We start from the raw sequence: 144,179 nt of genomic DNA, 5'->3' as shown, positions 1-144,179 counted from the left end.
TCTATCATTCTCCAGAGTATAGTGCTCCCCAAAAATTGCTGTCCCAACATTGAAAACAATCAAATAAGTCTCCTCGCTAGGGAATCCCTGTACTAGTCTGGACTCCTCGTCGTCCCCATCTTCCATCTCACTGCACAGTATTTCAACCTTGCAAGTGCTGTGATCCTGAGCAAGCAGGGGAGGCCCACTCGTTGGCGACGGCACTGGCACAGGGCCCCTGATAGTACGGTGGTGTGTCTGATGGCGGGTGGGCCGAACCTGCACTTTCATCTGCAGCTTCCTGTCACGTCTGCCATGTCTGCCATGTCTATTTGTCTCAAGAACTCCTGGAGCGATGTGCATGCGCATGTTTTGTCTGCTGTCCTGCATGTTCGCTAGAGCTGTGTGCACACTCGCCTCATGTCTGAGCTGCAGGATGCCTGCGTTTCTGCTCTGCCTTCTGTGATCTTCTTGTCTTGTCTAGAGTCCCTGATCATGTGTCCCTGCCTGGATCCTGCACTGTCTGGTTCTGCAATCATCTCGTCATGTCTGGAACGCTGATCATGTGACGTTTCCTAAAGATCCTGCACTGTCTGGTTCGGTAATCATCTCGTCATGTCTGGAACTCTGATCATGTGACCTGTCTAGGTTTCAGCACTGGATCTGCCGTCGTCTCGTCATGTCTGGAACTCTGATCATTGACTGTGCTCTGTTATCCTGTGGATCTGAACCCGGAGGTGCTCCCCTGGTCCTGACCTGGAAGAGGAGGTGCTATGCCCTATATCAGGCCGCCCCTTCCTTTGCTCAGGGCCTGATTATTGTGTTGCTTCCCTGCAAGGCTCTGGGTCTGTGGGGTTGCTCCCTCTATTCTGTGCCCTTGCACTTTGCTCTGTAGTGCGTCTCTGCACACGCTCCGTGCTCGTATTCCGCCTCTTGTCTTGTGCCATGTCTTGTGTTGTCTCTCGTGCCATGTTTGTCTTTGCCTTGCTTTGCCTTGTAGTCCTTCTGCTGTTCTTTGTCTTAGTCTGTTTTGCTATGTCTCGCCTTAGCTATGCTTTGACTTGTAGTCCTTCCTTTGTTCTCTGCCTCGCCTGTTTTGCCATGTCTTGCTTTTGCTATGCTTTGACTTGTAGTCCTCCCTGTGTTCTCTGCCTTGCTATTCCTTGCTTTGTGTTCCTCCCTATGGTCTCAGTCTTTGCTTGCTCTGCCTCGCTCTCTCCTATGGTGCTCTGTAGTGCTCCCTGGCACACGCACCATTTCTCCTCTCCTTAGTGCTCGTTTCTTTGTCTAGTCCCAAGGTCTTCCCTTGGCCCGGCTCTGGGCTTCTGCCTACGCTCCGCTGCTAGACTCTGTCCTCTCTCTGACCTGGCTCTGTTTCTGCCTGTATTCCTTGCCTTGTTCCCTGCCTTGTCCTTGCATTGAACCCCGGCGTGGGTTCCCATTGGCCGTCTCCTGTGCCGTGGTAAGTGCCACGTGTTTGTGTACAGCCGTGTGTACTGGCCAGTGTGGCGTGCCCCCTGTGTGGCTCCTAGCATGCAGCCCTTCCTTGTGCCCTGGCGTGGCTCCTAGCACGCACCCTGCCTTGAACCCTGGCGTGGCTCCTAGCACGCACCCTGCCTTGAACCCTGGTGTGGCTCCTAGCACGCACCCTGCCGTGAACCCTGGCGTGGCTCCTAGCACGCACCCTGCCCTGAACCTGGCGTGGTTCCTAGCACGAAGGTTCCTTTGCCCCCTCCTGTGCCTTAGTCGTGCCTCGTGCTGGCGTTACAGCCATGTGCATTGGCCAGTGAGGTGTGCGTCCCTGCGTAGCTCCTAGCACGCAGCCCTGCTCTGAACCCTGGCGTGTCTCTACACGCACTCTGTCTTGTACCTTGTACCTTGGCGTGTCTCTACACGCACTCTGTCTTGTACCTTGTACCTTGGCGTGTCTCTACACGCACTCCGTCTTATCCTATGCTTTGGCGTGGCTCTACACACGCACCCTGTCTCGTTTGTGAACCCTGGCGTGTCCCCTACACACGCACCTTGCTTTGAACCCTGGCGTGTCCCCTACACACGCACCTAGCCTTGGACCCTGGCGTGTCCCCTACACACGCACCTAGCCTTGGACCTTGGTGTGTTCCCTAAACACGCACCCTGCTTGGATATCTGTCGTGCCTCCTTGCCTGAACCCTGGTTTGCCTGCCGGATGCCCGGAACCTGCCGACCGTTGCCAGAGGTCCGGAACCAGATGACTGCGGCCTGATGTCCGGAGCTGACGTCCGCAGCCTGATCCCTGGACCCTGTCGGTTTGCCAGCAGTCCGGAGTCCGATGCCATCATGCCATTACCTGTGCCTAGGCGTGCCATCTGGCACGTACCATGTTATGGACCTTGGCGTGCCCACGCGCGCACCTTGCACGTTTTGCTTGTTTTCTCTGTATGTGATCTTGTGTTATTCTAATGAAGATACCTTGCACCTACGTCTAGTCTCGTCTTGCTTCCTGCTCGTCCTTGTCGTCAGACACTCGTCTAGTGTCCCCTGAGCCGGCCGTCTGGTCCCAGGAGTCGTGGTGGCTCACCCCCTTGGTCTTGCCCCTGACACTCCCTGTATAGGGGGTGGATTCTCACAAGGTCAGCTCGCCCTCGGTGGGTGGGTGCCACGACCCAGAGGGTCCACTCAAAAAATGGGCTCAGCAGGAGCTGAGTCCGTCACACTTCCTCTTTGTCACCGTGTAAGATGGAACTGTATATGGGAAGGGTAACCTGAGTTTCATCAGGGTCAGATTCAGGCCGTGTAGCGTGCGAGGGGAATGTAGTGGTCTGGGTCAATGTACCAGCAGATTCATCGAGCAGTGGCTGGGCATCAGTGCACTTGTGTCGCCCCCAGGAGTACGGTCGCCACAGTGGCATTACCTTCCTCCTAGGGAGTGTGATGTCATGCTTGGGAGCAACGAAGGATCTCTCTAGCAGGTTAACTGATTGGGCGGCGTTATTCCCACGAGTCATGACCTTCCAAACAGCGTTCATGAAGGCAAAGTGTTTGTTTTACTTGGGCAGTATGGTTCCAAAGCTGAACCTTAAAGGAATGTCCAGAAGGGCACCACCAGGAGTGGAGCCTACGGTTAAATTCGACTCCACCTGGGAAACCTCAACCATGCCAGCTACAGAAAAGATGCACACATTGCAAGCTTAATTCCGTTAACGAACGAGACTCCATCATGCCCCGCGGTCCGAGTCCGGCTTACTAGAGGGACACGTGAGGCTCTGGCACATGAGATTGGCCAATAACTGGTGTGTCATGCCCTTACACTGAAAAGGCCAGCGTTTGTCGCTTACAGGTGCAGATAACCCGCTGAACAACGTTAGTGATGGGGATCACTGATTACAATTATTACCCGCGAACGATGATTTCCCAGTAAGTGCAGGTCAACCACAGTTCCGGAATTAGGCCTAACCGTCATTGCTGAAAAAATGAAAAACTTACGTGTGCAAACCACAGGTGCTGTAGCTTGCTTAACAGCTCGCCAGCCGTTCTCACGCCCAGTATGGATTACACGTGATTGCACAAAGGTGAGAAAGGGTACCGTATCCCCGGATAACATGTATGGATAGCGTACACATTCAAAATATATGTCAATACATCAGGAGGCAGGCTCAGACGGTGTTAGGCCCAGTATGGCTTGCACGTGATTGCACAAAGGTGAGAAAGGGTACCGTATCCCCGGATAACATGTATGGATAGCGTACACATTCAAAATATATGTCTATACATCAGGAGGCAGGCTCAGACGGTGTTAGGCCCAGTATGGCTTGCACGTGATTGCACAAAGGTGAGAAAGGGTACCGTATCCCCGGATAACATGTATGGATAGCGTACACATTCAAAATATATGTCTATACATCAGGAGGCAGGCTCAGACGGTGTTAGGTCCAGTATGGCTTGCACATGATTGCACAAAGGTGAGAAAGGGTACCGTATCCCCGGATAACATGTATGGATAGCGTACACATTCAAAATATATGTCTATACATCAGGAGGCAGGCTCAGACGGTGTCAGGCACAGTATGGATTTGACGGCCCAGACTACACAGCGGAGGAGCAGGGAGAGGTACAGATTGCAAATGCTGGGGCCCTGCCCAAGCAAGGGGGGCCCACTCGTGGGCGTCGGTACTGGCACTGGGCCCCTCATAGTACGGCGGTGTGTCTGATGGCGGGTGTGCACCACCACCGTCAGAGACACTTGATTGCACTATGAGGGACCCTGTGCCAGTGCCCGCGCCCAAGAGTCGGCCTACCCACCTGTCCAGGGCAACGGCACTCACACGGTGTCGTGCGCTAGGTGGTGACCCCGGCCATGGGGGGGAGGCAGCACAGTTAGGGAGTTTTAGAAAGTGGCTTATGTTGATGTTGGACATTCAGCTGATGCAAAAGGCGAAATAGGTCAAGTCCCAGGAAGAGGTGGACCAAAGCAAGCCATTTTTCTGTCACCCTATGTGTCATCAGGGGAAGGTGGGACAAAATCCTTGGAAACCCATGCATGGTTCATTTTAATGAAGGTTAGATCATCCACATTTTGGGTTGACAGACGGGTCCTTTTTTCTGTCAGGATTGATCCAGCTGCACTGAAGACTCTTTCCGATAGCACACTTGCAGCTGGGCAAGCGAGCTCCTGTAAGGCATATTGTGCCAATTCAGGCCAGGTGTCCAGTTTAGCGGCCCAATAGTCAAAGGGGAATGACCTGTGTGGGAGAACATCGATATGGGAGGAAAAGTAGTTTGTAACCATAGTTGACAACTGCTGTCTCCTGTCACTTTCCATCAATGCAGTATTACCAGTTGTGTGAGCGGTACTTGAAAAATCAGTCCACAACATTGTCATGAAACCCGTGTCTCCAACGCCACTTCTGCTTGTGTGCACCATGAACACCTCTGCCAAGCTGCCCCCGGCCCGTACGGCTCGTGTGAGAACCATCACCGCTGCTGTGTGCTGGGAATGACTCAAGCAACCGATTTACCAGAGTTGCTTGTTTATTAGCCAATATTAGGTCAAGGTTCTCCTGTGGCATGATGTTTTGTAATTTGCCTTTATAGCGTGGATCCAGGATGCTGGCCAACCAGTAGTCGTCATCGTTCATCATTTTGGCAATGCGGGGGTCCCTTTTTAGGATCTGCAAGGCATAATCTGACATGTGGGCCAATGTTCCCGGTGTCAATGATGCACTGCGAGTGCTGGTTGGAGGAGCACTTTCTGGCAAATCCACATCCCTCCAGTCATGCACAAACCCTGTACCAGACCTTGCCACGCCAACATTTTCACTTGCCCCACGAGATGCATCCTCCTCCCCTAAGTAATCATCCCCATCATCATCCTCCTCCTCCTCTTCTTCCTCCACCTCGTCCAGGAGAGGTCCCTGAGCAGACAATGGCTGAATGTCATCAAGGATTCCCTCCTCCTCTTCTTCCTCATCAACATTGGCTGCAGACGCCTGCTCCTTAAGGTGCGTCAAAGTTTGCATGAGCAGACGCATAAGTGGGATGCTCATGCTTAGGATGGCGTCATCTGCGCTTACCAGCCGTGTGCATTCCTCAAAACACTGAAGGACTTTACAGAGGTCTTTCAGCTTCGACCACTGCACACCTGTCAACTCCATGTCTTCTCTCAAAGTGCCTGGCCGTGTATCCTCCCACAAATGCATTATGGCCTGCCTCTGCTCGCACAGTCGCTCCACCATGTGCAGGGTGGAGTTCCACCTTGTTGCAATGTCGATAATGAGGAGGTGGTTGGGAAGGTGGAGCAATCGCTGCAGCTTCTGCATACGAACGGAGTGTACAGGCGACCGGCGGATGTGCGCGCACAGTCTTCGCACCTTCTGGAGCAGGGCTGTTAACTCCGGATAATTTTTGAGGAAGCACTGCACCACCAGGTTCAAGGTGTGAGCCAAGCAAGGTATGTGGCTGAGTTTTGAAAGGGCTATGGCTACCACAAAATTACGGCCGTCATCACTAACTACCTTGCCTGCCTCAAGATGTACACTGCCCAGCCATGACTCAGTTTGTCGATTCAAGTACTCGGCCAGCATCTCGGCGGTGTGTCTGTCGCCCAAACACATCATCTGCAACACAGCCTGCTGATGCTTTCCACTAGCTGCTCGATAGGGGGACACCTCGTGTGCAACAGTGGCAGCTGCAGATGGAGTGCTCGTACGACTGCGCTCTGTGGACGAGTTTTCGCTTCTGGAGGAGGAGGAGGAGGAGGGTCGAACGCCTACAGCCAACTGTTTCCTATACCGTGGGCTAGGCAGCACTGTCCCACCACCGCTGTCCCCTGTGGACCCTGCATCCACCACATTAACCCAGTGCGCAGTGATGGACACGTAACGGCCCTGGCCATGCCGACTGGACCATGCATCAGTTGTGAGGTGCACCTTTCCACTCACTGACTGCTTGAGTGCATGGGCAATGCGGTCTTTTACATGATGGTGGAGGGCTGGGATGGCTTTGCGAGAGAAGAAGTGGTGACTGGGTAGGTCATAGCGTGGTACTGCATAGGCCATGAGTTCGCGGAAAGCTGCGCTTTCCACCAACCGATAGGGCATCATCTCAAACGAGATTAGTTTGGCAATGTGGGCGTTCAAACCCAGCGTACGCGGATGAGAGACTGAGTACTTTCTTGACCTACTCATAGTGTCTGGGAGGGTGAGCTGGACTTGAGAGCTGCATATGGTGGAAGTAGCAGTGGACAGGGCGGACTGAGAGAGGGTTGATGATGGTGATGGAGTTGGTGTTCTTTCTGATGGCCTAGATTCAGTATTTCGTTGATATAACAGTGGGATTCCCTGACTGCTGTGGCCTTGCACCGACACCTCAACATTTGCTGCTGTGCTAACCGGTGGGCTTACAGTGGGGGAAACAATGTAGCGTTGCTGACTACCTTCTTTGTGATCAGTTGCACATGTGGCACTTGAGGTTTGGTGTTGTGTCCACGCTTGCAAGTGCATGGTGGTTAAATGTCTAAGCATGCAACTGGTATTCAAATTTTTCAGATTTTTCCCTCGGCTAAAGGTCTTTGCGCACTTCTTACAGATAACCTTGGCCTGATCATGAGGATTTTGTTCAAAAAAGTGCCACACTGCACTCTTCCTACTTTGGCAGACATTTTGCGGCCTAGCACGCTGTGATCTTTTGACCCACTGGACAAGCTGTCCAGCAACTCTTTTGATTTTTGGAACCTGTCTTTGGAGTGCTCCGGGCCTGCCAGATAACAGCTGTTGCGATGTCAATGTCTGCTGTGGATGCTCCTCATCTGAGCTATTGGAAGCAGCACCCTCTTCCCCCAATGGATGCCAATCTGGGTCAACAACTGGGTCATCCATCACCTCCTCTTCAATGTCATGTGCACCTTCCTCTGTGTCACCGTGTATGGTGGTATAGTGTGCGGGAAGGGGTACCTGAGTCTCATCAGGGTCAGAATCTGGCTCTGTACACTGCGAGGACAATGTAGTGCTCTGAGTGATTGTACCAGCAGAATCATCTATCAGCGGCTGTGCATCAGTGCACTCCATGTCAGATTCATCTTGGCCTGGGTAAATCACCATTTCACTTGATAATCCAGGCATGGTATGTGAAAACAGCTCCATGGAGTAATCAGTAGTATGGCCTGCGTCATCCTTCAATCTTGGTTGGGGTGAAGGACACAAGGAAAGGTGTGGTTCATGAACATGAGCCTCCAAAGACGACTCAGTGCTTTTACTTTTTACAACTTCAGAAGAGGAGGCGATAGAGCTGGAGGCTGAGTCAGCAATGTAAGACAAAACTTTTTCCTGATGCTCTGGCTTTAAAAGCGGTTTGCCAACTCCTAGAAAACTAAGCCTTCGAAGCCTTATGGAGCCAGATGATGACGCAGGCTCAACACCTCCTGCATTCAGTCCTATTTTGCTCTTGCCACTACCATCAGATCCACCACCAACACCATCATTACCAGCTGCCAACCCCCGCCCAATTCCACGGCCTCTTCCACCAGCCTTCCTCATTTTTGGTAGAAATGTAGTCAAAATCCAACAAACTATATAGTAATGTAAAACAAGGTACAAGGTGTCTATAGGACAGGGGAGATTTTGAATTTCTGCACACACTTGTGGACACTGGACACTTTTGGATTGTGTGAGGCCCACTGAATATCAGAGCGCTATGTCACAGGCTCGATGGCACAGGTGTGAAAAAAGTGACTACAGGATCACAGAGATTTTGAATTTCTGCACACACTAGTGGACACTGGACACTTTTGGATTGTGTGAGGCCCACTGAATATCAGAGCACTATGTCACAGGCTCGATGGCACAGGTGTGAAAAAAGTGACTACAGGATAAGGGAGATTTTGAATTTCTGCACACACTAGTGGACACTGGACACTTTTGGATTGTGTGAGGCCCACTGAATATCAGAGCGCTATGTCACAGGGAGATTTTGAATTTCTGCACACACTAGTGGACACTGGACACTTTTGGATTGTGTGAGGCCCACTGAATATCAGAGCACTCTGTCACAGGCTCGATGGCACAGGTGTGAAAAAAGTGACTACAGGATAAGGGAGATTTTGAATTTCTGCACACACTAGTGGACACTGGACACTTTTGGATTGTGTGAGGCCCACTGAATATCAGAGCGCTATGTCACAGGCTCGATGGCACAGGTGTGAAAAAAGTGACTACAGGATCACAGAGATTTTGAATTTCTGCACACACTTGTGGACACTGGACACTTATGGATTGTGTGAGGCCCACTGAATATCAGAGCGCTATGTCACAGGCTCGATGGCACAGGTGTGAAAAAAGTGACTACAGGATAAGGGAGATTTTGAATTTCTGCACACACTAGTGGACACTGGACACTTTTGGATTGTGTGAGGCCCACTGAATATCAGAGCGCTATGTCACAGGCAGAAATTGGCTAGTGTATCACAAACTACAAGGTGTATGTAGAATTGGGCAGAATAGGAATCTCCCTAGAGTGTAGGTCTGTAAGAACGGAACAAGTCCTCCACTTATCCTTCCACAGTGACACACAGATAGCTTCACTGTGGCCATGATAACAGCCGTTACACGGTACTGAGAGGAGCGTGCACGTACACGGCTGTCCGGTGTACGTAAAATTGTCAAGCTCCGTGTTTTTTAAGTATACGGACTGACACGCTGTCTCTCTATAGTTTTGAATGTGATCAAACAGCAAATATATTTAACTGTTTGAAAGCTAGACAAAACTAGTAGGTGCAGGTCTGTAAGAACGGAACATGTCCTCGACTTATTCTCACAGAGTGACACACAGATAGCTTCACTGTGGCCATGATAACAGCCGTTACACGGTACTGAGAGGAGCGTGCACGTACACGGCTGTCCGGCGTACGTAAAATTGTCAAGCTCCGTGGTTTTTAAGTATACGGACTGACACACGCTGTCTCTCTAGAGTTTTGAATGTGATCAAACAGCAAATATATTTAACTGTTTGAAAGCTAGACAAAACTAGTAGGTGCAGGTCTGTAAGAACGGAACATGTCCTCGACTTATTCTCACAGAGTGACACACAGATAGCTTCACTGTGGCTGTGATAACAGCCGTTACACGGTACTGTGTGAGGAGCGTACACCGCTGTATGGTGTGAAAAAATGCACGCTCAGTACCTCAGCAGGGCAAAAAAAAAAATTGGGATTGCTTTTAAAAAAGCAGTTTGCAGAGCAGTGGGTAAACAGCAATGCAGCTGTCAGGAAGCCTTAGAAGGCAGCCTAACAACCAACACCGCTGATCCACCACAATATAGCCTCCCCTTGCACTGCACACACAGTGACTGGTGTGTTGTACAGGCAAAATCGCTAGCAGCAGAAGCAGTTTTTTTTTCTTCTTCCCTGCCTAACGCTCTCCCTACAGAATCAGCAGCAGCAACCTCTCCCTATGCTAAGATCGGCAGAAGTAAGATGGCGGTCGGCGTGCACGCCCTTTTATGACCCCTGTGACGCCCACCAAAGCAAGCCAATCACTTGCATGCCCTTCTGAAAGATGGTGGTGACCCCTGCCTATGTCATCACGTTGCCCACAGTGTCCGTGGATCCTGATTGGCTGAAAAAGAGCGCAAAACAAACTTTTGAAACGCGACTTTGGTGCGTAAGTCGCCGACCTCGTGGCCGACCTCATCCTAGGGTCGGGTTTCGTTTCATGAAACCCGACTTTGCCAAAAGTCGGCGACTTTTGAAATTTTTCGACCCGTTTCGCTCAACTCTACTAGTATCCATATATTTGTTTTTGTTTTTGTGAACCACATAAATGGATAAGCATATCTAGTATATTTGCTATTAGTAAGCTTATAGAATAGAATAAGTATTGAACTTCTCGTGTAATCTAGACGAGCGGGTCCAGAAATACCTATCTTACCTATATTTGATAGTATAGAAACAATATATAAGAAAGGAAGGAAAAAAAAGAAAAAAGGTTGGTATAAGAAAAGTTAGAATTGACGAAAGAAGGAGAAAAGAGAAAATTGGAGGAATAAGGGAAGGGGGAAGAGAAAGGGGGGACGAAAAGAGAGAGTGAATGGGGGGGTGGGGATGGGAAATACTAACACAGACAGAAAGATAGACTGAGCAAAGACGGGGCCCAAAACTACCTAGATAGGAAAGGACAGGAAGGCTGCTGTCTGCATTCTGCCAAAACCCTATCAAAGACATAAGCCAACAAGCTGATATGAAAAAGGCCGTGAAGCAGCTAGGCTTCAAAAACTAAATCAGCACTCAGGTATTTTCAGAAGACAGAGCTAAATGAATTCAGCACACCCCAGCAGGGAATGGCAGAAATCCAGAAAAACAAAGCAAAACAAAGTCAAAGCACCAAAGTAAAAGGCCGAGCAGCAAACTTAGCTTTAGAGGAGCAGGAATTCAGACTGGTCTCCAAGGATCCCACAGAGAAATCACCCGCAGGGCAGAAGGGCATCGGCAGCCTTATATCCAGTCAGTAACTCCACTCAGCCAGTCATCATCATCAGCCTCAGGTGTTTGATAATCAGGCTCACTACCTTTCTTTACCAGAAGAGGGAGTTCCCCGGGCCACAGTAATGAAGGGGAAAATGAACTCACAACAGATATCCATACGTACTACATTGATTCTCCCCCACCATGACAATTTTAATGACTTATAGGAAGCCAACTGCTCCTCTACCTGTGAAAGTAGCGCAAAGTGGTTGTAGGAGCTAAGTTTCGCCAAATCAGTTGGGATACAAATCCCTAGATATTTAATGAAATCCTCCTTCCACCGAAAAGGGAAGTTAGCTTTAAGCTGGTGTACCTCTCCTGAGGAGAGAGATATGTTCTTGGCCTCTGACTTTGAATAATTGACTTTAAAATTGCTTAAGGCACCAAATTTCTCAAATTCCCTCAAAATATTTGGAAAGGAAGTGTGGGGTCTGGACACATACATTAATAAGTCATCAGCAAATAGTGCCGTTTTATGTTGCGTTTTGCCTGTTTGAATACCATGTATATCACTGTTATTCCGTATGGCCACTGCTAGATGCTCCATTACGATGACATATAAGAGCAGGGATAGTGGACACCCCTGCCTTGTCCCGTTACCAATACTGAAGGAGTCTGATAACACCCCATTGACCCTGACTCTTGCAGAAGGTTTTGAATACAAAGTAAAGACTTTAGACATGAATCGCGGACCCATTCCGATCTGTCGCAGTGCCTCCCTCATAAAGCCCCAATGAACTCTGTCAAATGCCTTTTCGGCATCGACTGACAACAGGCAGACAGGTAATTTCCTGTTTTTGGCTTTATGCATCAGAAGTAATGTTTTGATTGTATTGTCTCTGGCCTCTCTATTTTTAACAAAGCCCACTTGATCAAGATTGATGATAGAAGGAACTGCGACAATCGGTTCGCTAAAACTTTTGAGTAAATCTTCACGTCCAAGGTTCAATAAGGAAATTGGTCGATAATTGGGGGCCATAGTTGGATCTTTTCCCGGTTTGGGAATTATGCTAATGTGAGCTTCTAGGGAATGGGGTGTCAAGTCCACACCTTCCTCTATAGAATTAAATGTGCTAAGCATGTGAGGCGTTAGTACCTCCCGTAGGGTTTTATAAAAGGCTGGCGTAAAGCCATCTGGCCCCGGACACTTTGAAAGTGGTGTTGTTTTAATAGCCTCCACTAGTTCCTCCTCAGTGAAGTCCGCCTCTAAGGTCATAATCATATCTTCTGATAAAGTAGGAAGTGCAGTGGACCATACATAATCCCTAACTTTCTTAATCAATTCATCTGGTTTCATGTCTGCAAATTTGCCTTTAATATTGTACAAGTTATGGTAATAATTCCTAAATACTTCAAGTATCTCGGAGGGCTTATGAGTCATCTGATCCTTCCCCATTCTAATTTTAGGGATATGGGTACAGTTTGTTCTGGGGTGGAGCATGCGAGCAAGGGGGCGTCCACATTTGTTGGCGAATTTATAAAAATAATTCTTAGATTTCTCTAATTGTTGTGCATATTTTTGGTCCAGCAGTTTTTTGAGCTCCATTCGTTTCTGTACAAGGTCCGTTTTAACCACCTGTGACAGCGTCTGTTTTTGTGTCATCTCTAATTTATGGATCTGGGTATATAGATCCCGTATTTGTTCTGCCCTATCTTTTTTAATACGAGACCCATGCTTTATCAGGGTGCCTCTTAATATACATTTTAACGCCTCCCATTTAACTGGTTGTGGTGTAGTGTCGCTTGAGTGGGTATGCACAGAATCATCAATATCCCTCTTTAACTCCATGAGACAGAAGTTATCCCTTAAGAACTGGTCATTAAGCCTCCATGACCATGTTTTGCGTGCCAGATCCGGTACCTCTAAAGATAGAAATACGGGAGCATGGTCTGACAGGAAAATGTCGCCAATTTTAGTGCTGGGACTCCATTCCAATGCCGTATGACTGACTAAAAAAAAGTCAATTCGACTACAGGAGTTATGAACCGAAGAAAAATAGGTGTGGTCCCTATCCTGTGGATGCAATATTCGCCATACGTCCCCAAGCTGGAGAGTGTGGAGGAGCTTCCCAACCGAGCGCAATTTTTTACATGAGACAGTACCTTTTCCAGAGGAGGAATCCACAGAGGGGTCTAGGACAAAGTTAAAGTCGCCACCTATAATGACCGTTCCTTCTGCAAAATCGGCAAGTTGAAGCAGGAGAGTTCGGCAAACGGCAGACTGGTTTCTATTTGGGAGATACCAATTAACAATTGTTAAGACTGTGGCCCCAATTTTTACTTTCAAAAAGATGTATCTACCACCTGGGTCGACCTTGGAATCCAAGGTTACATGAGATAAGTTTTTGTGAATCCCTATAGATACCCCTTTTGATCTAGAGTCGGGGTTGGTGCTGTGAATCCATGTTGGATAACACCTATTCACCAAAGTAGGAACTGAGCCCGTTTTGAAATGTGTCTCCTGAATTAAGGCTATGTGGGCCCTTTGTTTATGTAATCCATATAGGATCTGAGATCTCTTTTGGGGTAAATTAAACCCTTTTACATTCATGGTACAAATTGTTAATGAGCTCATTGTTATACAGTTGAGTATTAGACGGTCTCAGGTCACTCTTGTAAAGCTGTATACTTTCAATGGTGCTGTGGTGCGGATGGGGTAGGTAGGGGTGGGAAAGAAGGGTAAAGAGAAAAGAGATTAGTAAGATAAAGAGAGGAAGTCAAAGAGAGAGCAAAGATATTAGAGGAAAGAGGTTGCAAAAGTAGAAATATGTATTGTACCGATGCAACCAAAATAATTAGAACTCAAGCAGTTCTAAATTTAGGTGGGCTATGTTAATTTCCACACCTGCCTGCAGCGTGCAGATGCCCCAGTGGAGTGTGTCCTTTCCAAACAACAGAGAGCCACCCCAGACCCCGAGGCCTGCTAATTATTAACATATAACAACTGTGATCCTATAATTAGAATATTGGTAACTAGTACCATCCTATATCATTAGATGTAAGCACAGCATATATAACCGCTTAGCATATATAGTGAGAAACACAACACAACTTTGTGATTAATTCCAGCAAGATATTCCAAAAAGAAGGGAAAGATTTTCTGAAACAGTATTAACCAATTTCAATATCAATATCAATATCCCACATATAAAACCTTGTGAGAACAGGAAGAGACCCCTCTAAAGCATATAATAAATTATTCATCTATCTCCGGACGACCCCTTAGCATATCTCTCTGGGTCACGTCTCCGGGGGGGGCTCCTTCTTTGTCACCTCCGTCGGTTCGGGTCCCGTGGTGGCAATCCTCCCTCAGGGCCTCATGGGGTGTTTGGCCAGTCCGAGACGGCGATCCCCAAAGACGAGATGCCCAGTTGGCCAAGAAAGTCAGGGATGTCCCTGGGATGAGACAGCACAAAGAGTCGGCCCTCCTTCTTCACCTGCAGACGAAAGGGGTACCCCTAGGAGTAGGAGAGTTCGTGAGCTCGCAGGGCATCGAGGACAGGTCTTAGGGCTCTTCGTTTCAGGAGTGTGCGTCGAGAAAGGTCTGCCAATATTTGTATGGGATGTCCTGGAATGACAGAGGCTCACACAGTCTGGCTTTTGAGAAGATTTCGTCTTTTGCTTTATAATGGTGGATCCGACAAATAACATCCCGCGGTCTCGCTCCCTCTGGCGGTGGAGGGCCCAGGGATCTGTGCGCTCGGTCAAACTCAAGAGGAGTATCATCTTCCATATTACGGATGGAGTTCAAAAAGCCCCTTAATGTCGTATCTAGGTCTCCTGACCAAATTGACTCTGGTAACCCCCTGATTCTTAAATTATTTCTGCGATCTCTATTCTCCAAATCCTCCATGAGATCTAGTGCAAGTTCAACATGAGACGCCTGGTCTGTAACATGCTTTTCCACTGCGGCTATACGCCTTGAAATGTTGTCAGTGACAGATTCAGATTCAGTAACCCTGTCATTAAGGTGGCGGACCTCAATTCTGATAGCCGCCGTCTCAGCTTTAAAGGAGGCTTCCAGCCGACTAATAAAACTTTCAAATTCTTCCCTTGAAGGGATATCGGCAACACGGGCCTTGAAGTCATCCCATACGCCTTCAGGTTGCCCACTCCTATCTGCTGTACCAGAGTGAACTTGTTGGGTATGGATATATTTCTGTGAGGGAGCTTGCGCATCTCTTCTTACAGATAAAGGGATACTAACAGCAGGCTGCATAACGTTGATAGACATGCTTCACACCCCTCATCTCCCTCACGGGGTGTCCAAGAATTTGCATATGCATTTAATGGCTGGCTATTGATCAAAGGCGCTGGACAAGGGGGCCCAGAAGTGTCGGGCTTATGTATATACCACTCAGCCTGTGGTGATCCCACTCAGTCCTTAGTTCCTGCACTCTGGGTTTCAGTTTCAATGTCCTCTCCTGATGGGGATTCCCCTCCCCACTGTGCTGCCTTATCTTCCTTCCCTCCATGCTCTCTCCGGCTTCCTCCGTTCTCCTTTTCACCCGGAGCTATCTGGGAGGCTGTAACCCCCTGCAGAGGTGCTGTATTATCCCACTGAGTGGCGCTTGGGATAGGGTTGGTACCTGCTGCCGTCTCAATTAGGTTTTGATCGGGCCTCTGTGCTCCCTGCAGTTGTTCTGACACAGTCTCCGCTGGCCTCTCCGTCCCCTCTCTCATGTGCGCACCAGGGCCGGTCCCCACGCTGCCTGCGGTCGCCATCTTGGCCGGTGTCAGTCCAGAAGCCTGCTTTCCCGCACTGCGGAGAAAGCGTGTTATATCAGCAGAAGGAGTTGCTGCACCGCCCGGGTTCTGCGTGGGCTGTGTTCCCCTCTTCTTAGGTGACATGTGGGTCTCTCTCCAGCGCAGCGGCTGCTTGTTATATGGCCTCAAAGTGGCCCAGAGCAGAAGCCTCTGTTTTCAGCTTCCTCTCTCCTGCATGGCCAGGACACGCCCAGTAATGCCGTTTTGACATTGCTGTGCACTATGCCAACTTTAGGGCACCTGCAGAACTTTTTCAAGCGGAATCCTGAAAAAATTGAATATACCCTAAGGCCGGGGTCACACTTGCGCGTGTGATGCGAGAAGCTCGCGCGAGTCTCTAGCATCAATACCCGGCACTCGGGACTAGAGTGTGCGGCTGCATGTATTTCTATGCAGCCGCACACTCCGGTCCGAGTGCTGGCGGCAGTGCCGGGTATTGATGCGAGTTTCTCGCATCACACTCGCAAGTGTGACCTCGGCCTAGCAGGAAAAGACCTCCATCTGTGGACGGATGATTTTTTTTTCTCCTTTATCACAGCAAGAATAGAGAATTAATTTACAGCTTCTCCAGCTCATGTATATTTAGGTGTAAACTAAAAGAGCAGTAGAAATATTCATAAGGAGCCAATAAATGACTTGAGATAAACGAGAAGATGATAAAATAAATCTAGAAATCTCTCCTCGTAAACTGTCGAGGAAGACAAGTAACGGGAACATTCCTAGGTGTCACACCAGCAGCTTCTTGCTGACTCACTCAGATTTCAACAGCTAAACAGGAAGCCAAAGCTCCCCAGACATATGATCTCCGCTACCTCACGAGGTCAAGGAAATCTGCACAGAACATGCAGACCCTCCTGCATCGGAGGAAAGCAGGGCATGGCCTGTAGTATGGCGGCTCTGCACTCAGACAGGAGGATTTGGAGAGTTTATTTTTATTTTCTGCAGCAGTTTTGGGGTTAAGCAATGAGAAGATGAATGATTTCATAATAGTTTAGAATACACCTGGGAGGGGTATATTGTCTAAATAGAAAAAACTAGGGGAGGACCCCACTAAAAAGACCCACCTCTAACAGGACATTAAAACAGCTTTTATTATGACCTATGAAATATATATCTCTGTATTGGGGTGATAGGTATGTAAAATAAGTCAGCTGTCAGAAAATGAAGTATTTCTCCCAGAAAATTATTGCAATTACACATATTTTGCTGAACACATGATGATTTCTTTTGTCTGCATTGGAAGAACACAAAAAACAAAGAATAAAGATAAATTGGACATCATTTCACACAAACCTCAACAATGGGCTGGACAAAATTGTTGGCATTCTCAACTTTACCCCTTAACGACAGCTGATACGCCTTTAACGGCAGCAGTTAAGGGTACTTATAGTCCAGTCAAAATACGAAAAAAAAATCCTTCACCCTGAACAAATTCCAAGAAAGCGTTTTATTGTTTTTTTTGGTAGTATTACATGTAGGGAAAAACATACTAAAAGTTTACCAAGATAGGGTTACCACAAAGGGTCCAAATGTGACGTCAAAGAATATGGCTGCCAAAGCTGTAAAATGTTAAATGCGACTCGCCTTTCAGTGTCTATCATATTTCTTTTACAATTACTACTATTATTCTATTTATTATTTAACGATTTATTTATCTTCTTTTACAGAGCTGAGAATGATGGAAAGTCAAGAAACTTGCCCCTTATGCAGCAATGAAGTAGAAGATGACGGAGAAAGAGTGGTGATTGGTGCGAAAGGAGCTGAAGGGATCAATAAAGCCAGTACTGAGAGGGGCGTTAGCACTGTGGTAGCTGCTGGAGCAGTGGTGCACAAGAGATGTCATATGAACTACATAAACAAAAAGCAAATAGAATTGCATAAGAAAGCTACTACCGTTCATCGTTCACCTGCCAAGAGAGGTACACGGGTGTCTACTGGATCCTATGATAGCACGACCCAGTGTTTGTTCTGTGGACATGAAGTGGTGAAGACAAGATCTAGTAGTGATTTCGATGACTATAGCTTTGTTAAAACGGATGGATTTGTAAGGTCCACCTTGTCACATTGCAAACAGCGTAATGACTGGGCAATCACCATTCAAGGGAGAATCGCGTACTTTGGGAAGGACTTACATGCTGCAGACTGTCTGTATCATCATTCATGTGACATTAACTTTCTGACAAATTACGGAATTCCCATGTGTCATGGTGGTGGATCTACTACAAAGAAACCGTGGAAGGTAGGGAGGCCGATGAACGTGGACCAAGAGCAAGCGTTCTTGAGAATGTGTGCATTTCTCGAGGACAACGATGAAGAGCAACTGACTGTCACAGATCTTGCAAAGAAAATGACGGAGTATCTTGTAGAAGGAGACAGTGCTGCCTATAGTAATAAATGGCTGAGGTATAGGCTGGAGGAGAGGTATGGCGATTCGCTATTCATAGCAGAGTGTGAAGGGTTGCCTAACATTGTAACGTTCCGTGAAAAGACCAGAATAATCCTGAGGGACTATTTCCCTAGTCAGGAAACGGATGAAGAAGCCCAGAAGAGAGCCATCATAGAGACTGCGGCCAAACTAATCAAGAGTGATATCAAGTCTAAGTTCCCATCTTCAACCGATGAATATCCGAAGACTTCTTCGCTTGAATGTCAGTCTGCCTTAGATTATCTCCCCCTGAGTTCGCTTTGCTTGTTTGAAACCCTCTTCGTTGGAAAGGGCATTCACAGTAAGGTCGCAAGTATTGGACAATCAGTTGTTCAGGCTGTACGTCCCAGGTCTGTAGTAGCTCCATTGCAGCTTGGGTTAGCAGTCCAGCTCCGTCATCATTTCAGGTCTCGATTTCTTGTAGACAGTCTCTCAGCCATGGGATATTGTTCATCATATTCGGAAGTTCAGCGATTCGAGGAAAATGCTGCCGCTTCTGTTGGCCAGGATGTACTCGGTGGTACCATAGACAGACTGGATACGGCACTGTTCACTGCGGACAATGTCGATCATAATATCATCACGTTAGATGGGAAGGGGACTTTCCACGGCATGGGGATGGTTGCTACTGTGACTCCAGGAAGGAAGGTCAATCGCACTGTTATCAGACGGAAGACTGCGGACTTGGAGATAGTTGAACAAAGCAGAGTTGATGTAAGGTAATACCGTTTCGCAAAACACATTCGCCGAAACATAAAATTCAAGCCCTTGCTATTTCTCGACGCCATTGACCATCGTGTTGATGTATTGTGGGAGATGTCTTTACGCTTCAAACAGCCTGCACCAAGCTGGAATGGAATGATGCACATGCTACATAAAGACTGTGATCATCCGGGGTCGTCTTCGGTAATCTTCCTGCCCCTCATTGACATGTATTCTGGAGACAAGTCATGCATCTTCTCTACTCTTGAGTATCTGTGCAACCTTGCTGATAAACACCGATCTGCTGCAGTTGTTACATTCGATCAGCCACTCTACTGGAAAGCGTCAGAAATCAAACACGAGGTGCCTGAAGACAGCCCAGTTCGAGATGTTGTCCTGATGCTCGGGAGCTTCCACACATTGATGAATCTTATGGGTGCCATAGGAACGTTGATGGATGGGAGTGGGATCAGAGAGATCTTGGGAACAATTTACGGTGACAATGCTGTGCAACACATCATGACTGGAAAGGCAGTTCAGCGTGCAGTTCGTGGCCATCTCCTCCTTGATCAGTGTCTTACTCAGCAAGTTGCAGACAAAGTACTTTGCGACCATCCCAGTTTTGCAGACCTGTTGCAAGAACTTGAGCAGTTGTATGCTCTGACACTGACAGGGGAGAGTGACTTGAATTTGGTCATCACTTCTACCTGCCTTAGTGAAATTGTCCACCTCTTGTCCACCAAAAGAAAAGGATTATCCGCTCACTCTCGCACCAGTAAACTATGGCTGAATTACCAACAGATGGTTGGAATTGCAAGGGAGCTTATCGAAGCCGATCGTACAGGATCCTGGCTGATGCACCTTCATGCTGTAGCCGAATGTTTGCCCATTCTTGCAGCTGCTGGGCATGGGAACTATGTGAAGGCCACCTACCTTTACCTCCAGTCTATGACCACTCTGGAAGATGATATGCCATCAGTCTTCCATAGATTTATGAATGGCTTGCATGTTGTAAGGCAGACTGATCAGTACTGGGCAGGTCTGGGTTGCGACCTAGTCATCGAGCAAGCTCTGATGCGCTCCCTAAAAACTGCAGGAGGACTCACCAGAGGAAGTGGAATGTCCGAACATCAGAGGGCCTTGCGGACTCTGTCTGTGCCAGTGTCCTCTTCCTACAGTGATGCAATGCAGGGTTTCACTCACCAGAGCTTTGTCACCAGTGAACAACACAAGGAGGCAAGAACGACAGGGATGAGAAGAGATCGTGAAGACCTGGAGAAAATTGCAGATAAACTCGAGACCTTTTCACCTTTCTCTGATGAAGTGTCTCTTCGCAACATTATCACAGGTGTCAATGCAAATAAGGATGTGAATGTCCATAACCTGTTCACCATTGGCATAGAAATAGTGGCAACAATGGAGGGTCCATCACTGTTTTCAGTACAAGCGGTCAATGAAAGCCAAGACCCTGGCATCCAGTGAGGCTATTGACGTTGCTAAGGACAAAACAATAGACCCCACTCTTTTGTTCCAAAGGTTTCTTGTGGTGTCTCAAACTGCTGATCTTTCCCTTGATGAGGTGATGGCCTATGAACTTTCACCATACCCACCATCCCTCTTTGAGGCAAAACATCTCTTACGCAAACCAAACAAAGCACAACTGATGGCTGCTATAAAAAACAGAGTTCAGATGACGCAGTACTCAAGGATGTACCAGAAGTGGAACATTATGTTCTTGACGGAGGTTCTTTTCTCCATCGACTGAAGTGGTCAGAAGGAAAGACATATTGTTCAGTCGCTGAAGACTATGCATCTTTCACACTAAAGCACTATGGTAAGGCTACGATAGTATTTCATGGTTACACTGGAGGACCAAACACTAAGGACATTACCCATCAGCGATGGCACAAAAAACGAACAAGTAACAAAGTGAATATTGCTGAAGGAACGAAATTTGTCGGGAGAAAGGAGGACTTCATTTCGAATGTGAAGAACAAACAGTCTCTTATCAATCTTGTTTCACAGCACATGAATGACAGAGGTTGCCACATAATACAATCACAGGGGGATGCAGATGTGGAGATTGTTAAGGCAGCAGTGTCAATGTCATCCAACAAAAGTACTAGTCTCATTGGCGAAGATACAGATCTTTTGGTGTTGTTACTTCATCACGCGTCAACCAGCGATGGCAACAAGCTTTATTTCTACTCGGATAAAAGGAGTCCTGCAACAGTATACGACATTAAGGTTATGAAGAAGCTCCTGGGAAACCATGTCTGCAGCAGTCTTCTGTTCCTTCATGCATTCACGGGTTGCGATACCACTTCCGCGGTTTTTGGAATCGGAAAAAACCTCGGTCTACACAAGGTTTTGAAGGGAGACTCGGTCTTAAATAGCTGTCCTAAAATCTTTTCCACACCTAACAAAAACAGAGCTGAGATTGAAGACGCTGGGTGTAAAGCGATGGTGGCATTGTTCAGGGGCAAACCTGGAGACAATCTGTCTGCAATGAGGTATTCTACTCTCTGCAAAAAAGTTGGTTCAGCCAAAATCTTTGTTACACCTGAACGACTGCCACCGACCTCCTCTGCAACGAAGTATCATGCCCTTCGGAGTTACCTCCAAGTGATGCTTTGGATGGACAATGGTGAGGCCATGGACACTACTTAATGGGGATGGGAATTGCAGAACAACAGTCTAGTTCCAGTGATGATGGATTCTTCACCCGCACCAGAAACACTTCTGAAAATAATTCACTGCAATTGTTCTCGTGGTTGTAGTACACTTCGGTGCACTTGCAAAAGACACGGACTTACCTGTTCACGGGTATGCAGACCATGTCAAGAAGGGCATTGTGACAATATGAGTGAGAAAGCAGTATCTGATGATGAAAATAATGACTATTGACCTGGCACGCTTATTCAGTGATGAAATAGGTCTTAAAATGCATTGTGTATTAATTCTATAATTTCTAGAAATGTACATATATGTCATGACGTCATTGATGACGTCATGACCTCGCCTGTCCATGTAGTTAGTATAAAACTTTGTATAAAAATTGCTATGTGAAAATATATAGTATACAAAATGCAAACTCTTCTGTAACCTAAAGCTACAGCTTTGAAATAGGGAAATATTCATTATTTTTAGTGCGATGGCTGTCATCATCTTATGACGTCATAGTTAGGACCTTTGTGGTGATCAATTTTTGGAAAACTATTAATATGTTGTTCCCCACATATAATAGTAATCAAAAAAATCATAAAACGCTTTCTTGGAATTTGTCCCAGGTCAAACCGCATTTTGTCTGGACTATTATGCCTCAGAGCCGCTTTTTAAAGATGCTGAGAAATAAGTGGATAGCGCCCCCCAGCGTCGGAAATTCTCCGGGATCTCGGCTACCGAGGGTAGCTGAGACCCCAGAGAACATGATTCTGAGATATGCCTGCCAGCACCCAGCAACAATAGGAAGTTTTTCCTATTGGTTCATTTTGATCACTGTGATAGACCCTATCACAGTGATCAAAATAAAAAAACTAGTAAATGAAACCCCTCTTAATTACCCCTTTAGTTAGGTAAAAATAATACAATAAAAAAAATAATTTTCATTTTTCCTTTAGAGTTAGGGTTGGGCTATTGCTAGGGTTAGGGTTGGGCTAGAGTTAGAGTTGGGGCTAGGGTTAGGGTTGGGGCTAAGGATAGGTTTAGGGCTAGGGTTAGGGCTGGGATAGGGTTAGAGTTGGACTATGTTTAGGGTTGTGGTTAGGATTATGATTAGGGTTGAAATTAGGGTTATGGGTGTGTTAGGGTTAGGATTGTGTATACGGTTACAGTTAGGGTTGCGATTAGGGTTAGAGGTGTTTTGGGGTTAGGGTTGGAGTTAGAATTGGGGGGTTCCACTGTTTACATACATAAGGGGGTCTACAAAAGCGACATAGTGCCCACCATTGATTCCAGACAATTTTGCATTCAAAAAGTCAAACGGTGCTCCCTCCCTTCTAAGCTCTGTCATGCGCCCAAACAGTGTCTTTCCCCCACATATGGGGTATTGGAATACTCAGGAGAAATTGCACAACAAATTTTGTGGTTCATTTTTCCTGATATCCTTGTAAAAATAAAAAAAATTGGTTGCAAATTTAATTTTTTGTGAAAAAAGTAAAATGTTAATTTTTTCCTTCCACATTGTTTTAGTTCTCGTGACGCAACTGAAAGGTTAATAAACTTCTTGAATGTGGTTTTGCACACCTTGAGGGGTGCAATTTTTAAAATAGCGTCACTTTTTGAAATGTTCTGTTATATTGACCCCCCAAACTCACTTAAAATGTGAGGTAGTCCCTAAAAAAAATGGTTTTGTAAATTTTGTTGGAAAAATGAGAAATTGCTGGTCAAATTTTAACCCTTATAACATCCTAACAAAAAAAAATTATGCTTCCAAAATTGTGCTGATGTAAAGTTGACATGTGGTAAATGTTATTTATGTACTATTTTGTGTGACACCACTCTCTGATTTAAGGGTACAAAAATTAAAAATTTGAAAGTTGCAAAATTTACATAATTTTTGCCAAATTTCTGTTGTTTTCATAAATAAACGCAAGTTACATTGAAGAAATTTTACCAGTAACATGAAGTACAATATTTCATGAAAAAACATTCTCAGAGTCAGTGGGATACGTTGAAGCGTTCCAGAGCTCTAACCTCATAAAGTGACAGTGGTCAGAATTGTAAAAATTGGCTTTGTCATTAAGTACCAAATTGGCGCTGTCACTAAGGGGTTAATAATTGGTTGCACACCCAATGAAATAAATAACTGCAATTAATCGCTACCTGTAACCATCCACAAGCCTCTTACCCCTCTCTCAACTGGAGTGTTGGACCACATTTCTTTTGCAAACTGTTCCTGGTCTCCGGCTGCCATTCATGGTATTGTTCCGTCCCCTGATGCTGCATTTACGGTGAAACATATTGGGAGGGACATTTGCTATAACTTCATGTCCTATTCTGCCTAATAAGGATGGCACTCCAGGGTGCTATCATTTAAATATTTACACAAGCATTCACCATAAGGCAGACAACACTTAGTTTAGCCATCACCACAATACAGAGATATATATTTTATAGGTCATAATAAAAGCTAAATTTTAATATAAGGTTACAGAGGGGTCTTTCTAGTGGGGTCCTCCCCTAGTATTTTTTATTCAGTGAATAATTTGGGGTTAGATGTTCCTTTTACAACTGTACAGTCAATAAAAAGCACTGGGGTGGACATACTATGCCTCACTGAGGCCCAAGATCTAGGGGACCCACTACCACCTTCAGACTAGGTTGATATTGCATGGGATGGTTCATATATTATTCTTCCACAGGGGCCCTCTCCTGTCTGTGTCCGCTCCTGAGAAAAGCATATATGTCACTGTGAACTGGAATCACATGCTCAGAATTGATCAAAGTGAATTGCCCGCCTCATCAAAGTGCCTCATATTACCTTTGAGCGTCCACATAAGGACTTTCTTGGAATGACTGCAACCTCTGAGATTCCCAGAAAATGTGGTGAAGCATCGCTTCTGGAAGACTTTCTGTGTGTAGTGCCGGTATGCTCCGTCATTAGATCTCCGATATCCGGATGCAACTAAGGAGGCTGGAGATGGTTGTGTGGCCTTTTAGAAGAGGAGATACGTGAGGTCCAATTTTTAAAATTGCCAAGTATGTTAAAAAGAATCTTCAAATGGTATGAGACCATGGATTTCCTAGGATTAAATAAACGTGCTGGCTTTATTTCAGAAACAGTGCCGCCCATGACTATAGGTTGTTTCTGGTACCACAACTCAGCCCCATTGACGTAAATGGAGCAGGGTTGCAAGACCATGCATATCCCATGGTTCTGGGTGGCATTGTCTCTGAAAGAAAGCAGCCATGTTTTCTAATCTTTGACAACCCCTTTAAAAAATTAAAAAATACTGTATATACCCGTGTATAAGTCGATCCAAGTATAAGCCGGAGCACCTAATTTTCCCACGAAAAACTGGGAAAACTTATTGACTCGAGTATGCACTGTAACTGTGTGCGCAATAAGAGAAATGAATATTCATTGGCAGTGCAGTGAATATTCATTTCTCTTTAGCAGAGGGCTCAGGCTTTAGCCGCAGCCGCCGTCTCCTGCCTCTGTCACCCGCTGTTCCGCCGCACCCCCTCCCTCGTCATCTTTCTGGGACAATGACTCTTGTATAAGCTGAGGGGGGCGTTTTCAGCACAAACAAATGTGCTGAAAAACTCGGCTTATACACGAGTGTATATGGTACTTATCGTAGCTTGTAACCGTCATTTTTATTTCATAAATCAATAGTATAAATGAAAATAAGCAATAATTTAATTTAACAATTTAATATGAATTGATCTGTCATTATCAAAATTCTCAATTCTGAGGTAAAGGTTTCGCTGCATATAAATATGCTGAGTGCAATGTGATAAAAAATCGCATCGCATTCGCATCAATATTACTCAATGAGGAAGTGTTCTTCTATCAGTTTTTCCTCAGCTGGGATTGGACTGCATGCTGCGTATGGCTGTGTGTATCGGACGAGACTCACAAATGCAAGTCAATGAGTACGAGAAAAAAAAGTGGATGGCACATGAACCATGCGTATGCCATCTGATTTTATTCTCGCACACATCTCAAAAGAACCATGAAATTTCATCAGCCAAATACAGTACTTTCACAGCCAGAACACTCAGAATAGATAGAATACTTGCACCCTTTAGTGCATTTCATATGGAATTTATTATACAGCTTTTCAGGCTGGTTTAACCTAAAAAATGAAAAAAATATGGGGTCCCCCCCATTTTTGATAACCAACAAAAGGTAAAGCAGACAGCTGCAGGATTACAGTATATTATCAGGTTGGGAAGGTCCCTGGTTATTGGTCCCTTCCCAGCCTAAAAATACCAGCCCTCAGCTCAGCAAATTATGGCAGGGTCATTGCTTTCTTAGCATGCAGAAAGAACTGCACTCTCATGTGATCCACTGTGATTATGAAGCGATCCACAGTACAGTGATGTTTAGGTCCTATCCTTGAACCTTCATTAAACCAATGGATTATTTGATATATCGTGAGAGAACGTAGTAGGTCTATAGACCATGCAGGTGTCTATGCTAAGGAGTTGCAATCTAGTTACTGGTGATGAGAGTGAGCCTCGCTTTATGAGGGAGTCCATTACTGTGTCAGTGCCTAGGTGTACTGGAGGATTCTCCGGTACTCAGGTGGGCCTCTCTGCTTCTGCCGAACCTCTCTGCCTCTGCCCTCACTAGTCCTGTAAAATAGAGACGCCCACTAATGTAAGATTTATGGAGCTGTTAAAAGATCACCATACACTACTGCTTCTTTATAGGAACATTCAGGGCAAAATGAATTTACTGTGTAAGGCCGATTTCACTCATCCGTGAAACACGGACCACGCAGGATCAGGAGACCCAACCAGTCCGCCCGGTCTCCATACCTGATATAATTAATTCATATTTGCCCAAGAAGCAATTAGCTAAGGTCAGGAGACCAACAGGTTGGGTCAGATTTCCCCATTTAAGAACGGCCCATGTTTCACGGATCTGTGAAAACGGCCTTATAATGAGTCCAGGGCCTGAGGGTGATAAGGGAACTTACTCCTTAGTGTTTTTTGAATCCCTAAGTTGTGCATTATTCACATCATACTCTGCAAGTAAAACATAATGAATCCAGTTTCAATTAAGCTTTCTTTTAGGAACTAATGTGTAAGAGAATTAATAGTTTTTGAAGTTTTTTCCCATTCTAGTTCTACCATCCCAATCCACTAATCCTTATAAATTAAATTTACCCTATATGTTGCCATTTATACAGTGTAGAGGTGAAGGAACATGTTTGAAAAAAGAGATAGAAAAATTTGGATGGGAAATATTAGTTTTTTGGGGTGGGGAAACAATCGTTTTTGATTTTTTTGTAAATTAAGCATTTAGATTTGTATATTGTGACGAGCGTCAGCTTACGCTGAGTCGTTTTTCTTTGAATGTGTGGACCCTCTGGGCCATGGCACCCACCCACCTAGGGAGAGCTGACCTAGTGAGGAACCCCCTATACAGGGAGTGTCAGGGGCAAGACCAAGGGGGTGAGCCACCACGGCTGCTGGACCAGACGGCCGGCTCAGGAAGCAAGACGAGACAAGGCATTAGTTCAAGTAATCTTCATTCAGGAACACTTCAGGGTACAACAGGTGCAAAGGTGAACACACAAAGAACACAAAGCAAGATGCGTGCAAGGGCACGCCGAGGTCCAAGGCATGAGGAACTATTCAAGGTAAAACAAGTGAAAAACGTGAACACACAGAATCCATATAACAAGGTGCGTGCCAGGGCACGCCAAAGTCCAAGGCATGGTGCGAGGAATCGGACTCCGGAAGGCTGGCGAGGGCTGACAGGGTCCAGGCATCAGAGTGTAGACATCTGGCTCCAGACCTCCAGCAGTAGTCAGCTGGCTTCAGGAATCCGAAAGACAAACTAGGAGACAAAACAGGGTGCGTGCAAGGAGACACGCCAGGATCAGATTCACAGAACGTAGACCTGCGCATACCGAGGGGCATGCCAGGGACGGGTACAAGGACGGAGGCCTGTGCATGTGAGGGCACGCCAGGGAGGAGCACAAGGACGGTGGCCTGCGTGTGCGAGGGCACGCCAGGGACGGGTTCAATGGCATCGGAATCCGGGGTGCTGGCATCGACCGACAGGGTCCAGGAATCAGGCTACGGACATCAGCTCCGGACATCAGGCCGCAGTCATCTAGGTCCGGACCTCTGGCAGCCGTCGGCAGGATACGGAATCCAGCAGGCAAACTAGGGTTCAGAGCAGAGCAAAGAGAGCAAAAGACTTTGTGCAAGAGTAGCATGAAAAGGCACAGTGCGAGAACCAGCGTGTGTGCAAGGGAGCACGGAGACCACAGCTGGGGGCACCGGCAGGTGGTACCGACAATGGCATAAGCAGGCGGGCACGACTAGAGGCGGCACCGCTGTAGCCACGCAGCCAGAAACCACTATAGCACTGGATGGGGGCACGGTTGAGGCACACAGGCGAGCACGGCTAGAGGCGGCACGAGCTGAGGCACACCAGGCAGGCACAGGCAACCAGGCACATGCACAGAGGCACGGAGCCACAAGGCAAGGCTAGGAAAAGATACAGGACAGAGACGCGTGCAGACAGCACGGCAAAGCCTAGTACGAAAAGTGCAAGAGCGCACGAAGTATCAGAGACAAGGCATAGAGTAGTAGACAGGACCCTGCGCATGCAAAGAACATGCCAGGGGCAAAGTACAAAGTGAGGCCTGCGCGTACCGAGGGGCACGCCAGGGACAGAGCACAGAACGGAGGCCTGCACGTGTAGACAGACACGTCAGGGACAGGGACAGAGTCTAGCAGCGGAGCGTAGACAGAAACCCAGAGCCGGGCCAAGGGAAAACAAAATAAAACAAAATAAAGAAGATTGCTTTTTAGCATAATAATAATATTTTTGACATATTTCTTTGATAATTTTTCATAACAATTCTTTTATAACAACCATAGGACCATATATTTAACAGGATAGTGTCATGAAAAAGCAGTTTATAGAACCTTCGATCCAAAGGCACTGATACCAGTGAGACGGTGGCGCTCAACATTAGTCACAAGAGCAAACACTGAAACCAGCAAATACATGGGTTCTACTACCCTGAAAGTCAGGTGACAATGGGTTTATAAAACTTCTTTTCTGCAGTGATAGTCTGGATATTTTAGCAACGTTTTTGCTGCATTTTTCATGGAAATTACATCATTCTGTTTGTAAGATTTTTATGTACATTTTAGCAAGTGTTTTGGACCATTTTCTTGTTTTATCATGCTATTTATGTGAAATTCCGCCAAAAATGCTGGCCCCTCCCCCCAGTGATGACCATTATGACATCACATGTAAACAGAACACACCCATAATTGCTAATGTAAGGGGCTATAAATTCCCTGCTCCTATGGCTGATGTAATATCCCTGAGGAAGGTGCCAGGAAGGGCGCCGAAACGCGTAGGAGGAAATAAAGGAGTACACTGCTACAACATCTTGCATCCCAGGTGATTTGTGAATCTCGGCAGCGCGGACTGCAACACACCTTGCTTCCCACAACTTTCTGAACCTTGGGACAAGACAGGGTACAAAGCAGAGCCTGAACGTGTAAGAGACACACCAGGGACAGACACAGAGCGAGGCCTGCATGTGTAGAGACACGCCAGGGACAGGGTACAGAACGGAGCCTGCACGTGTAGGAGACACACCAGGGACAGACACAGAGCGAGGCCTGCACGTGTAGAGACACGCCAGGGACAGGGTACAGAACGGAGCCCGCACGTGTAGGAAACACGCCAGGGACAGGGTACAGAATGGACATAACAAGAAGACATAGCGAGGACAAACAGAGTACGGAGGACAACACAAGACAAAGCACAAGACAAGAGACGGAATATGAGCACGAAGCGTGTGCAGAGACGCACGGCAGAGCAGAGTGCAAGGGCACAGAATAGAGGGCGCGACCCAGCAGACCAAGCAGCCATGCAGGGAAGCAACACAATACTCAGGCCCTGAGCATAGGAAGGGGTGGTCTGATATAGGGCATAGCACAACCACTTCCGGGTCAGGACCAGGGAAGAACTTCCAGTTCATATCCTCTAGGATCACAAAGCGCAGTCACATGATCAGGATTCCAGACATGCAGGGATGATTGCAGAAGCGGACAGTGCAGGATCCTAGGAAAGGTCACATGATCAGGGTTTCAGACATGCAGAAACGATTGCAGAACCGGACAGTGCAGGATCCTAGGAAAGTCACATGATCAGGGTTTCAGACATGCAGAGACGAATGCAGAACCAGCCTATGCTAAAACATAGGAAGGACACATGATCAGGGATTCTAGACATGACGAGATGATCACAGAAGGCAAAGCAGAAACGCAGGCATCCTGCAGCTCAACAGACATGAGGTGAATGTGCACACTGCTCTAGGGAACATGCAGGATAGCAGACACGAGATGCACTTGCACACCGCTCCAGGGGTTCTTGAGGCAAAACAGACATGGCGGACATGACAGACATGGCGAGCATGACATACGGTATATTGGCTAAACTGCAGTCTAAATAGCTGCATGCGTACCGTAAAAAGCCAAATTGAGACTGAATGCCTCAGGGAGCACTTGCCTTCCTGCTAGAACAACGTTGGGGTGGACATGAGCCATCAACTATTTTGGAAGTGGAGAGGCAAAGCATCAGTCAGCAAAAAGAAGTTACAGAGAAGAGGTCAAAATTGCATGCTATTTTTATAAAGGCACAATTACAATTGAGTTAAAAACTACCATACAGTGCACAAAGAGTACCACAATAAAAAATACCAGCATGAAATACTAAAAACAAACATAATGTATAAAAAAAAGTAGATAATAATAGTAATAGTTCATGTAAATTATATGGGGTACTTAGTTGACACTATTTAGATTAAAAAAGGTTAAAGCCATCTTACTACAGCAAATTATACCCACTCAGGATGGGCCTATCTTTTGTGTTAAACCTTACTATCTGCCAACAGGGGGGCAGAGCTAGACCCAGGCATGACTTGTTTGCAGCTGCCCATGGAAAGCTATATAGATAAAATACACAGCCCAGAAACGAGGAGCCATGCCCCTGTATATACAAAGTACAAAAAAGCTAAAGTAAAACCAAACAAATGAGCTCGAATAAATGTAGGTATAAGTGCACAATGTGGCGATTAACAAACATAACCTACAATAAAAACAAAAGCACATGGCATCCTGCAAGGCCTACATTGCGGTTACTGTTTTGGAAGTGGTGAGACAAAGCATCGCTCATCAAAAATAGGCTAAAGAGAAGAGGTCAAAATTGTATGATTATTTTATAAAGGCACAATTACAATTTTGTTAAAAACTATCACATAGTGCACAAACAGTACGGCAGTAATTTTTTTAATGGCATTCAGCTTGGCCTTGACTCATGGAGACTTGATGGATGATTGATCTGTAGGAAGACCGATCTTCTGCAAGCCCAAATTCGTCCAGCAGGGTCTTCTCAGCAATTATCTTGATGGTATCAAGCCATCAGGTTGCTGGTCTTCCTCTTCTCTTTGGTTCTTCTATTCTGTCGAGCATGATGTCCTTCTCCAGTGATTGCTCACTTCGATGGATACGTCCAAGGTAGGCAAGTGGTTGTTTGGTGATCCTTGCTTTCATTGACATGTCTGGCTCGATTTGTTCTAAAATTGATTTGTTTGTTCTTTTTGCTATCCATGCTATTGATAATATCCTTCTCCTATTCCAATTTCAAAGGCGTCGACTCTTCTTCTGTCTTGTTTCTTTATCGTCCAGATTTCACTTCCTTATGTTACCACAGAAAAAACTTCACATTGCTCGAGTCGTGTCTTCGTTGCCAGTGAAATGTTCCTCAATTTGAAGACCTTTTCCAGTGACTTCATTGTTGATTTGCCCATAGCTATTCTGTTGACTTCCAGTGTCATCACTGTATCTGGAGTAATCATTGATCTGAGTAGTCCTTCACAACTTCCAATTTGTTGCCATCCATCTCAACTGTACCCCCGTTGTACCTGGCAGTAGTCAATATCTTTGTCTTCTTTGTGTTGAATAGCATCCCCATGTTCAAGCTTTCCATCTTGACACTTTGTAATAAGACCTTCATTCCATCTATGCTGGTTGGTATCAATGCTGTATTGTCTGTGTATTTAAGATTGTTGAAGATCCATCAATTTTGATTCCTTGTTTTTCAGTAACATGGACTGTAACAGAAGTAGTGGTGGGACCACTATGCCATGGTCCGAAGAGAACCTGGAGTGGCACGACTAGGTGAGCACCTAATTCTTCACTGGAGCCTCTGATGGTGTGATTAGACTTGTTTCCCACTGAACATCAGATGCTACTCCAGGATATACATTGGACGCATGGGAGCTGACCCCCAAGGTACAGGTAGCTGGAATGGCCCGGTAGAAGAGTACAGCTTTTACAAGCAGACAAGGCAGGAACACAAAAATCACAGATGCTCATGGGTATGACTGGAATACAGATAAGCACTGGCAGGTGCAGGCTGGTGTGGTTGGTATACAGATAGAAATTGGCAGGTGCGGGCTGGTCTGGCTGGTATACAGACAGGTACTGGCAGGTGCAGGCTGGTACAGCTGGTATACAGATAAGCACTGGCAGGTGCAGGCTAGTCCAGCTGATACACAGATAAGCACTGGCAGGTGCAGGCTAGTCCTGCTGGTACACAGATAAACAATGGCAAGTGCAGGCTGGTCCAGGAGGTAAACAGATAAGCACTGGCAGGTGCAGGCTAGTCCAGCTGGTGCACAGAAAAGCACTGGCAGGTGCAGGCTGGTATACAGACAGGCACTGGCAGGTGCAGGTTGATATACAGATAAGCACTGGCAGGTGAGGGCTGGTCCAGCTAGTATACAGATAGGCACTAATTCCTTATTGAAAAAATGATTAAGTATGGAATGGACAAGGCAACTGTTAGGTGGATTCATAACTGGCTTAGTGATCGGACCCAAAGAGTGGTCGTAAATGGCTGCACATCCAGTTGGAAGAATGTCTCAAGTGGGGTACCACAGGGCTCTGTCCTGGGCCCTGTATTGTTCAACATCTTTATCAACGATTTAGATGAAGGAATTGAGGGTAAACTGATTAAATTTGCTGATGACACAAAGCTAGGAGGGATAGCTAATACTAGAGAAGAGAGAGAGAGGATTCAAAAAGATTTAAATAAACTGGAGAAGTGGGCAGCAACTAACAGAATGGTTTTTAACAGGGAGAAATGCAAAGTACTACATCTGGGCAATAAAAATGAAAAAAGCATATATAGAATGGGAGGAATAGGGCTAAGTGACAGCACATGTGAAAAAGACTTGGGTATACTAATAGATCACAGACTGAATATGAGTCAACAGTGTGATGCAGCAGCAAAAAAGGCAAATGCAATTCTAGGATGTATTAACAGAAGCATACAGTCTAGATCACGTGAAGTCATTATTTCCCTCTACTCCTCTTTGGTCAGACCTCATCTGGAATATTGTGTCCAGTTTTGGGCACCACATTTTAAAAAAGACATCAACAAACTGGAGCAAGTTCAGAAAAGAGCGACCAGAATGGTGACCGGTCTGCAAACCCTGTCTTATGAGGAAAGGTTGCAGGATTTGGGAATGTTTAGTTTGCAAAAGAGAAGACTGAGAGGAGACTTAATAGCTGTCTACAAATATCTAAAGGGCTGTCACATTGTAGAAGGATCAACTTTATTCTCATTTGCACAAGGAAAGACTAGAAGCAATGGGATGAAACTGAATGGGAGGAAACACAGATTAGATATTAGAAAAAACTTTTTGACAGTTAGAGTGATCAATGAGTGGAACAGGCTGCCACGAGAAGTGGTGAGTTCTCCTTCAATGGAAGTCTTCAAACAGAGGCTGGACAGACATCTGACTGGGATGATTTAGCGAATCCTGCTTTGAGCAGGGGGTTGGACCAGATGGCCCAGGAGGTCCCTTCCAACTCTACGATTCTATGATTCTATGATTCTATGATTCTAACAGGTGTGGACTAGACCAGCTGGTATATAAGGACTGCCAGGTGCGGAATGGTACGGCTGAAATACCAGGAGACAAGGCAAAAACAGGCAGACAGGTACTGGACAGGTAGACTGACTGGCGGGTAGAGAGGACATGACAACAAGCAAGCATGCAAGGGACTAACTTTACACATTGCTCAGGCACATCCATTCAGGTGAAGGTGCCTTAAATAATAAGTGTCTCCCAGCCATTCTGAACACTATAGGAAGGCGCGTGTGGTATTTTTAAGAAGGAGACAGTGCGTCCCCGCCCTAAGCACAGTACCTGGGGATTTGCGTACCATCCGCAGACCCTGGGCAACAGCTGGAGCAGGAGAAACAGGAAGTGTCGGACCAAGGCCACGACAGTGAGTGAGTCGGCGTCCCATCAGGGTGAGGGGAGAATCATCCAGGGATTCCAGTGCTACACCAGCCTTGCTGAAAATAGCTACTACATATGAATTGGAGAAATTGTGACAGCATGCAGCCTTGTCTATCTCCTCGCTCTACTTTGAACTATGCCGTATCATCGTGTTCCATGCGGACTGTTCCTTTTTGGTCGATGTAAAGGTTCCTGTTGAGGCTGATCAGATGGTTCGGTACAACCATCTCTTTCATGGTATTCTAAAGTCTCTGGTGATCAACACAGGCGAATGCTTTGCTGTAGTCAATGTGTAGGAGGAGGAGTCCCCGCTGTGTAACCCTGCCGGAACCAAGGGGACTGTCACCAAGGTTCCTAGTGGGACTGTGCCCGGTGGACATAATTAGGGGACGGAACACAGAGAGTTCTAGAAAGGTTGGGGGTGGAGCCAGTATAAAAGGGGCTGAGGACGCCAGCAAAGGGCGGTCGACGGAGCAGGAGAGAAGGAGCTAGGAAGCTAGAGGGTGCCAGAGAGCAAGAGCGAGATCCAGAGCAAGAAGGGGAGAGCAGTGACTGGAGAGACTGAAGGGAGACTCACTGCAGACAGAAGGGAGACGGCACCTAGCCATCCAGCAGAGAGGCACCATCCGTACATCCGCGCTCCTCGCGGCCGCCACCACCCGACTCCAGCCCGCGGCTGCGGCCTGTCTGCTGCTGCCTGCGGCCGCTCTCTCCTCCAGGTGGCGGCTGCGGCCTGTCCGCTGCCGCCCGCGGCCCCCGCAGCTCGGCTCCGGCCCGCGGCTGCGGCCGCCGCTGCCCATCCCCAGCTTGTGGCTGCGGCCTACACCTTCCGGTCCCCAGGCAACGCCGTCCCGCCTCCGCCGGAAGGTGCAACGCAGAGGAACTCTCCAGGGGCCTGCTGTGCCCCCACTTCGCCTGGGCATAGGGACACCCGAAGTCTCCGCCAGATCCTCGTCGGCTGAGCCCAGCGGCTGAAATGCCGAAGCATCACCGGCCACCACTCTGCCGAATGTCAGAGAGGATAAGTGACACGTTGTAGTTAATACTCAGGACTCGTAGTCGGCCATACCGGGGCCCTATAGTGACCGGTCTTTACCGGGGTAGTTGTGTTCGTGTTACCAGTGTATTCTTGTTGCGATCACTGTGAGGATAACTATTGCTAGCTTGTTTGGTTGCTCGAGATAGCCCCTATAGGCATATATATCTATAAAAGTTACATCTTAAGTTTCTCCCGTTACATCACTGCATCCCGCGTACCTGTGCTTACTACAAATGAAACAAAAATAGACCTCTATGTTTTTTTTGGGGGGGCCTTTTCCATTATCCATCTAATGTTAGCAGTAAAAATACCAGCATGAAATACTTAAAATAAAAAAAGCACCATACAGCGCTCAATACAAAAGATACACTGATGAATAATACTACTACTACATAGTGAGAAAATAATACTATATAAAAGATAAGAAAACAAAAATAAAAACATCACAAGGTGTAAATAAATAATATTACTACATACAGCCTAAATAACATTGTTAATATAAATATATAAAATATGCGGATGTGCTGGGACAGCACATATATACGGGCGATCTGAGGCATGTATGGGCGATCTGTGGCATATACGGGCGATCTGGGCCATATGTGGGTGATCATTCTCTTCCATTCTGCTCCCTGCTCGTTTTTTACCGCTCTGTAAATCGTTCCTGAGATCGCCTTTATGTACATCACATTCTGGAGCATTCAGGGAGCAGGAAGAGATTAACTTTGGCAGTGTAATTCTCTCCGGATGGCTCTGCCACGGCTTTCTGTTCGCTCTGTAAATGGATGGAATATGACACTACCCCGGGCCGCGCGCTAAATGGGGGGAAAATTGTTGACATCATCATCTAAAAAAAAAAAAAAAAAAGCTGAATCATTAGAAGTGCAATGCAGAGCATATGTTAACTCTCGCTGCCACATCAACATTCAGGGCGCAGTCTTCGTGCAGTTAAAAGTCGAACACTGAGACGCTCCTGCAGCTCAGCATAGGTTATTAACCCATTCAGCAACTCTGAAGGCATCACATGCAGGTCCTTCGGTTACAGTCCGATTACGTCCCTTTTTGATTTGGATTACTTTTCATCCTCGCCATGTTTTCAGTTTTTGGTCAGTAGAGCTGTATAAGGGTTATGTTATCTAGCACTGTTAGCCAAATGGGCGTGGTGATCAACTCTTCTCTGTGGGAGGCTATATGATGACCATGCCCCCTCAGCTAATAAAAACATTTATATGAAAGGGGGAGGGGGATGTATTTCGGGAACGGAGAGAAGCAGGAACAAAAGAATTCAGGGGAACAGACGCATTTTCACCAGGTTAACGTTAACAAAAATTACAAATTTGTGGCAAGTGAAAAGTTCTGTTAAAACCAAAATCTGTCACATCCAGAAGGTGATTACTACCAAAGCAAATGTATATCAGTGTAATAACACGGATGTGTGACTGGTGGCTTGTGTTCACATGGCGTGTTGGGCAGGAATGATGTTTTGAAAGCTCGAAATTCTTTCCCAAAATACCAGCGTGTTTTCCATATAAAGTCACTCTGTTCCTTGTACCAATGTACAAACAGCTTTATGTGACCCAGAGCCAGAAATGATCGCCGTGTATTCTCAAGTGGCTCTAACATTTCATACATTCACTCTGAATCCAGGAGTGACGTCATTAAAAAGATGGAGACGTATGGCTGACAGATAGGACTGGAATGCGACCTTCAGTCATGCCATACAGTGAATGTGTGCACTGATAATAAAGTAGGTCAATGCTAAGATCACCTTATGCTGCCAAGTTCTCTGACTACAAATATTGCATTGGCCATAGTACTGTAGTCTATAGCAATGATGGCAAAGCTAAGAGCCCAAGTTGCAACCCAAAATCCACTTATTTATGGCAAAGTACCAACACGGCAATTTAACCTGAATACTGAGGCTTTAGTTCAGAGAAAAACAACTTGTACAGAGAGCAGGCAGGTGCAGCAGAGAGCAGGCAGGGGCAGCAGAGAGCAGGCGGGGGCAGCAGAGAGCAGACGGGGCAGCAGAGAGCAGACGGGGGCAGCAGAGAGCAGGCAGAGGCAGCAGAGAGCAGGCAAGGGCAGCAGAGAGCAGGCGGGGATGTAGTAGGGCCAAGATTGGGGGGTTGTCCACTGATCACCGTGAACAGATGACACAGACACGAGACGGAGGCAGATTTCGGGTACAACAGGTCCGAGTTTATTGGCCGTCCTCGGACGACCGTAGCAATACACTGCAGCACCTTCACAGCTCTCCGTATTCAGGCCCGGGTACCTGCACCTTCCTTCTGTCATAGTGACGTTTCTCGTGGCTCTTTCACTGGGGCTGCCTAGGCCTATCTACCGCCAGCGCTTCACCAGTCCGAGGTCGTCGTCCGTTTGGTACCCCCGGGGCCTCGTTTGTCCTGCGGTTCTTCGTGTCGGGGCCACCCCCCTGACTTTTCTCCTCATTCCCCTGGTCGAGCTCTCCACTACTGTTCATTCTCCTTCACTGTCTCTTCTCCTCCTGATCTCCTCCCAGGACTGGAACCCTCTGGAAACCTCTCCTGTCCTATTTATCTCCCTCCTCGGGAATTTCCCTCCTGGGTTCCTGTCTCCCCGCCCCCCATGACTAAGCGTTTTCGTAGCCTTAAGCTGCTATCAAGTCCTGTTCTCATGCTCCCTCCTGCCATCTTGTGATCAAACTTAGGTACTGCACTCCTTTTCTGTTTTCCCCAGCTGTTTCCCTTTTGTCATTACAAATCCGTCTACAGTGCACCAACCGTCCCTTCTTCCTATAGACAAGTCCGTCCATCAGGTCACCTTCCCTACAGGGACAGTAGAGAGCAGGCAGGGGTAGCAGAGACCAGGCAGGGGCAGCAGAGAGCAGGCAAGGGTAGCAGAGAGCAGGCAGGTGCAGCAGAGAGCAGGCGGGGGCAGCAGAGAGCAGGTAGGGGAAGCAGAGAGCAGGCAGGTGCAGCAGAGAGTAGGCAGGTGCAGCAGAGAGCAGGCGGGGGAAGCAGAGAGCAGGCAGGGGCAGCAGAGAGCAGGCATGGGAAGCAGAGAGCAGGCGGGGGCATCAGAGAGCAGGCGGGTTAGCAGCAAGCAGGCGGGGCAGCAGAGAGCAGGCAGGGGCAGCAGAGAGCAGGCAGGGGCAGCAGAGAGTAGGCGGGGCAGCAGAGAGCAGGCAGGGGCAGCAGAGAGCAGGCGAGGCAGCAGAGAGCAGGCAGGGGCAGCAGAGAGCAGGCAGAGGCAGCAGAGAGCAGGCGGGGCAGCAGAGAGCAGGCGGGGGAAGCAGAGAGCAGGCAGGGCAGCAGAGAGCAGGCACGGGAAGCAGAGAGCAGGCGGGGGAAGCAGAGAGCAGGCAGGGGCAGCAGCGAGCAGGCAGGGCAGCAGAGAGCAGGCAGGGCAGCAGAGAGCAGGCGGGGCAGCAGAGAGCAGACGGGGCAGCAGAGAGCAGACAGGGCAGCAGAGAGCAGGCAGGGGCAGCAGAGAGCAGGCAGGGGCAGCAGAGAGCAGGTGAGGCAGCAGAGAGCAGGCAGGGGCAGCAGAGAGCAGGCGGGGCAGCAGAGAGAAGGCAGGGGGAGCAGTGAGCAGGCGGGGGCAGCAGAGAGCAGCCACAGACAGGAGCAGGGGTTCCACACTGCAGATATAAAGCCTCTCTCTCTCTTCTGGTATCTTTCCCTCCTCATTTAAGCATGCCACCATACATCCACTACTTAAAAAACCATCCCTCGACCAAAACTGTGCCGCTAACTATAGACCTGTCTCTAAACTCCTGGAACTCCTGGTCCACTCCCGTCTGATCCGCTATCTCTCTGATAACTCTCTTCTCGACCCTCTCCAATCCGATTTCCGCTCTTTACACTCTACTCAAACTGCCCTCACTAAAGTCTTTAATGATCTACTAACAGCTAAATCTAATGGTCATTACTCCATGCTAATTCTCTTGGATCTCTCTGCAGCATTCGACACTGTGGATCATCAGCTCCTCCTCACTATTCTCTGTTCTATTGGCCTCAAGGACACCGTTCTCTCCTGGTTCTCCTCCTATCTCTCTGACCGCTCCTTTACTGTATCTTTTGCTGGCTCCTCCTCCTCTCACCTTCCCCTTACTGTTGGGGTTCCTCAAGGATCGGTTCTAGGCCCCCTCCTCTTCTCCTTGTACATTGCCCCTATTGGTCAAACAATCAGTAGATTTGGTTTCCAGTACCATCTCTATGCTGATGACACCCAATTATACGCTTCTTCTCCTGACATCACCCCAGCCTTTCTAGAAAACACCGGCGATTGTCTAAACGCTGTGTCTAACATCATGTCCTCACTATATCTGAAACTGAACCTGTCAAAGACTGAACTCCTTGTGTTTCCTCCCTCTACTAATGTACCTATACCCGACATTGCCATTTCTGTGTGTGGTTCCACTATTACTCCCCAGCAACATGCCCGCTGTCTTGGGGTCATACTTGACTCCGAGCTTTCCTTCGCCCCCCAGATTCAATCACTGGCTCGCCCTTGTCATCTGCACCTCAAAAACATCTCTAGAATTCGACCTTTTCTTACTTTTGACTCTGCAAAAACTCTTACTGCTTCTCTTATTCATTCTCGTCTCGACTATTGTAACTCTCTTCTAATCGGTCTCCCTCTTACCAAACTCTCCCCTCTCCAATCTGTCTTGAATGCTGCAGCCAGGATCATATTCCTCACCAATCGTTACACCGATGCCTCTACCTTGTGCCAGTCATTACACTGGCTACCCATCCACTCCAGAATTCAGTATAAACTTATTACCCTCACCCAAAAAGCCCTCCATGGCTCAGCACCACCCTACATCTCCTCCCTTGTTTCAGTATACCACCCTACCCGCGCCCTCCGCTCTGCTGATGACCTGAAGTTAGCATCCTCAATAATCAGAACCTCCCACTCCCATCTCCAAGACTTTACACGAGCTGTGCCAATTCTTTGGAATGCACTTCCAAGGTCAATACGATTAGTCCCCAATCCCCACAATTTTAAGCTTTCCCTGAAAATGCATTTATTCAGACTGGCCTATCGCCTCAACACATTAACCTAATCTATCCCTGTGTGGCACAGCCAAAAGTTTTACCATAACCAGATTCCCCGCATCATGTTCCCACATGCTTTATGCATCCATTAGCCCTCTGTGTTTGTACTGTTACACACTTAACGTTATGGCTGGTCCATACAATCAGGGCAACTGTTACCACCCACCTTTCGTGTCTACCTCTTTCCTCATAGACTGTAAGCTTGCGAGCAGGGCCCTCATTCCTCTTGGTATTTGTTATAATCTATGTGATTATTGTTATGCTGTAATGTCTATTGTCTGTACAAATCCCCTCTGAAATGTAAAGTGCTGCGGAATATGTCGGCACTATAGAAATAAAATTTATTATTATTATTATAAAGGAATATGCTCTCTATCCTGGTACAGTTGTGGCCAAAAGTATTGACACGCCTGCAATTCTGTCAGATAATACTCAGTTTCTTCCTGAAAATGTTTGCAAACACAAATTCTTTGGTTTTATTATCTTCATTTATTTTGTCTTAAATGAAAAAACACAAAAGAGAATGAAGCAAAAAGCAAAACATTGATAATTTCACACAACACTCCAAAAATGGGCCACACAAAAGTATTGGCACCCTCAGCTTAATATTTGGTTGCACAACCTTTAGCCAAAATAACTGCGACCAACCGCTTCCGGTAACCATCAATGAGTTTCTTATAATGCTCTTCTGGAATTTTAGACCATTCTTCTTTGGCAAACTGCTCCAGGTTCCTGATATTTGAAGGGTGCCTTCTCCAAACTGCCATTTTTAGATCTCTCCACAGGTGTTCTATGGGATTCAGGTCTGGACTCATTGCTGGCCACCTAAGAAGTCTCCAGTGCTTTCTCTCAAACAATTTTCTAGTGCTTTTTGAAGTGTGTTTTGGGTCATTGTCCTGCTGGAAGACCCATGACCTCTGAGGGAGACCCAGCTTTCTCACTCTGGCCCCTACATTATGTTCCAAATTTTGTTGGTAGTCTTATGACTTCATAAGCCATGCACATGGTCAAGCAGTCCAGTGCCAGAGGCAGCAAAGCAACTCCAAAACATCAGGGAACATGTTTGACTGTAGGGACCGTGTTCTTTTCTTTGAATGCCTCTTTTTTTCTCCTGTAAACTCTATGTTGATGCCTTTGCCCAAAAAGCTCTACTTTTGTCTCATCTAACCAGAGAACATTCTTCCAAAACATTTTAGGCTTTTTCAGGTAAGTTTTGGCAAACTCCAGCCTGACTTTTTTATGTCTTGGGGTAAGAAGTGGCGTCTTCCTGGGTCTCCTACCATATAGTCCCTTTTCATTCAGACGCCGACGGATAGTATGGGTTGACACTGTTGTACCCTCGGACTGCAGGGCAGCTTGTACTTGTTTGGATGTTAGTCGAGGTTCTTTATCCAACATCCGCACAATCTTGCGTTAAAATCTCTTGTCAATTTTTCTTTTCCGTCCATATCTAGGGAGGTTAGCCACAGTGCCATGGGCTTTAAACTTCTTGATGACACTGCGCATGGTAGACACAGGAACACTCAGGTCTTTGGAGATGGACTTGTAGCCTTGAGATTGCTCATGCTTCCTCACAATTTGGTTTTTCAAGTCCTCAGACAGTTCTTTGGTCTTCTTTCTTTTCTCCATGCTCAATGTGGTACACACAAGGACACAGGACAGAGGTTGAGTCAACTTTAATCCATGTCAACTGGCTGCAAGTGTGATTTAGTTATTGCCAACACCTGTTAGGTGCCACAGGTAAATTACAGGTGCTGTTAATTACACAAATTAGAGAAGCATCACATGATTTTTCGAACAGTGCCAATACTTTTGTCCACCCTCTTTTTATGTTCGGTGTGGAATTATATCCAATTTGGCTTTAGGACAATTCTTTTTGTGTTTTTTCATTTAAGACAAATTAAATGAAGATAATAATACCAAAGAATTTGTGTTTGCAATCATTTTCAGGAACAAACTGAGTATTATCTGACAGAATTGCAGGGGTGTCAATACTTTTGGCCACAACTGTATATGATCTCCCCTTCCTGGTATATATTCCCCCCATCCAGGTATATGAGATCTCATCCTTGTATATGCCAACCATCTTGGTATGTGCCCTTCATCCTTGTATATGCCACCCATCCTTGTATATGCTACCCATCTTGGTATATGCATCCCATCCTGGAATATGTACCCTCACCCTGGTATATATCCCCCATCCTTGTATATGCACCCCCATCCTTGTGGCATATTCACCCCCTATCCTTGTGGTATATGCTCCCCCATCCTTGTGTGTGCCCCTCATCCTTGCATATGCCCCCCATCCTTGTATATGCCCCACCATCCTTGCTCCCCTATCCATGTATATGCTCACCATCCAAGTATGCTCCCCATTCTTGTATATACCTCTCAACCTTGTATATGTGCCCCATCCTTGTATATGCTCCATCATTCTTGTAAATGTAAGGGGACGACAGCACCGCGGGTACTTGCTTGCCGGGGCCGGAACTGTTGAGGCTGCATCCCCTGTTGCCGGTGGAAGCCTGAGTGTGTCGGACCTTCCCCTGTTGCCTGGGGGAAGCCCTAGAGAGACGGACCATCCTGCAGACCCAGGAGGGCGGGGAGAGATAGAAGGAAACTGTGTACAGCAGCAGGGATATAAAAGCAGAAAGCGCGCTGTACAGGAGTTTGGCACCAATTGAGTGTAGCACGCAGAGCAGTGAGATGCACGCTCTGCTCCCCTTGCCCTCACCATAGAGTACCAATGCTGCGACGGGCCGCATAGAGAGGGCCCCCGTCGCCTACAGAGCAGAGTCGTGCACACAAAGCAGAGCCGAGCTGGCTGTGCCGCAGCAGAGAGAAGGGCCAAGTGTGCTGTAGAAGCCAGAGAGAGCAGTGCTCTGTCCTGGGAGCATCAGCGTCGTTCAGGTCAGCATCTGCCGTCATTCGCCGCCAACAGCGAGGACCAGAGAGAGAGACGTGTAGTGTGCCCGGTGACCACCATAAAGCAAAGTGCTAGATACTTCGGGCCTGTGAGTACCGCACGTGTGCTGCCTGAAAGAGACTGGGTGCGTGACCACTATCTACACTCGGACGTTGCCAGAGCATATTTGCCCAGTCACTCACGCCCTGACTTTGCCAGGGGTTTGTCTGGTTCAAATCAATAAATCTGCAGTCACTCTGTGTGACTATAGACTTATAATTCCCCCCAGCTGATTTCTGTCCCGGGATCAGAGGGACCTGTCTAATGGGCATGCCCTCACTCCATACACGAGTGCACACCCTGTCTAGTGACACGGCGGTCCAGTGGGTGTGGTCTACTAGAGGGCATGGCCTTGCTCAATACACGACTATGTAAGGGTAGGCCAGGACTACAGTTGTGGCCAGAGACACTGAAGCATCTGTGTCCCGACCTTCACTCACTGAAAACTGTATTCCACTGCTCAGCATACCTGCGTCTGACACTTCCCAAGCCACGATGACCCTTCTCCAAGGCAACCCCCAGTAATGGAAACACAGTCCAGAGTAACCTGAAGGTTCTCTTTACTCATGACTTCACACATTATATCCACAGTTGGCACATCATGGGATACACATTCAACTTCACTTGTTTCCTCAGCTCTCCCTACTGTGCTGATGCTTCTATGCGGCACACATCTGAATAGGACTGTCTTATTATTATTAATATCATTTATTTATATAGCACCATTAATTCTATGTGACAGGCCAAAGTTAGCCAAGTGAGATCTGAAAATCTGACTTCGCCAGTCAAGACCTCAGGACCAGATCTACGCCGGTCAAGACCCAGAACCCAGACTGCACCAGTCAAGGTCCAAATGCCCGCTCCACACTGGTTAAGTTCCAGATCTCAGATGAAGCCAGCCGAGAGCTGGAGCCCAGGCCTCCTTTCCCCGGGCCCAGGAGACTTCCGCCATGGGTCAAGCACTAAAGATCCAAGAGGAGACTTCAACTGAAGGAGGATGCCTGCGGTTATAGATCGGAGACACGAGTGAGCCAGGTCATCACTGGGCTAGCACAACAGGTGGCTTGGGGCTCGGCTGGGGCAAAGGAGGAAGTGTTTCTTTATAGACTTTCTTAGGAGGACTTGCAGCCTAGTGGGAAAACCAGATGACCCCCACTACTAGGGCCATTGTGTCAAGAGGTGCCAGAGTAGCAGCTCTCCCAGGAGTGGGTGTACCACCCCTGTCAGAGAGACTCCCGTGTAATCCTTTATAAGACTTCTTCGTTATTCAAATTGAACTTTAACACTTAGTGTATGTACTGTATTGTATAATCCACTTGTGTTTGTGCTGTTTTCTATTGTTTAACCCCTTAGTAACAAATCCAATTTTGTACTTAATGACAAGGCCAATTTTTACAATTCTGACCACTGTCACTTTATGAGTTTATAGCTCTGGAATGCTTCAACGGATCCCACTGAGTCTGAGATTGTTTTTTCGTGACATATTATATTCATGTTAGTAGTAAAATGTATTTGATATGACTTGCGCTTAACAACAAAATTTACAAAACCATTTTTTTTAGGGGCCACCTCAAATTTGAAGAGAGTTTGGGGGGTCAGTATGACAGAAAATACCCAAAAGTGACATCATTCTAAAAACTGCACCCCTTAATGTGCTCAAAACCACATTCAAGAAGTTTAGTAACCCTTCAGGTGCTTCACGAGGAAAAAATTAACATTTTACTTTTTCATAAAAAATTTATTTAGACCCAAACGTTTTTACTTTCACAAGGGTAACAAGAGAAAATGGACCACAAACTTTGCTGTGCAATTTCTCCTGAGTACGACGACACCCTTTATGTGGGGGAAAGGCACTGTTTGAGCACATGACAGTGCTCAGAAGGGAGGGAGCACCATTGGACTGTTTGACCCCAAAATTGGCTGGAATAAATGGCCGGTGCCATGTTGCGTTTGGAGACCCATGATGTACATAAACAGTGGAAACCCCCCAGTTCTAACTCCAACCCTAACACAGCCCTACCCGTGACCCTAATCCCAACCCTAACCACCACCCTAACCCCAACTGTAACTCCAACACCGTAACCCCAACACAACCATATCCCCAACACAACCGTAACCCCAACGCAACCTTAACCCCAACCCTAACCCGCGGACTGAGACAGTTGTGGAGCTGGAAACCTGAGTTTCGCTGCCCGCCCGCTCGCTGTCTCCCGCAGTCAGCATTGGTGGAGTAGCCTCCGGCCACTACCTCCACCAATCAGCATGTGAAACGGCTGACGCGATTACGTCATTTCATTGCATCAGCTGTGTACCGCCGGAGAGTCAGCTACCCGGAGGCAGAAGCAGGAAGCCTTGGAACGGGACTGAGGTGAGTATGTGGTGTTTTTTTTATGAGTATGACTATGAGGGTGAACATGGGGATTCTATGGAAGTGAACATGGGGATTCTATGGAAGTGCACATGGGGATTCTATGGAAGTGAACATGGGGATTCTATGGAAGTGCACATGGGGATTCTATGGGGGTGAACATGGGGATTCTATGGAAGTGCACATGGGGATTCTATGGGGGTGAACATGGGGATTCTATGGAAGTGCACATGGGGATTCTATGGGGGTGAACATGGGGATTCTATGGAAGTGCACATGGGGATTCAATGGGGGGTGAACATGGGGATTCTATGATGGTGAACATGGGGATTCTATGGGCTGGACATGGGGATTCTATGGAAGTGATTTGATGCAAGTCTGTATAAGATTGTGCAAATTTTGTGGCATTTTAACATAGCATACGAGTTTTTTGTTTTTTTTTGCTGAAAAAAGGTTCAAGAGGCAAAAAAGGAGCAATTTTGATTCTACACAAAATTTATGAACCATGTGTGCCACTTTCAAGAATTTGTAAAAAAAAAAAACAGCGCTAGACAAAAAAAAAGTGACAGAAAAAGATGCAAATGATGGATCGGGCACATCGACTTTAATGTATTTATTTTACAAAATTGGATGAATTATCCATTGTATAATGGGTATTATACAACAGTAAAATAGTGAACCCAGCATATGTTCTTGGTTAATAAAGAGCTTTTTTTCTTATGGAATAAATTCAATTTTTTATTTCCAGGAGGAACTTTGAGGTTAATTCTTGGCGGGTTTACCAAGGATCTGGAAATAGGGCCATTTTTCTGCCAGCACCACGACATGACAGGACGACATTCCTCCTGTAATTATACTTTACTCCGCTCACAATGAACTGATTCATAGAAGGCAGGATAGAAGAAAGCGCAAGTATTTGTTCCAGTTTTTCAGATTACAATAAATAATACCGCCACAGTGCAACTTTTTAATATCTATTTTTTTGTGCTGCCAGTGCTACAACCTCTGCTGGCTACACACCTGTACAGACTTAGCCGAGAGGTGAATATTCTCTTGTATCCAGTCTATACGGAGCCAAATCGTCCAGGCTCCAATACAATACAGTAGTGTTCAAAATAATAGCAGTCCAATATGACTAACCAGATTAGTCACGGTTTTTGGTATAAATTATATTACCGCATGTCGCACAATTTACCAGTTGGTGCAGTAGATTCTAAGAAAACCAACAGACTCAGTATTCATGATCTGCAGGTTTTTGAGTCTGTGTATTAGGGCTCATCAGTAATTTATTTGTAAGGGTTGAGTCTTAAAAGTATCCAAAAATCAGCATCGCCAGATTTTTCTTTTAAATAGAGAAAACTTGGCAGTCTCCTTATCCAGTTTTTTTTATTATCATGTGGTGCTGGTAACAGGAATATTAGTCTGAGATTATGAATAACATCATAGGATTTTACTACATCATGTGCGATCAACACTTTTTAGCTTCCTTTCCTCGCAACGGAGGTAACTTATGCTGAGCGCAGCAACGATGGCAGACAGTGCGTGATTCACACACAAGTTCCTACTAATAGGCGAAACGAGAAAAAAACGGAAAAAGCTTAATATGAGCGCCACCTTGTGTTCACTGTTGGCAATATACATAGGAAACATTTTGTAGGAAAATTGAAGCGTCCCTCCGCTTTCAAAAGAAAAATGATTATAGTGTAGGACTTTATAGTACAATCGTTTTTTGAATGTACGCCATTAGAGTATATTCACACTGAGTTTTTGAGTAGAAATTCACAAAATCTCCAAAACTCGTTTTTTTGAGTTTCTGCTCCAAATACTCCTGAAAAAAAACAACAAACCTCAGTGTAAACATACTCTTAGAGGCTTTCGTTGTTGGACTACCCGCAGTCTGTCCTTGGTCCGTCAGCAGGGCAGGAGCGAGCATCATAGGATCTTATAGCGCTCACTCAGATTGAAAGCGCTAACTAGGAGTGACAAGCAGGACGCTGCCTAATTTAGCGCAGCCCACAGCACAGATTTCCTCTTTACTGAGAATTGCGCCACCAGAAACCTCTAACAGAACAATTTAGACAAGTTAAAATACTGCAAAGGGCTGCACTATAATCGTTGGGATGGCCGCCGTACATGTATGGCAGTCGTATGCCATCACTATACAAAGGGGGCTCAATGGATCAGTCTGCTCTGTACAGTGCAAGTGGCGGCTGCATTATATAGATGGCGTCCAGAGTAACTGATGTGTTCAGAGCTGCCGCCCATATCATCAGTTTAATTTGTTAAATGCCTTTCAAGCGTGACAGCGTCACTAAAAGCATATCAAAGATGGCTAACGTCAGTTCAGAAATAGGGAGGGAGAGGGGAAAAGGGCAGAGGAAAAGGGTGAGGGGGGAAAGGAGAGGTTGAGAGGGGAAAAGGGGAAAAAGGTGGAGGGAGAGGGAAAAAGGGCAAAAGGGAGAACAAAAAAGGAGAAATGGGCGGAGGGAGAGCGAAGAAGGGGAAACAGGCGGAAGGAGAGGGGAAAAAGATGGGGCTAGAGAAAGATGGGGGAGAGGGAGAAAGTTGGGGGAGAGGGAGAAAGATGAGGGGAGAGAGAGCTGAGGGGAGAGTAAGATGGGGAAAGAGGAAGATGGGGAGAGGAAGAGTGGAAAAGAGAAGGCGTACAGAGCAGGAGAGAGAGGAGTAGAGAGGTGGAGAAAGAGCAGAAGAGGGGGAGAGAAAGGGAATCATAATTTGCATAGAACCACAAAATTCAAAGAATTCAACTCAAAGTCAATCCTTCACAGTTCTATCGGGTTACTTTCATTCTTGTTTCTGGGCTCCATGAGGAGACCAGTAATTTTAATATACACTCCAATAATATCGTACTTCAGTGTAATGTATAGATGATGAAGAAATCACAGACCCTAATAGCTAAAGGTGACTAAAAGTGATTTAAAAACATAAAAATAGCAAAAGTTTAAACCACCCTTTTCCCCAAACGTAGCTAACTATATATATATCTATAATAATAATTGCCCTAAGCAGCTTCCGGTTGTAACAACTTCATCCAGTTGTAACCGGTGACGTCACCGCTCACCTCTTTCCATGTTAACCTTCAACACACACACTCCTCTCACCTTTCACCATCTCCACTCACTCTTTCACTCCACATACGACCCTTTCTCTCACTCCGTCTCTCATACTCACGCCGTCATCGCCGCTGATCCACGATCCCCAACATCTTCTTCCGCCGGCGCCCTCCTGGATCCAGACGTCCTCCACGCCGGCGACATGTTCTTGCGGCGACGCCATTTTGGATCGGCGAAATCCCACGATAGTCAAGATGGCGTCGCCGCAAGAACATGTCGCCGGCGTGGAGGATGTCGGGATCCAAAATGGCATCGGCGAAATCTCGCGAGATTTCGACCGACGCCATTTTGGATCCCGACGGCATCCACGCCAGCGACATGTTCCTGCGGCGACGCTATTTTGGATCTGCAAAATCCCGTGATACTCAAGATGGCGTCGCCGCAAGAACGTCGCCGGCAAGGACGACGTCGGGATCCAAAATGGCGTCGGCGAAAACTCGCAAGATTTCGCCGACGCCATTTTGGATCCCGACGTCGTCCACGCCGGCGACATGTTCTTCCGGCGACGCCATCTTGACTATCGCGGGATTTCACGATACTCAAGATGGCGTCACCGCAAGAACATGTCACCGGCGTGGACAACGTCTGGATCCAGGATGGCGCCGGCGGAAGATGTCGGGGATCGTGGAGCAGCGGCGATGACGGCGTGAGTATGAGAGACGGAGTGAGAGAAGGGGTCGTATGTGGAGTGAAGGAGTGAGTGGACGTGAGTGGAGATGGTGAAAGGTGAGAGGAGTGTGTTGAGTGTGTGTGTTGAGGGTTAACATGGCAAGAGGTGTGATGCTATCGCATCCTCCCGATGCGATAGCATCGGGCCATAATCTAATATATATATATATATATATATATATACACACACTCACTGGCCACTTTATTAGGTACACCTGTCCAACTGTGTGTTAAGACTTAATTTCTAATCAGCCAATCACATGGCGGCAACTCAGTGCATTTAGGCATGTAGACATGGTCAAGACAATCTCCTGCAGTTCAAACTGAGCATCAGTATGGGGAAGAAAGGTGATTTGAGTGCCTTTGAACGTGGCATGATTGTTGGTGCCAGAAGGGCTGGTCTGAGTATTTCAGAAACTGCTGATCTACTGGGATTTTCACGCACAACCATCTCTAGGGTTTACAGAGAATGGTCCGAAAAAGAAAAAAAATCCAGTGAGCGGCAGTTCTGTGGCCGGAAATGCCTTGTTGATGCCAGAGGTCAGAGGAGAATGGGCATACTGGTTCGAGCTGATAGAAAGGCAACAGTGACTCAAATTGCCACCCGTTACAACCAAGGTAGGCAGAAGAGCATCTCTGAACGCACAGTGCGTCGAACTTTGAGGCAGATGGGCTACAGCAGCAGAAGACCACACTGGGTACCACTCCTCTCAGCTAAGAACAGGCATCTGATGGCTACTTTCAGCAGGATAATGCGCCATGTCATAAAGCTCGATTCATCTCAGATTGGTTTCTTGAACATGACAATGAGTTCACTGTACTCAAATGGCCTCCTCAGTCACCAGATCTCAATCCAATAGAGCATCTTTGGGATGTGGTGGAACGGGAGATTCGCATCAGGGATGTGCAGCCGACAAATCTGCGCCAACTGTGTGATGCCATCATGTCAATATGGTCCAAAATCTCTGAGGAATGCTTCCAGCACCTTGTTGAATCTCTGCCATGAAGAATTGAGGCAGTTCTGAAGGCAAAAGGGGGTCCAACCCGTTACTAGCATGGTGTACCTAATAAAGTGGCCAGTGAGTGTATATATATATATATATATATATATATATATATATATATATGGGTGGTCTTTTTTGTCCTTCCTCATTCTGGGGTCCTCTACCAGAGGCCTGGGAGTTTGAGGGTTCTGGGCAGCATCTTAGTTGTTCCCAGTATTGCACTTTTCTGGACAGAGTTCAGATGTTTGCTCCTGGGATCGGTTGTAGCCATTTTCCCAACTTAGGGGTCACTGCTCCAAGTGCTCCTACCACCACTGGAATTACTGTTGCCTTCACCGTCCACATCTTCTCCAGTTCTCCTTTGAGGCCCTGGTATTTCTCCAGCTTCTCATTTTCCTTCTTTCTGATGTTGCTGTCACTTGGCACTGCCACATCTATTATCATTGCTGTCTTCTGATCCTTGTCTACTATGACAATGTTATTTATTTATAAAGCACCATTGGTTCCATGGTGCTGTTGGTTAGCCAACACCTGCTTATCCGTCTGGATCTTGAAGTCCCACAGAATTTTAGCCCTTTCATTCTCCACCACTTTCTCTGGGGTCTCCCACCTAGACCTAGGGGGACTTAGCCCATATGCTGTACAGATGTTCCTGTATAAAATTCCCGCTATTTGGTTGTGGCGTTAGGGATACGCTGTTCCTGCTTGCATTTTGCATCCTGCCACTATGTGTTGGAAGGTTTCTGAGGTTTCTTTGCATAGTCTGTATCTTGGGTCTTGTCTTGTGTGGTAGATTCCTGCTTCTATGGATCAGTACTTAGTGCTTGCTCTTGTGCTGCTATGATTAGTGCCTCTGTGCTATCTCGGAGTCCCGATTTCTCCAGCCACTGGTAGGATTTCTCCATGTCAGCCACCTCCATTATCTGTCGATGGTACATCTCATGCAGCGGCTTGTCTTGCCATGGCGCTTCATGTTCCTGTTCTTCCTTCCAGATCTGTTGTTGCTGCCTTAGGCTTTCTCTCAGCATCTCATCTTCTAGTGCCATTTTTTGCATGTATTCCTGGATACTCCTTGCTTCATCTGTGATGGTAGCTTGGACGCTTATCAAGCTTTGACCACCTTCCTTTCTGTTGGTATACAATCTTTGGGTGTTAGACTTAGAGTGGAGACCTCCATACATTGTGAGGAGCTTTCGTGTCTTCACATCTGCAGCTTCCATGTCTTCTTTTGGCCAGCACATGATGCCAGCAGGGTATCTGATAACTGGCAGGGCATATGTATTGATGGCGTTGATTTTATTCTTCCCATTTAGCTGGCTTTTTAGGACCTGTCTTACTCTTTAGTGGTATTTTGATGTTGCTGCTTTCCATGCCTCCTCATCATGGTTACCGTATCCCTGTGGGATGCCGATGTACTTGTAGCATGTCTGTACATCTGCTTTATGACCTGCTGGTAATTCCACTCCATTAGTCTTGACTACCTCTCTTTATTACCAACCGGCTGCACTTCTCCAGTCCAAACGACATCCCGATGTCTTCGCTGTAGATCTTTGCCAGGTGGATCAGTGAATTGATATCTCGTTCGTTTTTCCGCATACAGCCTCAAGTCATCCATATAGAGGTGGCTGATGGTGCTTCCACTCTTGAACTTGTATCCATAGCCAGACTCTGTAATTATCTGACTGAGAGGGTTCAAGCCTATGCAGAACAGCAATGGGGACAGTGCATCACCTTCACATATGCCGCATTTTATGGTCACTTGTGCCAGTTGTCTCGCGTTGACTTCCAATGTTGTTCTCAATAGCCCCATTGAGTTTCTGAGGAAGGTTCTTAATTTCTAGTTGACATTGTAGAGAGCCAAGCATTCACAGATCCATGTGTGTGGCATTGAGTCATAGACTTTCCTGTAGTCAATTCAGGCTGTGCTGAGATTGGTCTGTCTGGATCTTGAGCGACTACTCTATCTACTAGGAGCTGGTGCTCAGAGCCTCTAGTGCTGGTCCCCATGCCTTTCTGAGCTGAATTCATGTATTGGTTCATATGGTTCTGGAGCTTGGTGGCTGTGATGCCTGACAGGAGTTTTCATGTTGTTGTAAGGCAGGTTATTGGGCAGTAGTTGGATGGAACTGTTCCTTTGTGAGGATCCTTCATGATCAGCACTGTTCTACCTTGTGTTAGCCCATCTGGGTGGTGGCTTGCTTCTAGCAGTTGGTTCATCTGCTTTTTATTATTATTATTTATTTATACAGCGCCATTAATTCCATGGTGTTGTACATGAGAAGGGGGGTTACATACAAAGTTATAGATATCGTTGACAGTAAACAAATTTACAATGACAGACTGGTACAGAGGGGAGAGGACCCTATCTTTGTGGACTTACAGGGGTTGGACAAAATAATGGAAACACCTGGAAACATCAACAAAAGTTAGTTTAATATGGTGTAGGTCCACCTTTTGCGGTGACTACAGCCTCAATTCTCAGAGGTATGGATTCATACAAAGTGTGAATTTTCCAAAGGATGAACCATAGGATGCAAATTGCCTCTTCAGAGAGAAAGAGGACTTTTACTCTACAGCGCCACCTATTGGTAGTAGCGATCCTACAAGTCACAATCAACCCTTTAACGAGTCTTGTAATATGACTTAGGATAAAAGCCAAATCAGAATCTCAATTTGCAGACACGGTGTTTCGGGCTATTGGCCCTCGTCAGTGCAAAGTATGAGATCTGATTTGGCTAGGTGAGAGGCTCTTGACTGAGGTCTAAAGGGTAAGGTTTCTCCTTGTGGAGAGTGACATACCAGCTCTGGCTTGTCAAGGTAAGGAGGCTTATTCGCCGTGCAATGCTCCGTCCAATGAACCATAGGATGCACTTGGTCACCCAAAATGCCTAAATAATCGCGGCTGTTAATTCTTCCATGAAGGGATATCATTGGCCCGGCGGATCTCCACGAAATAGCATCCCAGATCATCACAGAACCTCTGCCATGTTTTATGGTTGGGAGAAGGCAGTCTGGATAGAATGCTTCTTTCGGCTGTCTCCAAACGTACACTCGGCCGGAGGTCGGAAATAGGGTAAACGATGATTCGTCTAAGAATATCAAGTTTCCACCAGGGCTGTGGAGTCGGAGCTCATTTTGGTGGAGTCGGAATAAAATGGACAGACTCCGACTCCTAAAATATATAATAAATTGGGTACAGTAGTTCAATGCAGAATGTGCTGAATATTTTTTCATAGGAATTTGGGAAAGTTATGAAATGTCCTATAAATGGCTGTTCTATTCCTGATCTCAGGCTACATTCACACAAGAACAGGTTCTTGCTATTGTAACGGAAAATGCTTCAAACATGATAAGTACAATTAAACTGATAAATGAGAGTAATGAACAAGAGCTAGAAGAAAATTTAGATTTCAGTATGTTTGAGATGGAAGGCCACCGTGCTGTTCACGTAACTGACGAACAAACAGATATTACAACAGAACAGCAAAATTATACTTTAGAAATAGATGATCTTGTTGAAGGTGCTTCAAAACACTTCCCTATTCCTCACATGCGCTGTGCTGTGCACAAGCTGCAGCTGGCAATAAGAGATAGTCTGCAAGAGGGACATGATGGAAATCTGATTGGAAAAGTGAGGAAATTGGTTATTGCCACCAGAACCCCTAAAATTGATTCCATCTTGAAGAGATGTGCTGGGAAAGGGGCAATTGTCGATCAAGCCACTCGGTGGGGCAGCACTTATTTAATGATTGAGTGATTGCTTGAACTAAAAGTTTCTTTTAGATATGACTAACCCTAAATGAAGGTCAATGGACACAGGTGGCTGAATTGAAGGAATTGCTTAATCACCCATTTACCGTGACTAAAAACTTACAAGCTGAGGATTTAACTCCTGGCAAGGGAGTGGAAGAACTTGCTATTTTCCTGTCCCAAAGAGGTTTAATCGCAGATGGCATTTCTGCTTCAATGAAACGGAGACACAGCTATTGGAAAATAAAATTTTTCTGGCAGCTGTTTATGTGGACCCAAGTCATCGTATACTGCTTGATGATCAACAGCTTACTAAAGGAGAAGAAGCTCTGACTGAGGCAATAGTTAGAATGAGTGGCCTACAGGAGGACTGCCAGGTGCAAGAGGATTTGGGTCCTGACAGTGCTACTGCTGCCATATCTTCATCCTTATCAGATGAGGCATTTGACTGTGACAAGTATTTGGATGACATGGAGCAGGCAAAGCGTTGCCGCAAGAAAAAAGATTTCACTCTGTCTCCTATAGCAAGCAGATTGACCATATTTCAGCAAAATGTTTCACTTGTTCTCAAAGAAATAGAAAAATTCAACCGTTCATCAAAACTGACTGTGCATGAGGCAATTCCTTTATACCCGGAAATTGTTAGAGATGTTGCCCATGTGGTTACGGCTTTGCCTTCAACCCAAGTTAGTGTAGAGAGGTTGTTCTCTAGCCTTAAAATTATTAGGTCAGATTCGAGGTCATCTATGAAGGAGGATCTGATGGAGGCAATTCTATTTCTTAGAACAAATTCATAGACTGCACAAATGTTATTTAGTATGTTTTTGTTGAAAACTGTTTTTTGTCACTTACATAGTTTATTACATAGTGATTATATATATATATATCAATATTACATAGTGTATTATATATTTACAATTTATTAGTTTTTTGTGTTCTGAAGTTGTATTCCAATAAATATATATTATGTTCTATCTAAATATCTTGATTATTGTATCATAAAAATGATTAAATGTCTGATGTTCACACTGTACTACAATAAATTTTTCACTTAAATATAAGCAATATACAGTGGGGAAAAAAAGTATTTAGTCAGTCAGCAATAGTGCAAGTTCCACCACTTAAAAAGATGAGAGGCATCTGTAATTTACATCATATGTAGTCCTCAACTATGGGAGACAAACTGAGAAAAAAAAATCCAGAAAATCACATTGTCTGTTTTTTTTTCATTTTATTTGCATATTATGGTGGAAAATAAGTATTTGGTCAGAAACAAAATTTCATCTCAATACTTTGTGATATATCCTTTGTTGGCAATGACAGAGGTCAAACGTTTTCTGTAAGTCTTCACAAGGTTGCCACACACTGTTGTTGGTATGTTGGCCCATTCCTCCATGCAGATCTCCTCTAGAGCAGTGATGTTTTTGGCTTTTCGCTTGGCAACACGGACTTTCAACTCCCTCCAAAGGTTTTCTATAGGGTTGAGATCTGGAGACTGGCTAGGCCACTCCAGGACCTTGAAATGCTTCTTACGAAGCCACTCCTTCATTGCCCTGGCGGTGTGCTTTGGATCATTGTCATGTTGAAAGACCCAGCCACGTTTCATCTTCAATGCCCTTGCTGATGGAAGGAGGTTTGCACTCAAAATCTCACGATACATGGCCCCATTCATTCTTTCATGTACCCGGATCAGTCGTCCTGGCCCCTTTGCAGAGAAACAGCCCCAAAGCATGATGTTTCCACCACCATGCTTTACAGTAGGTATGGTGTTTGATGTTTGCAACTCAGTATTCTTTTTCCTCCAAACACGACAAGTTGTGTTTCTACCAAACAGTTCCAGTTTGGTTTCATCAGACCATAGGACATTCTCCCAAAACTCCTCTGGATCATCCAAATGCTCTCTAGCAAACTTCAGACGGGCCCGGACATGTACAGGCTTAAGCAGTGGGACACGTCTGGCACTGCAGGATCTGAGTCCATGGTGACGTAGTGTGTTACTTATGGTAGGCCTTGTTACATTGGTCCCAGCTCTCTGCAGTTCATTCACTAGGTCCCCCCGCGTGGTTCTGGGATTTTTGCTCACCGTTCTTGTGATCATTCTGACCCCACGGGGTGGGATTTTGCGTGGAGCACCAGATCGAGGGAGATTATCAGTGGTCTTGTATGTCTTCCATTTTCTAATTATTGCTCCCACAGTTGATTTCTTCACTCCAAGCTGGTTGGCTATTGCAGATTCAGTCTTCCCAGCCTGGTGCAGGGCTACAATTTTGTTTCTGGTGTCCTTTGACAGCTCTTTGGTCTTCACCATAGTGGAGTTTGGAGTCAGACTGTTTGAGGGTGTGCACAGGTGTCTTTTTATACTGATAACAAGTTTAAACAGGTGCCATTACTACAGGTAATGAGTGGAGGAAAGAGGAGACTCTTAAAGAAGTTACAGGTCTGTGAGAGCCAGAAATCTTGATTGCTTGTTTCTGACTAAATACTTATTTTCCACCATAATATGCAAATAAAATGAAAAAAAAACAGACAATGTGATTTTCTGGATTTTTTTTTCTCAGTTTGTCTCCCATAGTTGAGGTCTACCTATGATGTAAATTACAGACGCCTCTCATCTTTTTAAGTGGTGGAACTTGCACTATTGCTGACTGACTAAATACTTTTTTTCCCCACTGTATGTGGGAGTCGGAGTCGGTGTAAGTGAAATTGAGGAGTCGGAGTCGCAGATTTGGCTTACCGACTCCACAGCCCTGGTTTCCACTGCTCGAGGGGCCAATTCTGGAGGTTTCTACACCACTCTAAACGCTTGGAAATATTTGTCATTCAGAGCAGCGGTTTTTGAATTGCAGCTCTTCCGTGCAATCCAGATTTGTGCAGCTCCCGACGAACAGCTTTCATGGAAACTGGGTTCTGTAGGTGTTCATTGAGCTCAGCAGTGATTTTCGGAGTCATGGTCTTGTGATCCTCTCTCACAATTCGCTTTAGAGTCCGACGGTCTCTCTCAGTCAACTTCGACTTTCGGCCGGACCTGAGCTTTGCTGCGGACGCTTTTCCTTCTCTTTCAAACGCAGTCATTACTTTGGAGACAGTACCTCTTGACACGCCAAGCATTCGGGCACTTTGTTACACTAGCGCCTGGCAGACGAGCACCAACAATTTGGCCTCTTTGAAAATCTGAGAGGTCTGCCATTTGTATCAGGTTTTCATCAATGTTCTTACAATTCTGCGAAACAAACAGTTAATTTACATACACATATCACATAACACAAATAATCAACTGCAAAACATTACCATATGTCACGGTTTGCATGTTTATCACATGTTCGAAGATTATGATGCCAAAACATTAGGCGTTTCCATTATTTTGTCCAACCCCTGTACATTCTACAGGATAGTGGGAATAAGACAGGTCGGGGGTGCAGCAGCTCTGGTGGTGATGAGGCGGCAGCTCAGGCGGTGGTGAGGCGGCAGAATGGTTATTGCAGGCTGTAAGCTTTCCTGAAAATTTGGGTTTTCAGGTTTTGTTTGAAGGATCGGAGGGTGGTGGATAATCGGACGTGTTGAGGCATGGAATTCCAGAGGAACGCTTTGCCATGCATTCATGTACCGCTGTTAATTTCTTTAGCCAGTAGGTGTGGATCATGTCTGAGCCAGGTGCTGTCCAGCTCTTCATGTTCTTGACCTGCTGTTGGATGTCTGCTTCTGTAATGGTGACTGGTTCTCGCTCTAGGTGGTTGCTGTTTCATTCTCAGATCTTGCAGCCACATTGCACTGGTGTTGTGCATTTTTTCCTTCTCCCATATGTTCCTCCAGTATTGTTCAGTCTCTGCTATTGGTGGGGTTGCTGCCTTTGTGCTGTTACTCTGTAGTTTGGAGTACACCTTGGATGGTTCTTTGGAGAACAGGGCATTTATCTTCTTGGCCTCAGCTTCTCTAGTGTATCTCCCTAGTCTTGCAGCGAGTGCTGTAAGCCTTTGTTTAGCAGTCCCTAGGGCTTCAGTTGGGGTCATGCCTTTATTCTTGTCCAGCTTGGTCTTATTCTTGATCTTTACACCCCTCTGTATTTCTGTTAGTTGGCTGACTTCCATTCGTGTCATGGTCACCTTGATCTTTGTCTCCAGTCTTCTTTTCCAAGGGGGGCACATACTTCTGTCATTCTTGCTGGTTGTATAGCCAAGCATTTCCATGATTGCTGAGACAGTAGCATAGATCAGTTTATTAGTTTGAGTTATGGTGCTGGTAGGTATTGATGCAAGTACTCTATTGGCATCTTCTAGCATACTGTCTGGTGGTGTTTCTTTGCTGAGCCTTGGCAGTCAATCTCTGGTATTAATGGTATTTAGTTTATCTAAGATCTTCTGATTCAGATCAGTTGCAGTGCTCTCTAGTTGCATGATTGGATCAGGATTTTCAGGGGGTTGCACATGTTATGGTTGTTAATAGAAGGGAAGGGTAGGAAAAAAATGAAAGCAAAAATGAAAAACTGCTCATCCCTAACACAATTTCATGAATTATTACATAGAACCTTTTAGACCTGATGAGGCAGGTGTACGTACTTTGAAAACCCAAATCGGAATGGGTGCATAATCCGAATATTAAAATGATCATTGTATGAGTCCAGCTAAAGGAACGGAGAGCTCATGATTCTAAGTATATTCAGTGTCTGCCCAATAATGTGTTCTGTAGCTTGTACTAACCAGTGTGAGATCTCAGTAACAGCAGGGAGGAGGGACAGTGAGAAGCTGTCAGTGTAATGTTGCGGAGATTCAGCAGCAGGAAGGAGTGACACTGAGTAGCTTTCAATCAGGCTAGGTGGCATCTATTTTAAAAGTAAGTACACTAGCCTCATCAGTTTTTTTAGATCTACTGTGTATAATAAAGTATGTCGCTTGTATTTTGAAACCTTCTTTAAATGGTTTTTCAACGTATACTTACTGCATTAGTTTAGTAACTAACTACAAGCCGAATGTATCGATGTCACATGTTGTGACATTTGGCCCATTTTTGGGGTTTTATGTGAAATTGTGCCCAATTTGCTATTTTTTTTTCTCTTTTTTGTGTTGTTCCAATACACATAAAGGAAATAACAAAACGTGTGTCATTGCAATAATTTTCTGGGAGAAATACTTCATTTTCTGGAACAATTTCAAGGGCGTCAATACTTTTGACCATGACTGCTTTTCTTATGTCTGGCAGATCGGATCGCTACAAAAAATGTATAATTTTTATTGGAAGCCAAGGGAATATATTTCAGAAAATAAAATATATTATAATTCAATGCATAAGAGATATAATCTAATACTGAATAAATACAATATAGACAAATAGACAGTAATACAAGAGAGACTTTTCATGTGTAGTCTCAATACATTTCAAAAACTGACATTCAAAAAGGACAAAATCAATATAAATGGCACAATTATTCAGAGGACAACCAAAGGGAAAAAAGCATAAAAATCAAACAAACAAGACTTTTGAGCACCGTAGTTTGCGGCTTCTCCCATCACTAGTTCTCTGGATAGCGATGTACTGAAATGTAATGTAATGACTTTAGCGGGTCGTCATGGCATGCCCCGTTAGATACAGGGCCGCGATGTGATATCATTAATGGTGGGGTGTGAGAATAAACATGATGTCACTTCTCAGAGGACAAGCGTTAGGGAAGCCATGGGATGTTTTCACAGTAAGTTGAGACCCCCCCCAAGAAGTTTGGGAGAAAAGGGGACTGAAATCATAAAGAGCTGAATACAGACAGATGAAAAGGCGAAAAGCATCTCGGCAACATTGAAGCCATATCATTCCCCAAAATCAGCCGGTGCCATGAACCAGTGTTCTAAAAGAAAATTTAGATGGAGAACCTCTATACAGAAAAAAGAAAATCAGTAGTCTGCACATAAAACACAAGAGAGGTAGTTATAATGACTTAAAGGCTAAAGACAACTTTTAGGCTATGTGCCCACGTTAGCGTTTTTAAACGCTCAGAAAACCGGACTCCTTCCCAGAAACCGCACATTTTATTTCCGAGCGATTTGTGCACAAAAACTGCGCGTTTTTTTCCGTGCGGTTTCTGGGAACATTGGAAATGGCTAAAAACGCAGAGCAATGCGGAAATTAATGAGCATGCTGTGTTTTTAGCTGCTAAGCGTTTTCTGAGCGTTTAAAAACGCACGCATTGGCACAAAAAGCCAAAAATGCATTAAATTTAATGGGAAGGTTCTTTTAAGCGTTTCTGCAGCGTCTGATCCAGCTCAAATGCTGCGGAAACGCTTACAAAAACGCAACGTGGGCACACAGCCTTACACTGTAAATTTTCAATTGTTCTTTTGCTTCTCAAATGCAAAAATCAGGCATTTTTCCAAATATTAGTAATTATACATTTAATATTGATACTGCTGTAGAGTCTATGCAACACCAGTACATAGCTGGCTGTCAGGCTGCTCATGACAACTGACAGCAGATTGTTCCTACCTGTGATTGTTAACAGCAGATCAATGTGTGGAGAGGGAGATTGAAGAAAGTACAAGTGGTTAGTAAGGGCAGAATACACAGCCTTTACTGTATCACAGGAAAAACAGGGACGAGAGAACACGTGTCACAGGGTTACCGTGACAGTGTAGAGCCAGAAGACCGCAGCGTCTGATTGCTCCTACTCCGGCGCTGAGAAGAAGCACTTCTCCATTTTAAATGTGTTTATTTCTTCTAGCAGAACAAGGATTAATCGGCCATGTTGGAAATCCCTGTGCTCACAGCTGAGCTTAGTTAGCCACTCCCTTCCCCTTTACAGTATAATCTGGGCTCTGTTACAAATCCTTGTCAGAGCTAGCATTTGCTGTATGGCTAATGGACGGAGAGGAGTTCATATGAGAAGGAGAGTTGGAGGAGTTATCTGTGACTGTTGCTTGGTTTGTATGCGTGGTAATTCCCTATCCTTCTCTATTTTGGTTTATTCCCCTACCTCCACGCCCGGTGCATTCCTCTGTTATATGGGAGTGAATATTGTGTATGTCTGGAGTTTCCTGTTAACCCTTGTTTGTCGGGTTGGTGTACTACGATGTACAGTAGCGCCCCCTTCCCTGGGTGGGGGAAGAAAACAGATGGAGGGCTAACTCAGGAGATAAGGCAAGGGTGGAGGCCCCAGCATCTTCACCTTCAGGAGTATCCCAGGGAGTAGGACGAGCTAGGGCGCTCCCTAGTGTTAAGGACAGGGAAGGAGCCCCTGGTCCTGAGTCACCTGACAACATGCAAATAAAGAGGAAAGTGTCACATAGGCTGCATCTCCGTGAAGAGAGAGGGGAGCACACAACAGACACTATTGTGTTAGGTTATGGGGATAAAGCAATCCCTCATGAGCTATAGAAGAAGAAATCAGTATAGAAATATTGTTGTGCTCAGGTCAGTCTATTAGTCACATGAAGGTGGGTGCCTAGGGCAGCATGAGACCTTATGCTTATAAGTGAGCATGCCTGTATAAAGTTAGTGTGCCTGTGGGTGCAGGTATTTGAGCATGTATGTACTAAGTGTGTATGTTTGCCTTTATTTTTCAATGCAGCAAGGTCATATTTCTCTCCAGCCATTACACTACTGCCTCCACTCTGTGTCAGCCATTGCTACAGAGTACAAAATAAACTTTTATACAAAGCTCTCCACAGTTCTGCACCATCCTACATCTCCAACTACCACCCTACATGTGCTCTGTTCTGCTTATCGAAGACCAACATTCTCCATCATGCATCATGCAAACCTCCCACATTCATCTCCAGGACTTCTCTTGTGCTGTGCCAGTTCTCTAGATTGCACTACCCCAGAAAATCCGGCTAATTTTAGAGTATTCACAGTTCTAAATTTGGTCTAAAAACACATCTCTTTTAGACTGGCCAACAATCTCACCTCACTATTCTAATTATTCCCTGTTCTCGCTTCTTAAATTCTCCGCGGAATCTGGTCCCATCTATCATGTTTCCACAACCCCCATACACTCAGTAACACTATATAATTAAACATATACAGATACTGGCTACTGACTGGTTGATGCCGCTTCACTCGAATACCCCTACTTATTATAAAGATGGCGGGACCTTACACTACAAGCACTTTTTAGCTTTTGTGTCTCCCAGTTTCCTCGTAGATTATAAACTTGTGAGGCCCTCACTCCTCTCTTTTGAATTGTTGAATATTGTTTTAATATGTAATACCTGATATTGTCTGTATATGTCCCCTCTGGTTTTGTAACATGCTGCAGAATATGTTGACTTTGCAATTGTACTTATTTTTAAAGGTTAGACGACCCCTTTATCTCTAAGGTATGCACTAAAAAATATATTTTTTCACTTCAAAAGCTGTTTATAGCCTTCACGAAATCACTATAACAGTAAGTCTTCATAGTATAAGAGAAGGCAAAATAAATAAATTGGTGATTACTTTGGGGGATACCAAAAATATACATATTTATAAAATGTTTCCTACATAATAAATGTGGACCTGGGCACGGGTCTCTATACCCAGTACTGATTAGTTTTAAGGGTTGGATTAGTCTTCCGACAATGCTCAGTCATTTCAGGATCCATCTGTAGCCAAGAGTTCTGTTGAGTATTGACTCCCAATGAAGGAGCGGAGTTTGTACGTAAGTGGTCATGTCTTGACAACAGTAATGGGCTTACAGAGCAGTAGTCATTGTTTTTTTGCAGAAAGGTTACTGTCACTGTTGGTACAGTGACACTTCGCTCTGTATATGGGGAGGGCACCTGGGGCACTATGCTATAGGAATGGCTTCTAACGTGTGGTGAAGCCGCCTTCTTTGCCTTCTGTTTTCTAAGAAGGAACAAGACAATGAGGATGACGGCAAGTAGAAGCATGGCAAGGACAAGCAGTGGAATAATAATAGAGAGAGGATTGGTTTGATTTAGTTCAGCTTTTGGAGTAATTGCCATCAGTTTAACAGTAGTAGTATCTCTAACAGAAAGGGTGGTGATTCCTGCATCTGCAGACGGGATGGGTTCCTCAAGTTTTTGGTTGCCCCAACGATTGCGGTTACCAAACCTTTTGATAGGAACTTCTGTAAAGTTTTTATTTAGCCAATGATTTGTGGTCCGTCTTTCGTAACCCAAGGTAGTATAAAATGGAGTGTAGGAAGTTACTGAAGAAGCTCCTGAAGCGGTGGTAGATTCTACCATCAATGGTTCATAAGGGACTACAGAATATGTGAAATAACCCACAGCAGGTGGCACGCCATGAGCTTTGAGAATGAAAACAAAGGAATCATTCAACATTTCCTGGTCTGTGACGTTGGCGTCAATATATATTGATATACGTCCTGTATCGATGTCACTTTGATTGAACATGTCAGTATCTGCATATACAACTTTTTTGAGTGTTTTTCTTTTTATTTTTCCATACATGGGTGGATTAAGTATTAGATATTCTGGATCACTGTTGGTAAGGTTTCCAAGTTCAGTTGCATCCAAATCCATGGTCTTTATAGTGTACACAAGGCCAGTGGGGATTTTCAAATCAGGTCTAATATTTACTAGCGGCTCCACTGTGATGTTGACTTCATGTCCGGTTAGGTTGGTTTCTGAAGTAAAAACTGACACCTCAAACCTATCTTCAAACACTGTGAAATTTTCAATATGGTAAGTCACTTTCCCCAAGTCTATATCGGCTTGGTCAAACTTCATCACAGGTCTCCTGTCAAGCATGATGTTGCCAAATCTAGGCGGCTCTGATACTTGATAAGTAAAGGTTGTACTCTTTCCATCTGTTGTTGCTGCCAGACTACTATTCGAAAGGGTCAAAAAGGTTTGCCCTTGCAAAAGGATCAGATTGGTTTTATTAACCAGTGTAATGGAGACAGGTATAATATCCAGGTTAAAGAGTTTATAAAATGGTTTATGTTTCCCATCAGACACGCTAAAATAAAATACTCCAGAATGTGAACTTCCATCTTGTATAAACCACAAGTCACCATTATTGATATCTGCCTGTGTAAAAGCCTGGACAGAAGCATTGAGATTGTCAGATTTTGCCAAGTAGCCATTGTTTGGCAAACTGATAATGGTGTATTTTATATCTTCTGGAGGATTGTCCAGATCTTCAACGTTTAGGTTTTCGGGACCAAAGGCCATCATTCTTCCTTGCAGCACGGTTAAATTCGGCCTCTTTGTCTTAAGCTCAGGCACTTGGTCGTTAACGGGAATAACAGTAATATTGAACCTCTCTTCTATCACGTCCATGTCCGGTTTCACTGCCGATTTGCTTTTTAAATTTAACCAGGTGGCAAAAGTGAAGTAATCCGTGGGCGACTCTGCTCCATTGTGTACATACGTGATACCAAATTTACTGATGATGTATTGGGAGAAGTTTGGCTTCTCTTTCGTAATATTTCTGTCTCCTACTATGATGACACCATGTTTTGGCAAAGAGGTCACCTGAAACCAGACTTCATAGAAGGGACGATGGGATTCTGGCAGTCTGGCTAAAAGATTTGAGCCATCTAACTTTAACTTGTCTATTTTCACGTTTCCGCCTTCCACAACAGAGACACCTGGTAATAGAGGGAAATTAAATATTTCAGTAATATCGAATGAAAATTGTGCAAGTACAAGCCATTGCTCTGAAGGCCTGCTGACCTGTATTGGCAATAAGGCGAGTGGATCTACTGGGATCACTGATCTCATAGGATACTCTGATGAGGAACACTTGCATTTGTAGAACAGCTGGTGGAGAGGACACGGAGAAGGTTAAGGAATCCTGCACGCTCCACACCAAGGCTTCAGTGTCGGTGTGCTCATATACAATTTCTCCATCATCGATCTGCAAAAGGCAAAACCACACAGTGCCAAATTGTCAGCAACATAGAGAGGCTATAGATTCCATAGAAATGAAGCACTTTCCTGGAGCAGATTCCCATTGACAAACATCAAAGTGTCATACTGCAACAATACACACAGAGAAACCAGACTGATGTGGCAGATGGATCCGACCGCAAGCCTCACTCATAGAGCTTCATTTCTGATGACACTAGAATACACGTTATAATCGATCAATTGGATAAAGGATAACTTATTGATCACTGGTGGTCTGATTGCTAGGACCACCACAGCAGAGGTCAAGCATGCACACCTCCTGTCTATACATTCTTTATGGAACTGTCCAAGATAGCCAAGTACTGCACTCCTATAAAAAATGAAGGCAGCGGAGGTACCATGCTCAACCTCTGCAGCATTCAGACAGGGCTGCCCAGATGAGATTGGAGGAGATTAGACCCCCAGTGATCATTATCCCCTCTACAATTTAGTAACGTGTAGCTTGGCATAATTGACAGGCTATGGCTGTGTTCACATGAGTATATCCTGTTGGAGGTGTATGTTTGCCCTTTTTATAGCCATAAAATGGAATGTGTTCCACTTATGTTTGTTTCCTTTTTAATGATAAAATATTATATTTATTCTGAAAAAAAAAAAAAAAAACTTAAGGGCAACAAATTTCACTGTATGACTATGAAAAAGACATGCACACAGCTCCTACAGATGGTTCTGATGTGAACAGAGCCTCAGGTCCATTCACAGTGCGTAATACACGGCGTTACATGACCACTGACTAGAAACATATTTGCCGAGTGGAGGTAGTTTTGAAGCCTGTTTACATAGGTCGACCCAGCTTCAGATGCGCACAGAACGATCAGCAAAAGATCACTCAAGACACATTAGGTTGCTGTTGTTCTCGGCAGCACAGATCCTGGTTGCACAAGATGATTTGCTGCAGAAAATTAATCTTTTGTGCAAACCAAAACAATTTTCACCCAATGAAGTGTTTTGTTTGTCCTTCGGGTGATCGCCAGCCTGTTTACACTGCACGCTAAACATGCGGGGTAAATGCACCGCTAGTCTGCCAACAAATCCAATGTACATAGTGTTGAAAAAGACATGGAGATAAAAAGGTGAAGGACGACACCAGGCACCTTTACAAAACCAACCAGGAAAAATGTAAAATGTTTGGTTCTTCTCACCATCTGTTGTGTGAAGCTGGAGGCCTCCTCCGTAGTATTTTCTTGAACAATTCTTAAGATCTTCCCGTGCTTGGGAGAAGTTGTGATGTCAAAAATTATTGAACGGTTATGTAGATTATTCTCATCATTGGTTGCAGCTTTTAACACATCAGAAGAAATTGTTCTTCTCATTCCTGGAAGAAAAAACAAACTGTACCACCTTAGTAATGGTAATATCTAACAGGAAAAGCCTCATATTTCATACAGTTGAATCAAAACTAACTTTTTTTTTACAAAAATTAGTAGTGACAGCAGAGTGGTTTTGGGAAGAAAATAAGACAGATGAACGAACTGGCTTCCAGTCAGAACTTTCTGAAAAAAAAATTGGAAATGCGTGCGCGTGCGCTTTTCATCGCTTCCTCCCAGACGCTGTCAATCACAGCTTGGCAGCTGATCTCACACACACACACACACACACATTATACACTACTCAAAAAAATAAAGGGAACACTTAATCACGGCACGGTGGCTCACGGTGACCCATGTTGTCCTGGGTTCGAATCCCACCTAGGACAACATCTGCAAGGAGTTTGTATGTTCTCCCCGTGTTTGCGTGGGTTTCCTCCGGGCACTCCGGTTTCCTCCCACACTCCAAAGACATACTGATAGGGAATTTAGATTGTGAGCCCCATCGGGGACAGTGATGAAAATGTGTGCAAAACTGTAAAGCGCTGCGGAATATGTTAGCGCTATATAAAAATAAAGATTATTATTATTATATTATTAATCAACAGAATACAACTCAAAGTAAATCAAACTTCTGTGAAATCAAACTGTCCACTTAGGAAGCAACACTGATTGACAATCAATTTCACATGCTGTTGTGCAAATGGAATAGACAACAGATGAAAATTCTTCGCAATTATCAAGACACACTCAATAAAGGAGTGGTTCTGCAGGTGGGGACCACAGACCACATCTCAGTACCAATGCTTTCTGGCTGATGTTTTGGTCATTTTTGAATGTTGGTGCTTTCTGGCTGATGTTTTGGTCATTTTTGAATGTTGGTGCTTTCACACTTGTGGTAGCATGAGACGGACTCTACAACCCACACAAGTGGCTCAGGTAGTGCAGCTCATCCAGGATGGCACATCAATGCGAGCTGTGGCAAGGTTTGCTGTGTCTGTCTGCGTAGTGTCCAGAGGATGGAGGCTCTACCTGGAGTCAGGCCAGTACACCAGGAGACGTGGAGGGGGCCGTAGGAGGGCAACAACCCAGCAGCACGACCGCTACCTCCGTCTTTGTAAAAGGAGGAACACTGCCAGAGCCCTGCAAAATGACCTCCAGCAGGCCACAAATGTGCATGTGTCTGCACTAATGGTTAGAAACCGACTCCATGAGGATGGTCTGAGTGCCTGATGTCCACAGATGGGGGTTGTGCTCATAGCCCAACACCGTGCAGAACACTTGGCATTTGCCACAGAACACCAGGATTGGCAAATTCGCCACTGGCGCCCCGTGCTCTTCACAGATGAAAGCAGGTTCACACTGAGTACATGTGACAGACGTGATAGAGTCTGGAGATGCCGTGAAGAGCGATCTGCTGCCTGCAACATTCTTCAGCATGACTGGTTTGGCAGTGGGTCAGTAATGGTGTGGGGTGGCATTTCTTTGGAGGGATCCACAGTCCTCCATGTGCTCGCCAGAGGTAGCCTTACTGCCATTAGGTACCGAGATGAGATCCTCAGAACCCTTGTGAGACCATATGCTGGTGCGGTTGGCCCTGGGTTTCTCCTAATGCAGGACAATGCCAGACCTCATGTGGCTGGAGTGTGTCAGCAGTTCCTGCAAGATGAAGGCATTGAAGCTATGGACTGGCCCGCCCATTCCCCACATCTGAATCCGATTGAGCACATCTGATCATGTCTCGCTCCATCCACCAACGTCACGTTGCACCACAGACTGTCCAGGAGTTGGTGGATGCTTTAGTCCAGGTCTGGGAGGAGATTCCTCAGGAGACCATCCGCCGCCTCATCAGGAGCATGCCCAGGCATTGTAGGGAGGTGATACAGGCACGTGGAGGCCACACACACTACTGAGCATCTTTTCCTTGTCATGAGGCATTTCCACTGAAGTTGGATCAGCCTGTAATTTGATTTTCCACTTTGATTTTGAGTATCATTCCAAATCCAGACCTCCATGGGATATTCATTTTGATTTACATTGATAATTGTTATGTTTTATTGTTCTGAACACATTCCACTATGCAATGAATAAAAATTTGCAACTGAAATATTTCATTCAGAGATATCTATGATGTGGTATTTTAGTGTTCCCTTTATTTTTTTGAGCATTGTATATATACAGACATATATATGTATGTATATATATACACACATATTTATCTTTGATCCACCCTATAACTGGGGCAGGTATATCAGTGTTAGTTACAGAGCAAATTCTGCCTTCTACCTGCATAGCAGAGCTGATCTGCATTTGTTACTGCCCAGCAGCTTTTGCTCGCTCACCATTCACCTCTCTGGCCCCTTCGCTACTTCTAATCACCCGTCCAGACCTACCACATCTTATGATCCCTCGCCACCTCCAATTTTGGATCTTTGGGCCTCTTACACTGTACAGGGCTTATAACTGTCATGGCGCCCGGGACGGTTCTGCGCATGCGAGCAGGAAGGTCACAGCGCATGTAGTGATGTCATGACACCATTGACCTCCCAGGTACCATGACAGCCATGACCACAGATGGACCGGAGAGATGAGAGAAGGGCGAGTATAAGTACTTTTTACATATTAAGTTTGTTATGCTACTGGGTTTGGAGAGACCGCAGAACATAAGGGACTTTGAATAACTTCTCCGCAAATCAAAATTCCCTGACAAAAAAAAATTGGGGGAATCGAATTTTGTTTGATCCACTCCTCTTTACACAGGACTCGTTCATAATAATGGATTGTCTGCTGCTTTTGATACACAGTACAATAAAATGTAGGCTCTCTTTCCTTAAAATGTCATCATTCCTATGTTAGTACCACACGCTCTAGGCTTCTGCAGCCCAACACATACCTGGAAACACACCCAACCCTTTATTAATTTCCATGTTGATGACAAGGGTCCTTGCGGTGATACTGAAAATTTGCCTAGGTGCAAAGTTCACGCCGTCTGTAACCTGGAAGTTGAGACCTCCAGACATGGAGCCTGAAAAAAAAGAAAAGAAAAGATGAGGTATCGGTTGCCCGTATCTAATAGTGGCTGACCATAAAACGGCTTTTCTAATTGAGGTCAATTTAACTGAAATAAAAACATTGGGGGCGATTCACAAAGCTACAAGCAACAGAAATGCAGCTTAATCTAACAAGCCGTCTTTCTTGTTTTACGCAACATTTATTATGAGTTTTACATGTATTTAGGTTTATTAGGTGCTCTAGATACAATTTAGACAGGGTGGGCAATGGTTTGAGAAAGGGGAGGCCAATATTGTGATTCCATGAGCCAAAATGTGACAGGACTTTGTCGTCCAAAGTACCGTAAATAAAATTAACACATGGCCTAAAGTTTCACCAGTCTTAGAATGCACCAGATTTATCAGCAGTGTAAAAGTTAGGTAGCTTTAATAAATGTGCCCCAATGTGTACTTATAAATCACCATCCACAAAAATTATTCTCATGATAATGACCATTTACTTAGCTAATTACCTAGTATTTATCTGCACAACAAAAAATAAAATAAAAAAAACTGATAAAAAAATAAAAACATAAAACAAAACCACAAATTCACACAAGTACTCTTTCAGCAGCAGAAAGTCTGAAATGTTTTGTATAACCTTGAGTTTGGAGACTTCTTCCATCTCCAGAAGGGATTGTCCTGGTCTGCTGTCAGCTGATTCCCCTTTCTTCGTTCTAAAAACGCTCAGGCTCAGATTCATCATTTGCTGTGTTTAAAGTTTCTTTTCTTTATAAGCTCTTGCCATTCACTGATTTTTTTCAAAGTAGTGGACTTCAATTTTTGTGCAAAGTAAAAAAATGATCATTATTTGTGTCCTCAACCTTATTTGCGACTGGAGAGAGGGGACTGGAATACGTTTGTGCAAAAAAAGTACGACTTTTGAAAAAGTCTCGAAAGATAAATTATGGAAACATATCTGGGAGCCCGAAACCTCTACTACAGTGGCAATGTAAAATACACAAAAAAAACATAAAAATGAAAATGATGAATATGGCAGAAACAAAAAACAGGCCCAAAACTAGAAAAAAAAAAAAAGTGCAAAAGCAATGATGAATTGGCCTTTGAGAATCTGCAACTGCATCCCTCTCCTCCAATTTTTGTGTATTATTATTACTATAGCACCATTTATTCCATGGCGCTTTACATGTGAGGAGAGGTATACATAATAAAAACAAGTACAGTAATCTTAAACGATACAAGTCACGACTAGTACAGGATGAGAGAGGACCCTGCCAGCGAGAGCTCACATTCTACAATGAGTGAGGATACAGTAGGCGAGGGTAGAGCTGATCGTGCAGTGGTTTGGTCGATCGGTGGTTACTGCAGGTTGTAGGCTTGTCGGAAGAGGCAGGTCTTTAGGTTCTTTTTGAAGGTTTCGATGGTAGGCGAGAGTCTGATATGTTGTGGTAGAGAGTTCCAGAGTGGGGGGATGCACGGGAGAAATCTTGTATGCGATTGTGGGAAGAGGAGATAAGCGGGGAGTAGAGAAGATCTTTTGAGGATCGGAGGTTGCATGTAGGTAAGTACTGGGAGACAAGGTCACAGACATATGGTGGAGACAGGTTGTGGATAGCTTTGTATGCCATGGCTAGAGTTTTTAACTGGAGTCTTTGGGTAATGGGGAGCCAGTGCAGGGATTGACAGAGGGGAGAGGTCGGGGATTAGTCAAGCAGCAGAGTTTAGAATAGATTGGAGGGATGCGAGAATGTTAGAGGGGAGGCCATAGAGCAGGAGGTTGCAGTAGTCAAGGCGGGAGATGATGAGGGCATGGATTAGGGTTGCAGATTCATGGTTGAGGAATGTACGGATCCATGAAATGTTTTTGAGTTGAAGTCGGCAGGAAGTGGAAATGGCTTGAATATGTGGTTTGAAAGTGAGATCAGTGTCAAGGATTACCCCAGGGATGCAAGCTTGTGGGACTGGGGAGAGTGGGCAGCCATTTACTTTAATGGATAGGTCTGTTAGGGGGGTCGAGTTAGATGGGGAAAGATGATGAATTCTGATTTGTCCATATTAAGTTTTACAAATCTAGCGGACAAGGAGGATGAAATAGCAGACAGACATTGTGGGATTCTGGTTAATAGTGAGGTGATATATGGTCCAGAGATGTAGATCTGTGTGTCACCAGCATAGAGGAGATACTGAAAGCCGTGAGATTCCATGAGCTGTCCAAGGCCGAAGGTGTAAATGGAGAAGAGCGGGGGCCCTAGGACTGAACCTTGCGGGACTCCGACAGATAGGGGGCGAGGTGAGAAGGTGGTTTGCGAGTGGGAGACGCTGAATGTCCGATCTGTTAGGTATGATGAGATCCAAGATAGGGCAAAGTCTGTGATGACAAGAGATGAGAGGGTCTGTAGTAATAGGGAGTGGTCCACGGTGTTAAAGGCAGAGGACAGGTCCAGGAGGAGGAGGACAGTAGTGTCGCTTAGCCTTGGTTGTTAATTGGTCATTGGTGACCTTAGGGCAGTTTCAGTGGAGTGGTGCGGCCGGAAACCAGATTGTAAGCGGTCGAAGAGGGAGCAAGAAGAGAGGTGGGCACACAGTTCAAGATGTATGCCATTTTCCACTAGATGGTTATAGACCATTTACAGACAAGAGGAATATTCTGCTTTCCCTTAATAGCGTATAGTACTAAGTTTCATAAGGTTACAAAATAATACTGATTTATGTAGAAGACATAATGCTGAGGAAGAGTTGAACTATTTTTATCTGCGATATTTGATGTTGTTTTAAAATGGTCATTCATGGTAGCGGTCTCAAATTAATATCTCAGTATGTGCTGTGCCCTGTTGACACACTGGGACCTATTACATTGTGCTAAGGTAAAGCCTAGCAGACTACCTGGTGAAAATTCTTTGTTAATAAAAAAAAAAAAAAAAAAGTGATCTGGACATCTAAACACCATGATGGCTTACCACTGTGCACAAACACCAAGTGACCATCACTTATGTGCTGCTGAGTAAAATTCAGAATGCTTTTATCCGGATGAGATTTGAGGGCTAGATGACCATTGCTTGGTGGTGTAATGGAGAAGACAAGATCCTCAGGGGAGGAGTCCTTATCTTCAGCCGACAGATCATTGGTTGTCACTTCAGTCACTGAGCCAACCCACACCTAGAAGACAAAATAAGCAAGTCTAACTACTTACTCGATGTTGTATATAGGAAAGTAATCAACTTTTATACACAACTGCTAATTAGGTTAAATGAGATTTGTACACTGCTAAAATGTACATTGATTTAACCCATATTTATCCATCTGTGATAACAGAAGAATGTCGTTTTTGAGTTTTAATTGTTTCCACTTCTTTTTTCAAGAGTCATACCTTTATTTTTTTGATGAGTAATTGGAGGACTTGCTTTTTGCAGGATAAGAGAGTTGTAGTTTTAAATGACACCATTCATTTTATTATAAAAAAAGGGGAAAAAACTATTCCGCCATTGAATGTCATAAAATCCTAACCCTAAAAAAACATAGTGCAGTAAAAATGACGTGGCAACATTATTCTTCAGATTAGTACAATTGGGCTATGTGCACATAGTTTTTGAAGAGTTCTTGGAGCAGAAACTCAAATCCTCCACCAAACCTCAAAACTCCTCAGATACTGTAGACTCTGTGCACATAACCTTACAGCAATTCCAAATTTGTAGCTTTTTTATGTGATAGTGGATACAAATAAAATTGGATTGTGTCACCATCTTCCAAAACCAATAAGTTTATTAATGTTTCCGTTGATGGATCTGAATGAAAGCCTGTTTTTATGTACGGAAAGCTGAAGTTTTTTATTAATACCATCTTTGTATGTATCATCTATGTATCTATTATGCAATAAAATTATTTTATTATAATAATAGCCATTTTTTTGGGGGGTGCGGTTTCTGAAAAATGGCGATTCAATTTGTTCTTTCTTTATGGGATTTACCTTATAGATGCTACTGCACAGGCGCCGGTGGCACCATCTTGGAGGAGGAATTTTTTTTTTTCTCCAGCAAGATGGCGCCACCATCCTTGATAGCTGCTGCTGTGCAGGGGGCGCCATTTTCAAATGGATTTTTTTTGGGGGGGGAATATCAAGATAACCTAAAACATATTAATGATACATACAGTACATATTCGATTATGCTGCGGCTGGTGCCTGCCTGCAGAAGGGTTATTTTATTTTCTTAATATGTACAGTATATATAATACTCATTATGTTAACTAGGGGGCAGACACTGAGGGAAAAGCCATACAGATGAATAGCTATTCAGAGCACCACATGAAGACCCCCACAGGCCACCCCGGGGCACGAGCATATCATTAACTGAAAACTGAAAATAAAGATTAAACAACAAGCACAAGATGGATTTCATCAACCAAGGTATCATTGTAATCAGCATAATGGCGCCGACCTGACACTGTCTGTAGGTTACTGAGCACTATCCTGCTGACAGGTTCCCTTTAAATATTTTTTAAAACTTTTTTTATTTTTAACTTAAATTTTTTTAACTCTCCCTAGAAGACTTGAACCTGCAATCATTTGTACTACACACTACAATACGTTAAATACATACTGTAGTATTGCAGTATATAGCAAAAATCAAAGTTTCTTAAAAAGCCCAGCCTGCAAGACACAGGTACTGGCTGTATACCACAGATCGCACCTACGCTGTGTGGAGTGGGTACAGCTCCATAATTAGGCAATTGTAGAAGACTCCTGCTTTACACATAGTGACCACTTAGGCCACATATCATTTTTCAGTACAGCCATTGGTGAGATGAAGCTAGAATCACAGAATGTTAGCGCTGGAAGGGACCTCCAGGGTCATCGTGTGCAACCCCCTGCTCAATGCAGGATTCAGCTAAACCATGTCAGACAGATGTCTATCCAGCCTCTGTTTGAAGTCTTCCATTGAAGGAGAACTCACCACCTCTCGTGGCAGCCTGTTCCACTCATTGATCACCTTCGCTGTCAAATTTTTTTTCTAATATCTAATCTGTATCTTCTTCCTTTTAGTTTCATTCCATTGCTTTTCGTGTTTCCATGTGCAACTGTGAATAATGATGATCCCTCTACACGGTGACATCACTTCAGATATTTGTAGACAGCTATTAAGTCTCCTCTCAGCCTTCTTTTTGCAAGCTAAGCATTCCCAGATCCTTTAATTGTTCCACATAGGACATACTCTGCAGTCCGCTCACCATCCTGGTTGCTCTTCTCTGAACTTGCTCCACTTTCTTTTATGTCTTTTTTAAAATATGGTGCCCAGAACTAGTATTCCAGATGAGGCCTGACCAAGGAGGAGTGGATGGGGATAATTACGTCTTATGAACTAGACTATGCTTCTCTTAATGCATCCTTTTTTGCTGCTGCATTACACTGTTGACTCATGCGCAGTCTGTGATCTATTAGCATACCCAAGTCTGTTGCTTAATTATATTCCTCCCATTCTGTAGATGTAATTTTCATTTATCTTGCCCAGATAAACAGGCCTTCAATGTCTGATCACCTTCTATAATCCCATTGATCACTAAAACGAATTGTCAGCTATGCTAGGAAACTACCCTGCCACTGTGATGTAACTTGGTCCGGTTTCGCTAATCTTTTTACCATTTGCTTCATAGACGGCCACTAACTATAATAGGACGAGCATGCCCCCTCCAAAAAGTAAAATATTACTTGAAATGGACCCTAAATGATAAGACACTGATGGCATGTACAGGTGAAAAGTCACTGATCTCTGTGCCGAGACGATAACATGAATTTAATAAGCAGACATTCCTGTTGTGACCAGAGCATAGAAAAAAAAGACACAAATTGATATATTTCATCTTATCAATCCCTCATCACAGGTTGTCCGTATGATTATGGTGGCAAAAAAAAAAAAACAAAAAACACACACCATGAAAATATCCTTACCCGAAAAATCTTATTAACCGTAATAACTGGGAATTCATCATTCACAGGAGTGATGGTGACAAATATTGTCTGCGGGAGACTTTGCTTGGAAAGCTCCGTACTGTTCACAATGATGGTAAAGTTGTCCTGCGAGGTCTCACCATCATCGTGGACGTAATAAATCAGTTCTTGCTCCATCTTGAAAAATTAAACATAATCAGTTTTACATATTATTGGTAGAATTCGCTGTGACATCAGAATTAATAAGTGGCTTTATGTATGAATAACTGTGAGACAATTCTGCTCATATCACACCGGAATCCAGAGAAAAAAAAAATAAAGAGATGAAGTGATGAAGGAGCACAGTGACAACGAGAAGTGTCGCATCCAATAGTCATAGTCAAACCTCATTGGTACATAATTCCTTGATTTCGGCACAAACAAATAAGATGACAGAGAAACTTAAAATGTATATCAATGAAGACTATTTTTTTTTTAAAGTGTCTCCACCAGTATTCTATCACCAGATTTCACAATACAAACTACATAAATTATTAAACACTTCTTGCACCCAATGAGACTTGTGTACTAATTTTGATATTCTTTGTCAGAATGGCAATTGAAAGTCTCCTCCCGCCGAGCATGATGGACAACTCCTCAGCGTCCTTCTCCACTGCTGTTAAATCTCCACCCACCTTGCCTGATTTACAGCTCCTCATTGTCCCTCCTCCCTGTTGAGATATCACACAGCTCAGTACAAGCTGCAGTAAGTCAGTCAGGTTGGACAGGTGGGGGCTGAATACATCAGTTTCAGTTGAGTGATGCGGTTGGAAGCCAGATTGTAACTGGTCAAAGAGGGAGCAGGAGGAGAGGTGGGAGGACAGTTAAAGATGGACATGCTGTTCCAGTAGTTTTGAGGCAGGGAGAAGTGATATTGGGCGATAGCTAGACCCAGAGGATGGGTCAAGGGAGGGCTTTTTGAGGATGGGTGTGATTGAGGCATGTTTGAAGGAAGAGGGGAAGACACCATTTGTAAGTGAAAAATTGAAGAGATGTATTAGGGTTGGGATGAAGACTGTGGCGAGGTTAGGGATGAGGTAGGACGGGAGTGGGTCAAGCGTGCTAGTGGTGAGATGTGATCTTGACAAAAGGGTGAAGAGCTGATCTTCTGTCATGGTGGTGAAGCTGGATTTGGAAGAACAGGGCTTAGCAGTTAAGAGGAGGGGCATTGGGGGCTGCAGGCCAAAGCTTTCTCTAATGTTATTGATCTTCTGCTTAAAGAAAGAGGTAAAGCCATCAGCAGAAATGAGAGGAGAGGGAGAAGGTGCTGGGGGATGGAGTATTGAAAAGCTGTTTAGGGTTGTGAGACGGAGGATAAGAGAGTTGTAAGGTAAGTTTGTTTTGCGGCAGTGAGCGTGGACTTGAAGCTGGCGAGTGACTGCTTGTATGCGAAGAACGGAATCTCTTCCATCTTAGCGCAGCAATCCTGGAACCCTGTCTCAGTCCTTTAGTCAGGTTGGTCAGCCAGGGTTGCCTGTTGATTGTACGAGTTTTGTTTTGCGTGAGGGGGGAGGCCGAATCAAGTGTTGCTGTTATTGTGGTGTTAAAGTGGCAGCAGCATCTGTGTCATGTAAAGAAGCTATGTCTGTAAGAGGGGGGAAGGGACTCAGAGAGTGAGTGTAAATTGAGGTGTTTGAGATTCCTGCGAGGGTGAGTGAGTTTGTGGAGTGGGGCTTGCGCACTAGGAGAGGAGAGGGAAGAGAATGTCAGTAGGTTGTGGTCAGACAAGGGGGGGGGGTTATTTAGTGAGATTAGTTGCACTGACCATTGCAGCAGTATGTACAGATCAGGGTGGAGAGTGGTTTACTCAGTGGGTTTATGAATTAAAAATGCTTATTAGTAGGTCAATATTATATTTTGGCCTCATAAATAGATGCAATCTAACAGTAGGCCCTCGGATGAACAAAAAAATACCTTTTTTTTAAATTATCTAATTATCCTACAAACATTTTTTACATTAAGTATCCCCCCAACTCCATCACCAAAACAAATTGCAAACTAAAAACATTTTACCTGTTTTTTGGAAAATCTTGATAACTTTACCCCAGGAAATCTAGTATTTTGCAAATAACCATTTTGAGGTCTTTCCAAAAGAACAAAGTCAAAATTGAGATCTTGAAAGTGTTTATTCACAACACGTAGATAATCTGGGGTCAAGGCTTTGGATGCTCCTTCCCTCACAGTAATATTCTGGATTTCCAGTGGAATAAGGATTGGAATTATATCAACAGACACTGTAATCCCACTAATTTCTCGTACGCCGTTTGTGACGTCCAACGTAAAGTTGTCCTGTAGTTGGCCAGATGCAGTCTGCACATACTGAACGTTTCCTCGGTTAATATCTTGCTGGGTGAAGGTTGTAATGGATTTTGGATCATCGGGAAAAAGTCCTTGGGTGGATTCAAATCGACGGATGTATCCATGTGACGGACTGGTCACTACAGTGAACATAATCTCGCTGGGCACGTTATCTTCGTGGATGACCTAAAATAAGTCATGCAAAATGTGAGAAATCCCACCTAGGCTAGGACACGCTGTAAAAAAACAAAACACAGCCAAAATACAAACATAAAAGATGATACAAAAAAAAAAAAAATCTAAATAAATGTTCTTTAATAGTTCTTTAAGAAGAACAAACATGGCCAAAATGATAACTTAAACATTCAAATTAAAAAGGGGTTTATAATATATTTAGTACAGTAAGATTCACAGTTACTCACAATTTACTTGAAAGATTTTCATCATGTCTACTATACTTCCATTAAAAAGGAGCAAGTGCATCATCACATTTTTATATTCGATTCCGATCTAATAGACGTCTCAAGATATAGTTTATATTCAAAAATCTGTTTCATATACTATTTAAGGGGAGATACATTTTAACCAAATAAAACAGTGCCCCAGAAAAAGCTAAACAGATGGGGTGAAACTTCCTATAAACTCTGCTGTCCTTAAAGTCACATAGTCATAGCCGAAAGCATTGGCACCCTTAAATTGTTACAGAAATATTTATCCCAGAGAATTATTGCAATTAAATATGTTTTGTTATATACATACAAGTTTATTTCATTTGTGTGTATTGGAACAACATAAATAAAGAGAAAAAAAGGCAAACTGGACATAATTTCACACAAAACTTGAAAAATGGGCCAGACAAAATTGTTGGCACCCTTGACTTAATATTTAGTTGCACACACTTTGTAATAAATAACTGCAATCACTTCCTATAACCATCAAAAAGCTTCTTACACCTCACAACTGGAATTTTGGACCACTCTTCTTTTGTAAACTGCTCCAGGTCTCTCATATTTGAAGGCGCCTTCTCCCAACAGCAATTTTAAGATCTCTCCACAAGTGTTCAATCGGATTTAGATCCGGACTAATTGCTGGCCACTTCAGAACTCTCCTGTGCTTTTCTTGAATCCATTTCTGGGTGCTTCTTGAAGTAAATTTGTGATCATGGTCCTGCTGGAAGACCCCTAACCTAGGATGCAAAGCCAGCTTTCTAACACTGGGCACTACATTGCGACCCAAAAGCCTTTGGCAATCTTCAGATTTCATGATGCTTTGCACAGTCAAGGCACCTAATGCCAGAGGCATCAAATCAACTCCAAAACATTTTTGAACCCCACCATGTTTGACTGTAGGTACTGTGTTCTTTTTATTGTAGGCTTCATTCCATTTTCGGTAAACAGCAGAATGATGTGCTTTACCAAAAAGCGCTATCTTTGTCTCATTTGTCAACAAGATGCTTTCCCAGAAGGACTTTGGCTTACTTGTGTACATAGTATGAATATCTTGTGAAATACATCTCATGAACACACTCTAAAAGGTAGTATTTAAATCAACAATCAAAGACGGGACCTATTAAGGGAAAAATCGCATGTAACAAAAACCAAGAAAAAATATATGACCAAAATCCAAATATACTAAACTAGAAAAATATTTATTGAAATACACAAATACAAAGAGAAAGGAAGTTATCCTTAAAGGCACATGCTGACAAAAGACGTGCCATGGATCAATGCATACATATACCATAGGGGATATAGGCAGTACATAAAATGGAGATTAGCAATACAATATGCAATAGGGTATATGCGCCAACGTGGTATTGTATCATAGATATAATAATACCATCCCTATTACTGTGCCAACCAACAAAAAGTTAATAAGTGTGCTGTAAGACATCCCGCAACCCCTAAGTGATCATATAGAGCGCCAATTACCTCAAATGATAATGGGGGCAGGAGCTAGATCCAGGAGCGTCACCCCGACGTGCGTTTCGGCTGAGAAGCCTTTCTCAAGGGGCATGTGCCTTTAAGGGTAACTTCCCTTCTCTTTATCAAGAAAAAAGAGGGGGAGAAGCCAGCGCTGCTTGTGGTCAGAACGTAATACATAAAGTGTGAAAACACACATTGGTTTCTATCTGTATTCAAAAATGAGACATTTAGCAAAAAATTGATCAATTGTTTGAGCTACCCCGCCACGTCAAGGCAGTCTCGCATGGGGAGTCCCACGCTACGTTTTTTATGTTCGCTGTGCCATTGCGGCCTCCTAAATGTATAAAAGCAAGACCTCATTACATGCACACTGTACCTCAAGCATTTCAAAATCGTTCCTATGGCACCAGAGGACAAGCGCAGATAAAGGTTAGCCAGGTCCATGCAGACATTTCAGGTCCAACCTCCACACTGCCTGACCAGCACCACAGATAAAGGACGATCCAGGCCCAGATACAGGTGCGTAATCAAATAAAGCCTAGGGCAGGGCAGGGCCGCTGTTAATGTGAACAGCAGCCTAGATCAATCACTAAGAAAACAGAAAGAATAGCGTACATGACCCAGCGCGCACGGCTACAGTGGTGGTCAGCCACAAAACCAATATCAAGAAAAAAGAGGGGGAGAAGCCAGCGCTGCTTGTGGTCAGAACGTAATACATAAAGTGTGAAAACACACATTGGTTTCTATCTGTATTCAAAAATGAGACATTTAGCAAAAAATTGATCAATTGTTTGAGCTACCCCGCCACGTCAAGGCAGTCTCGCATGGGGAGTCCCACTCTACGTTTTTTATGTTCGCTGTGCCATTGCGGCCTCCTAAATGTATAAAAGCAAGACCTCATTACATGCACACTGTACCTCAAGCATTTCAAAATCGTTCCTATGGCACCAGAGGACAAGCGCAGATAAAGGTTAGCCAGGTCCATGCAGACATTTCAGGTCCAACCTCCACACTGCCTGACCAGCACCACAGATAAAGGACGATCCAGGCCCAGATACAGGTGCGTAATCAAATAAAGCCTAGGGCAGGGCAGGGCCGCTGTTAATGTGAACAGCAGCCTAGATCAATCACTAAGAAAACAGAAAGAATAGCGTACATGACCCAGCGCGCACGGCTACAGTGGTGGTCAGCCACAAAACCAATATCAAGAAAAAAGAGGGGGAGAAGCCAGCGCTGCTTGTGGTCAGAACGTAATACATAAAGTGTGAAAACACACATTGGTTTCTATCTGTATTCAAAAATGAGACATTTAGCAAAAAATTGATCAATTAGTTTTGTGGCTGACCACCACTGTAGCCGTGCGCGCTGGGTCATGTACGCCATTCTTTCTGTTTTCTCAGTGATTGATCTAGGCTGCTGTTCACATCAAACGGCAGCCCTGCCCTGCCCTAGGCTTTATTTGATTACGCACCTGTATCTGGGCCTGGATCGTCCTTTATCATGTGGTGCTGGACAGGCAGTGTGGAGGTTGGACCTGAAATGTCTGCATGGACCTGGCTAATCTTTATCTGCGCTTGTCCTCTCTGGTGCCATAGGAGCGATTCTGAAATGCTTGAGGTACAGTGTGCATGTAATGAGGTCTTGCTTTTATACATTTAGGAGGCCGTAATGGCACAGCGAATATAAAAAACGTAGAGTAGGACTCCCCATACGAGACTGCCTTGACGTGGCGGGGTAACTCAAACAATTGATCAATTTTTTGCTAAATGTCTCATTTTTGAATACAGATTGAAACCTATGTGTGTTTTCACACTTCTTGTATTACGTTCTGACCACAAGCAGCGCTGGCTTCTCCCCCTCTTTTTTCTTGATATTGGTTTTGTGGCTGACCACCACTGTAGCCGTGCGCGCTGGGTCATGTACGCCATTCTTTCTGTTTTCTCAGTGATTGATCTAGGCTGCTGTTCACATCAAACGGCAGCCCTGCCCTGCCCTAGGCTTTATTTGATTACGCACCTGTATCTGGGCCTGGATCGTCCTTTATCATGTGGTGCTGGACAGGCAGTGTGGAGGTTGGACCTGAAATGTCTGCATGGACCTGGCTAATCTTTATCTGCGCTTGTCCTCTCTGGTGCCATAGGAGCGATTCTGAAATGCTTGAGGTACAGTGTGCATGTAATGAGGTCTTGCTTTTATACATTTAGGAGGCCGTAATGGCACAGCGAATATAAAAAACGTAGAGTAGGACTCCCCATACGAGACTGCCTTGACGTGGCGGGGTAGCTCAAACAATTGATCAATTTTTTGCTAAATGTCTCATTTTTGAATACAGATTGAAACCTATGTGTGTTTTCACACTTCTTGTATTACGTTCTGACCACAAGCAGCGCTGGCTTCTCCCCCTCTTTTTCCCTTCTCTTTGTATTTGTGTATTTCAATAAATATTTTTCTAGTTTAGTATATCTGGATTTTGGTCGTATATTTTTTCTTGGTTTTTGTTACGTGTGTACATGTTGGCAAACTGCAGTCTAGCTTTTTTATTTCTCTGCGTCAGCAGTGGGGTCCTCCTGGGTCTCCTGCCATAAGGTTTCATTTTATTCAAATGTCGACAGATAGTTCGCAGTGACACTGATGCTCCAAGCCTGCAGGACAGCTTGAATTTCTTTGGAACTTGATTGGGGCTGCTTATCCACCATCTGGATTATCCTGCGTTGCAACCCTTCATCAATTTGTAAACTTAACGGGCTGGATGGTGGAACCACTGTGCCGTGTGCAACAGAAACCCTAGAGGAGAGTAACTAGGTGCCTCACCATGTCCAACCTAGGATACACAGCTGATGACGGACACCATGATCCGAGGAGAGACGAAGGAGATGGAACTACACTAGGACAGACCTTGGATGGGTGGCAGCTGAACCCCAAGGGACTGCAGGCAGGATGGTGGACTGGGCAAGTCCAGACAGACTCGGCTGGAACAGGAGCTGGCACAATGGACACACGGACTGGTACTAGCGGACACAACAATGCAAACATTGAGTCGGTTTCTCCCTTTTGAATCTGGTTTTAGGTGTGATTTTTATATTGCCCACACCTGTTACTTGCCACTAGTGAGTTTGAATGAGCATCACATTCTTAAAACAAAGTTGTTAACTCTTAATTTTGGAAAGGTGCAAACAATTTTGCTGGGCCCATTTTGTGGTTCTGTGAAATTATTTTCATTTTTCCCTTTTTCTGTTTTTTTGTGTTGTTCCAATACACACAAAAGGATATACAATGTGTAAAAAATTAATGTGTAGTTGCAATAATTTTCTGGGAGAAATACTTCATTTTTTGGAACAATTTCAAAGATGTCAACACTTTTGGCCATGACTGATTAACCCCTTAAGGACCAAGCCACTTTGTAGGTTAATGATCAGGCCTTAATTTTGAAATCTGACCACTGTCACTTTATGTTGTTATAACTCTGGAACGCTTCAACGGATCCCACTGATTCTCAGACTGTTTTTTTTCTTGAAATATTGTACTTCATGTTAGTTGTAAAAGTTCTTCGATATAACTTGCGTTTATTTATGAAAAAATGGAAATATGGCGAAAATTGCTAATATTTAGCAATTTTCAAACTTTTAATTTTTATGCCGTTAAAGCAGAGCGATATGGCACACAAAATACTTAATAAATAACATTTTCCATATGTCTACTTAACATCAGCACAATTTTGGAAGCAAAATATTTTTTGTTAGGGAGTTAAAAGGGTTAAAATTTGACCAGCGATTTCTCATTTTTTCAACAAAATTTACAAAATCATTTTTTAGGGATCACCTCACATTTGAAGTCACTTTGAGGAGTCAATACGACAGAAAATACCAAAAAGTGACACCATTCTAAAAACTGCACCCCTCAAGGTGCTCAAAACCACAGTAAAGAAATTTATTAACCCTTCAGGTGCTTCACAAGAATTGAAGCTATGTGGAAGGAAAAAATGAACATTTAACTTTTTTTCGGACACAATTTTTTTTATTTTGTCAAGGGAATCAGGAGAAAATGAACCACAATATTTGTTGTGGAATTTCTCCTGAGTAAAACGATATCCCATGTGTGGAGGAAGACCACTCTTTAGGTGCACGGCAGGGCCCGGAAGGGAAGGAGCGCCGTTTGAGGTTTTGAAAGTAAAATTGGATGAAATCAAGAGCGGACGTCATGTCGCGTTTGGAGAGCTCCTGATGTACGTAAACAGTGGGAACCCCCCACAAGTGACCCCATTTTGGAAACTAGACCCCCCAGGGAACTTATCTAGATGTGTAGTGAGAACTTTGAACCCCCAAGGGCTTCACAGAAGTTTATAACGTATTGCTGTAAAATTAAAAAATCATATTTTTTCCACAAAGATGATCTTTTCACCCCCAATTTTTATTTTCCCAAGGGAAACAGGACCCTAAAAGTTATTGTGTAATTTGTCCTGAGTATGCTGATACCCCACAAGTGGGGGCAAACCACTGTTTGGGCGCATGGCAGAGCTCGGAAGGGAAGGAGCGCCGTTTGACTTTTTCAACGCAGAATTGGCTGGAATTGAGATCGGACGCCATGTCGTGTTTAGAGAGCCCCTGATGCGCCTAAACAGTGGAAACCCCCCAATTCTAACTCCAACTATAACCCCAACACACGCCTAACCCTAACAACAAACCTAACCCTAACACACCCCTAACCCTAACTTTAGCCCCAACCCTAATGGGAAGGTGGGAATAAATACATTTTTTAAATTTTATTATTTTTCCCCTAACTAAGGGGGTGATAAAGGGGGTATGATTTTCTATTTATAGGGGTTTTTTATAGCGGGTCTTTATGTTTGGCTGTCACACGCTAAAAGACGCTTTATCACCACATTTTGAGAGCTATAATTTTTCCATATTCTGGCCCACAGTCATGTGAGGGCTTGTTTTTTTGCGGGACGAGTTGACGTCTTTATTGGTACCATTTTAGGGTACCTGACATTTTTTGATCTCTTTCTATTACTATTTTTGTGGAGGCAGAATGAACAAAAACCAGCAATTAAGGAATTGCTTTGTTTTTTTTTTTTTGTCTCCGTTCTGCGTGTGGTAAATTTGATAAGGCAGTTCTATTGTTCGGGTTAGTACGATGACAGCAATACTTCAGTTATATCTTTTTTTATGTTTTGGAGCTTTTATACAATAAAAACTTTTATAGAAAAAAGAATTATTTTTGCACCACTTTATTCTGAGAGCTATAACTTTTTATTTTTCTGCTGATGGAGGTGTATGGTGGCTTGTTTTTTGCGGGACAAGATGGCGCTTTCAGTGATAGTATTTTTATTTATATTTGTCTTTTTGATCACGTTTTGTTGCACTTTTCCCAAGCGGGATAATGATAAAGCATAATTTTCTACTTTTTTTGTGTTTTTTTTTTTACTGCGTTCACTGAATGGGGTTAACTAGTGTGATACTTTTATAGATCGGATTTTTACGGACGCGGCGATACCAAACGTGAACTTTTTTTGTTTATTTTTTTTTACATAAAAATGTATATTTATTATTATTATTATTATAAAAAATTTTTTTGCATATTTAAAAAAAAAATGTTTTTTTTTTTACCTAGTCCTTTTAAAGGGACTATGACTTTTGATTGATGGCATAATACATTGCAATGCTCCAGCATTGCAGTGTATACCTTTGGAGAATGTTTCTGAGACCATGCTATGAGCATGGACTCAGAGGCTTTCCGTAGCTGGATGAAAAGCGGGTCGTCATGACATCTTCAGGTCATCATGGCAGAGATCGTGGGGACGCCGATCAGAAGGCAGAGGGAGCTCCCATCCCTCTGCCTTCCCCTGAACACTGCGATCACGCTTGATTGCAGCAATCAGGGGGTTAACAGCCAGGGGCGGTGCAGACGCCGCTCCTAGCTGTTTGTGTAGGAAGCTCAGCCACCGGCAGCGCTGAGCTCCTGCACTGACTGGGCGGGAGATGCTGAAATTTCAGCATCTCCTGCCCGATCATGCTGTGCTCGGTCCGTCAGATTGACTAACCAATCACAGAGCTCTGGGTGCGGGGACCGACGGCATGGGTCCCTGTGCCTCTCAGCTGTCTATGACAGCTGTCTGCACTGAACTACCACTGCGTGTTTACACGCAGTGGTAGTTCAAAGGAATGATAGACACAGTCCATCATGGTGCGGTAACTTACACCCGGCCATGACGGACTGTGTCCGTCAATGGACGTTAAGGGGTTAAGTGACATGTCACTGAACTTTACTGGGTGCTGCACTTTTGATGAAAAACTATTTTATATGCTGCAGATCTACCAGTCATCTGGATGCTGAGCTCTTTATAATACCATTCACATTGCTGACTGGTAGCTTTGTGTAAACTGTGCATAGGCAGAAAGATGCCAATCAATGGTGGAGGCATGGCTGGACTACCTGGAAGCAGACCAGATTGATTTAATACAAATTATACTAAGCAGCCCAGTATGTTATACATTGCTGCAATCGGGGTCTCTTCCACCATCATGATGCTCTCATATTATGTAGCAGAAACCTGCTGACAGATTCCCTTTAGCTTTGATAAAAGACCTGATATACTCACTTGCAGTCTGTCTTTCCCGATTTTGACTGGCTTTCCTTCTTCTACTAGTAGGCTTTCATGACTCTGCACAGTCGGAAGCTTCTGATGACTTTCCAAATGGATACGAACTTTAATGTCGACATCCAGAGTGATTGTATCGATTTTTACGGCAACAGTAATCACGTCTACATGATGATTGCCATCATTGTGCCTGTAAACCACATGCCCATTTTTTAGGTCTCGGTTTGTGAAGGAGTCTTTTAGCAAATTCTGTACGTAAATCTTTCCATGTTTTGGTGGGGAAGTAATGTAATACAGAACATTATGGTCACTTTCAACATACATATTAGTGGCAATGCTAAAATTGGTGGAGGTTAATATGTTCTCTTTGCCTTTTTGTACCAACAATCCCGTGTTGTTGACTATCTTAATGTAGGGCTCTGAAGCACTAACTTCTAGAAGTGAAGAGGTGTAATGTTTTCCATCTGTAACGAACAAGACAAAGCGACCGTAATCCGCTCCATGATGTATATAGAGTACACGGTTATTTTCCAAGTCCTCCTGGGTAAACTGGTACAGCTTTTTTGAAGTATCGTTAGATGAAACAAGATCTCCATTGGGAATACCTCGCCTGGTGTAGAGTAACTGGCCATCATCGAAATCTGTGTCAGGATCATGGTAGCACAAGTCCTCCAAAGTTACCAATTTCTTACCATTTATAACTACATGAAATAGCTTGTCGACTACACGAACAGGCTTCTCGTCATTCCTCAATTCTATGGATACATTAAAAGCAAATTCTGTCTCCAAGGGTGTTGCATCCGAATCAACGTTTTCATGGTCCGAAAGTACGGAGGATGCAAGAACGACAAAGGCATCGGACACAGTCTCGGAATTATCGTGAACGTACATAAGACGTTCACTCAAAATATCTTGGATAGAGAAGGTGGTGATGTTATCATTGCTTACAAGAGAATCTGAAAAATTTATTAGCTTTAGCTTTCCATGGAGAGGACTTTTCAAAACCTTAAAGGAAAAAGTTCTGTTACTTAAGGTTTGTAGAAAGAGCTCATCTTTTGTAATAAGTCTCGTTTCACCTTCGGCTAAGGACAAGCCTTTGTTCATCAAAAGGATGCTGTTCAAGTCCGCTTTAATATTAATGATGAAAATAAATGGCTTCGATTCTGCATATTTTGTGAACAGTGTAAATCCAAAGGCATCCTGGGAATCTTCACGTGGCTGTCCACTTAATAAATACTCAATGCTTCCTTCCGTTATATCTGTCTGGCTGAACATGTCGTCTTTGCTTAAACTGTTGTTTCTGTACAAAATCGTTCCTTTAGTAGGCAAAGATTGAATCTTATAATATATTAATATGTCGTCCATGAAGTCTCCTTCCACGGCAGCTTCAAGGTTATTATAACCAAATTTAACCTTTTTCGCATTCTCGATGGTCAAAGGAAAATGTTTCCTCAATGCATATTTAAGCCACTGGACTTTAACTGGAAAGAAAAATTCTTCACTGGAACGGTTCGCTACGGTAACTCTAAATTTAAAGCCATCCATTAAATCGGATTCTTGAATTTCTTTAAAGGTATTAAGGTATCGGATTCGTTCTCGCTCAAGAGATCGTTGAGTAAACGAGGCTACTGGTTTCCATTCATTTCCAGAACTCTTTCTTTGGATGTGACCAAACTTGGGAGTCTCCATAATATCATACCGTATTTCCAGCTCCTGATTTACAGCATTGGTTTCAACTGCTAAATTACTGATCTTAAGGAAAGCACTTGATCCTTGTATTACTTCAATCCTGGTACTGTTCACAATTTTATATTCTAGCGGAATAGCCAAAATTCTCAACACAACAGTGTTACTCACTTTATCAGCATCGCTAACCCTCAACACAAGTCTTGCATTTTTCAACCCATGGTGGACGTAAAAAATATTCCCTTCAAGGAGCTCAGAATAAGGAAAGCTGGTAAGAGCTTTTCCTGGATCTTTCATGTTTTCTAGATATCCAGCATCTATGTTGAGGTTGCCAAGTACTACCAGATTTAGATTTTGTGGTTCCGAGTCCACATCAGATATTTTTATCAGATTACCAGTTAGGCATTTCTTGGACATTTCAAGTAATGTGAATAAATTTCCTTCTGGTAGAGACAGTTCCGGAGCATCATTAGATGGTGTCACAGTGATGTTAAACACGTGGACCTCTTCTCCTTTCAGATATGAGGGCATTTCATTCTTGCTAGTTGCAATAACAGAAAAACTAAAATGATCATTTGTTCCCTCCGAGCCATCGTGGACATAACTAATTCGTCCATGCCACAGGTCAAGCATAGTAAAAGTTCCCTTGTCTTGTTGTGGAGAAACATCTAGTTTTAATTGTCCTTGTGAAGGATGCTCAACAACTTTGAATGAAACTTGTGACTGTCGAAGACCTAGACTTTTATAATCCAAATTCAGTTTGATATGTTTTGATTGTAAGGTGGCTTTGCTTCCTTCTTCTACCACCAAATTATTAAGAATGAGGAAGTTATCTTTTTGATTATTCTTGGGTACCATAGTAGTAACCAGTGAAATTGGAGGAGCCATGGATATTAATTGTAAGGTTCTGGGTTGTGATGGTGGAACAGTGCTCAACGCAACTTCTGTTTTGCAGCCAGGTGATACATCTTTCGTAGCCACGGCATTCTTTAATCCAAATTTAATAGAGTTCACTTTTATGTTTTTAATACACCCTTTAAACGATCCTCCTTTGGTATTTTTCCCTGAAAGTGTTGTTAAACCGAACCTCTTTACATGGTGTCGAGAAGCTTCATCAATGCCACCTATGTACAAAGAGCCGTGTGTTTTAATGCGGAAGTTGAGTAAAGCTTTCTCAGTTTTGTCATTTACAGTCAGATGAAGTTGTCTTGAGGCTATTGTAAATTTAATATAATTCCATTTATTTTCCTTAAGAACACTGGAAGAATCCACATGTACAACATTTTTCCCTTTGCCAATACTGGCTTTCAACACCCAGTCTACTATTTCTAGGGAAATGAATTCATCAGCTTTTCCCGAGTGAAAGAGTAACAAGCCTCTTCCAGCTGTTGCTTGTATCACACACTCCCAGACGGCATCGTCCACAATGGTCCAACGATGAAAAGCTAAGAAGGACTTGGAACTGAACAAACTGATGGGGTCATCTTCGCTTATGAAGAACTCTTCACTGCATCCAAGGGAAACCTCATGAACAATTTTCTGACCAGGGTATGGTCGAAGTGAAGAAAGTAATTCATACTCGTTGAACACAACATCATCTAGACAACCTCTGAAATATTCATGAATGTCTTTTAGATATGAAGCTTTCAGGTTTCCAAGTCCACCAACATAGTAGCCATGCTCAACGTGAAGCTCATTGGCCCCAACAGCATTTATAATACTTGATTTAATATTTGTGTCGACCGCAAGCGTCACTTCTGTGTTTTCATAGTTCAATTTGACCATGTGCCATTCCATGTCATCTGAACGAGGTCCTTGGTCGAGGAAAAGTATCACTTCATTATTTCCAAGACTCAATTTTGCCTAAAAAGTAAAAAAAAAAAAAAAATATATTTTTACAGTAGAACTATAAAAAGCAATATAATAATACAAAAAACAAGAAGGAAATGATTTAAAGCGTTACAGCCCACATGAAATATCTGCTATAGAACAATATGGAGCCAAGCCTAAAACTTTGGTCAGATATCCCTCAAGCCTCCCTTTGCCCCATGGCCAAAACGTGCATGTGTGGGGAGAGGCTATATCGGACATTAGCTTATCTCAGTAATAACAGAACAATCGGGTATAAAAATTCAATATACCAGATCCTCCACTCTTCTGTCAGGCAACAGTTGGGAAACCCCATATGCATTAGATGTTTGACCGGTTCTGACAAAATCAGCATGTCTAACTGATTTTGCTGTAATGTGAGTCCCTTCAGTCTTTCTAATATAGCTCATCCTTCAAGGTGGCTCACAAGTGTTGTAGCTCAACCACATAAGTTACAGGACATATGTATGTCATGGTGGATATCAAGGCATAGAGATATTTAGTAGATAAGCCTATTGACTCCTAATCTAAGCATAGGCATGGCCAGGGTTGCCAACCGTCCAGAAACCCTGGACAGGCCGTAAAAAACATAAATAGATTCTGATAACTGTAATTATCTTCATTTTACAGTGATTAAGGGTGATATCTTCTTATCAGAATTATGGGCTGTAGATACGGATCACTTTTAACCCTAATGATTAACTATGGTTTTCCAATGTGTCCATGAAAAATGTTTTGCCTGTTGCGATTTTCTGATAAGCTGTCCACAAAAAGTAAAAAGTGAAGTTAGCAATCCTGGACATGGCATTAGGTTAGCTCAATACTGGTTGTCCAGGCTTCTAATATAGATAACTTATTTCTAGTATAGGTCAATGTTAGATCAGTTAGGTCCAAAACCTGACATCGCCATTGATCAGATGTTTTTAGCTCTGGCAGGGTCTGGAAGTAAACTGAATGAAGATGAACAGCACGTCTCCATTTAATATGTAGAGTCCGCTGCTGGGAACTTCAACATCACTTCATATTCTAATGAAGTCAAGTAGGGCTAGGCAGGCAGAAAGAAACCGATAAGGATCTGCCACCATGACTAGTCATCTCAGCCACTACTCACCTCTGCCACTTGTCACCTCAGTCACTTTGTTCCCAGCTCCCTGTTCAAAGTATATATTTTTTTCAAAATCTTGCATGGTTTCAGAGTGAAACATAGGGATTTATGATGATGAGGTCTGTCTCCGATTCACGCCACTTGTGATTCGGGCAGCATGAATCAACCCTTTAAACTTTTTCAACTGAATTCTCATCAACTGCCTGCCCAATAAGCAGGGAGCCAAGAACACATAGTTTAAGAAATATAGTTTAGTCTAGGGGTGAAAAATAGGGGAGATAAAACTTATTGAACCAAAAAAAAGAGCAAGCGGTATCTTTTTTTTCCGCTATTTCAAAAATTTAAACAGAAAAGTGGATACAGGATACTACGATACGAAGAAAAAGGAGACGGCATTACTATGCTGCTGTGATTTCCTGCACATATATGTCACCTGTACATGTCCAGAGAGCAGCTCCACCAAGTAATAATCATGTTTCCCCGCTGCCAAGAAGAGTAATCCATTCGATTTACTGGTTCGAAACCGTAACTGAAGTGATGACTTGGAGAACGATTCTGCTTTCTTTACTTCCACATAGCTTTCACCAAAAAAAGAAGCTGTAAAACGGAAAAAAATCAGTAAAATCAAATAATATTAGAATAAACAATTGTATGATTATAGTCATATACTGTAGATTATAGATGGCATAACTTAATTGGCATTGTAATATTTATAATGGACAGAGGACTGATTATCGGATATACAGTGGGGAAAATAAGTATTTGATACACTGCTGATTTTGCAAGTTTTCCCACCTACAAAGAATGGAGAGGTCTGTAATGCTTATTGTAGGTACACTTCACCTGTGAGAGACAGAATCTAAAAATAAAATCCAGAAAATTATTATTGATTTTTTTCATAATCCGCATTTTATTGCATGAAATAAGTATTTGATACAATACAAAAACAAAACATCCTTGCTTTAACGTGGTGCAGTCGTCCTGTCCCCTTTGCAGAAAAGCACCCCCAAAGTATGATGTTTCCCCCACCATGCTTCACGGTTGGGACAGTATTCTTAGGGTTGTACTCATCCTTCTTCCTCCAAACACGGCGAGTGGAGTTGATAGCAAATTTTATTTTGGTCTCATCTGACCACATGACCTTCTCTCATGCCTCCTCTGGATCATCCAGATGGTCAATGGCGAACTTCAAACGGGCATGGACACGTGCTGGCATGAGTATGGGTACCTTGCGTATCCTGCGGGGTTTTAATCCATGACAGCGTAGTGTGTTACTAACAGTAATATTTGAGTTTGTGGTCCCAGCTCTCTTCAGGTCATTGATCAGGTCCTCTAGTTATGGACCGGTTCCTGACCTTTCTCAGGATCATCCTTGCCCAATGAGGCTAGACCTTGCAAGGAGCTCCAAATCAAGGAAGATCAACAGTCATGTTCTGTTTCTTCCATTTTCTAATACCGTATATACTCGTGTATAAGCCAAGATTTTCAGCCCATTTTTTGGGCTGAAAGTCCCCCTCTTGGCTTATACACGAGTCATATACCTGGGGATCAGCGGGGGGAGGGGGAGCAGGGGTGTCAGAGATCATTTTGACCCCCCTAGCGCGGTCTCTGCAGCCCCCCTGCTTCTCCCACCATCTCCCTTCCTGCTTCCTGCCTTCAGCAGTCATGTGGTACCGCTCATTAAACTCATGAATATGCGCATATTCATGAGTTTAATTAGCGGTACCACGTGACCGCTGAAGGAAGAAAGAGCTGCCGGAGACCGTGGGAGAAGAGGAGCTGCAGATACCGCGCCAGGAGGGGGTAAGTATATCCAATATTCACCTGTCCGGGGTCCATCGCTGCTCACCGCTGTCTGCTGCGTCCTGTGTCAGTGACATTCAGGCAGCAGGGGGCGTGGTGACGTGGTCAGTGCGCACTGCGCCCTCTGCAGGCTGACACAGGAAGCGGCAGACAGCGGTGAGCAGCGATGGACCCCGGACAGGTGAATATCTCAGGTGCCGGGTCCTGAGCATGAGAGGTGAGTATGGCATTTTTTTTGCAGCAGCATATGGGAGCATCTTATGGGGCAGCATATGGGGGCATATTCTATGGCACAGCATATGGGGGCATATTGTATGGGGCAGCATATGGGGGCATAGTCTATGGAGCATCTTATAGGGCAGCATATGGGGGCATATTCTATGGAGCAGCATATGGGGGCATATTCTATGGAGCAGCATATGGGGGCATAATCTATGGAGCATCATATGGGGCATAATCTATGGAGCATTTTATGGGGGAATAATCTATGAAGCATCTTATGGGGGCATAACCTTTATGGGGCAGCATATGGGGCATATTATTCTATGGGGCATCTTATGAAGCCATTATCAACCTTTGTGAAGCATTATATGGGGTGTATTTTGTATGGGGCATCTTATGGGGCCATCATGGACTGTATGGCGCATTATATGGGGCTCCTGATTCAATATGGATATTCAGAAACATTTAACCTACTGATGTCTCAATTAATTTTATTTTTATTGGTATCTATTTTTTTTTTTTAAATTTACCAGTAGCTGCAGCATTTTCCACCCTAGGCTTATACGAGAGTCAATAAGTTTTCCCAGTTTTTTGTGGCAAAATTAGGGGGTCGGCTTATACACGAGTATATACTGTAATAGCGCCAAAAGTTGTTGCCTTCTCACCAAGCTGGTTGCCTATTGTCCTGTAGCCCACCCCATCCTTGTGCAGGTCTACAATTATGTTCCTGGTGTCCTTAGACAGTTCTTTGGTCTTGGCCATGGTGGAGAGGTTGGAGTGCAATTGATTGTGTGGACAGGTGTAACAAGTTCAAACAGTTGCAATTAATAAAGGTAATGAGTGAAGAGTAGGAGGCTTCTTAAAGAAAAACTAACAGGTCTGTGAGAGCCAGAATTCTTGCTGGTTGGTCGGTGACCAAATACTTATTTCATGCAATAAAATGCAAATTAATTATGTAAAAATCATACAATGTCATTTTCTGTTTTTTATTTTTACATTCTGTCTCTTAAAGTTGAAGTGTACCTATGATAAAAATTACAGACCACTCCATTCTTTGCAGGTGGGAAAACTTACCTCCAATTAGAAATGTAGTATAGTTCTTCTGATTTCCTATGTCTCTTACCCCATGTGTAGGGCACTGCAGTAGCTTAGGCATCCATGGTTACGTCCACTAGCAACTAACTACCTGTCACTATATGAGTGGTTGTAACTGTTGGTACCTGAGCAGCAATGCCCTGCGCATGAGGTGAGCGACATAGCTTATCAGAATAACTATACTACATTCTAATTGGAGATATTTGATAATATTATTATTACCTACCTACTACATGTTGGGATAGGATCTTGGAGATGGAAAAAAAAACCCTTTAAGTAAAAAACTACCCAAAAGCAGTAACCATTCATACAGGACAGTCCTGGATTTCGGAAGCTGTTCCACCGTCTTGCGTATCCCTCTTTCAACTGTATCTGTGTCTTTAGTATGCAGTTACTGCTGAATCTAGTAGTGGGGTAGTGTGCGGTCAGCTCCCTGCTTCTCCATTCTCCTGTGCCATGAGGCTCTGCAGAGGAGACGTCATTATATTGTGCCTGCTGCCCCGGGCTCACCACACATCACAGAGATCGGTTCTGTTCTTCTTTGGAATGGGACTAACCTATTTTTTTTTATTATTTGCCAGTGGAGGGACACTATACTCCGGGGAAGGGAGCACTGTAAGGCCACCATACTGTGTGAGGGGGCAGAGTGGGGCATCATTGAGTGGGGGGCTCTGAAAGAATCACTGTGGGGAACACTGTGGTGGCACCTAATGAGTAAGAGAGGCAAAACGGAGGCACTGAGTGTGGTGTACTGGGGGGGCATCATCATATGTGGGAGTCATTATACTGTGGAAGGAATATACTGTGGCGTGGCCGGGGAAGGGAAGACACTGCGTATTTATGCAGCATCAAAAACGCTGTGGCCAGATGTTACAGCATAGCGGATGGGACTTCAAGAAATCCCATGTCCACTGTGCGTCTATGTGCACCTGCGGATCACACAGGTCGTTCAGATCCGCAGCATGTCAGTTTTTCTTGTGCATGGATTTTCCTCATAGTCTCGCATTAACGAGGAAAATCCATACGCGTAAAAAACATAAAATGAGGGTCTGCAAATTTTCATAATAGGTGCGAACATTCTGCAGCGTCAAAACCGCAACAAATCCTGAACGTGGGAACGTACCCTAAAAGCGTCATATTGTACGGGGGGCATAAATGGGGTGAATTGTGTGGGAACACTTAGGGGCTTCATTTGGGGCACAAGTTCTGAATAGGAACAGAAAAATGACTTGGGTTGTTCTCTTTCCTGGGAGGTTTGGTGATAATCTACCGAAACACAACAAAAGTGAAGCGTTAATCAAAGTATAAAAAGTATTTTTCTCTGTAGTCATGTAAAGAAGTTGTGATAAAAAGAGCAAGCGGCAGAAATATATAGAATTTCCCTCAGAAATTCCTGTGCTAAGTGAAGATGGTAAAGGAAGCAGAACAAATCCACAGTATTCCTGCATTCCAGGCGCGGCGTGATCAGGCCTGTAAGTACTTGTAGCAATTTCCGCCTTTAAGACATTTTCACAAGTGCAGTCATAGGGCCTCTCATTAGATATAGGTGCTGTAAACAACGTCGTAAACCTGAAGAAGTGTGGAGGGCTGTGTACCGCCTGTGGCCTCCCACTAAAAAAGGGCAACAGGACAGAGCGGTCAGCTGTTCTGGGCAGACCAGCGTGCCCATTCAAGTGTTCTACTAGCACCCAGGTCTTACAATTGAAGAGGTTTCCCCTTTCCCCCTACACCTGTCATGTGTGATGGACCGCAGCAGTGAAGACACGACTACAGCTGCAGTCGATCACAGGGCTTCGTGGCACTGCCAATGTGGATGGTACAAGCCAATTTGGAATATTTGGTAACGATGCAGTCGCCCAAAACAACCAATAAAGATCACTGCTTTTTATTTCCAAAAGGTTCTCTGAAAAATAAAAGGTGAAAAAAACATCAAAAATTTACTTAAGGCGATCGAAAGACTCTTCCTATTCATTGCTATTGTTGTTCATATGTTCAGTGTTTTGAGCGTTTTTTTTTCCCCCTGCTTTCCACTTTGAAAAAAAACACCTGGTGGAAAAGAAGAAAGTCCGTGCCATTTTTGTCAACCAGCTTCTGATGGAATCCACTCCAAAATAGACACTGTCCAATCAAAAGGTTGCACTGAAAGGTTCAGGAAAAGAAAACTCTCCAAAACGCATAAAAGACTCTTTTGGAAAAGTTTCCTGAAACAAAAAACTCCTCCAAAAACTCCTCAAAGAAGAAGCATTTCCTGAAGTGGTTGCCACTAGAAAATCTTGTTGTTTATGCCCGCCCCAAAAAACCTTAGTCTGCACACAGCCTAAGGAATCTTTCACAGGTCAGTGTTTCTCTGTGCCTGTGGTGACAGTTTCCACATGCACCGGAGACACTTGCACACGTAGACCCAATCAAGTGAACAGTGTCAGACCGAAGAACATTGGGCCCACCAGAGGATTTGATTCTGAAGGCCCAACTTTCTTATCCACTCAAGAGCCCAATTTCAGTGGTAAGGTTTGCACTATGTAATCTCCTGAAGGAGAAGTGAGGGCCCACCGGAGGATTCTCTGGTACTCTGGTGGGCCAGTCCAACCCTGCAAGTGAATGGGTCTGTGCACGCGTCAGTGTTTCCATGGACCATGTGTTGGGTGGGCAAAACACGCTGACGTCCGTTTTTTAACAGCAGCACGGATTGCAAAATGTCCCGAACATGTGCACACTGGTGACACATGGACGACATCCGTGTGTTATCAATGTAACACGTACTGGCGCCGCCTGCGCTATAAATAAAGAAAATTAACAAAAATGACGTGAGGTTCCTCTGTATTTTTGATAACCAGCCAGACAAAACTGACAGCCGTGGACAGCAACCCTCAGCTGCCAGCTTTAGCAACGCTAGTTATCAAGAATAGAGGAGTCCCCATGCCATATTTTTAATTATTTATCTAAAAAAAATGGTGTGGGGTCCACCTCATTTTTGACAACCAGCCATGCTAAAGCGATAGCTGGGGGCTGGTATTCCCAGGCTGATAAGGGGCCATGGATATGACCCATCGAGGATACCACAGGTTACTGAGTCTGCATTCCCAGATGGACCAATGAACTGCGGTGACCTCAGTATGATTACCACTCGCACCGTGAGAAAAAAGTCTCATGGTGCAGCACTGAGTTCAGTGTGCTCACCTCAATTCACCGTGAGATGGAGCTCAAAATTCACATTTCAACTTTTTCTCAGGGTGCGAGCAGCGATTTCACTGAGCTAATCTCCAAGGCTGTTATCGGTGTTGGCAGCCGCAAGAACTCACTTACAGAGCTGGCCATATTCTGATAGTTGCCACCACAGGATACTACACATCTGCCTCCTATTGAGTAGAATAGGAGGCGGATGTGCAGTACCAAGCCTTGGCCACTATCAGAAGACATATCAGCTTGGCAAATGAGTACCTCAGGCGGGCGGCTGCCGCCACCGCCATCACTGATAGCTGCTGATCGGTGGGGGTGCCGGGTGTTGGGACCCCAGCCGATCAGACATTGATAATCTATACTTGGGAAAGGTCATCAATGTAAAAGTAGTGGTCAAACTATTTAAAGGGAACCTGTCACCTCTTTTTGCGGCTATAAGCTGCGGCCACTGCCTTTTAGGGCTTATCTACAGCATTCAATAATGCTGTAGATAAGCCCCCGATCCAACCTGAAAGATAAGAATAAGTTTTATTATACTCACCTGGGGGGCGGTCCGGTCCTATGGGTATTGCAGGTCCTGGTCCTGCGACTCCCATCTTCTTGCGATGCCGACCTCCTGCTTGCTTCATGGCTCCTCCACATCGTGCATCTGCATAGGTGTACTTCTCTGCCCTGTTGAGGGCAGAGCAGAGTACTGCAGTGCTCCGGCACCGTGAAAGGTCAGAGAGGCCCAGTGCCTGCACACTGCAGTACTTTGCTCTGCCTTCAACAGGACAGATAAGTACATCAGTGCCGGGGAGCCATGAACCAAGCAGGTAGGCGGCGATCATAAGATGGGAAGCGCCGGACCCGGACCTACGACACCCATTGGACTGGACGGCTCCCCAGGTGAGTATAATAAAAGTTATTTTTCTTATCTTGCAGGTTGGATCGGGGGCTTATATACAGCATTAAAGAATGCTGTATATCAGCTCTGAAAGGCAGTGGCCATATCTTATAGCAGCCAAAAGAGGTGACAGGTTCGCTTTAATTTTACGATGTGTTCACACTGAGTTTTTACAGGAGTTCAAAAACGAGTTTTCAAGAAAAAAGAGGCTATGGGAAACTGCACTTTTTGGGGAAGATTTTGAAGAAGTTTTTCTTTTTCTGAAGAGTATTCTGGAGCAGTTTGGAAGAGTTTTGGAAAAGTTTTTTGCTGCCTCTTGATTGGATGGTGCCTGGTTTGGTTCCTTGCAGGAACCGCTTCAAAAAAAAGTGATATGCACTTTCTTTTTTTCCCCACAGATTTTCAAAACCACTTTAGGAAACAAAAAGTATTAAAAACTCCTCATATGGGGATTGAAGTGGATCAGCCAAAGTTTTTAAAGCAGTTTCTACTCAAAAAAAAAAAAAACTCCTTGTATAAAACTTTTTACTGTACATAGATTTAAAAAAAAAATTGCGGGCTCTCTAAGCGTTTGGATAATATATTGCTTTTATTTTTATAAAAAAGATATGTGGTATATATTGAGTGTAAAATGTATAACAAAACCCGTAGCAGAGTATGGTAAAATACATTTAAGTATAACACATTTAACCCCTTCACAACATTTGCATATACAGGGGTTGGACAAAATAATGGAAACACCTAACGTTTTGGCATCATAATCTTCGAACATGTGATAAACATGCAAACCGTGACATATGGTAATGTTTTGCAGTTGATTATTTGTGTTATGTGTATGTAAATTAACTGTGTGTTTTTCAGAATTGTAAGAACATTGATGAAAACCTGATACCAATGGCAGACCTCTCGGATTTTCAAAGAGGCCAAATTGTTGGTGCTTGTATGGCAGGCGCTAGTGTAACAGAAAGTGCCCGAATGCTTGGCGTGTAAAGAGGTACTGTCTCCAAAGTAATGACTGCGTTTGAAAGAGAAGGAAAAACGTCCGCAGCAAAGCACAGGTCCGGCCAAAAGTCGAAGTTGACTGAGAGACCGTTCGATTCTAAAGCGAATTGTGAGAGAGGATCGCAAGACCACAGCTCCAAAAATCACTGCTGAGCTCAATGAACACCTACAGAACCCAGTTTCCACGAAAAATGTTTGTCGGGAGCTGCACAAATCTGGTTTCCACGGAAGAGCTGCAACTAGAAAACCGCTGTTCTCAGTGACAAATGTTTCCAAGCGTTTAGAGTGGTGTAGAAACCTCCAGAATAGGTCCCTCAAGCAGTGGAAACATGTGATATTCTCAGACGAATCATGGTTTACCCTATTTCCTACCTCCGGCGTGTACGTTTGGAGACGGCCGAAAGAAGCATTCCATCCAGACTGCCTTCTCCCAACCGTAAAACATGGCGGATGTTCTGTGATGATCTGGGGTGCTATTTCAAGGAGATCCGCCGGGCCAATGATATCCCTTCATGGAAGAATTAACAGCTGCGATTATTTAGGCATTTTGGGCGACCAAGTGCATCCTATGGTTCAAGCACTGTTACTGGAGGGGAACGCCATCTTTCAGGATGATAATGCATCAATTCATACAGCTAGAATCGTTAAAGCATGGCACGAGGAACATTCTAATAAAGTTGAGCATCGCATCTGGCCCCCACAATCCCCAGACATCAACATTATTGAGCATTTATGGCCGATTTTAAAGATTCAAGTTAGATGTCGATTTCCGCCGCCATCGTCGCTCAAAGAACTGGAGGGTGTTTTAACTGAGGAATGGGCTACAATTCCTTTGGAAACAATTCACACCTTGTATGAATCCATACCTCGGAGAATTGAGGCTGTAATCGCCGCAAAAGGTGGACCTACACCATATTAAACTAACTTTTGTTGATGTTTCCACGTGTTTCCATTATTTTGTCCAGCCCCTGTATAAACGCCATGGTTGATGCGTTATATACACATCATGGCAATCACCCACACACAGGAGGCTGTACGTGGGTGATCGCCACGAGGTGTCAGCTAATTCTGACAGCTGACACTCACTGCCAGGAGCTTTGCCCAGTTTAACCGGCAGCATTTAGAAGGCAGGCAGACAGAAGAAGCCCTCTCTGCCATCCGATCAGCGCCTACACGTCATCGCGGGTCCCCAATTGTTGCCATGGTGAGACGATGTCGTCATGAAGAAATCCGGGTCACGAGAGCTAGTAAACTGTTAGGCTGCGTGCCCACGTTGTATTTTTTTAAGCGTTTTGGAAGCGTTTGAGCCGGATCAGACGCTTCAGAAACGCTTAAAAGCTTCCCATTCAATCTAATGCATCTTTGGCTTTTTGTGCCAATGCATGCGTTTTTTCCGCTCAGAAAATGCTTAGCGGCTAGAAACACAGCATGCTCATTATTTTCCGCATAGGTCCGCGTTTTTATCTATTTCCAATGTTCCCAGAAACCGTGCAGAAAAAAACACATCAAAAATACGCGTTTTTTGTGCAAAAAACGCGCGGAAATAAAATGCGCGGTTTCTGGGAAGAAGTCCGGTTTTCTGAGCGTTTAAAAACGCTAACGTGGGCACACAGTTTTACACCATGCTCAGAAGCAAAAAACTACTTTATCACTCCAGCGAACAAAAAGTGGAATAAAATGTGATCAAAAAGAAAAATGTAAATAAATCTGATATCTCTGAAAACGTCATCTTGTCCCGCAAAAAACAAGCTGCCATAGAAGCTCCATCAGCGGAAAAATAATAAAAAAAAAAGTTATAGCTCTCAGAATAAAGCGATGCAAAAATAAATATTCTTTCTATAAAATAGTTTTTACTGTGTAAAAGCGCCACAATGTAAAAGTCGTAGTTACTCACCGGTAAACGGTATTTTTCGGAGTCCATGACAGCACCACCTGAGAGAGGGGATCCGCCCTTTAGGAACAGGAAACCTACAGATACAAAAAGGCGGCACCTCTCCCACGCATCAGTTGGATTACAGAGCACAAGAGGACCACAACGGTTAATAGCATAATTTATATACAATACTTTACACGACTATTTAAATTACCCGTGTACCTATAAGGGGAAGAAGTGCACACCCAAAATTTTAAACTAAAGGGAGGGAATATATACGGGTGCTGTCAAGGACTCCGAAAAATACCGTTCACCTGTGAGTAACTACGACTTTCTTCGGTCGTCCATGACAGCATCACCTGAGAGAATTACAGAGAGTAATAACTATTTAGGGAGGGACTACAGCCTGCAGTACCCTTAAACCAAAAGAGAGGTCTGTGGAAGCACCCAAGTCTAGCCTATAATGACTATAAAAGGTGCTCGGAGAGGACCAAGTAGCCGCCTTACATATCTGGTCGATGGAGACTTCTGATCTCTTGGCCCACGAGGTCGCCATGGCTCTGGTGGAATGCGCCCTCAGCTTTCTGGGTGGCGACCTGCCTTTTGAGGTGTATGCTATTGAGATCGCCTCTCTAATCCACCTAGCTAGTGTGCTTTTTGACACTCTACAACCTTTCCTAGGGCCTTGATGGGAGACAAACAGGGCATTATCTTTTCTCCAGGGATCGGTAACTGCCAGATATTCTTTGAGGCATCTCCTAACATCTAGAGTGTGTAGTTTCTCTTCCTTCTCATTAGCTGGATTAGGGAGGAAGGATGGAAGGACTATCTCTTGTGTCCTGTGAAAGCCAGAAACTACCTTAGGTAAGTACGCCGGATCAGGTCTGAGTGTTACTCTATCGTCCTTAAACTGTATATAAGGAGGACGCCTAGATAATGCCTGGATGTCGCTCACCCTACAAGCTGAGGTTAGAGCTACCAGGAAGGCTACTTTAAGGGACAGGTTTTTTATGGAAGTTGATGAAATAGGTTCGAATGGAGCCTCTGTCATAGCCGTGAGGACTAGGTTTAAGTCTCACGGCATGAACCTATCTTTCACTATTGGCCTGGATCTACCTGCTGCTTTAATGAATCTACTGATCCAGTAATTACCCGCTATGTTGCAGCTAAAGAGGGCCCCCAAGGCTGATACCTGTACTTTAAGGGTACTAGTGGAGAGCCCCATATCCAGACCTTTCTGAAGAAACTCTAAGATCTGGTTTATAGGTGCTGAACCCCCAGCGACAATTCCGGAGTTCTGAAGGAATCTCTTCCAAATCCTGACATAGATTTTGGTAGTGATGATTTTTCTACTTTTAAGTAGAGTGTTAATCAGGTCTGGGGAGAAGCCTTTATCTCTTAGCAATGTCCGTTCAAACTCCACGCCGTCAGATGTAGGCCAGCCACCTGAGGATGGAAGACTGGGCCCTGGGATAGGAGATCCGGGATGTCTGGAAGGACCCAAGGCTCGGAAACCGACATGGTCCTGAGGCATGAGAACCATGCCCTTCTGGGCCAAAATGGAGCGATAACGATAACCCTCGCTCTGTCCCTCCTGATTTTCCTCAACACCAGGGGTAGTAGTGATAGGGGAGGGAAGGCGTATGCTAGCCTGAAGTCCCACTTTATCAGAAAGGCATCTACCACCAGGGGGTTCTCTCTGGGATTTAGGGAGCAGAACTGCCTTACTTTCCTGTTTTCCATGGTAGCGAAGAGATCTATCTCTGGTTGACCCCATTTTTGTACAATCAGGTCGAAGATGGAAGTTTTTAGGGACCATTCTCCTTGTCTTAGTAGATTGCGGCTTAAGAAATCTGCTGTGATATTTTCTTTCCCTTTTATATGTAGCGCTGTTAAAGATAGAAAATGCCGCTCTGCTAGCTGGAACAACCGTTCTGCCACATTCATCAGGGGTTTGGGACGAGTCCCGCCTTGGTGGTTGATATAAGCCACAGTGACCTGATTGTCGGAGAACACCCGCACATGATGGCCCTGTAGATACACAAGTAGTCTCTTAGCTGCCTGTTCTACTGCTGTAAACTCTTTCAGGTTAGATGACATCTCTATCTGATGATGCTCCCATAGGCCCTGTACCAGAATCTCACCCATATGGGCCCCCCAACCGGAAGGGCTAGCATCCGTGGTGATTATTCGGGATATGTCATACTCCCAGGGAACCCCTCTGGATAACTTATCCTTGTCTAGCCACCACTCTAGGGACTACCTTGTGTTCTGGGACAAGGTTAGCTGGCCCTCTAAGTAACCTCCGAGCACTCTTTGAAGTACTAAAACTTCGCTCTGTAGTGTTCTTGAATGGAATTGGGCCCACTGGACAGCCGGGATACAGGAAGAAAGAGAACCCAGAAGGGACATGGCTCTCCTGAGGGACATGGTGGGGTTATTGGAAGCGTTCAGGACCTGATAGTGTAGGCGAACAAGCTTCTCCGGAGGCAGACGGCATTCCTGTTTCTCAGAATCTAGGATCAAGCCCAAGAATTGTTGGACTCTCATTGGTTGCAACCGAGATTTTTTAATGTTAAGCAGCCAACCTAACCGCTCTAAGGCAGACATTGCCCTTTGTAGCTGTTCCATACAATGTTTCACCGTTTTCCCTACAATCAGGAAGTCATCTAAGTAGGGAACTACTAGAATGTCTGATTCACGTAGATGGGCCATAACCTCCGCTACCACTTTAGTAAATACTCGGGGAGCGACTGCCACCCCAAAGGGGAGGGCCGCATATTGGAAATGCTGAACTGACCCATCTAACTGAACTGCCACTCTGAGGAAGCGCTGATGAGCTGCATGAATGGGTATATGGTAGTAAGCATCTTTTAAATCTAACACTACCATAAAGCAATTTTTAAACAGCATTTTTATTGATGAATTGTCTCCATTTTAAACGGGCGTATGACCAGGAATTCGTTGAGGGACTTAAGATTTATGATAGTCCTAAAGGAGCCGTCTGGCTTGCGGACCAGGAACAGAGGGGAGTAGAAACCTTTTCCCCTTTCTCCTTCTGGAACCATAGTTAGGACCTTCTTGCGGCAAAGATCATGAACCTCGGCCTCCAGGGCAGCTTGTTCTGATGTGGAAGTCCTGAGCGGGGTGACCTTAAAACGATCTTGGGGGACCCGGGTGAACTCTAGTCGTAGACCCGCAGCTATCACCCCCAGTATCCAGCTACTACTAGAAATCCTAGACCAGGCTGGGTAGAAGGCAGCTAGTCTCCCCCCTACCGGAGCAGCTAGTCATTGAGGTGGCTTTTTAGTGTCACGGGCTGGACCTTCCTGGCACCCCCCACCTCCGAACATGAAACCTGTACCTCTCCTTTTCTTGTCATCCCATCTGCCCTGGTCCCTGGACGGCCTTCTATGGAAATATCCTTTCCTAGTAAAGGGACGTCTATAAGAAGGGTTCGGCAGACTGGGGAACTTCTTTTTATCATCCCCGGCCTTCTCTAAAAGTTCATCCAAAAAGGTGCCAAACAGATATTCCCCCTCGCATGGAATGGAGCAGAGTCGTGACCTGGCCTGGATATCTCCTGGCCAGCATTTTAACCAGAGAGCCCTTCGTGCTGCGTTAGATAAACTCGCGGTCCTCGCCGCCATTCTCACAGAGTCTGCTTGAGGCATCAGCCAAAAAAGCGGCAGCACTTTGGATGATTGGTAGGGTTTTCCGAATGGATGCTCTTGAGGCTCCGTCCTTCAGTTGGGAATCCAGTTGATCTAGCCAGACCATCATGGATCTGGCCGTACATGTGGCAGCTATCGCTGGTCTTAAAGCGCCTGCTGACATCTCCCATGTACCCTTTAGGAAGGAATCCGCTTTTTTATCCAGCGGGTCTTTTAAGGAGGCCATGTCATCGAATGGTATGGAGGATTTTTTGGAGGCTTTGGCTACTGCCGCGTCCAGCTTAGGGGCCTTATCCCATCTGTTTACCACTGGGTCATCAAAAGGGTACCTCCGCTTGAAGGCAGGTGGCAAGGAGCCCCTTTTTTCAGGTCTTTTCCATTCCCTATCTATCAGGCTCTGGACTTTGTCATTTAAAGGAAAGGCCCTGCGCTTTCTGGGATCTAGACCCCCGAACATCACGTCCTGTGCGGAAAGTTCTGGTTTTGCGTCTGCTACCCCCATGGTGGACCTTATTGCTTTAACCAGCCTATCCATTTGATCTAAGGGGAAGAAGAATCGGCTTGAGTCTTCCTCTGAAGAAGACGAAGTGGAGGCCGGGGAATCTGAGGAGTAATCGTTCCTAGGGGCGGCTGAGGACTCCGAACCTGAGAGACTAATTTCTCTTCCTTTAGAAGAATCCCTTTTAGACAGGGCCTTCATTTCCGACCTGATAATTTCCCTCAGGCTTGTGGTGAAGTCCGGCGTTTCTTCCGCTACCTGTATGGACGAGGGAGAGTGTAAGGGCCTGTCAATCTACCCCTGGGCTCCCGTCCCTATCCAACCCCTGCCGTTTGTCGCACGCATGGCTGACAACTTTTTAGGGTGGCCGTCTGGCAAGGGGCAACTACAGAGGGCACATTCCCTGTGCTTCTGTTTTCCCGTAGCTTTCCTCCCCTGCGAAAAAAACATAAGGGAACACTGCATCAGGGTACATTCACAGAGATCTCTTACCCATGCAGATGAGGCAGGTACCGGATCACGGAGGGAGGCAGGAGGGTCCTTTATCCTGGAGGAACTTCTGTGGCTCTGTTCGCTCGGACGTTTCTGCTTTTTTTGCTGGCCACTCGCATGAGGCTTCACCGTGGCCTGTTTCTGTGGGCGCTCCTGTGCCTCGTCCTGCTGCTCTATGGGGGTTTCTGTCGTCTCCATTGCTAGGCCTTCAGAAGCACCCCAGCAACGTCATCTCCTGTATTTTAAGGCCTCCCAGCCGGGTCAGCAGGGTTCTGGCGTGGCACCCCCCCCTGGGACCCTCCCGCGACCTCCCCCCCCCCTGTACCGGCCACCCCCTCCCCGCCCCGGGCACTGCGCGCCACCCCGGACCGCCGTGCACTGGAAAGCCGGCCAGCACCCAACTTCCGGTTTCGGCGTTCCCGGCCCCGCCCCTTCCGCCGCTCATCAGAGCCTGTGGGAGCACGCGGAAGGAGCCGGTACGGCGCCCCCGGCTTCGGTATGCCCGCAGACCAACGCGCGCAGACCTGCGCCCGCCGACCGGGCGCCACCGCCGCCCGGATAGGAGAGGGGGACCGGACCCCCGGGGGGAGAACGCACTAGGTGGGGCCCGGGCATACATACCTGGTGCCCGCAATATGGAGGCGGCTGTCCACCGGACCCTGTGCTCCACCTGCTCCGACCACTGCCGTGGCGACCTACCCGGCCCCACCGTGGCGCTTCCAGGGACCCGAGCGTGACCGAGGTAGGAGAACCCCCCGCTACCTGGGTCGGTCAGCCGGCCGGGGAATCCCTCGACGACTCCATGATGGACGATCTGAAGGAAGTCCCGTCCTCTAGGAACAGGAAACCAACTGATGCGTGGGAGAGGTGCCGCCTTTTTGCATCTGTAGGTTTCCTGTTCCTAAAGGGCGGATCCCCTCTCTCAGGTGGTGCTGTCATGGACGACCAAAGAAAAAAGATATAAATGAGGCATCGTTGTAATTGCACTGACCCAAAGAATAAAGCTGCCTTATCAATTTTCGCACACACCGAACGACATAAAAAACCCTCAAAAAATTCCTGAATTTCTGGTTTTTGTTCATTCTGGCACTCAAAAATTGGAATAGAAAGCCATCAAAAAATGTAATGTGTTTGAAAATGGTACCAACAGAAACCGCAAAAAACAAGTCACAACATGACTGACAGCACAAATATGGAAAAATTATAGCTCTCAAAATATGGTAATGCTTTTTTGCAAAAAAAGCGTCTTTTAGTGTGTAGCAGCAGTCAAACATAAAAACCTGATATAAACCTGGTATCGCTGTAATCTCACCGACCCGAAGAACAAAGTTGCCTAATCACTTATACTGCACAAGGAATGGCATAAATAATAAATAAAACCAATTCTTCACCTGCTGTTAAAAGAACGCAGTAAGGCTAAGCACACATTTATCCCACACTCTGAGCTGAGTGCTTACTCTAGGGTTTACGTGTAAATCTCTGAAAGATGTGATTCAGACGGAACCCCCGATAGAAGATTCCCTATAATGAGGCAGATGGACCTGTGATCTGGTGCTGTCAGACTTTTTAGGTGTGCATAAAAGTGCGATTGGTCAGTGTTTTGCACTTCTGAATAGAAGGACAACGCTAAACAGAGGCAAGACAGAGTCCAGAGTAAATCTGCTGCCTCGTGAATGGATGCCTCAGGGGTTTCATCTAAATCGTGTCATTCAGAGACGAAGATGGAAACCCAGAAGTGCTCAGCGTAGAGTGCAGGATAAATGTCATCCCAAATAAAAGCCTCAACTAAATCCACAAAAAAAGAAAGTCTCCAATCAGGTCAATCATCCGTTAACTGAAATATAAGGGGCTTACATGTTACTGGTAGTACAAAAGCAATCTCAGAATCAGTGGGATCCGCTGAAGTGTTCCAGAATTATTACCACATAATGTCACAATGGTCAGAATGGGTTAAATCCAGTTCAAGACAATTAACCAATAGATATAAATGATACAATCTAAAACAATACAAACTGATGGGCTCTCGCAACTATGAATAATTTATAATCTGATATTGTGAACTAAAATTGATGCCGCAAATTTGTATACATTACATATACCGCCATAGCTCCAAATTACCCTGGATCCAGCAAGACTGACCCAATTTGAGAAGGCATCTTCTCACTCTGTACAATGTCTTCACTGCTCTATAGTTTCTGCCCGTGGGATCGGGCCAGCATTCCTCTGCCCTACATACTTGCATTGAAATATCCAGGTTTGGCACGAAAGTCTGTAGTCACTATGTGACTGCAGACTTGTGAATCCTCGCAACGCGCTCTGTCAGGATTCTCTGGGGCCAGAAGAGGACGGTCATGTGACCTCAAGTAGGCGATATGCTTTCTTCCTGTTACATTCCGACTAGACGTGTTCGGCCTCACTCAATTTACTTGTATTGTATATCCATTGCATATGCTATTGAAGGAACGTATGTAAAATCCAAAAAGCGTCTGGTTTGGCTAATGTTAAAATGTACAGAGCCATATAAAAGTACATACCGCAGCACTCATGAAAAAGGTGTATTGGAATATTCCCTAAGTTCTAAGGAACCACGAACGTGGACACTTTGAAATACAAGTACAAGCAGTAGTGATTTCAACAGAGGTCTGTATGCTGAGACTGCTGTCCATCTGCCAAATTAAGCAGTCTGTGGCAAACTACGGTCACTTTCTCCCGGTCTAGCGCTTACCTGCTCACTTGTATTGAGTTAGGCCGCGTAAGTCTACTTGGCAGGTGACCACTTGTTTCATACCTGCCTGCTCTCAGTGCCGACACACTGTGCATGCTGTGAGAATTCACAAGTCTGCAGCCACATAAACTGACTGCAGACCTGTACACCAAGTCCGAACATGCCCTTTAAATGTATTATATTAGGTTTTGTGATATCATTGTATACTCAATAAATACCATATAGATTTTTATATTTTTTATAAAACTAAAATCAATTGTATATTTTCATAATATATATGATAGGTGATAACTTGTAAAGTGGGGATAACTCTTTTTGAGGGATATTCCATTTTAAAACACGCTATCACCTACCCACTGAACATGTGCCATTTCCTCGGGGAGAATATGCCCGTACGTGCCACGTCTGATTGAGCGTTCTGCAATATTAGAGGCGTATGAAGGTACAGTAGACGGCTCATGCGCCTCCACATACAATATGCGCCGGTACTACGGCGGTGTGCACAAGCCTTTAACACATTATCGTACTCCAAGCTGCGGCACAATCTGGCGCTGAATGGGTTACAGATCCCTAGGGTATTTTCGGAGGGCGAAACGGCCTCAGCTGTTGGACTTGAAAAAGGCACATGACATCTGCTTTCTGATCCCTGTAACTCACAGATTACAAGCCGGAGAAATGGAGATGATAGAGGAGAGACCATCGCTGCAGGCTGGGACTGAACCAGCAGTCAGACAGGAGACAAGACACGTGGACCAGTGCATATAACAAGGAAGGATATAGGGGCGAAAAGTAGAAAAGGGGTTATCTGGCTCCACTCACTGCTGCATCGGAGGTGCCCCCATACACTCAATGAGACGCATGCACACGCCTCGGCTGGTGACGTAACGTCAACATAATGCTCACCTCCAATGCAGGAGTGCAGCCGGATGAACCCTTTAAGAGACCTTTCGTGGAGAGTGGGAGACTTCACAGTGTTTGGAAAACTCTCTAGGCCTCTCCTGTTCACAGGTGTGTACAATGGGTCACCCAGTTCACACGACTGTCGGTTTGGTGTTGGGGTGCAGGAGAATCCAACGGTGTAGAGATTAATTTTTATGCATGAATTAAATGGGTATTCCTATCTCCGATATGTAGTGTCTGTAATACTAAAAATATAAGCAAATACCTCCACTTAGAAATGTAGTATAGTTCTTCTGATTCGCTATGTTACTTACCCCATGTGCAGGGCATTACAGCAGCTTAGGTATTCATAGTTAAGACAACTCATAATGACAGTTAGTTGTTAGTGGTTGTAACCATGGATACCTAAGCTACTGCAATGCCCTGCACACGTAGAGAATCAGAAGAACTATACTACATTTCTAATTAGAGGTATTCGCTAATATTATTGTTACACCTAATACATATTTGGAATAGGATCTTGGAGATGCGAATACCCATTTAATATTTATTTATACTCAATCATATAAATAAGAACTGTCTCTGGATGTCAGAAGAGAAATATTACATTTCTTAGATGCAATGATGCTGGGGTACTTGCGCTGAAAATCCAAGTCAGAATGGCTGTATGATTCTGAAATTTAAATGATTTATTAGGAATCCGGCTAACACTAATCTCATAATTTTCTTGTTGAGCTTTACAGATGAAGAGTGACATCACCAAGGGCTAGATGTCCCTCAGGGAGCGACTGCTCAGGGCGCTAGGACTTTATGATTCAGTGGAGAATTTAGGAGACTCTCCCTGTGGAGTAAATTACCGTAACTTATGGTTGGTTTAACCTATTCCTGACCATGGGAATTTTTGTCTTTGCGCTTTCCCTTTTTTCCCCCCTCCCCTTCTTCCCCTTTTTGTCCCATAGGAGGACTTGTTTTCTGCAAGAAGAGCTGTAGTTTTAACCAGTTCCTGACCGCCGACGCTTGCTGGGCTTTATGCAGCGCCGTTTGATTACGGTCGACAGTCTTGCAGCGCTCTGGACCCCCACACTCCTCCAAGCGCCAGGATTCCGATACAGAACGCTAGCTCTGAACCGGTAACATCATCAGGACCAGATTGAAACAGGGCCAAATTATATTAACTCTTTGTTATCTCCTAGATGCCAAGATCAATATCGATTGTGCATTTAGAAGATTGTGAGAGGGAGTGGGCTCCTTCTCTCACCTCTCCAGCACCTCCATGAGTCAAGGGTTGTCATGGCAGCCGGCGGTCAAATGACGACCTCTGGATAAGCCAGCGGCGGTGGCCTGTTAGACCCAACCAGCTGCAGGGTCTAACAGGCAATCTGCCAGTGTGACCTGATAGCTCTCATGCATTGCAATAAGGTGTATTGCAAGGCATGAGACCAGCGAACTGACAAATAAAAGTTAGACTATAAAAAAAAAACACTAAATAAAAAAATAAAAAGAATATTATATCAATGCAACACAAATACGTATGTTTATGTAAAAACAAAAATAAATAAAAAGTACACCCACTTGGTATCGCCACGTCTGGAACGACCCGATCTATAAAACTGTCACATTAGTTAACCCCTTTAGTGAACACCATAGAAATCTGCTTTTTCATCATACTGCTCTCAAAAAAGTTGAATGTAAATAAAAATGGCATCACTGAAATTGACATTTGTCCTGCAAAAAACAAGATGCCATACAGCTCCATCAGCGGATAAGTAAAAAAGTTATAGCTCTCAGAATAAAAATAATTATTTTGTAAAATATTTTTTATTGTGTAAAAATGGCAGAATAAAACAAATTACATGAATGACGTATCGGTGTAATCGTACTGACCCGAAGAATGAAGCTGCATTATCAATTTTACTGCACGCGGAATGGCATAAACCCCCCTTCCCAAAAAAAGAAAAAAAAATCCTAAATTGCTGGTTTTTGTTCATTCTGCCTCCCAAAAATAAGAATAGAAAGTGATCAAAAACTGTCATGTGCCCGAAAACGATACCAATAAAAACATCAACTCATCCCGCAAAAAAACAAGCCCTCACATGACTGCCAGCAGAAACATGGAAAAACTATAGCTCTCAAAATACCACGATGCAAAAACTTTGTGTATAAAAAGCATCTTTTAGAGTGTGACAGAAGCCGACCCTAAAATCCCAATAACACTGGAGAAAACACTTTCTGGAAAACACTCATTGAGTGGAAATCGTCACTACACCTGCAGAGAAATTTCCAGAAGGTTGAAATTTCCGGGGAATCCTTTTTCTGCAAAGGGCCATTTGGATATTTCTACCATCCTTCGGGGGCCGTACAAACTCCGCCCACAAAGTCAGCCTGACTCTGGCACTGGTGTCAGGACCTAATCTTTCATTGCATGCCCTTCAGTGTTCATTAGTGAACACAGCGTGTGTGATAACAGAGCAAGAAGAAATTATTGAGCTGGTGACAATCAAAATACAACTCCCCGCCCAAGCACTGCGGTCCCCGAGAATCTGCCCGAGGGCCTGATAAAAAGTCATCGAGGGCCGTAAGTGGCCCTGGGGCCGGCCTGAGGTTCCACACCCCTGACGTAGGGGCTCTGCATATGGAGTCCGCAAAGTATACTACAATAATTTGTCCTTAGGCTGGTTTCACACTTGCGTTTTTTTGCGATGCGTTTTTGCGCATGCGTTTGCGCATTGGCATGCGTTTGTACGCGCATGCGTTTTTTTGTAGTGTGCGCCCGAGCGCACAAAATGCATCCTGTTGCATTAATTGTGCGTCCGACCTGTCTCAAAAAAACGCATGTGCACGAAATTCACCCAAAGCCCATTAAAGTCAATGGGAGTGCTGATGCGCACGTTAGCGCAAAAAAAATGCATGCGTTTTTTGGCAAAAAACATGCGCAAAGAACAAGAAAACGCATGATGCGTTTTTTATGCGCGTTTGCACTGCACACGCAGCGCAAAAAAACGCAAGTGTGAAAGCAGCCTTAGAGAGTCAAATAGCAGCACTGTACAACCACATATGAGAAAATAGGGGGGGAAGCCAGCACTGCTTAAGGTTAGGACGCATAAATTGGAGTGCATATGCACATAATGTCTAGCTGTATTCAAAAATGAGATATTTAGCAAAAAAATTGATCAATTCAATTGAGCCACCCCGCCACGCCAAGGCAATCTCATATGGGGGGTCCTACTCTATATATTTTTAATAAATGCTGTGCCATTACGGCCTCCTAAATACATTTAGAGCATGATCACATCAAGTGCAATCTGTACCTGAACATTACTGGATCGCTCCCATGAAGCCAGATGAAGCAAGTGCAGATGAAGGCCAACCAGGTCTGAACACAGACATATCAGGAATGGCCTCCACACATTGCCTGACCAGCAAACATAGATGAAGGGCGATGTTGGTCCAGACACAGGTGCACAATTAAATAAAGCTTGGGGCAGGGTGGGGCTGCCGTGTGTGTGCACAGCAGCCTAATCCATCACAATGAACACAGAAAATTATGGCGGACATAACCAAGCGTGCACGGCAACAGTGGTGGTGAGCCACAAACCAACAACAAGAAAATAGGGGGGGAAGCCAGCACTGCTTAAGGTTAGGACGCATAAATTGGAGTGCATATGCACATAATGTCTAGCTGTATGAGGTATTGCCACTTTCAGCAGAAATTGTGTGACACATTTTGGCACCATTTTTACCCATTTTCCAGGGTGAAAATGTAAAATCTGGGGCTAGAACACATTTTTGATGGTAAAAATGTGATTACTTTTTCTTCACCAATGGTATAAAATTCTGTGACACATCGGTGGTGTGAACATGATCACTGCACACCTAGATGAATTCACTGAGAGGTGTAGTTTGTAAAATGGGATTACTTGTGGGGGGATTCTGCTGTTCTGGCACCTCAGGCACGATATGACACTCACAAACCATAACAGCAAAATCCGCAATCCAATATGGCGCTCCTTCCCTTCTGAGCTTTGCACTGTGCCTCATAAGTAGTTTTCAACCACTTATGATGTATCGGTGTACTCAGGAGAAATTGGGTAATACATTGTGCTGTTCGTTTTCTCCTATTATCCCTTTTGAACACTACAAACTAGGGGTCAAAACAGCATTTTATTGAAAAAAAAAATGGTAATTTTTCATTTACTCAGCTCAATGTTATACAATTCTGTGAATCACCTTAGGGTTAAAACAGCTCACTACCCCACTAAAAGAATTCCTCGAGAGCTAGAGTATCTAAAACTGGAGCCACTTGTAGGGGTTTCTGCTCTTTTGGCATGTCAAGGGCTCTCCAAATGTGACATAGCATTCACAATCTATTTCAGTCAAAATGGCAACCTTTCCCTTTCGAGTCTTGCCGTGCGCCCAAACCGTAGTTTTTCAGCAGATATATTTGGTATCTGCGTACTCAGGAGGAATAGCACAACAAATTGAATGGTCCGTTTTCTCCTGTTACCCTTGTGAAAACTAAAAACTTGGGACTAAAGCAACATTTTTGTGGGAAAAAATGTGACTTTTAATTTTCACAGCTCAACGTTATAAAATTCTGTAAAGCATCGGGGGGCTGAAGGCGCTCACCACACATATAAATTCCTTGAGGGGTGGCGTTTCCAAAATGGGGTCACTTGTGGGGTGGTTTCCACTGTTTAGACACATCAGGGGCTCTCTAAACACGACAGTGTCCGCTATCTATTCCAGCCAATTTTTGGTGTTTCAGTCAAATGGCGCTCCTTCCCTTCCGAGCCCTGCTTGGAGCTAAAGTAACATTTTTGTGGGTAAAAGTTCAATTTTCACCGGCACAGTCGGAAGTATTTCACCTAAATTTTCACCTGAAATGCCAAAATTTTCACAAACAAATGCAAAAAAAAATTAACCTCAATTTACCACTAACATGAAGTACAACGTGTCACAAAAAAAAAAAAAAAAACAATCTCAGAATCAGTGGGATCCGTTGAAGCGTTCCAGAGTTATTACCACATAAAATGACACAGGTCATAATTGTAAAATTTGGCCCGGTCATGAAGGAGAAAACAGTCTCTGGCGTGACAGGATTAAATGAGTAGCACCATAAAATTTACTGAAAAACAGAAAAAAAAAAAACGTGTGGTGAAAAAAAAAGAAATCTTATTGTTCCATTTTCATTTTTATAACGAAGTAAAAATGAACTGAGAAAATAATTTTTCAAGTCATTATGATTTTCGGCAAAACCAAACTCGCTAAAAAATTTTTTTTTAAAGTCTTAGGCTGGTTTCACATTAGCGCATTTTCAGCGCGCGCACGGCCGGGGGTAGCTCCGCCCCCGATCCTGCTCTCTGCCCGGCGTGCCCGCCCCTTCCTTGTAGCGCCGCCTCCTAGCGGACAGCGGCGCCTGCGATCGGCGCACCCTATCTTTAGCATAGGGTGCGCCGATCGTGCGCAGGCCGTGCGCTAGTTGCGCTTTGACCTGCGCTGCGCACTTTTGACGGTGCGCCGTGCGCGCCAAAATCAAACTTTTCGGATTTTGGCGCGCACGGCGCACCGTCAAAAGTGCGCAGCGCAGGTCAAAGCGCAACTAGCGCACGGCCTGCGCACGATCGGCGCACCCTATGCTAAAGATAGGGTGCGCCGATCGCAGGCGCCGCTGTCCGCTAGGAGGCGGCGCTACAAGGAAGGGGCGGGCACGCCGGGCAGAGAGCCGGCTCGGGGGCGGAGCTACCCCCGGCCGTGCGCGCGCTGAAAATGCGCTAATGTGAAACCAGCCTTAGTGGCTAAAAAAAATTATGAACTTTGGGTAAAAATAAATAAATCGCTCTTAAGGTACTGTCACATTTAGCGATACACCAGCGATCCCGACGACGATATGACCCGGTCAGGATCGCTGGTGCATCGCTAAGTGGTCGGTAGTGAGCTGCCAAACAGGCAGATCTCAGCAGCGACATAGCAGCGGTCGGCGGTCGTTACTTACCTGTCAGACGCAGCGATGAAGACGTCCTCCCGCCCACATCCACGCGTCGCTCGGCGGCGGCAGCAGAAAGCTGACGACGAGGAACGGCCCAGGACGATCTCGCGCGATCAGTGATAACCAGCGGGGGAGCGGGTCAGAGGTAAGTGTCACACATAGCGATATCGCTAGCAATATCGCTGCTGCATCACAAAATCAGTGACATTATAGCGATATCACTAGCGATCTCGCTAAGTGTGACAGGCCCTTTAAACCTCATCTTCGGAGACACGTAACCTTTTAATTTTTTTTCAGTACATAGAGACTTATGAGGGCTTTTTTTTTTTTACATGCCGAGCTGAAGTGTTTATTGGTACCATTGTGGGGTACATCCAACATTTTGATAGAGTAGGGAAGGAGGGGGGAGAGAACAGTAGTAAGAAAAAAAAAAAAAAGAAAAGGAAATTCTGGGAATTTTGATTGATTTGTTCTTTTGGGTGTTTTAATATACGGGTTAAATAACAGAATATTTTGTGAGATCAGACATTTAAAGTCGCAGCTATCAAATTTTTTTTATGAGGAAAATGAAAAAAATAAATTTTTTATATTTTTTTTCAAACTCATTAGAACTTGTATTACTTACTTTTTTCTCTGGGATCATTTGATCGCCTGTACTATATTGTGTAATACAACCGTATTACTATATAGAATATGGTCAGTGATCTCCTATGAAGCCCAGCCGCAGGGACCAAGATGGCAGGCAAAACGGAGGGGCTTCTCGAAATCGGAACGAGAGGTGAAGGGGGTGATTGGAACCAGAACGATTGCCCTTGGTTAGACTAGTGATATCGAAGCGTTCGCCCTACAGTCTAAGGTGTATGGTGTCCTCCCGATATCACAACGTGCCCAACATGTCTGACTTCGGACTGAGAGATGAGTCATCATTAGATTATCACTATTTATCTGGGCATGAGTCATCACTAGTTATCTGGGCATGAGTCATCATTAGATTATCACTAGTTATCTGGGCATGAGCCATCATTAAATTATCACTAGTTATCTGGGCATGAGCCATCATTAGATTATCACTAGTTATGTGGGCATGAGCCATCATTAGATTATCACTAGTTATGTGGGCATGAGCCATCATTAGATTATCACTAGTTATCTGGGCATGAGCTATCATTAGATTATCACTAGTTATCTGGGCATGAGCCATCATTAGATTATCACTAGTTATCTGGGCATGAGCCATCGTTAGATTATCACTAGTTATCTGGGCATGAGTCATCACTAGTTATCTGGGCATGAGCCATCATTAGATTATCACTAGTTATCTGGGCATGAGCCATCGTTAGATTATCACTAGTTATCTGGGCATGAGTCATCATCAGATTATCACTAGTTATCTGGGCATGAGCCATCATCAGATTATCACTAGTTATCTGGGCATGAGCCATCATTAGATTATCACTAGTTATCTGGGCATGAGTCATCATTAGATTACCACTAGTTATGTGGGCATGAGCCATCATTAGATTACCACTAGTTATGTGGGCATGAGCCATCATTAGATTACCACTAGTTATGTGGGCATGAGCCATCATTAGATTATCACTAGTTATCTGGGCATGAGTCATCGTTAGATTATCACTAGTTATCTGGGCATGAGTCATCATTAGATTACTAGTTATCTGGGTATGAGTCATCATTAGATTATCACTAGTTATCTGGGCATGAGTCATCACTAGTTATCTGGGCATGAGCCATCATTAGATTATCACTAGTTATCTGGGCATGAGCCATCATTAGATTATCACTAGTTATCTGGGCATGAGCCATCATTAGATTATCACTAGTTATCTGGGCATGAGCCATCATTAGATTATCACTAGTTATCTGGGCATGAGCCATCATTAGATTATCACTATTTATCTGGGCATGAGTCATCACTAGTTATTTGGGCATGAGCCATCATTAGATTATCACTAGTTATCTGGGCATGAGTCATCATCAGATTATCACTAGTTATCTGGGCATGAGTCATCACTAGTTATCTGGGCATGAGCCATCATCAGATTATCACTAGTTATCTGCTGTGACTATCTCTCAATTTGAGATTTTATTTTTAATCTGTGACAAATTCATCAAAGGAATTTCGCCTTTTTATTTTTTTTTTTTTAAGCTGTTTAGTTCTTTTACGCTTTTAGATATTTTTAGCTCAATTCACCAAATGCGGCTCTTTGAAAAGTCGTTAAATATTTGCTGAACTTTTCCTGAAGATTCACGATGTTCTGAATGCAGGTCAGGAATTTTGTAGCATTTTGGGGAATATGCAGGTTTTTTTTGTAAGTTTAAAAAAGGCACAAGAATGTAAAAAACCACAACAACCCCGAACCTCTGTGCGGTCTACGCGCCCTTTAGACAAACTGTGGCCTAAAAAAAGCGGCCCTGACTCTCACAAGTCAAACGATAACTGTGAAAGGCTACAGTAGTTTGGCCGAGTTTCTTTTAACGCCATCTTCCTCTTTCCGTCTCAGCCGCTCGCCGGCTTTTATTCTTCCCCAAATTTTCATCAGAATTTATTTTCACCTTTCAACTGTTTGGCGACATTTTATAGCACATTCCACTAAACGGGTCACAAAAAAAACCAAAACATTAAAAATAGAATAAATATGGAGCAAAAAATAATAAAATCACAAAAACTCAACAAAGAATGTGCACAAGTGTAAGAAGGAATGGCGCCGAAGAGTTTATAGACAGAGCACAATGAACTGCACGACCCCTTCATCAGAGCGTGCAGCCAATCACACCGCCCTACAAGGGGAGTGACAGCAGGTGACACAGGGCGGCGCACCTTCCCACTGAGCCACAAGGGACAGAACTTCCCAAACCTCAGTGACCCCCCAGTTAACCCCTCAGTGCCGGGATCCCAGGCTGCAGCAGGCAGATCCATGGCCGGGAGCAGCTCAGTGCCAGGCGGCGGGGCCACAGCGGCCTCTTACCTGGGGAGGTGCGGGCACCGGAGCACAGCGCGGCGCCCAGCAGCAGCAGCAGCACGGCCCGGGGGACGCTCATTCTTCCGGCGGGAGTTCATGGACTCCTCTGCCCCGAGAGTCCCCTCCGCTGGAGCACGCACGGCGGCGGCGGCCTGACGTCAGGGCCGGGAGGGGGCACGGAGCAGTCTGCCCGCAGCTGAGGAGGAGGGGACACCGGTCTGCAGACAGCTGGGGGACTACAACTCCCAGCGTGGCCTCAGTCACAGACACCAAGTCCTGATTTACCGCGCTATCACACGTCCCTCTGGACTGAAGACTTCTTTTAACTTCTCTTTTGTTTGTGTTTTCCTCCCCTTTTTAAAGACACAAAACTTTAGATTTCTTTTTCCTCAGTTTTCTTTTTTTCCTTTAATTCTGTATTTTTTTTGGTTGTTTTGAATTACTTTATTTTACCGTCTAATTTGCTAAAGAAACAGGGAAAGCAAATTGAGGCAAAAAACCCCAAAAAACTCCGCCCCATTTCCATTTATTTTTACAATGTTCGCTATGCAGCAGAAATGACTTTATTCTGCGAGTGGTTGTGGTGACACGAGCAAATTTATGTTTTTTTTTGTTTCACTACTTAATGCCTTGTACTGAGCGAGGCCGAGCCTGTATAGGAGACCGTCCGCTCTCAGCAGCTATACTGGAGAATCATGGCGGAGCGCGGTGCCGCTGTGAGGATTCACAAGTCTGCAGTCACACAGAGCTTCTGCAGACTTGGAGCAAAAGTCCGGACAACCCCATTAAAGGGTTAAACCCAGGGCCGGCTCCAGGTTTTTGTTAGCCCTGGCCAAAAGAGTCTCAGTGGCCCCTTTATCACATACCACAATTCATGATGCACAGACACGGCAGAAAAGTATACAGAGAAAATTTTCCTCTCCCGCTCTCCCTCTCTCTTTTCCTCTTCCGCTCTCTTTTCCTCTTCCGCTCTCTTTTCCTCTCCCTCTTTCTCTTTTCTTTCATCCCTCTCCTGCTCTTCTTTCTCTTTTCCTCTCCCACTCTCCCTCCTTTTCCTCTCCCGCTTTCCCTCTTTTTCTTTTCCTTTCCCGCTCTCCCTCTTTCAATTTTCCCCTCCCGCTTTTCCTCTTTTTCTTTTCCTCTCCCGCTTTTCCTCTTTTTCTTTTCCTCTCCCGCTTTTCCTCTTTTTCTCTTCCTCTCCCGCTCTCCCTCTTTTTTTCTTTTCCTCTCCCATTCTCCCTCTTTTTTTTCTTTTCCTCTCCCGCTTTTCCTCTTTTTCTTTTCCTCTCCCATTCTCCCTCTTTTTCTTTTCCTCTCCCGCTCTCCCTCTTTTTCTTTTCCTCTCCCGCTCTCCCTCTTTTTCTTTTCCTCTCCCGCTCTCCCTCTTTTTCTTTTCCTCTCCCGCTCTCCCTCTTTTTCTTTTCCTCTCCCGCTCTCCCTCTTTTTCTTTTCCTCTCCCGCTCTCCCTCTTTTTTTCTTTTCCTCTCCCGCTCTCCCTCTTTTTCTTTTCCTCTCCTGCTCTCCCTCTTTCTCTTTTCCTCTCCTGCTCTCCCTCTTTCTCTTTTCCTCTCCCGCTCTCCCTCTTTTTCTTTTCCTCTCCCGCTCTCCCTCTTTTTCTTTTCCTCTCCTGCTCTCCCTCTTTCTCTTTTCCTCTCCCTCTTTTTCGTTTCCTCATCTCTCTCCCGCTCTCCTTTCTCTTTTTTCTTTCCCACTCTCCCTCCTTTTCCTCTCCCGCTTTCCCTCTTTTTCTTTTCCTCTCCCGCTTTCACTCTCTCTTTTCCTCTACCTCTTTTCCTCTCCCTTTCTCCCTCTCTCTTTTCCTCTCCCGCTTTCCCTTTTTCTCTTCCCCTTGTATACTTCGGTATTTCTTCCATCTCACTCTCCTTCCTCTCCTCTCTTTCCTCCTGGCTCCTTTTCTCTATGACCTTAGTGAATGTGGGTTTATGTGTTGCATTGTCAGAATAACTTTATCAAACATTTGAGTCCTTTTTCTCCAGTGCTGGCCTCCCTGCATTCTTCTGTGGATAACTTGTACATCATTCTATACAAGGTGATAATCACATAAGATGTTATGATGCATATTCAGCATTTGTCCCCCCCGCCCCATATACAGTACACAGTGATCTGTGTTAGGCTGAGTTCACACGTGGCGTTTTCGCGTTTCCACGGCGGTTTTAACCGCGAAAACGCGAAAAATAAGCATCCCATGCATTCCTATGGGATTCCGCAATGCTGTGCTAATGCTGCGGATTTTACATAGGCGGCCTCAGTAGTAAAAAGTTGGTCACACTTGCCAAACACTATGTTTGACGAGTGTGACCAACCTGTCAATCAGTTCTCCAAGCGATGCTACAGATCGCTTGGAAAACGCTATCATTCTGCAAGCTAAATATGATTGCAAAATGCTAGTCTTTCCGCGGGAAAATCGCGGGAATATAAATGCTATTTTCCCGCGGAATGGAATTCCAGAATTCTCGCGGTAACTTCCGCGAGAGTTCCGGTACGTGTGAACTTAGCCTTAGTGTTACTTGTAAACTACATGGTGGGCCTTTTATATGGATATACCTAAATAAAATGGGAATGGTTGGTGATATCAACTTCATGTTTGTGGCACATTAGTACAGTTGTGGTCAAAAGTATTGACACCCCTGCAATTCTGTCAGATAATACTCAGTTTCTTCCTGAAAATGATTGCAAACACAAATTCTTTGGTGTTATTATCTTCATTTAATTTGTCTTAAATGAAAAAACACAAAAGAGAATTAATCAAAAAGCAAAACATTGATCATTTCACACAAAACTCCAAAAATGGGCCAGACAAAAGTATTGGCACCCTCAGCCTAATACTTGGTTACACAACCTTTAGCCAAAATAACTGCGACCAACCGCTTCCGGTAACCATCAATGAGTTTCTTACATTGCTCTGCTGGAATTTTAGACCATTCTTCTTTGGCAAACTGCTCCAGGTCCCTGATATTTGAAGGGTGCCTTCTCCAAACTGCCATTTTTAGATCTCTCCACAGGTGTTCTATGGGATTCTGGTCTGGACTCATTGCTGGCCACCTTAGAAGTCTCCAGTGCTTTTTCTCAAACCATTTTCTAGTGCTTTTTGAAGTGTGTTTGAGTCATTGTCCTGCTGGAAGACCCATGACCTCTGAGGGAGACCCATCGTTCTCACACTGGGCCCTACATTATGCTGCAAAATTTGTTGGTAGTCTTCTGACTTCATAATGCCATGCACACTGTCAAGCAGTCCAGTGCCAGAGGCAGCAAAGCAACCCCAAAACATCAGGGAACCTCCACCATGTTTGACTGTAGGGACCGTGTTCTTTTCTTTGAATGCCTTTATATATGCCTTTGCCCAAAAAGCTCTACTTTTGTCTCATCTGACCAGAGAACATTCTTCCAAAACGTTTTAGGCTTTTTCAGGTAAGTTTTGGCAAACTCCAGCCTGGCTTTTTTATGTCTCGGGGTAAGAAGTGGGGTCTTCCTGGGTCTCCTACCATACAGTCCCTTTTCATTCAGACGCCGACGGATAGTACGGGTTGACACTGTTGTACCCTCGGACTGCAAGGCAGCTTGAACTTGTTTGGATGTTAGTCGAGGTTCTTTATCCAACATCCGCACAATCTTGCGTTGAAATCTCTTGTCAATTTTTCTTTTCCGTCCACATCTAGGGAGGTTAGCCACAGTGCCATGGGCTTTAAACTTCTTGATGACACTGCGCATGGTAGACACAGGAACATTCAGGTCTTTGGAGATGGACTTGTAGCCTTGAGATTGCACATGCTTCCTCCCAATTTGGTTCCTCAAGTCCTCAGACAGTTCTTTGGTCTTCTTTCTTTTCTCCATGCTCAATGTGGTACACACAAGGACACAGGACAGAGGTTGAGTCAACTTTAATCCATGTCAACTGGCTGCAAGTGTGATTTAGTTATTGCCAACACCTGTTAGGTGCCACAGTTAAGTTACAGGTGCTGTTAATAGCACAAATTAGAGAAGCATCACATGATTTTTTGAACAGTGCCAATACTTTTGTCCACCCTCTTTTTTATGTTTGGTGCGGAATTATATCCAATTTGGCTTCAGGACAATTCTTTTTGTGTTTTTTCATTTAAGACAAATTAAATGAAGATAATAATACCAAAGAATTTGTGTTTGCAATCATTTTCAGGAAGAAACTGAGTATTATCTGACAGAATTGCAAGGGTGTCAATACTTTTGGCCACAACTGTATATGGGAGGGGGGAAACTTTTCAAGATGGGTGGTGACCATGGTGGCCATTTTGGATCCAACTTTATTTTTTCCAGTGGGAAGAGGGTCATGTGACACATCAAACTTATTGAGAATTTCACATGAAAAACAATGGTGTTCTTGGTTTTAATGTAACTTTATTCTTTCATTAGTTATTTACAAGTTTATGACCACTTATAAAATGTGTTCAAAGTGCTGCCCTTTGTGTTGGATTGTCAATGCATCTCTCTTCTCCCACTCTTGACACACTGTTTAGGCACATCAGGGGCTTTCCAAGCGCGACATGGCGTCCAGGCTATTCTGCATTGAAAAATTTTTGGATGGCACCTTCCCTTTAATGCGGTCCAGAGTGGGAAGGAGGATTGGGGTTTCTAAGTTAGATGAATTGGAAGTCAGTTAAGTGTTGGAGTCACCCAAGGCTCTGTTTTAGGACCCCTACTCTTCTCAATCTATATACTTGGTCTGGGGCAACTCATATAGTCCCACGGATTCCACTACCACCTTTATGCTGATGACACCCAGACCTACCTCTCTGGCCCAGACGTCACCTCTCTGCTGTCCAGAATCCCAGAGTGTCTATCAGCCATTTCCTCCTTCTTCTATCGCTTCCTCAAGCTCAATGTGGACAAATCTGAACTCATCATCTTTCCTCCATCTCTCAGATCTTCCTTACCCGACCTAGCTATAAAAATTAATGACATCACACTTTCCCCAGTACCAGAAGTCTGCTGCCTCAGAGTAACCTTTGACTCTGCCCTGTCCTTCAAACCGCACATCCAACCTCTTCCTACCTCCTGTCGCCTCCAGCTCAAAAATATTTCTAGAATCCGTCCTTTCCTCAACCCTCAGTCTACTAAAATGCTTGTGCATGCCCTCATCATCTCCCGCCCCGACTATTGCAACATCTTTTTCTGTGGTCTCCCTGCTAACACCCTCACACCTCTCCAGTCCATCCTTAACTCTGCCGCCCGACTAATTCATCTCTCCTCACTACTCCTCCACTTCTCCCCTCTGCAAATCTCTTCACTGGCTCCCATTCCCTCAGCGTATCCAGTTCAAATTACTAATACTGACCTACAAGGCCATCTATAACCTGTCTCCCCCATATGTCTCTGAACTAATCTCCCAATACCTTCCCTCACGTAATCTCCGGTCCTCCCAAGACCTCCTTCTCTCCTCCACACTTATTTGCTCCTCACCCAACCGCCTCCAGGACCTCTCCCGAATAGCCCCTATTCTCTGGAATTCTTTGCCCCAACAAGTCCGACTATCAACCACATTTGGATCCTTCAGACGGAACCTGAAAACCCACCTCTTCAAGAAAGCCTACAGCCTGTAATGACCCCGCTACCTCCTTCTATCTCACCACTACCAGTGATAACACCTCAACCAACACCGGAACTGCTGCAACCCACCAACCTACTGTCTCCTTCCCCACCATCCTGTAACATGTAAGCCCGAAAGGGCAGGGTCCTCTCTCCCCTCTGTATCAGTCTGTCATTGTTAGTTTGTTTACTGTAAGTGATATCTGTAATTTGTATGGAACCCCTTCTCATGTACAGCGCCATGGAATCAATGGTGCTATATAAATAATAATAATGTGTTGGCAAGAAAAGAAGTAGGACACCCTCTGGTCAAGGTGATCTTCACCTGGGTGTGTGGAAGAAAAGAGCAGAAAAGCAGATAGAAAAAAGAAACATCTAAGAAGAAGAACTCCATTGGTGGCAGTAGAATACACTTAAGGGGCCTTTACATATAGCGATATCGCTAAAGCGTCACCGATTTTGTGACGCAGCAGCGATATCGCTATGTGTGATACTTACCTCCGACCACTCCCCCGCTGTCTGTCGCTGATCGCACGAGATCGTCCACGTCCATTTCTCGTCGGGCGCTTCCTGCTGGTGCCGACGGTGGAAGCGGGCGGGAGGACTTCAGGATTGCTGCGTCTGAAAGGTAAGTAACGACCGCTGGTGCGTCGCTACATCGCTGTGAGATCTGCCTGTGTGGCAGCTCACTAGCGACCATTTAGCGATGCACCAGCGATCCTGACCGGGTCGTATCGTTGTCGGGATCGCTGGTGCATCGCTAAATGTAAAGGGGCCTTTAGTAGACAAGTTGGGGAAGAGGATGTATGGTCAGGAACTTTGTTAGAGTCTCTAAGGGTCTCCGGGGAACGGAAATGTGTCAGCCAGATCTTGGAAGCTGTGGGTCCGAGAAGAGTCAGCAAGGCTGGGGGCATGGTTCGTAAAGTGTCAGCCATAGGTAGGGATGAGCGAGCATATTCATCGGTACTCGGCGAGTAATGCGGCACTCGGAAAATAGCGAGTATTTCACTACTTGCCTTGCTATTCAGTTCTCCCGCCCAGTAGTTGCCAATCACAGTAATGCCGCAGCCTTCTTGGTTGTGGGCGGCATTACTATGATTGGCTGACCACCCAGCGTCCTAGGAGTCATCATAGCCTGGCACTAAGCCCTGCCGCCGCCATTTTCTGCACATTGCATGCAGAACACAGCTAGTGTAGGAAGAGTGTGAGCAGCTGCTAGAGAGAGTTGTGTTTTTTGCTTCAAATCAGCCAGAAATCCTCTGTGAAACCCAAAAGCTCTTTTTAGAGCTGAAAGTATAAGGTCAGGGTGGGACTGAGTAGTGACCATTTTCCCAGCCTTTTTTAGGTCACATTTACCCCTGCAGGGCAGTTTTTTTGTGCTGTTGCAGTGCTGTGTTCACAGCGAATAGCACGCACGGTAGTGCACAACTGATACGCAGCCAGCACCGCTGTCTTGTGTGGTGTCTGGGCTGCGTATTCTTGCCTTAAACCTCAGGGCAATTTTTTTACTGGCAGCACCGCTGTCTTGTGTGGTTACTGGGGTGCGTAATCTCACCTTAAACCTCAGGGCAATTTTTTTCTGGTGCTTCAATGCTGTTTGTAAAACACAAAGCAGTACTAGGCTGTAGTGCTACCTTCCACAAAGCACTAACTGCTCCTTGTTCCCCAATATCTGCATCTGAACATCTGCAACTATGGCAGAAAAATCCAAAATTCCTAAAAAGGCTGTTGTGAAGGGACAGGGACGTGGACGTAGGGTCATTGTTGCCCAACAAGGCACAGAGTCTGGGAGATCGAAGAAGGTTGATGCATCTAGGTTCCTGGCGAAATTTCCCGGTCTGGAACACAAACGGGCCTGGAAGCCAGAAGAACAAGAGCAGATACTGTCTTGGATAGCTGATAAGGCCTCAACGAAATGTTCTAGCAGCACCCAATCGTCCATCACAAAACAGTCTACTGTCCATACAGATAATGCTGGGTCATCCTATTCTCAACCTGTTCCTAGTTCATCACCCGGTCAGGAGTCACAGGAAACATTTGACCCCAACCTTGGTCACTCTGAGGATCTGTTTGATCCATTTCCTTGCATTGCCTCTGGCCTCCCACTGTGCAACATTGAAGAGGAACGTGAGGGGGTATCGTCTGTTGAAGATGGCCAAATATTTGAAACGCCACGTCCAGAAGAAAGCCACTTTCATCCACGTGATATACCAGGTGAAGAGGTGGAGGCTGATGGTGATGACACACAGTTGCCATCTGGCCAGTCGCCAATATGAACACGGAAGGAGGATGACATGGATGACGAGGTGGTCGATGATGAGACCACCGATCTGACCTGGGCCGTTGGCACGCATAGCAACACAGAGGATGAAGGTGGATACTTAGTACCCACAAAGGCACCAAGGGCTACTGGTTTGAGCAGAGTGCGAACTGTGTCAACTGTTGCCAAGAGCAATCCCTCTGTGCCCCAAGTCAAGGCAAGGTTGCGTTCAGCCGCTGTCTGGAAATTTTTTTCTGATAGTCCTTCTGAACCAAACGTTGTCATCTGTAGCATCTGCCATAGGAAGCTGAGCAGAGGCCAGGGCAAAGGCAACCAAAGCACCACCAGTATGTGGAAACATATGGCAGCCAAGCACCCTAGTCGGTGGGCTGAACAACAGGGTACCAAATCAGTGTCTGCGACTGCGGGTCAAACCACTGCCATGTCGCCTGTGATACGTCCTTTCCAATCTGCTGGGCAGGAAGCAGGTGATCATCATACCTCTTGCTCACAAGCTGCGGTTGCACAGACACAGGCCACAACAAGCTCATCCACTTGTTTGTCCCAGGAAAGCATCCAATTGTCCGTGCCCCAGATGTATGAAAGGACGCGTAATTACCAAGCCACACACCCACAAGCACAAATCCTGAATGCGCGCATTGCCAAGTTGCTAGTCATGGAGATATTGCCATTTAGGCTTGTGGGGACACAGTCTTTCCGTGATCTTCTGGCTGTGGCTGCCCCACGATACTCGGTTCCCAGCCGGCACTATATTTCCTGGTGTGCCGTCCCCGCGTTACATCAGCACGTCTAAAACAATCTAAAGCGGGCTCTCACCAATGCCATAACCGGGAAGGTCCATCTTACAACAGACACGTGGGCAAGTACTTGTGGCCAGGGGCGATACATCTCTGTCATGGCACACTGGCTCAACCTGGTGGAGGGTGGGACAAGGTCTCAAACTGGACCATCAACACATATCCTACTCACGCCACGAATAGCGGGCCCAACCTCAATCAGGGTTTCCTCCTCATCATATATGTCCAGTCTCCCCTCTTCCTCCTCCTCCGCCTCATCATCCTATCCTGAATTACCCTCCACATCACTCCCAAGTTGGGAGCTGTGCAGCAGCGCATCGGCAAAGTGGCAAAACGCTCTGCTGAAGCTGATCTGCTTAGGTGAAACACCACACACTGCAGCAGAGCTGTGGCAAGGAATAAAACAACAGACCAATCAGTGGCTCTCCCCACTGCAACTCCAACCTGGTCTGGTTGTCTGCGACAATGGGCGTAACCTGGTGGCGGCTTTAAAGCTCGGGAAGCTGGTACACGTGCCATGCATGGCTCACGTGCTGAACCTAGTGGTGTAGAAATGTATAAAAACATACCCTGACTTGCCGTACCTACTTGAGAAGGTGCGCCGTATTTGCGCTCATTTCCGCCACTCCTCAACTGCTGTTGCCGGTCTTGCAGCGCTTCAAAAGCAATTTCTTTTGCCAAATCACAGACTCATTTGCGACATGCCAACACGGTGGAACTCAACATATCATATGTTGGCAAGGGTAAGTGAGCAGCAGAGGGCACTTGCTGAATACCAGCTTAAACATGCCCGTCACACTGAGACTCAGCCAAGACACATAACAACTGTCGAGTGGGTGTGGATCGCTGATATTTGTGAGGTGCTTGATAACTTTGAGTACTGCACCAAGCTTGTGAGCGGTGATCAGGCTATTATATCAGGGTAACCATCCCTATGGTAAAAATTGAATTTTTTGCGAGCCCAGCAGCTGGGTATGGAGCAAGATTTCACAATGGGTGATCCTACCCAGCTCAGCCAATATCATCAGGTAACATTGGGGGATGAAGATGATGATGAAAATGAGGAGGGAGAGGACTTCTTTTTCAGTTGTACCAAGGGGACACCTCATGCTACAGAGGGGAATCCCAACCCTAGCTTCATGTCTGTCCAGCATGGGTGGGCTGAAGAGGAGGAGGTGGAGGAGGAGAGTCAGTGTGAGGAGAGGATGGGTATTGTCCCTCCTTCAGGGGTCACAGAACATTTGCCTCTTTGCAGCTTGGCACACATGGCACACTTCATATCTGACTGTCTGTGCCAAGACCCTTGCGTAATCCACATTTTTAATAGCAACCTATACTGGTTGGCCACCTTTCTAGACCCACGGTACAAGGACAAATTTCCTTCGCTACTGTTGCAGTCACCAAGGGGTTTTACAATGGAATCCTTCAAGAAGGCCGTTGTCGATCATTTGATGGCAACAGCACCCTCAGACACCACTGCTAGAAGAGATACCAGCTCTGTGCAACAGCATGCATTAATGGGGAGAGATACACCACGCAGGTCCAAAAGAGGTGGTGATAAAATGTCCACAAACTGGGCTATCTTCAATAAACCGGCTCATCACCAAGGACTAGCTGGAACAGTAGCAATGTCAAAGACTAAGTGACTATACCAGCGTCCTTCCTGACGCTTCTGTACCGTTTAATTACTGGGTATCCAAGCTGCATAGTTGGCCCGACCTTTCCTATGCCTTGGAGGTGCTGGCCTGCCCTGCTGCTAGTGTGATGTCAGAGAGTGTTTTCAGTGCCGCTGGGGCAATCATCACAGATACACGCACACGGTTGACAACAGAGAATGCAGACAGGCTGACTGATAAAATTTAACAAGGACTGGATTTCCCAACAGTATTTAAGCCCTCCAGATGACAGTATCCCAAAGTAAAATGACCCAACACATTTTTTTTTAAATTGGTGATCACATCCATCCCTTCTCATACAAGCCCCTTTTCTTCTTCTTACACGTTTTCAAAACCTGCTTTTGACACATGTACCTCATGGTCAATAAGCTAAAAACAATGTTACGTTAATTAATATTTCTCATCGGAGGCACTTGTGATGAGAGAGAGCCCCTTCTTCCTTCATCAACCATGGTATCATGGCCCTTGGGCTAATTTTTGGAGACACTATGGCTATGCCTGGTCACTGGGCACTGCCACCTCTATGTTAGTAGTCCTAGCTTCATCATAATTGTTTGGCCCTTCAGACCTGTCTTGCTTCCTTCATCAACTATAATACAGCCCCAGCCCCTAGGGCTAATTTCGGGAGACAATATTGCTATGCCTGGACACTGGGCACGGCCACCTCTATGCTAGTAGTCCTAGCTTTATCATAATTGTTTGGCCCTTCAGACCTGTCTTGCTTCCTTCATCAACTATGATACAGCCCCTTGGGCTAATTTTTGGAGACACTATGGCTATGCCTGGACACTGGGCACGGCCACCTCTATGCTAGTAGTCCTGGCTTTATCATAATTGTTTGGCTCTTCAGACCTGCCTTGCTTCCTTCATCAACCATGATACAGCCCCTAGGGCTAATGTTTTGAAGACACTATATCTATGCCTACACACTGGGCAGTGGCATAACAAGGACAGTAGTCCAAGCTTTATAATTGTGAATCCCTTGTGATGATGATGATGGGTGGCTTCTTCCTGCGTTAACCATAACACAGCCCCTAGGGCAGATTGCTCTCCTTACATCGCTTACACACTTAGCTGTCAGAAGATCGCCTCCATCATCAGATGCTCTTACGGCACTTCTGATATATCACTGGCACTGCGTAAGTGGCGTACGAGGTCCCGCTCTTCCGGCAAGAAAACGCAGGACTTCAAATAGTGTTTGTACATTCTAGTGAAGCAGTGGTGTAAAAACAATCATGCAGCCACTGACCAGGTGCCCCCATGTTATATACATTTGTTTACGGCATACATTTTTTTAACATTTACACATTTTTTAGCCTTTTCCTAAGCCCCCAGACCGCTTTGTAGGGTCCAGCAGACATTTACTCGCATTTTCCATTGACTTTCATTGGACTCGCTAGTCGTACCGAATACCCGAGTATTAGGGTATACTCGGTACGAGTATAGCGAGTCCGAATACTTCAGTACTCGCTCATCCCTAGCCATAGGTTCTTTGTTTACGTGCTTCCCGAAAAGTGGGATATAATATAGTGATCATCATTAAAGCTCAGCTGAAGTGTCACTATAGCTACGAACGTTAAAAGTCCTTATCTTGTTTGGAAAATTTCACCAACTGTGCCTCTGAAGATGTTTTGTTGAAAACATGCCACTGTATTTTAGCTTAAAAAGCAGGAGGAGATGTACACGGCTTTCTTTGTGTACAACTGAAACTGACAGGCTGGAGTCACACTAGCGTTTCACATCTGATGTGTGGTCCCCTGAGGGTTCAGTCGCCACAAAGATACTGCATCGCATCCAGACTCTCCACTCCCCACTCTCAGGAAAGGAGGGAGCACCACCCAGGATGCTAACACCTGCACCCAACACAGACTATTGCAGCAGGGCACCCTGGACGTACCCTATGGGAGGATGGTCACATCCCAGGCTGGGTAGTAAAGGGGTAGGGGGAGTGAGTGGAGAAGGTAGGAAAAGGGGAGGAGAGTGGGAAGAACGGTGCAGAGAGAGTAAAGGGGAACGGCTGAGGGAGGGAAAGTGGAGAGACCTGCTGTGAAGCAGCTTCCTGTCAGAAGGAGCTGCAGAGAGGGAAACAGATTGAAGGAAGCTCCCAGAAGGCAGAAGGGGTCCTTGGGACACGGGTAGTGAGAAGTCCACCCGTGGGGCCCGTGTCCACGCTGACCGCCGTCAGGTGGAGGGACCAGGTCGCAGTGGGGTACCAGCCCCCGACACTAGTGGAGAATCACCAGACTCAGCTATGAAGTCGGAGGCAGGGACACCTCTAGGTGCTTCAGCCACAGCTACAGTTATTTTGCTAAAAAGGCAGCCATATAGGAGTAAGGGCACGCAGAGAGGACATCACCAGACAAGGTCCACGGCTGCTGGCTCGGGACACTGACTGTGAGGTGTTGGGCAGGAAGGGCGGAAAACCAGCACAGTAAGATGGCCAGGAGAGGCACATACAGAAAGGAGTCCTGGAAAGGTGCATCTCAATCTAGTGTCAGTCCTCTGATCCTCTCGCATGAGGTGATCGCAGCTCAGCCGCGGAGGAGACGGAGAACTGAATTTTTCCATCTCCTCCATTGCCGGCTTCTGTGTGAATCACACTGTACTCGGTGATGTACAAGTGCAGTGTGATGTTTCACATGCACCCATAGACTTTTATACGTGCGTGAAATCTGATTCACGGATGCAGTCGCAGCATGCTGCGATTTTATTTTCGCATGAGAAAATTATCGCAGATGTGAGCTGTCCCATAAGTTGACAATTGACCGGGTCAACTATAATGATACTGTAAGATATGACATAAGGTTCTCTGAGCATTACACTACAGATGAGACTTCTGCATGTAACACAGCTTCGACCCCCCCTTCCTCACCCACAGGTCTGTGCCTGCATCTGTAACAGGACACCAGACACTTCCTGTGCCAACATTCCCCTCTCCCCAGCTAAGGAATGTTAATTAGCTAAGTGGAAAGAATGTTCTTTGTTCTCTAAAATGCGGCGAATTCAAGTATGGGAGATATTAGCGAAGCCATAGCTCAGACCCCGTTCGCAACAGAAAACTGAAACGGACATTTCTGCAACATGCTCCAATTCGGCTTCACTACGGTGGTTCTTGCTAAGGTCTAGTGTTGTGAATTCTCTTTCTGAGCTCCCTCTGGTGGTTACTGAAGTTAGTGGAGCTGGTCAGATTGACAGAGGTGTTGCAAGTTCTCTTTCTGGGCTCCCTCTGGTGGTTACTGGAGGTAGTGGAGCTGGTCAGATTGACAAAGGCTTGCCACCTGATAATGATGATGACGATTGGAGATCTGGGGTTCTGACTGGTGTATTTAAGACAGCTGACTTCCTTCAATCCCTGCTGGTGATTTTCTTCCTGTGCCTTCTGATGTCTCCTGCCCTGTTCCTGCATGGTTCAGCTAAGTGGTTCATTTGCTAATCTTTTTGCATTTAATCTGGCTTTGTCTATCTCTGCTTTGTGCGGGTCAGCTTGCTCCTGCTGGGGCTGTGCTGGATCACCACCCATATGTTACTGCTTGTGTCAGTTCTGTCCCCTGTTATATTGGTCTCTTTTTGCTTTGCTTTCAGTATATACCAGAATGCTGATATAGTGGGGGCGAAGTCGTGTGACTTCAGTGTTTTTTGTGCATCAGACGTGTTGGCTTTTTCAGGGTTTTTGCGTGATTGCAGACAGTGACTTTCCTTTCCTGTCCTGTCTAGTCAGTTTGGTCCCCATCATTTGCTCAGTCTATTTTTCTGCCTGCGTTTGTGTTTTTTCTGTGGGGACACCTCTCAAACTATTTCTGTCTGCCCTAAATGAGAAAAGCGTTTTGCTCACGCATTTGCGGTGGGCAGTGTACAGCCTAAGTTCCTTTTGGCAATTACCTTGATCTGCTCCTTGTCTACATTTTCCGCTAAGGCTTTGATGATTAAGGCTTTGTTGATTCAGGAGCAGCTTTGAATCTGATGGATTTTGACTTTGCCAAACGTTGTGGTTTTCCCATGATACCCCTGCCGACTCCTATCCCTTTGAGGGGTATTGATGCTACTCCTTTGGCGGAGAATAAACCCCAGTTTTGGACCCAGGTGATAATGCAGGTCGCCCCGGACCACCAAGAGAATTGTAAATTTTTGGTGTTGCACAATTTGCATGATACTGTTGTTCTGGGATTTCCTTGGTTGCAAACTCATAATCCTGTTTTGGATTAGAAATCTGTGTCTGTGGTGAGTTGGGTTTGTCAATGTGTTCTTAGTGACACTCCTGTTTTCTCCACCTCTCCCCAGTCTCATGATATTCCTGACTATTTGGCTGATTTTTCTGATGTATTTAGTGAGAGTAAGTCTGCGTCTTTGCCTCCTCATAGGAGTTATGACTGTGCAATTGAGTTAATGCCCGGGTGTAAATTTTCGAAGGGTCGGCTTTTCAACTTATCGGTACCCAAACATGATGCTATGCGATGTTATATCAAGGAGTCTTTGGTGAAGGGTCATATTAGACCATCCTCTTCACCTTTAGATGTTGGGGGTTTTTTTGTGGCCAAGAAAGATGGCTCATTAAGGCCATGTATTGACCATCATTCCCTTAATAAAATCACTGTTAAATATCCGTACCCGTTACCCCTGATTTCTGATTTATTTTCCAGAGTTAAAAGTGCCTGTTGGTTTACCAAACTTGACCTCAGGGGGCGTATAATCTTATTCGCATCAAGCATGGGGATGAATGGAAGACGGCATTTAATACCCTGGAGGGACATTTTGAGTACCTGGTGATGCCTTTTGGGCTCACTAATACCCCTTCTGTCTTCCAATCTTTAATGAACGATATTCTCCAGGACTTTGTGGATAAGTTTTTGCTCATTTATCTGGATGATATTTTGATCTTTTCCAGTAATTGGGATTCTCATATGGAACATGTCTAGACTGTGTTCCGGATTTTTAGGGAAAATTCTCTGTATGTTAAGGGATCGAAGTGTCTCTTTGGTGTACAGAGGATTTAATTTTTGGGATTCATTTTGTCCCCATCTACTATTGAAATGGACCCGGCTAAGGTACAGGCCATTTATAATTCGGTTCAGCCCACTTATTTGAAGGCTCTCCAGAAGTTTTCTGGGTTTTGCTAATTTCTACCGTAATTTTTCTGTTATTGTTAAACCACTGACTGATTCGACCAAAAAGGACGCTGATGTGGTGAATTGGTCTCCAGAGGCAGCCTCGGCATTTCAGGAGCTTAAGCGAAGATTCACTTCTGCTCCGGTTCTACGGCAACCTGATGTCTCACTCCCATTTCAGGTGGAGGTAGATGCTTCTGAGATTGGTGCAGGAGCCGTTTTGTCCCAAAGAGATCCGGTGACTTCTAAGATGAATCCCTGTGCCTTCTTTTCTTGAAAATTTTCCCCATCTGAACGTAACTATGACGTGGGGAATCGGGAATTGTTGACCATGAAATGGGCATTTGAAGAGTGGAGACATTGGTTGGAGAGAGCTAGACATCAAGTTGTGGTCCTCACCGACCACAAGAATTTGATTTATCTTGAATCAGCTAAACGCTTGAATCCTAGACAGGCTAGGTGGGCCTTGTTTTTCACGCGTTTTAATTTTGTGGTCTCTTTTCTTCCGGGCACTAAGAATGTTAAGGCGGACGCCCTTTCTAGGAGTTTCTTTGCGTATTCTCTTGATGTGACCAAGCCTACTACCATTCTAAATGAGGGTGTAGTTCTTTCCGCCATCTCACCCGATTTGAGGCGTGCCCTGGAGGAATTTCAGGAGGACAAACCTGAACGTTGCCCTATGGGAAAATTGTATGTCCCTGACCAGTGGAGGAAAAGAGTATGTCTGAAATTCATTGCTCCGCGTTGGCTGGTCATCCAGGTATTTTTGGTACCAGAGATTTGGTGAGTCGGTCTTTTGGTGGCCTGCCTTATCTCGTGATGTCAGGAATTTTGTGCAGTCCTGTTGGACTTGTTCTCGGTCCAAGCCCTGTTCTCGTTCTAGTGGTTTGTTGATGCCCCTGCCGGTGCCCAGGAGGCCATGGACCCATATCAATGGATTTTATTTCTGATCTTCCTGTCTCTCAGAGAATGACTGTTATCTGGGTGATCTGTGATAGATTTTCTAAGCTGGTCCATCTTGTACCACTCCCAAAGTTGCCATCTTCTTCTGAGTTGGTGCCCTTGTTTTTACAACAGATGGTTGGTTTGCATGGCCCGCCTTTTTGGGAATAAATGATAAAACTTATTAGCTCTGTCTCCATGCTCTAAAAATGAATTTACGTGCCTTTAAGATAATTACGCTACTGAATTGGGTTGGCTTTGAACCCCTCTATTAAGTTTATAAATTAATAAGAGAAATCTGGAGCTGGTGGCGGCGAAGTGTGGTCTGGGTCTTGGACACTGCTGAGAGTGATAGAAGGGATTTTATAAGCTAATTGGGTGGCTGCGGCCAGAGCATTTATAATTCCCTCACTGCAGCGTGCCGGGTGGCCAGTCCTCATTGAAGCAGCCGGACGGCAACCCATTATCCCAGGTGTAGTTCCCTGACTGACCTGCAAGTAGAGGGGGGCGCTGGAGAGCTGTGAGTTCCAAAGCGGAACTGAAAAGTGGGATACACATAAATCCCCGCAGTTCGTGAAATACTGTTAGCAGTGGTGGGACATCCAAAATAACCCCCCTGGAATAAATTGTTAGGGCAAGACTAGCTTGCTGTATTTATCACATTATGACAGCGGTGGGATAACTAAGATAAGCCCCCTGTCCATGTGATAGCCGTGTGTCGGCAGTGCATTGCGTCCCTCCGTCCGTGACATACCAGTGTCAGTGGCGGGATCGTGACATCAATATTTTTTATTTTTATCTGATTGCTCCTGTTCGATTACATCACAATTGGGAGCAAGCCCTAAGGTTGATCATGTTTTTATGGACTGTTGTGGTTTTCCGTCCGTTGGGTCACAGGGAATCGGGGCTGTCCAATGCATGGCAGACCAGAGGAGCATACACATACACTGAAAACGGACTCCGTTTTTCTGTAGCGGGCCGGGGCCCGGAAAATAAGTACCTTGCCATTGGCTACTGCTTGCTTTGAGACTGTTACAGTCGCTTGGCTGGCTCCTTCGCCACTGATTCGGAATGTCCCAGATCTTATTACACTGGACCTCACAACATCTGTGTCACTCAAACAGCCTGTTCGGGAGTACTTCTGCCACCCTGGAACTCCTGAGCTCCTGAGAAGTGTCCAGAGTAACAACAGCATCACATACACACTGAAAACGGACCCTTTTTTTCTGTAGCGGGCTGGGGCGAAGGAAGCGAGTACTTTGTCCTCAGCTACCGCATGCTTCGCGACTTTCTGTCCCCCCGGCTGGCCCTTTCTCCACCATTGATTTGGGTTGTCCAGGATCTTCTTCCGCTGGACTTGACTGCACGTCATCTGAATGGTCTGTTCATGAGTACTTCTGCCCCCTGGGACACTTCAACCTTAAACTCGGTCCTTGGTCCCCTCCTCCAAGAACACAAAGCCTCTCTTGGTGTCAAACTCGAGTACTTGGCTCTTGGTCTGAGCTTCTTCTGCAGCCTTTTTTCAGCCAAACTTTGAACCCTCCAGCCAACCCATCAGGTAGTTGTCCATGCACCTACAGTACGTTCTTCCACGACATGGCCTTCCCAGGCTGTACGTTCCGGCCACAAACATCTCGAGGGAGGACTAGTAGTCCCTTCTAGTGGTGAGGAATAAAACTTCCTGTTCCTCCAATTTATTACAAAGCAGCAGCAGGAATGCTATTAGACATTATTAAGCAGTTTCCACATGGATGCCAAAAAAAGCCAGCGTTTTCTTGTTAATAACGGAGTCTCATTTTTTAAATCTGACCAGTGTCACTATGAGGTGACAACTCTGGAATGCTTCAATGGATCCCACTGATTATGAGGCTGTTTAATTGTTACATTGTACTTTATGATATTGGTAAAATTTGTTGACCTCACAGCTCACAGCGCATGTCAGACCAAATGAGAATCATGAGGTCAAAGGAACTGGCCAAGGAGCTCAAAGACAGAATTGTGGCAAGACACAGATCTAGCCAAGGTTACAATCCAGCCAAACTGAGCAATCATGGGAGAAGAGCCTTGGTGAGAGAGGTAAAGAAGATCCTCAAGATCACTGTGGCTGAGCTCCACAGTTGCAGTAGGCAGATGGGAGAAAGTTCCACAAAGTCAACTATCACTGCAGCCCTCCATCAGTCAGGCCTTTTTGGCAAAGTGGCCCGACGGAAGCCTCTCCTCACTGTCAGACATACGAAAGCCCACATAGTTTGCTAGAAAACACATGAAGGACTCCCAGACTATGAGAAATAAGATTCTCTGGTCTGATGAGATGAAGATAGAACTTTTTGGTGATAATTCTAAGCGATATGTGTGGAGAAAACCAGGCACTGCTCATCACCTGCCCAATACAATCTCAACAGTGAAACATGGTGGTGGCAGCATCATGCTATGGGGGTGTTTTTCAGCTGCAGGGACAGGACGACTGGTTGCAATTGAAGGAGCCATGAATGTGGCCAAGTACAGAGATATCCTGGATAAAAATCTCTACCAAAGTGCTCTGGACCTCAGACTTGGCCGAAGGTTCACATTCCAACAAGACAATGACCCCTAACACACAGCTAAAATAACAAAGGAGTGGCTTCAGAACAACTCTGACCATTCTTGAATGGCCCAGCCAGAGCCCTGACCTAAACCCAATTGAACATCTCTGGAGAGACCTGAAAATGGCTGTCCACCAACATTCACCATCCAAACTGATTGAACCGGAGAGGATTTGCAAGGAAGAATGGTAGAGGATCCCCAAATCCAGGTGTGAAATCTTATTGCATCATTCCCAAGAAGACTCATGGCTGTACTAGCTCAAAAGAGTGCTTCTACTCAATATTGAGTAAAGGGTATGAGTACTTATGACCATGTAATATTTCAGTTTTGCTTTTGTAATAAATTTGCAAAAATTTCTACAATTGTTTTTTTGTTGAGTCAAGATGGGGTGCAGAGATTACATTAATGAGAAAAAAAATTAACTTTTTTGAATTTACCAAATGGCTGCAATGAAACAAAGAGTGAAAAATTTAAAGGGGTCTTTCTGTACCTACTGTACATCTATCAATGAATTCATCTAAGGGTGCAGTGATATTACTGACACCCCAGGTGTCCCAAAATTTTATACTATTGGACAAAGAAGAAAAAATAATTGCATTATTACAACTAAAATTTTGTTTTAGCCTCAGATTTTACATTTTCCCCAGATCACCACGGCAATGATCTGAATGCAGTCTCTCCCTGCCTCCTAAGTGTTGCAATCATATTGGGTCGCCCTCCCAGGCTTCACCCAGGGCTGTGGGGTACTCGGTACCGGGTCGGTGTCAGGGGGAGATGTGTCATAGCAGCGGTGACCCGGTCCGTGGCCCTGGGCGCCCAATATCAATGGCGGTGATGTTTGTAATGTAGTTTATATGGAAAGTTCGTGACGCCACCCGTGGTGTTTGGCAAGTAAGATGTTAAGCCAACGCTGCTTACAGATCCACTTGGACTGATGGTGTGATGCAGCAAAGATGGTGTAGCTCCCCACAGGTGGAGCTGTAATACCAGGGCAGTGTAGGTGCAATGGATGAGGAGAGGCGCAGAAGGGTATAGATGCTGGTACCCAGATGTAGCGGTGCCGAAGGTGTTAGTGACAAATGAATGGAGGACACCAGAGCTTGCAGTTTCAAAGCTTTACTCACAGTTTGTGGTGGACACTGGTGCCTGACTCTGTGCCGTGTCCTCCGGGGTAGAGACTCAATCAACCTCCCAAGCAAGTCAGGGCTCTCCTCTCCAACACTCCGCCAACATGTGCCTTTCCTGAATGACTCCTCTATTGCGCCTTTTAGTGTGAAGAACTCCAGTACCGTGGTTCCCTGAAGTTCTTCCTGTCAGATGTTCCTAACAACTCTACTTGTATGACAGACAGCTGTAGCCTGATCAGGGACCTCCTGGATCCCGGCTCCCTATCCGTGTTGCTGTTGTGTCCCGTCTTGGTTGGGAGTAGTGCATTTACAGCCAACTACTCCACCGGTGTTTGCTGCAGAACCATAAGTGTCCATACAACCTCGGGGACCGGGCCCCGGCCTTGCGCTGAGAACCTATAGGCAGGGTTCCTATCCAACCCACTCCTCCTCTCTGTTCTCCTACTCCTTCGTTCCGCACGGTTCCTTCTCTCACTTATGGAAGCTTAGGTTGCAGTCCTACGTCTCTCCACCTTTCTTACTTTCCCGTGCAAGCTGGCTCAGATCACTGAGACAGTGGCAGCACTCCTTCCTCCATCTTTTCTTCCAGGGATCCCCCACTCCTCACTGAGTGGCTTCCTACTCCGCCGAACTTCTGTCAGACTCTCCTGAACTCTAAACTTTCGCACTCTTATATATGAATCTCAACTCCACCCACCTCCCAGCACATCTCGTGTTACGAAGCAAGGAATCACCAGAGGTGCTCTGCTACCCTTCTAAGCATGAGCCGCAATGTGATCAGTGCTGAACTATCCTGTGTGTGGGATGCAGGTGTTGGAGTGCGGAAAGGAGCTCCCAACTTACCAGGATGGTGGGGCACTACACCTTAGGAGAAGGTGCAGTACCTCTGTGGCGACTGAGCCTTAGGGGCGCCACATACCCCCCCGTTAAACACAGCACGTGCTGCAAGATAACAAAGCAGACAGCAAAGAAACATACAAAATTTTTCAATGCATAGTAAACTTTTCTTATACTAATCTTCCTAGTATAGGAGGTACTCATCTTAAACGTTACAAACAATTCTATCTAAAATTTTTAATTCTAAGTGCAATTCTCAATTCAAAGTGCTATTCTCTGTAACACACTCTTCTTTCTTTTCTTTCTCTTTATCTCTTTCTCTCTATCTCTAGACGCAAGACGATGACCGCAAATACCTGGTCCGTCACCTGTCTACTTTCAATTTCTTTATTCAAGTTACTCATCTCTATATCAGACATTCCTAATTCTCACTATATAAAAGCTATTTCTCAATTATAAATACTCTCATAAAACACATTATCAAATACTTTACAGTAAAACATTCAACAGTTATTCTTGTAAGTGCTGGACACCACTCCCAGCCGGGATATCTTGCAGTGTCCTTTGAGGTAGACATCATCTTCGAAAAGTGTCCATGCAAAAACATTATCTTCGCAAAGTGTCTCTTATGTAAAACCAAGAAAGGGCACCTAAAGAGGCGTAACTATTTACAATTAAAGTTTTTGGATCACTCCAAGTTCATGATCGCTAGTTCAATATTGGAAAACGCTGCCAATCAATGGGGCAACAAAAGTGCTACCAGACAAACAAAAACATGATGCACAAAAATAGAAAAATAGAAGAAGGCACAACTGGTGCAACAAACCCTCCTGGGTAACGAGAAAATTTGAAAAAGGTTACTAATTGTGGTCCCCTCCTGGGGTTCTGGAATTGTCACTATTCTGATCCTGGTCGCTCACAAAAGGACCTTGAAGCTGGGGCAGAGAGAACCCATGATGCATCTCAATGCCCATTAACTGTTCCTCCTCGATAGGTGATTCCACTGTTCTGGTGCGAGGTCTAGCTCCGAGGGCCTCTGCAGCTTGTTGGCTCTGACAGGCAACCACTTGGGGACTCGGCGGTGAAGGAATCCCATGATCACCATCCCAAAACGATCCAGACCCCCCTCGGGCCTGTAGATGTCGGATCGGGCATGCCGGCTCCAACCGTACCCCCAGCAGCAGGGTCCTCCTCCTTCTCCCCATCAACCCATTAGGAAGGCCGGGTATATACCTGGTAGTTCCCGGCGATGCGATCTCTGCTCCGGTGCAGGCGTGATGGCAATGGGTGCTGCTCGGTGAGACACCGGGGACGGCGGTGGAGCCGTTAGCAGCTCCGGGTCCATGGGGGCCGCTGGCGGGACCTGCGCAGCAGCGCCAGGTCCGGGCAGGAACCTCTCCTCTTCTTCAGCTCCCTGGGCTGGGTACAACTCCTCCGGTATCAGCGGCAAAGAGGGGACAGTATACGCGGCCGATGGCATGGCAGCGGCTCCAAGCTCCGACAGGTCTGCCAGGAAAAGATCCGGTGCAGCAGCAGCGGGTACCAGTGTCGCGGGTACCGCTGGTGTAGTCCCCTCCTGGGCGCGCTGCCGTCTCAGCTTCTCCAAGGTCTCCCTCCTCAGCTGCAGACGGGTGGTCAATTCGGCAGTTTCTTCCTCCAGTTCCTGGCGGTTCATTCTGGAGCTCGGGTTGGAGCCGTCAGCCATTGCGCCAGGGAGATCCATTTCCCTGCGCTCCGCAGGCCTCCTTCCCTTGCTCTCCAAAATGCCATTCTGGCGTTCTTCCTGCCTTGGCCCCTTTCCCGCCACTGGCTTCTTCTGCCCCTCCTTCCGGGTGCAGCGCCTTCTTCCTGCACCTCCATACCAAGCCAGTATATGAACCCCTCGGGGGGTGGGCCATGTTGCTGTCACATAGTAATTCAGGCAGGGGAGGCCCAATACTCTTTGCGGTCTTTTCCTAGGACCTCCCATCTCTTCACGCCCTTCTTCTTCGCGCCAGTGGCCATTTCTAATGTCCATTTTAAAGTCTATCAAATCACGTCTTATGCACATTTTCAGAAGTGTAGAGTCCAATAAATTTCAGGCGCACAGAACCCGATGGTGTCAGGTCTCGTCATCCTGTTTGTGACGCCAAAATTGGGTCGCCCTCCCAGGCTTCACCCAGGGCTGTGGGGTACTCGGTACCGGGCCGGTGTCAGGGGGAGATGTGTCACAGCAGTGGTGACCCGGTCCGTGGCCCTCGGCGCCCAATATCAATGGCGGTGATGTTTGTAATGTAGTTTATATGGAAAGTTCGTGACGCCACCCGTGGTGTTTGGCAAGTAAGATGTTAAGCCAACGCTGCTTGCAGATCCACTGGGACTGATGGCGTGATGCAGCAAAGATGGTGTAGCTCCCCACAGGTGGAGCTGTATTCCCAGGGCAGTGTAGGTGCAATGGATGAGGAGAGGCGCAGAAGGGTATAGATGCTGGTACCCAGATGTAGCGGTGCTGAAGGTGTTAGTGACGAATGAATGGAGTACACCAGAGCTGGCAGTTTCAAACCTTTACTCACAGTTCGTGGTGCACACTGGTGCCTGCCTCCGTGCCTTGTCCTCCGGGGTAGAGACTCAATCAACCTCCCGGGCAAGTCAGGGCTCTCTGTTATGAGCTCATTTTCTGCTCCTCCAGTTGAGAGTTCTCCTTCCTTCCGTTCTCCCTCTGGTGGTGACAGGAGGTAGTGAGGTTGGATTAAGTGGTAGTGATCTGCCACCTGATGAGAAGGATAACGATTGGATCTCTGGAGTATCAGACTGGATATAAGACAGCCGACGCCCTATCCTGGTGCTGGTGATTCAGTCTGCTTCTCAGGTCTTGGACTTCAGCTCTCTTCCAGTCTTCTTAAGTTAAGTTTGTTTTTTGCTAATGCTCACACTTGCGCTTGTTGGTCAATTCAGTTTCTTGTGTGGTCAGCTTGCCCCTGCTGGGGCTATGCTGAACTTCTACTCCTATTTATCTATATTTGCCAATTTGCCTTTTTGTCCCTTATTAGATTGGCCTCTTTTTGCTCTGTTTCAGAATACTTCAGAGTACTGATATAGTAGGAGAAGTCTAGTGACTTCAGGGTTAATTTTGCTATCAGACGTGTTGGACATTATTTTTCGTAGGGTTTTTTGGCAGATTGCAGACAGTAGCTTTCCTTTCCTGTCCTTTCTAGTTAGTCGGGCCCCATCGTTTGCTCAGCCTATTTTCCTGCCTGTGTATGTGTTTTCATCTTGCTTCACCGTCAATACATGTGTGGGGACTGTCTTTTCCTTTGGGGTCTGCTCTGGGGCAGTTAGTTTTCCCTTTTCTTGCTTTAGGTTTATGTAGCCCTCCGGCAGCGACGAGTCGTCTAGGAACAACGTAGGAACGCTCCACTGCTACTGTTAGTTGTGTAGTTAAGATCAGGGATCTGCAATCTGCATAGTGACCAACCTCTCTGGTTTTCTGGGAATTAGCTTTATGTTGTTCCTCCTCGGTGACCCATTCATAACAGCTCTCCTCTCCAACACTCCACCAACATGTGCCTTTCCTGAACGACTCCTCTATTGCACCTTTTAGTGTGAAGAACTCCAGTACCGTGGTTCCCTGAAGTTCTTCCTGTCAGATGTTCCTAACAACTCTACTTGTATGACAGACAGCTGTAGCCTGATCAGGGACCTCCTGGATCCCGGCTCCCTATCCGTGTTGCTGTTGTGTCCCAAGTCTTGGTTGGGAGTAGTGCATTTACAGCCAACTACTCCACCGGTGTCTGCTGCAGAACCATAAGTGTCCATACAACCTCGGGGACCAGGCCCCGGCCTTGCGCTGAGAACCTATAGGCAGGGTTCCTATCCAACCCACTCCTCCTCTCTGTTCTCCTACTCCTTCATTCCGCGTGGTTCCTTCTCTCTCTTATGGAAGCTTAGGTTGCAGTCCTACGTCTCTCCACCTTTCTTACTTTCCCGTGCCAGCTGGCTTAGATCACTGAGGCAGCTGCAGCACTCCTTCCTCCATCCCTTCTTCCAGGGATCCCCCACTCCTCACTGAGTGGCTTCCTACTCCACCGACCTTCTGTCAGACTCTTCTGAACTCTAAACTTTCCCACTCTTTTATATGAATCTCAACTCCACCCACCTCCCAGCACATCTCGTGTTACGAAGCAAGGAATCAACAGAGGTGCTCTGCTACCCTCTAAGCATAAGCCGCAATGTGATCAGTGCTGAACTATCCTGTGTGTGGGATGCAGGTGTTGGAGTGCGGAAAGGAGCTCCCAACTTACCAGGATGGTGGGGCACTACACCTTAGGAGAAGGTGCAGTACCTCTGTGGTGACTGAGCCTCATGGGTGCCACAATAACATTTAGGGGGCTAATCAGCCAGGGGTGCTGCTGGCACCGTCCCTGGCTGTAACAGCAGGGGCTCGGCCATTTGCTGCGCTGAGCTCTTGCTGTGATCAGGCAGGAGATGCTGACATGCGATCATGCTGTGATTGTTCAGTCAGATTGACTGACAGATCAAATACTGATGGCATAGATCCCTGTATCTCTTCCATGTTGTCTGTGACAGCTGTCGGCACAGAACTGTCACTGTGTTTACACGCAGTGACTGTTTAAAGTCATGATGAACATAGCATGTTATGTGCAAAACCTGACGTCTACTCATGACGTGCTACATTTGTCATTTGTGTTAAGGGGTTAAAAGACGTGTGAACATACCCTAAATCCCCCATCAGAGTAATATCAACGGAAATTGCTTGTAAATACAAAAATATGGCAGTCAGTAGTTTGAAGAGAGGAGCGCTGCTCTGGAGTCGGTAAAGTAGGAATGTCATTTACACACTTGGATGTAATGGTTTCAGAAGCTTCGGAACATACAGATAGAAAAAATTGGGTTGGGCTAAGATCACATGATCTTATAAAAAAAACATTTTCACAGTTCTATTGTCATCCATGTAAAGGTCGGCCAGGGCGGTAGTCGTGGCTGAGGATATTTTCGTTAATGAACCCTGGCCTCCCTTCACAAGTAAACACTGTCCATCATTCGGCGTACCTGTGGCTCCAGCTCCTACACCGTCAAGGTCCACTCTACGTGGTGGGAAGCTTCCTTTGTCCGGACATGCACAAAATGAGCCACAGTCCATTTCAACTTGCCAATAAACAACTTTACTGAACTTCTTACACAGCACATCCATGTATTTTACAGCATCAACATTAGATTGTACACAATGCAACTCTTCCTCTTTCCTTGTCCTTCTCTTTCTGTCACCTAGCACGTTCCCAGGTCGGACCGTATCTTTCGGTTCCTCAGCGTCCTCCCTGTTCAGACTAACTTTGTTCGGAAGTACCCTCAGCCATTTTGCCCTGGTTCTAAGGACATCAGCCCACGCAATAATCTGCCACATGATGAGCGACCTGCCTGCAATGCTGTGA

General features: G+C 45.2%; 1 protein-coding gene and 1 long non-coding RNA gene across 2 annotated transcripts; one reads left to right on the top strand and one right to left on the bottom strand.

Moving 5' to 3' along the window:
* The first annotated feature begins 29,000 nt into the window (after window positions 1–29,000).
* On the top strand, window positions 29,001–44,391 carry LOC141072661 (uncharacterized). Its single transcript, XR_012226725.1, has 3 exons — window positions 29,001–29,876; window positions 31,685–31,760; window positions 43,690–44,391. It is a non-coding gene; the product is annotated as an uncharacterized lncRNA (long non-coding RNA).
* Window positions 44,392–59,071: 14,680 nt separating this feature from the next.
* LOC141072657 (chondroitin sulfate proteoglycan 4-like) lies at window positions 59,072–118,051 on the bottom strand. The gene is made up of 10 exons (XM_073559957.1): window positions 117,832–118,051; window positions 90,944–91,107; window positions 85,851–89,399; window positions 77,043–77,513; window positions 74,991–75,167; window positions 72,007–72,205; window positions 68,932–69,063; window positions 65,874–66,046; window positions 64,495–64,678; window positions 59,072–64,409 (listed from the first exon to the last, which is right to left on the bottom strand). Exons 1-10 carry the CDS (start codon window positions 117,902–117,904, stop codon window positions 62,362–62,364), a joined length of 7,170 nt encoding a protein of 2,389 aa, XP_073416058.1. The 5' UTR covers window positions 117,905–118,051; the 3' UTR covers window positions 59,072–62,361.
* Between the last annotated feature and the right edge of the window lie 26,128 nt (window positions 118,052–144,179).

This window comes from Dendrobates tinctorius, unplaced genomic scaffold, assembly GCF_039654945.1.
Source record: "Dendrobates tinctorius isolate UK_male_01 unplaced genomic scaffold, ASM3965494v1 ptg000285l, whole genome shotgun sequence".
NCBI classification, from domain to species: Eukaryota; Metazoa; Chordata; class Amphibia; order Anura; family Dendrobatidae; genus Dendrobates; species Dendrobates tinctorius.
This window is presented reverse-complemented; position numbering and strand designations above follow the sequence as displayed.

What these genes read in the sequence shown, in the direction of transcription:
- LOC141072657 (XM_073559957.1), bottom strand. Translation starts at nt 117,904, where the DNA reads ATGAGCGTCCCCCGGGCCGTGCTGCTGCTGCTGCTGGGCGCCGCGCTG. An exon ending in CGGTGCCCGCACCTCCCCAG is followed by an intron (nt 91,108 to 117,831) that starts GTAAGAGGCCGC and finishes TCCGTTTTACAG; the next exon opens with CTTCTTTTTTTGGTGAAAGC. An exon ending in CGGTTAATAAGATTTTTCGG is followed by an intron (nt 72,206 to 74,990) that starts GTAAGGATATTT and finishes TTTGTCTTCTAG; the next exon opens with GTGTGGGTTGGCTCAGTGAC.